Here is a 123,733-nt window from a genome sequence, read left to right as displayed (position 1 = left end):
ACACGCGGGGGGCCATCGACAGACCGCACGGGAGCACCATGAATTGATAGTGTTTGTGGTCAACCACAAACCTCAGGAAACGCCTGTGGGCCGGATGAATGGCAATGTGAAAGTATGCATCTTTCATATCAAGGGCGGCGTACAAGCCTCCCAGATCCAGGGAAAGTATGATCATGCTCAGGGAGACCACGTGGAACTTCAACATCACCATAGGTCTCATAGGTCTAAAATGGGTCCGAGATCCCCATTTGCCTTGGGGATAAGGAAGTATCAGGAGTAGAATCCCTTGCCCCTTAGCTCCTGCGGAACCTCCTCCACTGCCCCTATGGCAAGGAGCGATTGCACCACCTGCATAAGATGTTGCTCGGAGAAAGGTCCCTGAAGAGGGATGGGGAAGGGGGGGTGGGAGGGAGGGGAGGAGCAGAACTGGAGAGAATATCCCACTCCTACCCTGTGGAGTATCCAGTGGTCCGATGTTATTTGTGACCGAGCACAGTAGAAGTGGGACAGATGATTCAGGAAGCACGGGGAAACATCTGGTAAGGTGGCTGGTACACTGCCCTCAGGCGGACTTTCAAAATCCTTGTTTGGAGCCCAACAACGGCTTGGTGGGGCCCTGTCCCTGCCCTGAAGGCGGGTTTGAAGGCTTGAAGCTGTTATTCTTACCCCTATGGCAGTAGGAGTCCTGCCTCGGGCAAGGCTGATTAACCCCCAACAACAGCAGTAATAAGTGTTTGCGCTGGGTAGCAGGCATGTGCATCCCCAGCAACGTCATAGTTGCCCTCAAGTCTTTAAGGCTATGCAGTCTAGGGTCTGTTTGGTCCGAAAACAGCCCTGTGCCCTCAAAGGGTCTGTTGAACTTCCGGGGGTGAGCAGGAAGCTTGGAGTCACAAGGTCCTCATGACCACCCCAGAGAACATGGTATGGGCCTCTGAGTCAGCCAAGTCAAGGGAGGTCCTCACTATCGCTTCCCCCTCCTCAACAATGGCTGAAAATTCCAACCTTAACTCAGTGGGGAGCAATTCCTTATACTTGATCATAGACTACCAAGAATTAAAGTTATACGCACTGAGGACAGCCTTTTGGTTGGCTATCCTCAGCTGGACGCCTCCAGCAGTATAGACCTTCCTTCAAAATAGGTCCATGCGTTTAGCCTCCTTAGACTTAGGGGCAAGTGCCTGTTGCCCCTGACACTCCTTCTGATTTACTGCCGAGACCACTAGGGAGCAAGGGTGTGGGTGTGAGACTAGGTATTCGTAGCCCTTGGAAGGGGCAAAGTATTTCTTCTCAACTCTGGCGGTGCGTAGGATGGAGGCTGGTGTCTGCCACTGGGTCTTATTAGTGCTTTAGATGGTCTTTATTAATGGCAGCGCCACCTGGGAAGGCCCTTCTGGGGCAAGAATTCCACCATTGTGTCTTCTGCCTCAACCACTTCCTCCGCCTGCAGGCCCACGTTGCGGACAATGCAGTGGAGTAGGTCTTGTTGTTCCCTGTGGTCAATGGGCGGGGGCCCTATGGCTGACACTCCTGCTACCACCTCATCGGGTGAGGAAGATGAGGTCACCAGCAGTGGTACAGGGTCCTCCTGGCCCTCAAGCAGCCTGGGTTGCTCTTGGACTACACCAGGCTCCATCACTGGCTCCTCAGGGGCTGTCGTCTTGTGAGGTGCCGGCAGGTCTTGGGCAGGTTTCGTGCCCACCTCCTCAGTCTGCGGGGTTGGCCTGGAGAGGGCCTCTTCAGCTCCCCGCATAGCAGGTCTATCCTTAGGTGACTGGGAAGGAGGGCGTCCAGAGGTCACCGATCTAGATCCTCTGGAAGGGGTACCCTGGGCCTGATGGTAAGCCCAGGGGGTCCAAAAATTCCATTGTGTGGGAGGTTGACACTGTGACTGCCAAGCCACATGCATGTCCCTTCAGCACCTGGAGTCTCTATCAGACTCTGAAGAGCCCAAGGGCGAAGACCCCATCAGTGCAGAGAGCCCATGGGTCAGCCATCGGTGCTGCAACGATCTTGCCGATGACCAGTGCCAACGGTCTGGTGAGGGAGACTGGTGCTGCCTTTCTGGTGCTGGCAATCGGCTTCTGGTGCCACTTGTGAGAGCATTCTGGACTGGTGCTGATGCATGCTCAGTGCTGGGGAGATGGATCACCGCGCCCCCAGTGCCAGACATGTTCCTGCTGATCACAGTGCTGGGGAATGATGTGGCTATGGTGATCAGGAGTGGTTCCGGGCACGATGCCAGCCCAGTGACTGAGAGCGCTGCATCATTGCGGGCTCGGCTCTGGACAGTGTCAGTGTCACCAGTACCGGAGACTTGTACCGCAGCATGCCCCAGAGCCCTGAAAGTGGTGAGGAGATGGGAACCATCCTGCTCACACCCTCTATAGCAGTGTTTTTCAAAGTTCAGGTCATGACCCAGTACTGGGTCATAGCATGTAAGACACTGGGTCACCTTGCTGAGAACCAAGGGACCCTAGCGGTTAAAAGTCCTGTCGGCAGTGCTGCCTGGCTAAGGCAGGTTAGTCCCTACCTGTTCCGACACCGCGCTGCGCCCCAGAAGTGGCCAGCTAGGCAGAGAGACCACAGGGCTCCTGGTGCTGCCCCTGCCCCAAGCACCGGCTCCATATTCCCATTGGCTGGTTCCCAGCCATTGGGAGCTGGAGGGGAGGGACGGTGCCTGTGGCAAGAGCCACACAGAGCTACTTGCCCGCCTCTGCTTAGAAGCAGGACCTGCTGCTGGCTGCTTCTGGGGTGCAACGTGGTCTGCAGTGCCAGGACAGGCAGGAATCCTGCCTCTGCACCCCGGCTACACCACTGATCAGGAGCCGCCAGAGTTAAGTCCGCGTCCCCAACCCCACACCCCTGCCCTGAGCCCCACCCCAATCTGGAACCCCTTCCTGCACCCCCATGCCCCTCATCCCCATCCCAGAGCCCACACCCCCAGCCCAGAACCCTGCCCCCCTCCCACATCCCCAACCCCCTGCCCCAGCCCAGAGCCCCCTCCCACACCCTGAACCCCTCATTCCTGGTGCCACCCCACAACCCTCATCCCAACCCTCTGCCCCAGCCCCTCCCACACCCCAAACCCCTCATCCCCTGCTCCCTGGGGTCACGGGCATCAATTTTCTTCAAGTGTGTCCCCAGAAAAAAAAGTTTGAAAACCACTGCTCTATAGCAACTAACTAACTATAACTACACTAATACTACAAAACAATAAACCGACAAGAATAAGCAACTAGGCTAAGGGAGCACTTGCGAAGCAAGCGAGAGACCCTTCCAATGCTGCCACGGAAGGGAAAAAGGAACTGAAGGGGTTGGCAGGGTCCTATATTGGTGCCACTCGAAGGGGCTCCCTAGCTGACCTGACAGGAGCTGCTAAGGGAAAAGGTTTCCGACAACAGTGCACACGGCGCACGCACACGTGATTGGAATAGATGTGAACAAGCACTTGAAGAAAAAAAAATTTTCAGTTTCTGTAATATTGCAGATATCAAAACTAACTCAGGCCCTCACACTATCAGACTGAAAGTACATTCCATTTAAAAACTATCAAGGCAAACAACATGCAAATGGAGAAGCACCAACCACATTAGTTTGTGTATTAATCTACAGAAGGCATAAGTGCAGTTTCTGCTAGAGATACATGAAGCCTCAGGCCTAACATTGTTAGTTTTTGTGTTGCTTCTTAATGTAGTAAATAATAAGCATGTGAGAAATGTACTAGGCCAAGTACAATTTACTAGTTTCAGATAAGTCAGTCTTATCTTGTAATCTCTTCAAATCCGGGAGTTTTCATATATGTTTGGACAGCTTCTATTTTATAGGTGATAGCCACAAGGACCCAAGAAATTCACACCAGGGTGAGAGTACCATATATTTTCTATAATGAAAGAACGGCAGGGGTTTCTGTGCTTTTATTGCTAGTCATATTTAGCTACACCTGCAAATCCTCTTAATGGAGACAGCTTATACCAGCAAAAGTTACTTTATTTGTAAAAGCAGTAGTTTATACAAGTTTCCCAAACAAAATAAAGGTACAGCAGCAAGAGGACTTTACTTGCATGACTGCACCTACACTGAGGCTTTTGGCAGCATAGCTACGTTGGTTATGGAAGTGACATTTTTCTCCACGCTCCTAACCAATCTGTATGCTAGCAAAACTTACCTATAAACCTGGCCTTAGAGTGAAGTGAGGGTGGATAGATACCTCCCTACCGAACATGGTTCTTCTAAACAGTACTGCTTCCTCTTCGTGGAGTTCCAGTATAATCTTAAGGAATTAGTGGGCAGCTGGTATTTTCAGTTAAGTTCAGTTAGTGCATAAGAGATGACGGATACTATGCACTGACTGCACAGCCAGTGGGGTGTGGAGAAGTTTGTACTGCTCTCTCTAACATTGAGAATTCTGTAGTGAAAAGAATAATTCAGCTCCAATACTCATATTAAATTCTATTTCTCAGGTGAAGTTGCCAACAAGGGAACAAGCTTGTTAACTACTATTTGAGTTTATGATGTGGAAAGATTGTAAGTGAACATTCAAAATGGTAGCTTGTAACTAATCATGTTGGCTAATAAGAGATCACTTTGCCCAATGGTTTTTTTAACTATGGGAGGAGGGAGGGAAGTAAGCAGATATATATGCAAAATCCATTGTCTACCCTGCATTTGAAAGATACTGGTGACATCTCTTGGACTGAGGACATCTTCCAAGCATCATCTGGAAAAAGTCACTTTCTGCAATTCTAGTCCCCTGAATTTAAGATGTAAACAAGTTAGTATAAATAAAGCAATGTAACTCAAATTGGTAAGTTTAATATAAAGCCTTATGTTACAGATTGCTTAACACAAGCCTATATTACAGTTTCAATACACTAATCAAGGGGACTATTCAAGTGCTTTACTGGATCAGACTCTAAAATAGAAACTGCATGTAGTAGCTATTTTGAAGTTCACCATTTATTTAATTTAGTATTTGGTTTCAGTTTTCCAGTTCAGCAAATCTGTTATACATCAATATATACCCCTCATTGATCATCATTTTTATGTTTTCTTTTAAGAGCAAGAATGTAAATTGTGTGAATTTTTAAACTATTTAGCTTATAATGGGAAGAGGGGGTCACCATGGCTAGACATCCATTATAAGGTTATTAGTATGTTAAATCCATTCCCTAATTAGTATTCAATGTAACATTTAAACAAAGAAAGACAAATATTTACAATGCAAAACCAACCAACACTACATATTTGCTACAAAGCTTAAGAGAAAAATTTATGAAATACAAGTGACAGTTTAAAGTTCTCTCTCAAATAAAACAGAGAAGTTTGCACTATACTTGATTCTGCAACTGCTGTACTCCAAAATAAGCCATATGGAATTTGCTTGAACAATCTTAAAACCATTGAGTTACTAAGCCAGCTCTGTATATCTAACAGAATACACCAATTGCAAAACCAGGAATGAATCAAACTTAAAGAGAATTTGTAAATCCTTCCCCACTAAAGTTACTGCTCTTCTTGCTCTTCCAGATGAATAATGGGTTCTTGTAGTGCACTGTTCTGTCTGTAGATAAAGGCATTGTTTACAGCTCCGAGTTCTCCCAGCTGTTCAAGTGAACACACACAGGGATCATGATCCTTTAACATATCTGGTAGCTTGCACAACTTCTCCTGAAGGCGACGAGAACGCCTCACAGGGGTCAAGAATTTTATATCTTTAACAGCAGAGTCATTTGCCTCACACTGCATCTTTTTCTTCACACTTCAGAAAAGAGAAAAAAAACAAAAAACACATTTGTGTATTAAAGATGTATATTGAGCCACATTTAGTCTTACTGTCTTTCTATGGAAACATCCACATGAAAGCCTGTCAGAAACCATGCAAACATGCTTCCTGCCTTAGCCAACTGTACCCTCCCATTCCCCCATCCCCAGCAAAGAGAGAAGATAATGACCACATGCAATGCCCCCAGAAGCTAAATCCAGAGAAGTATGTTTTAAGCACTAAATTCATTTTGCCCCAGGATAGAGTTCTTCTCCACTACGTCCGCTCGCCAAGAGTTATTCCAAGCAAACACATATATCCGCCTGACTTCTCCCTAAATCCTCCAGAGTGTACAGCCTTCTACACCAGGCATACAGCAATACAGGTTCCAAAGCTGGGCAGGACTTGCCCAAAATACATTATGTACTTGTGGGATCTTGAGCATGGGAAGCTCTGCTTTGTAGCGTTCAGGGTAAGTATCCTAGGCTCTTCAGTGTTAACCCCGAGAGGAAAAGACTTAAATTTTGTGACTAATAAGATCCTCTTAAAGGTGTGGAGACAATTGATATTTATGCCAAAAGAAAAGCCGAGACAGATGGCTTGTGTCAATTTGAAAGATTTGAGTTGTGACAGGCCTATAAAAAAAGAGTCTTTCCTTTAGATGTAAAGCTTTTCTCCACCCATTCATCCCAATGGTGAAAGGAGAAGCAGCCCTCAAAAGATGAGGCTCTTGGAATTCCAGTTCCAAACTGGATGTTCACTAGGCTAGGACGTTTGATTTGTTGCAGTTGTGATGCAAATACATATCATGGTTCTCCCAGACACTGTGGAAGAGCAGGAACTTTAAGATTACCATAAGTGATCTTACCTTTCTAAGTATGGAGTGGTTGACAAATTGTATTTAATTAAATAAGACCCCTCCTTTTCTTTTTCAGGCGTCTTAAATTCTAAGTTTGCATCTTTTATTGTATCTTCAGTTTTGTAGTTTGCAGACTTCTTACTTTGTTCTTTGTACTTTGTTCTGTGCTTTTTACTTTCTTTAGGTAAGGTCTCTTGTCTTGGCTTCAAGGATGAATCTGTTTCCTCTTTCTTGATGACTTCATTGCTAATCTCTGCCTTCTCTTCATCATCCAAGTTGAGCTCTTTGAAGACTTCCTCTACATTCTCTACTGAAGAGTTAGCTTCTTTGTTGATAACCTCTTCCTTCACACATTCTTCTGAAAGTTACAAAGTTAGAAATAAGAAAAGGAGTACTTGTGGCACCTTAGAGACTAACCAATTTATTTGAGCATAAGCTTTCGTGAGCTACAGCTCACTTCATCGGATGCATACTGTGGAAACTGCAGAAGACATTATATACACAGAGACCATGAAACAATACATTCTTTCATGGTCTCTGTGTATATAATGTCTTCTGCAGTTTCCACAGTATGCATCCGATGAAGTGAGCTGTAGCTCACGAAAGCTCATGCTCAAATAAATTGGTTAGTCTCTAAGGTGCCACAAGTACTCCTTTTCTTTTTGCGAATACAGACTAACACGGCTGTTACTCTGAAAGTTAGAAATAGGAACACAGTCATGATTAGTTGCAATGAAGGATCTAGTAACTAGCAGCAGAGTGTAAAACAAGATACAAAAGTCAGTGGTTTCACCATGTTCTTCAGTAGCCAGTAAGGGGTATCTTTGAAATTCTGCAGCTTCTGCACACCAAACCATTTTTACAACAACAATCTATTGCACAATAGCGTTTCATAGGCCTTAGTTTTACCTCGGTTGCTAAAACCACAGTTTCCCCACAAGCAAGGTGAATCACCACAAACCACAATGGCCTAAATTTCCAAAGGCAAATAATGATTTGGAACCGTCAACTTGACCTACCTGAAAGCAGCCTGATTTTCAGGCGGCAGGTGTATAGTACTTTTTGAGGAAAAAAAACCACCACACTAGGCACCTTTAATTCACCATACTTGACGATTCCTCAGCAGGAATTTGCAGGTAGTTGCTGATACCTTTGTGCCACTCAAGACAATCTGCTCCAGTTACTGATTTTAGCCCCTGACCTTTTTGAAACATTTGAACCTCAGGCTGACCCCTGTCTGCCAGTGTCACTTGTCACTATTGGCAACATGCTAGAAGCTGAGGAGGAATCAGTAAGTTTTAATCAAACTCTGCATTATGTTTCAGACAATTTGAAGTTTAGACACTAAACAGATCAGCTTCCATACCATATGACTGAATGAGATAGGGTGCACGCTGTTTTTTAAAAAGTTTAACACATTTTATTCACAGAGTCAGATAACCTTAAATTAACTGAAAGAAATAGAGTATTCAATCTTACCAACAACTGACTTTGGAAGATTATCAGTATTCTTCATAATATCTGCTACTGTGTGTCGTAACTCATCCTTAGGCTGGAAGAAAAGTTGTTTCCATTAATGGCCCATAAGTCAGCTCTGAGAGCCTGATTTTATAGTCCCTACTTATTTTTAATTTCCACATTAAACTCTAGAATAACTAAGGTGATGCAGTCTGCATCACCTTAAGTTATATTATGAACATTACAGTTGGTTAACTGTATTATAAACAGGCTTAGAACGATTAGATTTTTATTGGTAAATGTTGATTTCAACAAACATGCATGCATGTGCGCGCACGCACACACACAATGATGAAAAATATTTCCATCAATCACAACCAAAATTTACAGATAGGCAAAGTCAGAAACATGCTGGTTGAGAACTTAAATCAAACTAAGGATATTTACTGTATATATTTTGATGTCTGATGTTTACAATTTATATTTTTAACAATTACAAAGCTTTAACTTTTTGAATCACAGCATCCACTGTCATTAAATAATTTCCCCCCCAATTTCCCGCAAATGGAAAATTTAAACCCAAAACAAAACCAACTACTGAAAATGTAAGTGATAAAAACTGAAAAAAATGCTTAAACATTGATATTATCCATCAAAATTGTACAAAACATAAAAAACAAATTCTGCTAAGCCTAATTATAAATCCATATATCACCCCCAACCTTAGCCCCTAGCCGTGGCTCAGACTCCAGACCCACCCCTTACCCTGTCCATGACATCCCCAACCCCACCCACCCTCCACTCCAGGAGGAAGCATGGGGGCGCAACCCTCAAAAGTTTGGGGACCACTGGTCCAAGGGGTTGAGAATCGTAAGTAGTTAGCACATATTCTGTTTGATCTTGTATTTAGCTGCAACTCTGAGTACCTTTCCCAACCCTGAAGAAGACCTCTGTGTAGCTTGAAAGCTTGTCTTTCTCACCGACAGAAGTTGGTCCAATAAAAAGTTATTACTTCACCCACCTTGTGTCTCTAATATCCTGGGATCAACACAGCTACAACAATATTGCATACATTAGAAGTTATAGTTTTTCATCATTTTTTCTAGAAGTAATTTTGATGCTCATTTCTCTCCCCTTGAAAGTAATAGTTGCTGTTTACTGAAGTTGCAGCATAAATGTAAAGAGATTCACAATTGCAACAAGCTTATGAAGTTTATACAGCTTGTATGTTTAATTAACTAATTCAATATAAGTGAGCCACCCCTTTTACTAGAAGCAGCCAGTGTTAATATATAGAACAGGGATAGTCTATTTTTTGTCAAGGTCCAAATTTCTTGGTCAAGGTATAGTCAAGGACCAAACTCCAGAGAAAATGATTTTTATAAACAATATTGATAATAAAAAGATTTCAGGGTCCGTTCAAAAGCGCCTGGTGGTCTGGATTTGGCCCACGGTCAGCCCATTGACCCCTGATATAGAAGTTCTTCTGCGTGCACCAGTTTTTATATCCATCACGCCTTTTCACTGGAAAAGGCCCAAGATTCCACTTCTCACCTGTGCTCCTGCCAGAATAGCCTCCTCGTAAACAGCAATGATCTTTTCAATTGGGCCCAGCTGTTCAAGACGCATGCGACACACCCAGTATTTTGCAAGTTTTTTTGCATCTGGAACACTCTGAATCAGCTTTTCCAGCATTGCATGTACTTCATCCCCAGGAAAACCCTAAATATTTACATAAAAATGACAGGAAGACTCCTAACAAACATATTCCAAGGTAGTGATTATACAATTGTTACTGAAAACTTGTATTTGCTTCTCTTTTTTCTAGTGACCCTGATTAAATTGGTAGTTATGAAAAATATTTAGTGCGAACTATCGTTGAATGTGCTACAATCACTATCTCATCAGGATGTGCTATTCATTCACCTAGTCTTCAAAATGAAACTTGTGTCTGTACAGAGTGTTAGGAAATAGGAGATAATTTCTCTTCTCCAAGTTTTAGAAGTGTCGCTTTTTAAGGTAACTTTTGTAAAAAAGTTCAATAAATTAAAGCAGCAGCAAGTGGACTATGGAATTACTACCTTTCCTTTGATATTGGGCACCACATAAAAGTCAACTCTAGTGTGCATCTTGCTTCCTAAATCAGGTGGTTGGTACTTGGGGCTGAATCACACAAGCCCTCAGAATATGAAATTACTATTGAGATCAATGGGAGTTCCACGCACTAAGGGCATACAGGATCATGATGTTAGTATACAACAAAATGAATACCTGTTCTGTTAAATGCAGACATTCTGCAAGAGTTTTGTTGACATTTTCACTGAATAATCCTTGTTCATCCTCTTCTACTATGGTAGCCCAGAAAGACTCAACTGGTTCTTTTGGAGTTTCTTGTGATGCCTGTGTCTCAGGCTGGGCTACTTGAAGCACAGTAGATGGTGGCCTCTTTATCACTTTTCCTTTGGTTACCTTCCATTCAGCCAGACGAATTCTGCATTTAAGTAAATCAGTATATTAGCATCTGTTGTAGAATAGCTTATTTTTCACCATATATACACAAGGATTAAGATTAGGGCCAGTCAACATAAGTCACATAAAAACATACTTTGAAGGTAGATGAGGAAAATTCTTAAAGAATTCTTAATTATCACCTCTCTCTAAACATCAAGCCATGCATCTATTACCTATGGCTGGATAGGAGCCTTTGAAACCCTTGATGCTGCTACTTCCATCTGCTAGAGATGTTTATGATCAGCAAGTTGAGACGCTTCTATCTTCTCTTGTCTAACAGCAGCAAAAAATTGAGGGTACAAAAAAAAAAAAACCTAACAAAAACCCACCATCAACCCTGCTTTTCCTACATAGTGCAGAGAACTGCTTCTAAGCAACTGGGATGGCCCCTTAAGTCTAGAGAACAAAAATTTGAACTGAGTTTATACTTATGAGAAGCACTAGACTGAGTCCTAAAGACAGAATACCTCTATCCACAGAACAGGCAGAACATATGGTGTGGCAGTGCAAGTTCCCCACCATAGCAGGCCTTGGTCCTATTTCAAAAGGGCCATTTCTTAAGAGTATAGGTCAGACTCTATCCCCATTTGAATCCTTTGGCTTCATGCTGAAACTGCCAATTACTGCTAAATTATAGATACCTACTGGGATGACTGCATCAAGAATACCAATTCATTTCATACAAGACACCCGACAGCCATTAGCTGGTAACAACTGTCACTAATTATCTAGACTGGATTCAGATCTCTGATCTAGAGCTGGAAAACACTATTCTATTCATGAATGAAGCCATCTAGTTCTCCCCCCCCCATTACACACAGTTTCTAATAAATACTACACTCACTTCTATGTACATCATGCACGAAGCTATTTTTTGTAAGTTGCTGGGTGTCTGTGGTTTGATTACATGTACACCAGTGTCAGATTTGCCAAGGCCAATACAACACAAGAAGGCCTGAGACACTGGAGACGTGTTTCTCTGATACTGCAAAAACTACAAGGAAGCAGGACAAGTTGAGAGCCTAAAATGCTGCTGCAATTAATATTGGAGTTCTACTCAGTTTTAAATCTTGGTTTCTTCAGAGTCTGATGGCTTTCAACCAGAAAACGTAGTTTGCAGTTCTGAGCACAAGAATTTCCATATATAAACTTACTAGTGGACCTAAAAGCAATATGAGCATATCCACTCACAGTCGAAACAAGTCTACTGAGATCTGCTTAATGAGGGGGGGCTGGAGGGGAAAATAACCTTTTAACACACCACCCACCCACAATTTGATTAATCCAGTTACCTTCTCTCTTCCGTTGTCTCTTTTGGCAGAACATATTTTCTGTTCCCAGCTTTTGAATCCTGGGTGGCCTTGGTACCACAGGTTACAGAAACAGACTTCACTGAAGTTCCTAATCTGACATCTCTGAGTGGAACCTCAGTTCTCTTTGCCCTAGGCACAGAAGGGGGCTTAGCATTGTGAAGAGCTGTCTTTAATGATGGTGGCCCACTTCTATCAGGCTTTCTTTGGACAGTCATATGATTTACAGACACTCTTGTGATTATTTGTTTCTCCTTGTTCTGGATGGACTTTGAGTGGGTACTATGAGAAGCCCTCACAGGTGGTCTCTTCTGGAAGGGTGGGGCATGTATAGGTTTAGTAGCACTAGCCAAATTTGTGGCTTTAATGTTATTTATGACTGCATTGTTGCTGCAGGTGGATGATGGTCTCACTGCTGGTTTGGTGGCAGGAGTTATAGGTTTCTGGTTTGCTAAAGAACTCTTTGCATCCTCATTTTCTAGTGTTTTTCGAAAGGAGTTTATCTTCGATGGGATAACCTTGCCGCAATATGAGCCAGGCACATGTTTCTTTGGCAGGCTGGCATCAGAGTTCTGATTGTCTGCAATCAGTTGCTTCTCTTTAATGTTTCTTTTGTGCAGGAAGGACTGACTAAATGACACACGGTAAGTAAGTTCATTTTTGGAAGCATTAATAGCTGAACAAAAATCTTCAGGACTGCAATTTGTTCCTATAGTTGAGTCTGTCAATATGGTGGTAGTTTTCAAGGTTTCATCCTTTGAAGAAGCTGTGCTTTTTTTCAGAGTCTTGCTTGGTTGAGTCCCTGGAGGTCTATTAGCATTTTCTTTATCTTCCTGAAATTAGAAGTAACATGAAGACATTAAAAATGCATAGCATATGGCAATAATATAAGTTGCTGAAATGAAATGCAGAAGCCTTCCAAACAGTGGTAGGCTTACAAGACTTGAGAAAATTAATACGGAAAGTTGGCCTTGAAGAAAATGGGGATGCATCACATCTACAAGGGAGTCAAACAAGGGGAACATGAACTGTTATTTCTGCTTGCCACTGCAAAATCCTCACCCAAGCATTAAATAAGGATAAGAGGCCACTGTCTCTAGAATCTAGAGCAGGGGGGAGTGCGCTGTAACCCCCATATTCATCATTTATATACAAATTGTGATATTTTATATAAAGCATGCTATGTGAGGCATCAGTGGAAAGGTTGTCAGAGAATATCAGGGTTGGAAGGGACCTCAGGAGATCATCTAGTCCAACCCCCTACTAAAAGCAAGACCAATCCCCAATTTTTGGGCCAGATCCCTAAATGGCCCCCCCATCAAGGATTGAACTCACAACCCGGGGTTTAGCAGTCCAATGCTCAAACCACTGAGCTATCCCTCACCCCCTGTGATCTACTGAAAGTCATGGTTCTATCTAAATATGTATATCATTAGTGTATATGAAGTTATGAGATTGTGTTGTATGGTTGTCACTAAAACATTCTGAGTTGGGGAATTACCCAGATATTAGAACCCTAGAGACAAAGACAAGGGAGCTAACCAATGCCCAGGCGGGTGTCCAACAACTATCAACTGCCATTGTCCAGCAAGGGAGCTACCATGCAATGACTTACTTGCACAAGGCCACACCTGGGGAATTGCTCAACCTTGCCTGGTGACTCAGCAATACCCACCAGACATGCCTGGACTTGTGTTCTCCAAGCACATGGACTAGGGGTTTAAAGCAGAACATAGCGGCCCCATGCTTGGCTTTTTCTCCTCCCCCCATATATGGTGCAAGCAACAAGGACACCCAGAAGATTCCAACAGAGGAGACTGGCCGAGGTTTCAAGAGCGAAACCTGTGTACTATGAACTACAATATCCAGTAGGGGGAGAAAAACTGCTTAACCCAGAATGTTGCCCAGTCTAATAGGATTGAGAGTTTAGACTGCATGCTTATTTTATTTTGGTAACTAACTGACTTTTTGCCTATTACTTATCACTTAAAAATCTTTTTTAGTCAAACTTGTTTTTCTGTTTACCTTTACCAGTGAGTTTGCCTAAAGTGTGTGGTAAATCTGCTCAGGTTCACAAAGGCTGGCGTATATCAACTTTCCATTGATGAAGTGGTGAACCAATTAATAAACTTGCACTGCTTGTCTTGAGCAGAGCAAGAGGGTATATTCCTGAGGTACAAGACTGGAAGCTGGGGGGTGGGGATTTGGCTGGTGCCTTACTCTGTGATTGCATGAATGCTCCCAGAGCCACTCATGAATCTAGCTGGGTGCAGAGCTCCACATGCAGTTGTGCTGAGGATCCCATCACACTGGGGCACGTGTACCCCTGGGCGTACAAAGAGTTCTTCCAGGGGCTACATCAACTCATCTAGATATATGCCTATTTTTACAATGGACTACATAAAAAGCACTAACGAATCCAGTACAAACTAAAATTTCATACAGACAATGATTTGTTTATACTGCTCTATATATTGTACACTGAAACATAAGTACAATATTTATATTCCAATTGATTTATTTTATAATTATATGGTAAAAATGAGAAAGCAAGCAATTTTTCAGTAATCGTGTGTGGGACACGTTTGTATTTTTAGGTCTGATTTTGTAACGGTAATTTTTAAGTGAGGTGAAACTCGGGGTACAAGACAAATCAGACTCCTGAAAGGGGTACAGTAGTCTGGAAAGGTTGAGAGCCACCGGTTTAAAGTAATTCTGTCAAACATACAGCCTGCAGGTCAGATTCAGACTGTGCAGAATCTAAGTTTTGATTCTTAAAAAATGTTTCTAGCCCATACGACTGTAGAGATTGCCTTCCAGACAATGTTACTCCTGCTGGAATTCTGTGCCAGAAAGTTAGAAATTTTGCAGCGAATATTTTAAAATTCTGTATATTTTATTTGTGAAAACACCACAATATAATCACACCAGTTTCAATTGTTTTTGGTCAATTATTTCAAAATACCTGTCAACAAGTATGTCAAACAATACAGACAACAAAAATGATTCAGGAAATGTTTTTTGACAAGTAGATTCCTTACTAGACATTTTACAGAACTCTTGGTAATAATTCATTTAAACTACAATACAGAACCGTATTTCCTACACCCCTCAGAAGCAGTGCAAAGGCTTGGGGGAGTCAGGGGTAATGGAGGAGCTGAGGGAGAGGGAAGCAAATTGCTAGGAAGGAGCCTGGGTGTGAACTTGGAGGGTTGTTGGGTATGGGTGGGAAAAGTATGGAACAGGGTTTTGTTGTTTTTTTTTTTTTTTTTGGGGGGGGGGGGGGGGGGGAGGGCAGATTGTTAGGGAACTTCCCCCATGCAGACCCTGGCTGACCCCTAGCCTCTCCCATTCAGTCAGGCACATCTGCTCCATGTGTGTCTGTGCCCTCACCCAGCCACTCCCATTTCTATGTAGCTCTATACCCCCAACACCATGTGTCTGTGCCCCCACCCAGCCATTCCCATCCCTATGTCTCCCTATGCCCCCACCCCATGTGTCTGTGCCAACCCAGCAACCCTGTATCCCCCCCCATCCTCATGTGGCTGTCCCCCCCCACCCAGTCACTCCCATCCCTATGTGTCTCTGCACCTCCACTCCCATTCAGCCCCTGCCCCAGTCTGTCCTCCCCCACTAGCCCCCATCTCCTGGGGGGGCCTGCTGCCAAGGCAGCTCTCTTCCCTCACTGGCAGGAAACTGCAGCTTTGTTCTGTCACCACAGCACCCTCTGGGGGGAAAAAGGTAGAACTGCAGCAACATTCTGGCAGAAGCTTTTTTCTGTGCAAAAAATTAGAAATCTGCGGGGCTCAATTATGCGTATATGGAGTGGTGCAAAATTCCCCCAGGAGTAAGACATGAACTGAGTGTAAACCAATGTCACATCCTTTCCCTGAGGCAGTAGACAGCCCAAAATGGCAACTCGGGTTCAAACACCCCATCACCTAGTAATCCTACTGGAGAATCAAATACAACACACGCACTGAATACTTAAAAGTCAACATTAACTAACTATTTCATTGCTGACTATTTTAGCAGATGAAATGGAAAAGGTGGTGGGGAGTGAAGGCCTCCAAATGTTGGAACTGGAAGTTGCTGCAAGGAGGGAAGTACAGAGGGAGAGAAACAAAGGTAAACAGCTGTGGCCTAAAGGGGAGTATATGTTTCTTACTGAATGTGACAATAAGGTACTGAATAAATAAAAAGTTTAGTTACTACATACTGTGTTCTTCCCTTGGTCTTTGTGCAAGCCATCTCCTGACATTAGTAGGAGAGTCCTTGTAGGTTGAGGGGAATATGAAGTTCTGAATTTATATCCCAGCCCACAGATTATTAAATATGGAATCCAACCCTCTCCTCCAAATGAGTTTGACAGCCCTGCTCTACAGTAAATGATTTAGTGCAGCAATCAGCATGTTTAAGAGGAAGTTGGAAGATCCAATGAGTTTGATGGTAAAGATGCTCTCTAAAATGTAAGTCAACTCTCATTCTGGGACACTAGCCTTTTTCTCTTTTTGAGACACTAACTTTTTTCTAGGTCTTTTTTGCAGAAAACACAGATGAGAGAGCATAGACTACAAAAAATTTAGCTTTTAAAAAGTTTATTTCAAGGATCTCATTTTACCAATTAGAGGGACATGACATTTAGGGCCATAAGGCATGCCTTGTTTGAGAAAGGCAAGCCCCATGCAGCATCATGAGAGGCCTTATAGATTTCACACAACTGTCTGGAACCTCATGGGCTGTGGAGGGCATCACTAATTTTTAAAAAGCTCTTTTTATGCTGCATGAGATTTAGAAAGGAAGTTTTAGGACTTAACCAAGTTAAGAGTGTTCTTTCCGCACAGGAAGTGGATCTCTCTGAAACCCATCTTGTTCATCCTCTTATCAATGAAATATTGATCCCTTTCATCTACTCTAAGGGTTTCCTCAACTCTTCCCTTCGGTGGTTTTCTACAGCTCAAGTTCTCCCCATGGGGCAACTTCCTACCTAGCCCTCAGTTCCAACCTTCCTTCTTAATTTCATTCTGTTACTCCTAATTGTATTGTCTTGTTATATTAGTTATACTCTGTGGTTGATGGCCTACACCTTTCAAATTGGAAATCCTGAAATTGTGGATGTATATTCTGATATTTTCCCCTTTTCCTGACAAGGCAATTTTTGGAAAGGAAATTTAAATTTAAATTGTTCAATCTCCTCTTACAAGTTGTCCTACCAACAATCTCTGTGCGTATCAGATCTGGAAAGGCCATATGTAGTGATCTACAAGTGGGGAAAAAGCATTTTTAAACTCTAAGATTTTTAGCAGATTACTTCCAAACATCCTCAGTAGGTTTAGCAGTGCTTTATAACTATGAGAAGCACACACTTCACAATTATACCCATGCCACATTAACTTTTTATCAATGGCTTTTACTGTGAGCCTGTTAAAGTGATATTAGAACTTTTACAGTAGAACTTTCCCCTCCCTTAACAGCTAAAGAGATTTTGCTCAAACTTAAAAAAAAAAGAATTCAAAGACTAAGCATGGAAAATGTCAGCCAAAAATTATTTCCTGAAGTTATGAGTATGTGAAGACAGGATATTATAACGGAATTTATTCCAGTTTGAACTATAGATGTCACAGTAAAATAATTCCATTAATCAGTCCCTTCAGTCTCTTAGTAGTCAGTTCAGAAGGTTTATTCTGTACTGGAGAAAAAAAATTGGGACACAGTATATTCATAAAGATTGCACTTCGTAAGGCTCTACAGGAGCACAGATTAAGATTTCGTTCACACTAACCAGTTAATCATTTACTGCTACATGCGTACAAGTTTTTCATGTTGTGGAAGTCACTTATGTTAATGCTAAACAAAAAAAGGTTATTTGAATTTGTTGCTACAAATTCAAAACAAGCAGTTTTACCAGTGTTTCTATCAGTTATGTAAAAGAAAAAAAGACCTCACACAGACTTACCATTTTCTGCTTTGCAGATTTTAAGACTTTTATTTTGTCTTCTGGTTTATCACTAGCTGCTTTCCCAGTTCTGTTATTGCTTTTAAAAAAAAGTCAAAAGCAAAGAGTTAAGAATAGCTAAAAATATATTTTGAATATATACTATAGTAACATTTCTGTATGTTAAACAAGGAAACCACCAAGATCTAGCATTCATGGTTTCCACAAGATAGCATGATAGTAATTTTGTCCCAAAAGGAAATCTATTTCAGTTTGAATTTACAAATTAAAACCACTGCATAGAAATATTTCATGCCACAAGCATAAGACACGTATACCAGTTCCTCTTGCCAACACAGAAGAGAGACAGAGTTAGTAGCTATTATTTTTGCTTTAGAACAGTGGTTTTCAAACTGCAGGTTGCAACCAAGTACTGGGTTGTGGAACGTAAGGCACTGGGTCACAGCAGCTCTGGTCAGCACCACCGACCAGGCCATTAAAAGTCCCGGGGGCAGTGCTGCCCGCCTAAGGCAGGCTAGTCCCTACCTGTTCGGACGCTGCGCTGCACCCTGGAAGCAGGCAGCAGCAGGTCTGGCTCCTAGGCGGGGGGACCACAGGACTCCACGCTCTGCCTCTGTCCCGAGCACCAGCTCCACACTCCCATTGGCCGATTCCCAATGGGGGGCGGAGCTGCTTATGCGCCTCTGCCTAGGAAGCGGATCTGCTGCTGGCCACTTCTGGGGCGCAGTGCGGTCCACGCTGCCTGGACAGGCAGGAAGCCTGCCTTAGCACCCTCGCTGCGCTGCTGACTGGGAGCCACCTCAGGTAAGCCCATGCCCCAATCCCCTGCCCCAGCCCTGAGCCCCCCCCCCAAACCCGGAGCCCCTTCCTGCACCCCAAACACCTCATCCCCAGCCCTGACCCAGAGCCTGTATGGCCAGCTCAGACCCCCTCCTGCACCTCAACCCCCTGACCCAGCCCAGAACCCCCTCCCACACCCTGAACCCTCATTCCCAGCCCCACCTCACAGCCCTGACCCCCACACCCCAACCCTCTGCCCCAGCCCTGAGCCCCTCCCACACTCAGAGGCTTTTAGCCAGGACCATGATATAAAACTAACGAGATTTAAATAATGTAACTTTTTAAAATTTGGTTAAGTGCTATTGATTGGTAATTCAGTTTCCCACAGCAAGAGTGTAAAGGGGTAAACTGGCCCCTTCCTGGTAGACAGATTTAATTAAACAAAGGTATTGACTCCACCTGATGTTTGTCCGCTTCTCCTGTATGAGCAATCCAGAAATGGCCTTTTTTCTCAACAAGTATTCTTCAACCTTTTGTCTTCTTTGTTCTAATGGATTAAAAGAAAGTTGAACATTTTTTAGTTATACACAAAATCCTTATTTCCAGCTCAACCCATTTCTAACAAATTTATAAGAATAAAATGAAATATGTTTAGGCCAATTTTAAACAAGACTCAAAACACAAATTAATAAACAAAGCCTCTGGCCAGAGATTTGAAGAAAAAATTCTGACTATAAAAATCTTAATATACACACACTGAACAATTTTAGCGTGATTTTCATTTAACACTTTGTACATATTCAAGCGTGGCTTATTTAAACATTTCTCACAGTCGGCGTTCTGCTAAATTAACCATTGAGCAAGAACCCCCAAGTCACAGTGGTGTTCTTTTATTCTCTCTGGCTGCCTCTACAGGGACTTTTCACCTCTTCTACTGTGGGTCTAGCGTTGGCACAGTTTCATTTGCAGCAGCAACAATGAAGTGCTATCATAAAGGGCACAGAGGCGCTTATGCCAGCACTGAGTCTACAGACAGACAATACTGGTAAAAACCATCTGAACCTGATCTTCATTTTATATTTGTGCTTTTTTATCACCACCCAGATGTGGAACCAACAGTAGAACAAGCATGGAGAAATGTTTATTTAGATATAGTCTTACCATGTAAAAAGGCCTGAAAGGGTTGGTTTCTTTAAAAAAAAACAAAAAAACAAAAAACCCCAAACCATTTTTTACACCTCAATGAGACACTCAGGAATGTGAAGCCTTAATTTCCCTGTTTTTACTGAAGGAGTTGGACAACTGATGTAGACAGAGAATTCTCTCAGCCCCGTAACTGAAGGGACAGGGTGCTAAATCTTCAGTCAAGTTTCCCCCCTCCACACACAATTCAGTGTTAAAGGTCTCAATAGAAGTCCCTTCCTATCTCAATTAGTTTTCATCCCCACAGTTTTCCTAGTGTCATAACACTAGTAGCTCTCCAGTTATTGACAGAGTCATTCAGTAAGAGAAAAGTGAACAAAAACAAGTAGAAATATTATTATTATTTTTTGTTGTTTAAAACCTTTCAGGCCTTTCAAAAAAATCTACCATAAAGCGAGAGGGAGAACAAACCTTGTACCCTGGCCCCTTTTTTTGTTCCCTGTGTCAGAAGTTAAGGATGCAGTGTTCAGTTTTTAAATCTGAATTCTAGACAATAGTGTGATGTGTTAAACTTTTAATCTAGGATTACAGTTTTAACAACCTAACATTCATTATTAATATTTCACCTCTTGGTGCTGTGTTTTGGAAGAATGTTTATACTATATAATATACAAATTTATTTGGTTGCCTCTATCTGTGGAAGCCTTTGGTTAACACCAGCTGTTAGAGGCAGCTTGCTCCCCACTGCAACTTCAGGTGAAAGGTTAAAAATCTGCCTTTCGCAGAACTGGTAAAGATTTTTCTAAGGTATAAGCTCCAGAGAAAGATTCCATTCTGTCTCCACCTGCTTTTCTATTTGCTTTCTTCTCACCTCCTGTCCAATGTGTTTAAAGTCTATTGAAAATAATACTGTGAAAGAGGAAAGGAAAGGCATTAAGGAAGATTTGGGATTCCACTATCACCAGTATGCTGATAACACTATGCTGATGTTTCTTTAGACCCAGGATTGGTCTACACTAGAAAAGTTATACCAGTGTAATTATGGCAGTTAGGGGTATGAGGTTTTTATAAAAGTCCTAATGTGGACTCCATTACATCGGAACAAAGGTGCCTTACACACAGTTGTGACAGCCTACCCCGTGTTCACACCATTGTAATATTGTTTCTACAGTAAAAGGTATGCCTAGTGATGTATTTGAAAACCTCAATTTGCTGGTCAGCATTGTCCTGATAAAATACGTTTGGCAACATTTGAGTTGTAAGATTCCCCTGTATGGTGTTATTAAACACACATTCCAAACCCCACAGCCCTGCCCAAACAGAAGGTGGCAAACAGGTTTATCCTAAGCAAAGAAAAGAATGTGTGCTTGCCTTCCTTTGCATTTAAGCAGTAAATAAAATTAATCAAACAGGAAGGGAAGACAAAGGAAGTTCAAACAGGTACAGGGGAAGAGGGGGGAACAGAAGGGAATATCCTCTCACATAGACTGTCTCCTGAGTCTCAGCTGGAAATGTTTTTCAAGAGTGGAACAAACAATAAAAAAGGACAGACATCCCAAGGCACCACTCTTTCTATCCTGCCTATCACATTTACTGCACCTGAAAAGACAAAGTAAGTAGCCATTGGATTCTGAGGGAGGGGTCCTGACCTAAAAGAGTTTGGTCAATAAGACTGCCGAAAGCATGTGATGAAAAGCTTTGCTTTGAAGCTAATAGTTTGTTAAAGTTAGGCACCAGTAACCATTTTATCTTTATTTTTCTTGTAACCATTTCTGACTTTTATTCTTCATTTGTACTCACTTAAAATCTCTTTGTAATTAAACTTATTTTATTGCTTTATCTAATCCAGTGTGTTCAAATTGAAGTGTCTGGGTAACTCCATTTGGGGTAACAAGTTATGCACGCATTACTTCCTTAAAACAATATAAGGGTCAATATAGTTGTACTGTCCAGGATAGGGCTGGGAAGTACAGGACCTATTGGGGGGAAAATCTGGGACTGGGGGTATGTTTGGGTTACCCTGCAGCATAACCGATGTTGTAAGAGCCAAGGTATGACTGGCTGGCTCACTGGAGTACACAGATATGACAAAGTGATTTACATACTGGAGGCTTTTTGTCAATAGTCCAGGCTGGAGGCTACAGAAGCAAGGTATTGTAAAGGGCACCCCAGGTTACAGGGCGGGGGTGACACAGCCACTCAGTCTGCACTGTATAGCTTATTTTTCCCAAGCCAGAATAAAGCTATACTGGTATAACCACTTTTATACTGGTATAACTGCATCCACACTGGGGGCGGGGGCGGACGTGTTGTGAATTTTAAAGCAGCAAAACTTTCTAGTTTAGTTTGCTTATGAGAATGTCATGTGGGACAGTGTCAAAATCCTTACTAAAAATCAAGATATATCAAGTCTATGGCTTCCCTCCATCCACTAGGCTAGTAAGCCTGTCAAAAGAAGGACTATAGCCCAATCAAAGCATTTCAGTGGTCTCAACTTGTGGAAACTCAACATATCAAAAGGCAATACTGGCTGTACTTACAGAATGGGCTCTTTGCTTATCAATTTTATTTTAATTTGTTTTATTCTTATAGTCAAGTAGTTGGTAAGGCCTCACTTGTCTTTTTCAGCATTTTAAATGTGAAAATTCTCTAGATAAATCTGAAATTCTATTAACAATTGACCAAACAAATACAAAATCATCCACGCTGGCAATTACAGACTATAAAGTGGGAAGGAAAAAAACCCTACCAACATGTAAATAAAACATTCTACTTAAACCCCCCCCCCCCCAACGCATTTTATAAAACTTAGTCACATTTTTACCTACCCTGTTGAGAACATTTTCTTTTCTGACCAAGTAGGCCCTCCTTTTACTACTCAAGTTTCCAATCTTGGGGCTCTCTTAAAATCTAAACTGTCTGTGGTGACCAGATAGCAGTATTGGTCAAGAGCAATTTTGTATCTTCTTGCTTAAGAAGTTCTGATCTTTCCTTTCAGATAACGATCTAACCAATATCATACATGCCTCTTCTCATCTCTAGATTGGATTACTGCAATGTGCTCTAAATGGGGCTACACTTGAAGACAGGGAAACATCAGTTAATGATGATGATTGTAGCTGATCAGTCACTTAATAGGATTTTATACAGGAGCACATTATACTTGTACTCCAGAGACTGTGCTAGATTCCACTTCTCTTCTAGGTGCTATTCAGGTTGTTGGTTTTGTTACATAAAGCCCATTATGCTGGGGCTCCCAGGTACCCAAGAAAAAGCCTCTCCCAGAGAGATGAAATAATCTGGTATAGTCCCCAGATTTGAAGTTTGCAGACTGATCTCAGAGCGTCCTTACTGTGGAATTTGCTCCCCCCCTTTAAATCTGACAGTGCCCCAAATTAGATCATCTTCAAGGCATACTTTGTCAAGGCCCTTTTTTGATTAAAAGGAGGAAGAATTAGGATGAATTTAGGCATTTTGGGTTGCAGAATCAGTTTCTTTAACAAGGTATCTTTAAGGCACAACAGTAGTGGTAGTTAGTTGTGTATATGAAAGACGAGTCGGATTGTGCTGTCCCTGGAACTGTCACATGTTCACACTTGGGGGTGGGGGGGAGAAGAGGGTTAAGAAGTTGACTCAGTGTAAACTAACCCGAGGTTTTCAAATGAACGAAGAGGCTACCCCGCCTTCTCAGCCACAGAAAACGGACCCTGCCCCTTCCCCGTGGCTCGTTTCTCTGGGTTGTGGGATCTCGTGGGACTGTGGCTCGGTGGCCCCGGGACATGAGAGACACACGGCGGGTCAGGTGAGCCAATCAAAGACACTGCGTCTCACCCACCTTGTCGGACCTCGGCAGCTGTGCGGATTTCAGACCCGGACTCGCCCGCCGGCCCGTTTCCCCCCGACCCCGACGCGACACGCCGGCGGCTGAAAGCTGGAGGGAGGTTTCAGGGCTGCCTCCGCAGCGGGGCTGGCCGGAGCCGGCTGCGGACGGGACGGGGCCCCCGAGCAGGGGGCGAGGGAGGGGCTGGGGCTCCCTCCTCCTGGCGGGGGGGCCCTGGGCCCGCAGCACCGGCGGGCGAGCCGGGCTCAGGGGCGGCTCCACGGGCCCTGCCGGGCGCCTTCCAGCTGCGTCCCACGACAGGGGCCCCCGGGGGGCACGCGGCCCTTACCTCTGTAGGCCGGCTCGGCTCTCCGGGTGGCCGGGAGCTGCGGAGGGAGTCGGCCGCTCATAGCCGCGGACGATATAAAGGGAAGGAGCCACCGAACCGCTGCGACCACCAGCTCTGCCGTTTGAATTAGGCGGTCGGTACGGTACCGCCTCCCGGATTGGCCCGGCCGCGGGACTTGAACTGGCCAATGGGCTCGCTCCCTGGGAGACGCGGCTCCGCGCCGCCTGACGCAGTGCGCATGGGCAATACCACGGCCAGCGGGCGCGGGGCGGGGGGGCTGCTTGAGAGAGCTTTGAAACTAAACAGTTGCTGAGTGCTGGGGTGCTCCCAGAGCCACAAGATAAAAAAGCTGCAAAGCCCTCTACACCAATCTTCCACACAAAGGTGGACTACAAGCTGTCAGGAACACTATCCACGAGAATGTCTCAGCAAACCTGGTGGCTGAGCTTTGTGACTTTGTCCTCACTCACAAGTATTTCACATTTGGGGACAATGTATACCTTCAAATCAGCGGCACTGCTATGGGTACTCGCATGGCCCCACAGTATGTCAGCATTTTTATGGCTGACTTAGAACAACGCTTCCTCAGCTCGCGTCCCCTAATGCCCCTACTCTACTTGCACTACATTGATGACATCTTCATCATCTGGACCCATGGAAAAGAAGCCCTTGAGGAATTCCACCATGATTTCAACAATTTCCATCCCACCATCAACCTCAGCCTGGTCCAGTCCACACAAGAGAGCCACTTCCTGGACACTACGGTGCTAATAAACGATGGTCACATAAACACCACCCTATACGGAAACCTACTGACCGCTATTCCTGCCTACATGCCTCCAGCGTTCACCCAGACCACACCACACGATCCATTGTCTACAGCCAAGCTCTACGATACAACCGCATTTGCTCCAACCCCTCAGACAGAGACAAACACCTACAAGATCTCTATCAAGCTTTCTTACAACTACAATACCCACCTGCTGAAGTGAAGAAACAGATTGACAGACTCAGACGAGTACCCAGAAGTTACCTACTACAGGACAGGCCCAACAAAGAAAATAACAGAACGCCACGAGCCATCACCTTCAGTCCCCAACTAAAACCTCTCCAGCGTATCATCAAGGATCTACAACCTATCCTGAAGGACGACCCATCACTCTCAAAGATCTTGGGAGACAGGCCAGTCCTTGCTTACAGACAGCCCGCCAACCGGAAGCAAATACTCACCAGCAACCACACACCACACAACAAAAACACTAACCCAGGAACCTAACCTTGCAACAAAGCCCATTGCCAACGGTGTCCACATATCTATTCAGGGGACATCATCATAGGGCTTAATCACATCAGCCACACTATCAGAGGCTTGTTCACTTGCACATTTACCAATGTGATATATGCCATCATGTGCCAGCAATGCCCCTCTGCCATGTGCCATCATGTGCCAGCAATGCCCCTCTGCCAGGAAGGGGTGCCAGGGATCGCTACCCCTTCCTGCTTCTCCACGTGGGCACCAATGATACTGCCAAGAATGACCTTGAGCGGATCACTGCGGACTACGTGGCTCTGGGAAGAAGGATAAAGGAGTTGGAGGCGCAAGTGGTGTTCTCGTCCATCCTCCCCGTGGAAGGAAAAGGCCTGGGTAGGGACCGTCGAATCGTGGAAGTCAACGAATGGCTACGCAGGTGGTGTCGGAGAGAAGGCTTTGGATTCTTTGACCATGGGATGGTGTTCCATGAAGGAGGAGTGCTGGGCAGAGACGGGCTCCATCTTACGAAGAGAGGGAAGAGCATCTTTTCCAGCAGGCTGGCTAACCTAGTGAGGAGGGCTTTAAACTAGGTTCACCGGGGGAAGGAGACCAAAGCCCTGAGGTAAGTGGGAAAGCGGGATACCGGGAGGAAGCACAGGCAGGAATGTCTGTGAGGGGAGGGCTCCTGCCTCATACTGGGAATGAGGGGCGATCAACAGGTTATCTCAAGTGCTTATATACAAATGCACAAAGCCTTGGAAACAAGCAGGGAGAACTGGAGGTCCTGGTGATGTCAAGGAACTATGACGTGATTGGAATAACAGAGACTTGGTGGGATAACTCACATGACTGGAGTACAGTCATGGATGGTTATAAACTGTTCAGGAAGGACAGGCAGGGCAGAAAAGGTGGGGGAGTAGCACTGTATGTAAGGGAGCAGTATGACTGCTCAGAGCTCCGGTACGAAACTGTGGTAAAACCTGAGTGTCTCTGGATTAAGTTTAGAAGTGTGTGCAACAAGAGTGATGTAGTGGTGGGAGTCTGCTATAGACCACCGGACCAGGGGGATGAGGTGGATGAGGCTTTCTTCCGGCAACTCACGGAAGCTACTAGATTGCATGCCCTGATTCTCATGGGTGACTTTAATTTTCCTGATATCTGCTGGGAGAGCAATACAGCGGTGCATAGACAATCCAGGAAGTTTTTGGAAAGCGTAGGGGACAATTTCCTGGCGCAAGTGCTAGGGGAGCCAACTAGGGGGGGCGCTTTTCTTGACCTGCTGCTCACAAACCGGGTAGAATTAGTGGGGGAAGCAAAAGTGGATGGGAATCTGGGAGGCAGTGACCATGAGTTGGTTGAGTTCAGGATCCTGACGCAGGGAAGAAAGGTAAGCAGCAGGATACGGACCCTGGACTTCAGGAAAGCAGACTTCGACTCCCTCAGGGAACAGATGGCCAGGATCCCCTGGGGGACTAACATGAAGGGGAAGGGAGTCCAGGAGAGCTGGCTGTATTTCAAGGAATCCCTGTTGAGGTTACAGGGACAAACCATCCCGATGAGTCGAAAGAATAGTAAACATGGCAAGCGACCAGCTTGGCTTAATGGTGAAATCCTAGCGGATCTTAAACATAAAAAAGAAGCTTACAAGAAGTGGAAGGTTGGACATATGACCAGGGAAGAGTATAAAAATATTGCTCGGGCATGTAGGAAAGATATAAGGAGGGCCAAATCGCACCTGGAGCTGCAGCTAGCAAGAGATGTCAAGAGTAACAAGAAGGGTTTCTTCAGGTATGTTGGCAACAAGAAGAAAGCCAAGGAAAGTGTGGGCCCCTTACTGAATGAGGGAGGCAACCTAGTGACAGAGGATGTGGAAAAAGCTAATGTACTCAATGCTTTTTTTGCCTCTGTTTTCACTAACAAGGTCAGCTCCCAGACTGCTGCGCTGGGCATCACAGAATGGGGAAGAGATGGCCAGCCCTCTGTGGAGATAGAGGTGGTTAGGGACTATTTAGAAAAGCTGGACGTGCACAAGTCCATGGGGCCGGACGAGTTACATCCGAGAGTGCTGAAGGAATTGGCGGCTGTGATTGCAGAGCCCTTGGCCATTATCTTTGAAAACTCGTGGCGAACGGGGGAAGTCCCGGATGACTGGAAAAAGGCTAATGTAGTGCCAATCTTTAAAAAAGGGAAGAAGGAGGATCCTGGGAACTACAGGCCAGTCAGCCTCACCTCAGTCCCTGGAAAAATCATGGAGCAGGTCCTCAAAGAATCAATCCTGAAGCACTTACATGAGAGGAAAGTGATCAGGAACAGTCAGCATGGATTCACCAAGGGAAGGTCATGCCTGACTAATCTAATCGCCTTTTATGATGAGATTACTGGTCCTGTGGATGAAGGGAAAGCAGTGGATGTATTGTTTCTTGACTTTAGCAAAGCTTTTGACACGGTCTCCCACAGTATTCTTGTCAGCAAGTTAAGGAAGTATGGGCTAGATGAATGCACTATAAGGTGGGTAGAAAGCTGGCTAGATTGTCGGGCTCAACGGGTAGTGATCAATGGCTCCATGTCTAGTTGGCAGCCGGTGTCAAGTGGAGTGCCCCAGGGGTCGGTCCTGGGGCCGGTTTTGTTCAATATCTTCATAAATGATCTGGAGGATGGTGTGGATTGCACTCTCAGCAAATTTGCAGATGATACTAAACTGGGAGGAGTGGTAGATACGCTGGAGGGGAGGGATAGGATACAGAAGGACCTAGACAAATTGGAGGATTGGGCCAAAAGAAATCTGATGAGGTTCAATAAGGATAAGTGCAGGGTCCTGCACTTAGGATGGAAGAATCCAATGCACCGCTACAGACTAGGGACCGAATGGCTAGGCAGCAGTTCTGCGGAAAAGGACCTAGGGGTGACAGTGGACGAGAAGCTGGATATGAGTCAACAGTGTGCCCTTGTTGCTAAGAAGGCCAATGGCATTTTGGGATGTATAAGTAGGGGCATAGCGAGCAGATCGAGGGATGTGATCGTTCCCCTCTATTCGACACTGGTGAGGCCTCATCTGGAGTACTGTGTCCAGTTTTGGGCCCCACACTACAAGAAGGATGTGGATAAATTGGAGAGAGTCCAGCGAAGGGCAACAAAAATGATTAGGGGTCTAGAGCACATGACTTATGAAGAGAGGCTGAGGGAGCTGGGATTGTTTAGTCTGCAGAAGAGAAGAATGAGGGGGGATTTGATAGCTGCTTTCAACTACCTGAAAGGGGGTTCCAAAGAGGATGGCTCTAGACTGTTCTCAATGGTAGCAGATGACGGAACGAGGAGTAATGGTCTCAAGTTGCAATGGGGGAGGTTTAGATTGGATATTAGGAAAAACTTTTTCACTAAGAGGGTGGTGAAACACTGGAATGCGTTACCTAGGGAGGTGGTAGAATCTCCTTCCTTAGAGGTTTTTAAGGTCAGGCTTGAGAAAGCCCTGGCTGGGATGATTTAACTGGGAATTGGTCCTGCTTCGAGCAGGGGGTTGGACTAGATGACCTTCTGGGGTCCCTTCCAACCCTGATATTCTATGATTCTATGTACATTGGCCAAACCGGACAGTCTCTATGTAAAAGAATAAATGGACACAAATCAGACGTCAGGAATTATAACATTCAAAAACCAGTCGGAGAACACTTCAATCTCTCTGGTCACTCGATTACAGACCTAAAAGTTGCAATTCTTCAACAACAAAACTTCAAAAACAGACTCCAACGAGAGACTGCTGAAGTGGAATTAATTTGCAAACTGGATACAATTAACTTAGGCTTGAATAAAGACTGGGAGTGGATGGGTCATTACACAAAGTAAAATTATTTCCCCATGTTTATTCCGCGCCCCCCCTTCCCCCCCACTGTTCCTCGCATGTTCTTGTCAACTGCTGGAAATGGCCCACCTTGATTATCACTACAAAAGGTTTTTTTTTCTCTCCTGCTGGTAATAGCTCACCTTACTTGATCCCTCTTGGTACAGTGTGTATGGTAACACCCATTGTTTCATGTTCTCTGTGTATATAAATCTCCCCACTGTATTTTCCACTGAATGCATCCGATGAAGTGAGCTGTAGCTCACGAAAGCTTATGCTCAAATAAATTTGTTAGTCTCTAAGGTGCCACAAGTACTCCTTTTCTTTTTGCCTTTCCACAGCAAGCCCAAACCGAGCCAACCCCATTTTGGAGGCACCACCCACTGCCAATCACCAAGCCAAAAACAAGCCACACACTTCAGTGGCAAAACTATTTAAAGAAAAGCAACAGGCTACTTAATTTAAATGAATGGGCAACTATGTACACAAACACAACAAGGAGTCTGGTGGCACCTTAAGGACTAACAGATTTATTTGAGGATAAGCTTTCGTGGGTAAAAACCCCACTTCTTCAAATGCGTGGAGTGAAAATTACAGATGCAGACGTAAATATACTGAGTTACCTCCCTTCTCTTCATGTGTCAGTATATTTACGTCTGCATCTGTAATTTTCAAACTCAATTTTTTTTCAAAATTTCTGGCATATTGAAGAGTTGAAAAAATTTCACTGCCGGTTGAATGAAAAGTCTTCTTACTACAAAATCAAAATGTTTCCTTTCAATTTTGACCATTTTACATATTTTTGATTCAAAAAATAAAATTTAAGTACATTTTGAAACAAAAACATAATTGCTAACTAAAATATCATAATGTTTAAATTCAGAGTTTCTTTTTACCCAAAACAATTCAGCTAAACTGACAAATTCAGAAAACATTTCAGAATTGCAGAATCTAGGTTTTTCATTGAAAAACAGTTTGGGCTGAAAAATGTCACCCAGCTTTAGGAGACTAATGAGACTAAACATAGATTTGCTTGGTTAAGAGTATTCTACGCTCCATGCCTCTTTTATGTGTACCCCTCTACCCTCCAGCACAAGTATAAACAGAAGTATAGATAGACCATGAGGCATTAGACATTGGGCAAATATATTAAAAAGGCACACGCACAGAGTTTACGCTCAGAAGATAGATTCTCAATCCCATATTAAGGGGGCATTTGCTATTATCCATAGACAGTTTACTTTCACAGATAATTGGGCACTTCTGTATCTCTATTTGTTATGACAACGGCTGATTTAAACTGATTTTAACAGTAATTTTACCTTCATTCAAACTCAAAGAGAATAAACAGACAGTGAAGCATTCACACATTGAACAGGGCTTTGGAAAGAAGTCTGCGGGCATCCCTTTATCAAATGCAGTCCACTAAGGCTATGTCTACACTGCATACCTTACAGTGGCACAGGTAGATGTTCCTGTGTGTTCTTTGCCTGCAGGAGAGAGCTCTCCTGCCAGCAAAATAAAACTAGCCCCAACAAGCGGCGGTAGCTCTTTTTGTCAGTAAAACTTTTGTCGATCCATGATTTTTCCTTGCCTTCACAGATGGGCCACTGGAGAGCGACAGCTGCTCTCTGGTGCCCAGCTTGGAAGGTAGTACCTCCTCCAGCAGTGGCGCGGAAGGAAGAGTGGCAATACCATACCATGCCTCCCCTCCTTCTGTGCTGTTGCTAGTGGTGGTGCTGACTTCTGAGCTGGGTGATCTGCCAGTGACTGCTGCTCTCCGGCCACCCAGCTTGGAAGGTAAAGCTATCACCAGCACTGGCGCAGAAGAAAGGGTGGCAATACCATACAATGCCACCCTTCCTTCTACACTGCTGCTGGTGGTCACACAGCTGTCCAAGCTGGGCACCCGGCCAGCAGCCGCCACTCTCCTGCTGCCCAGCTTGGAAGGCAAGGAAAAATCAGACATTATTTCATATTTCCAAAATCTGCCTGGAGGGAGATTGGAGGAACAAAAAAGAGGTCATGTCCGGGAAAACCCAGACCTGTGGTGACTCTTCTTGCAAACTCCCTACACTAGGCTTGCAACACCCTTTGCAGTTCAAACCCCAGGTTTGAGAAAGGCTGCACTAGGGGATTCCCTAATGACCCTGAGGTCCAACACAGCCAAAAGTTTCTGGCGGACCATTTCCCACAACTTCTGCCGAATAGGTTGTAGATTCTCAGGAACCTTTTCCCCCAGGCTGGTATCCATTTGATTGTAGGCTAGGTGGGTTTGTTCTGGCAATGCTAAGAACACCAAGGGGAGGTCGTTGTATTTGCTGTTTCTGTTCAGGCCAGAATCATGGATTAAGGGCGCTTGTGGGTTGAGCTCAGGTTCTGGTGGAAAAAGAATTATGAGGAGGCCCTCTTGGTCCTTCCAAGCCTTCAGTAGGTTCAGATGGTACACTCTTTGTCTCTTTTCTCTTCCCTGTGTGGTGGATTTCATAATCAACTGCTCTTGCCCTTTTTATGACCTTGAATGATCCTTGCTGTGACACTGCACCCCATATTCTTCATAGTGATATTCTTATTATATGATTATGCCATAATCATAATGTATTTTATGCAAGATAAGTCATGTGAGGTGGCATTGAAAAGATTATGATTTATTGAATATGATTATCTTATTTGTATGCATGTATGATTTTTGTATTTGAAGTTAGGAATATTGACTATATATCTGTATTACAACTGTGTTTACACCTGGGGAATGCCCACTAGGCAAAAATCTTTGTCTACATGGCTGGCTGGGAACAGCCCATTCAGGTTAATGAACCATTAGGAGAAAACAATAGGCCTTAGAAGGAGCTTATCTTCAACCAGGGAACCTTCCTGAAGAAGATACAAACAGTTTCTGACTCATGGCTGCTATGACACTACAGGATCACCCTTGAGCCTGGGAGAGGGCTTGGCAGTATAGTGTAAAATGCAGGTCACAGCAGTATAGTGTAAAGGGAGCCCAGGCTGGTGGGTCACGGGGCCCCAGTTCCAGGTGGCACCCTGGGAGGAACCTATCACACTTGCCACTTAGCCAGCAGTTTTGACTTCAAGGTTGGCAGCAACAACAAACCCTACCACTGAGCTTAAATTTTCACAGCCTGGCCCCATTATTGTAGGTCCATTCCTGGTTCTACTGAGATTACAGCAGGTTCTCTCTCAAGAAAGCCCACAGTGTCTCCAAGTTTTCCCTCAGACAGGATACGTATTGTACCATGTTGGTTGTTCCTGGATCTGGTTCCTCCCATGTCTTGTGGAGCAGAGCTAGGATGCTGTGGGGCTACCTCCCATATAGTAGCTCAAATGGGGATAATAGTAGGTGTGGGATCAACCAGGCTCAGTGATGGGGGATCTGTGGCCTTGGCCCTCTGGCTGGCTCACCAATTGAGTTCCGGGTTAACAAATCCAGCAAAATGTATACAATCCAACATCCTCATAAAAGAAAGGGTCTTCAACACACCTCTGGATGCCTGTGAGTGATACACCTTTTGCTCAGGGCTTATAATGTCTCTCTCTACCCTCTCCTCCCCTCCATGGGAAGGAAAAGGGGTCTATATCCATTCCATGAAATGGGTGGTTAGTATAGGAGCCTGGCCCCTCCCTCTCCACTGGGCATATGGTCAAATGCCTCACCCATGATCCTCCAGAAGTTAGATCAAAGGGTTCTGCAGTCTTAGGGAAAGGCTAGCCCCTCCTCTCAGGCCTGGGGTAGCTACTGCTAGCAGAATCTCTTCTGCAGCCTGGACTCCTGCTGCACCCTTATTCAGGATCTCCCCAGATAAGTCTCTTGTTCTCCGCTGTCTCTCCCCTTCTGAGCTGTATAGCTCTGTGAGGTGGTGCATCAGTGCAAATGTTCCTCCCCTAGCCAAATGGGAGAGGGGGAGAGGCATGGCTCTGGCTTATTCAGCTCAGTGGGGCTGTCAGTCCACTCCTGGTGTCCAGTAATCTGGACAGCCTCTCTGTTCTCCGGTCCATCAGGGGAGTTGGTAGGGGAACCCAGGCCTACTCTCTCCACCGGGTTCCAGCTCAGGACACTCAAGCTAGACAAGGAGAGTCAGGGTGAGCTCTTTCCTATCTTCCCTCAGGCCTCTGTAGGCTCTTCAGTCTGTTGGCCTGTTCACCCCTTTCTGGGGTGTTGTCCCTGGGCAGCTCTCTAGCAGTCTGCTGACCAGAGTTGCTTTCTCCTGCCTGCTCACTCATCTGCTTCTCAGCCCTTTTGTCGTTCCAGCTGCTGTTAGCCTGCCAACCAGTAGTGGCTGGCTGTGACTGTATTAACCCTTTGGTCACTGGGCTAGCATGGGGGTACATACACCCCATGACAGGCTCCATTTTAAACATTTCCTCCAGCTTGAGCAGGTTCTGCAGGTGCGATGGGGCAGGATCACAGCAGCCCAGGACTGCTCTCTGGCCCCTCCTGGTATAGTGTGGGGTTATACACACCATCGGAGGCATCCTAAAAGTTGTAGCCCCTGCAAAGCCTTGGCCACCTGGTGAAAGGATCAGATGGTGTGGAGCTGGTGTATCACCTTGGCTGTGATGTCCTCCTGTCTCAAGAGAACAAGAACCTGTCAGAGACTTGGATGCCCCCAGGAATCAAGGGGGATTAATGGCAACTGCAACCTTGGGATGGACTCTTGTCTTTCTCTCTAGTGACCGCCAGTGCCAAACACTCCCCACCCCATGGTAGGGTGAACTCCTGTCTCCATTCCCTCAGTCTTCCTATGACAGATGTTCGTTGGCAGCTTTTCTTTCTCAGATTTCTCTTTCCGGTTTCGGTGCCTGTATTCCTCCATTTCCATTGGTGGCTACACAGTGGGAGGAGTCCTCGCTTTAACCCTGGCCCAACAGAATAGCAAGGTTACCTTCAGTGGGTGGAGTATCCTGGGTGCCTGGGGAGGGGGGTTGATCCTAAATTGGGTTAGGGGGAGAAAGAGAGAGACAGATTCATCATCCAGCTGGGGTCAATCTCAGAGGATTCGGCGGATTTCAGCAGGGGTTCATTTACCCAAGGGGGTCAGTCTCAGATGGGAGGGAGGCTCATTTCTTCAGGGGTTCCATTGCCCAGCTTCTCTGTCAATGTCACTCTTCTATTGAGTCCCATTTCCAGATGGGTTTATTTATCTCTCTGGTGTAGCAGGAGTTCCCAGACCTGGTAAATACCCTCCAGGGCCTGCCGGCTGATGTCCTTGGCTGGGTCACTGATGTACAAACCCAGCTGAGTTACAAGGTTCTCTATTTTGGGGGACTGTGTTGAGTTCTAATGGAAGGGAATGAGAGTGGGCTCCATCAGCATTCTACCATCAGCTCCCAGTCTCCCCTGGGCCAGCAGTCTCTCCCCCAAGTCCCTCTGCAGGAGACACTGTGGGAGAGGAGCTAGAGCTAGCCCCTTAGTTCCTTCTGCCCCCAAGGGATCCTGGAGCAAAGGGATGTGGGCAGGGCCCTCCATGATGATTTGCACCCCCAGCTGCTCCAGGATGACAAGAAGGGGCCCAAGGCCAGGCATGAACCTGGCTGGAGCAGGGGCTGGAGCATAGTCCCCTTAAAGGCCCAGGGTCACCACTGAACCAGGAGAAGAAAGCTTAAGTCAAGTTCAATCTCATTCCCTGCTCTGATTCTGCCTTCCCAAGGGGAACACTCCCAACCCACAGCCCTTGTGGCAGCAGATCCTGTAGCATATCAGAGCCAGCTCACCTATGCCTGGAGTCAGGAAGCTCGTGTCAGAGGTCACTCACATTAAATTCTCGGAGGGTGATGGTGAATCAGAGCAGGGCTGTGCTGCTCCTTATGGCAATGGTTCTCTCCTAGGACACTCTGGACCTGATGAAGAAGTTGACATGCTGTGGACGAAGGAGGTAGGATCAATGGGCAGGTGGACATGCTGTGCAAATGAGTCCCTCCCCATCCCCATGGGGCTGAGACATTGTGCTCAGGGCAGAATATCTGATTAATTGATCAAAGAGCTTTAGAAGGGGATTGTTGCACCCAGGATGATGCGTTTATCTTGCAGGTCACAACTCGTCTTTGTCTCTCTAGATTGGGAAAACTTTTGGTGTTGGGGCTGGTCCCATACTCTCCGTAGTCCTGATTCATGAACAGCTCATCAGGATGGAGACAGACCCCCTTGCCCCTCTCTGGCTTTAAAGTCCGTGGACAGATGAAGGGGGTGACTTTGAGGACAAACCCTCCTCCCCCAAATCTCACTGCCTGTAGGAGAGGAGGGCTGATTCCCTGGCCCCCCCCTGATTCTCTCGGAAGGAGCCTGTGACTCTTCTGTGAAGACCATCTCTTGGATCTCACTGTGTGTGGCGGGGGAGGTTGAGGCTTTCACTCCCCAAGCCAGCCAGGGGCCCTGTGGTTACTGATCAATAGAACTAGACAGAGCCTTTGCTTGAAGTCCCAATTCCTTCCCCTGTCCCTGAAGAAGGAAGCACCCAACATAGCATTGCACGGAATGCCTGTCCAAAGATGGACCACTGGGGTGCAGGCTAGGAGGACAGATTGGAAAATGGAACTTCCAGTCTCCCCTTGCCAGTACTCCCCAGCACTAAGGTAAAATTGTCTCCTGACCCTCCTTATCGTGCTCACCTCCAAGATGTATTGCAGGTTGTGTCTGGGGACACTACCAGCAGGTTCTCCAGCATGGCATCCAGGAGGTCTGCCAAGACCTTGTGCAAAGACTGCAAAGGAAGGGAGATTCATTGGTCATTTAGGGAAACTGGGGAATCTTCTCCTCCCTGTCAATAGCTGCCTCCTTGGCCAATCAGCATTCAGACTCTGAGAGGTGGGAGGCTGAAGGGTCTCAGCAGATGTCCCAGAGGATGTCCCAGGTCACCACTTGAGGGGATCACTCTCAGAGCACTAGTCCAGCCCCACTGGTTTGTCAGGGCCTCCCACAATGAGAGCAAATGCGCCACCCTGCCCCTCCCCCCCCACCTCCTTGGTGGAGGGAGGGAAGCATAGAAAAGAGAAAAAAAAGAAGAAAGAGAAGAAGGGAAAGGAGGGAAGGAAAGAGGAAAAGGGAAACCTAAGGAGATAAACCCCCATGTCCCCAGTGATTCTACGGGACAAAGTCCTAGGTACAAAATCAATTTCTGCCACCTTAACCTAGTGATTCTTATGCCTAGAATTCAGCCAGCACCAGGTGGATCAGACTGAACAGGTTCCAAACTTCTGAGGCTCTAACCTTCTAAAAAGGGATGTTTGTTTTCTAGCAAAAGGAGTAGTAGGAAAGGAGAAAACTCCGAAGAGGTTCCTCCTCAAGCTCATATACGTAAATCCTAATTCTCTCTCAGTCCTCAAGAGAGACCTTGAGAAGGAGACTTGCTGCAGCAAAGCCATAGGCGTCTCTGAGGTTGCCCCTGCCCTGCCTGGCTGATGTCAGGGTCTCTCTATGAGGTCACTGCTCCCCACCACCTTTGTCCAATAGGCTGAGGTCCTGCAACAGGCCTTTGGTCACTGCCACACCCACTGCTCCCCAGCAAGGCTGATGTCCTGCCTCTTGCCAGCCCCTTTGGATACACCAGCTGATCAGAATAAAGCGCTCTCAAATGAGCTACAGACCAACAATTGTTCATAGTCGTTATTCAGCAAGTATTTTAGAAGAAGTAGAACATTAGAGAGAATCATGAACTGCTCAGAGACAATTATTGGAGAGAAGCAGCAAGATTAATCAAATACATGATTGGTTATTATGACTGATTTGCTTGGTTATAAAAGAGAACAAAAGGACCTGAGTCCTCCATGTCAATAGCCCCCTGCTCAGCCAATCAGCATTGAGACTCTGAGAGCTGGAAGGCTAAGGGGTGTCATCGGATGCCCCAAAAGGATGGCCCAAGTCACCACCAGAGGGTATCACTCTCAGAGCATTAGTACAGCCCCACCTCTTTGTCAGGGCCTCCCACAATGAGAGCAAACCCCCCCACCCCACACACACACACCTCCTTGATGGAGGGAGGGAAGCAGGGAAAAGGGAAAAAAGAAGCAAGAGAAGAAGAGAAAGAGGGAGGGGAAAAGGAAAAGGGAAACCTAAGGTGATAAACCCCTAGGTCCCTAATGATTCTAAGGGACAAAGTCCTTGGCAGGAAATCAGATTCTGCCACTTTAACACAGTGATTTCTATGCCTAGAATTCAGCCGGCACCAGGTAGATCAGACTGAACAGATTCCAAATCTCTCTGAAGCTCTTACCTTCTGAACAGGGACTACAAAATGAGTAGTAGGAAAGGAGAAAACTCTGAAGAGGTCCCTCCTCACGCTCTAGTACATGAATCCTAATTCTCTCTCAGTCCTCAAGAGAGACCTCGAGAAGGAGATTTGCTGCAGCAAAGCCACAGGAGTCTCTGAGGTTGCCCCTGTCCTGCACCTCAGTCCTGCCTGGCTAATGTCAGGGTCTCTCTGTGAGCTCACCGCCTCCGCACCACCTTTGTCCAATAGGCTGAGGTCCTGCAAAAGGCCTTTGTGATGTCACTGCCACACCCAGCCCTCCCCAGCAAGGCTGGTGTCCTGCTCCTGGCCAGCCTCTTTGAATGTTTGAGTTACTTCCCCTGGATCACTCCCCTCAATTACTATTGAGTCTGGAGATCAATCTGGTTGCACAGTAAAGCATCAGAGGCTGCTCCCCATGCCACACTCAGTTTTTCATAAATTAGTAGACTGTATGGCCAAGAGGGAACATTAGAGCATCTAATCTGACTTCCTGCATATCCCAGCCCTCCCTGTATATCACAATATCTAGGTTTTGAACAAAGCATGTACCAGAAAGGCATCTAGTCTTCATTAGAAGACATCAGGAGATGGAGAATCCACCACTTTCTTTGGTAGTTTGTTCCAATGGTGTATCATCCTTGCTGTTAAATATTTGTACCTTATTTCTAATATAAGAATATAAGAACATAAGAACAGCCATACTGGGTCAGACCAAAGGTCCATCTAGCCCAGTATCCTGTCTTCCAACAGTGGCCAATGCCAGGTGCTTCAGAGGGAAGGAACAGACCAGGTAACCATCAAGTGACCCATCCCCTGTTGCCCATTCCCTGCTTCTGGCAAAACATGAAATATGAATATTTGTCTGGTTTCACCTTCCAGCCACTGGGCCTTGTTAGGCCTCTCTCTGCAAGATTAAAGAGCCCTTTAATACCCAACATTTTCTCTCCATGAAGGCACTTAGACAGTTCAATGAAGCCACGTCTCGACCTTCTTTTTTGTAGATTGAGATCTTTCAATAGCTCAGAAGAAGGCGTTTTTCTCCAGCCCTCAAAATATTTTATGGCTCTTTGCTGCACCATCTCCAATTTTTCAACATCTTTTTAAAATGTGGACACCAAAACTGGCTGCAGTATTCCAGTCTCAGTCTCACTGATGTTGTGTCGCCTCCTTACACTACTCACTACTCTGCTCATATGTCTAATGATGGCTTTAACCTGCTCACCACAGCATCGCACTGGGAGCTCATGTTGAGTGGCTTGCCAAGTATGGCCCCTAAATCCTTTTCAGAGTTACTGCTTTCCTGGATACAGTTCCCCTTCTGTAGGTGTGGCCTGCATGCTTTGTTGCTAGGTATAAGACATTGCATTTGGCTCTGTTAAAACCTGTTCGAATGGGCCCAGCTTACCTAGTGATCCAGATTGCTCTGTATGACTGCCCAGTCCTCATCATTATTTATTACTTGGCCAGTATTTTGTCACACACAAATTTTATCAGCAGTGATTTTATATTTTCTTCCAGTTTACTAATAAAAATGATTTTAAAAAATTGGTTCTTAAGAGCCTCTTCAGACCCTTAGTACCAAGTACCTGCTCCCTACAGCACAGCGGGAAAAGGCCATCCAACCCTGGTGTTATATAGGGGATAAGCACAGAACAAACACATGTAAGCAGTGTCAGCATGAGCTCCACCCTGACATCTGGTGGTGAGGTGTGGCAAGTTGTGGAAAAGAACTTCAGAGATCTCATTTGCATAGGCACACCCACCCCGCCTAGAATGAGGCCATAGCTGCCCAAATGGTCACTTTGGCTGCTGTGGGATCCCCAGTGTCTCTGTTATTGGGGCAGGAAGAATAACTTGCTATTACCCTGATTATGGGAACTGTGCTTGGAACTGTACTCGGCCTTTTGTTATGATGGAGGGATTCACCATCAACTAAGTAGCACTCGCTAGGCAAGGGTCATGGATTCCAAAACTCTGTGAATTGAGAGAGGCTGGGGACAAGTATTAATACTTGGTGGCATGGACCCCTTGGTGAGGGCCTTACATGCTAATTGCACTTTCTCCTCTCTCCACTGTGGAATATCAGAGCTAATTTTGATTCCATTAAGAGTCTAGTTACAGGCTGCTGAGCTCACTTTGGGCTAATGGTGCACTAGCACTGAGGCTCCCCTACTACAAGCTGAATTCACCAAAGAGCTGAACTGACTAAGAGCTGAAATCACTGAGCGTTGTGTTAAGTAGTGGGGGAGCCTGAAGATATATTGTGGAGCAGTTTGCGGGATGGCTGGAGTGCCTTGTGGACAGGCTGGTGGAGCAGTTTGTGGGACGGCGGGAGCTGCTTGTGGGATGTGGAGTGGAGCAGTTCGTGGACCAGCTGGTGGAGCAGTTTGTGGGACGGCGGGAGCTGCTTGAGGGCAGCGGAGCGGAGCGGAGCAGAGCAGTTCGTGGACTGGCTGGTGGAGCAGTTTGTGGGGCGGCGGGAGCTGCTTGTGGGACGTGGAGCGGAGCAGTTCATGGACCGGCTGGTGGAGCAGTTTGTGGGGCAGCGGGAGCTGCTTGTGGGACGTGGAGCGGAGCAGTTCGTGGACCGGCTGGTGGAGCAGTTTGTGGGGCGGCGGGAGCTGCTTGTGGGCAGCGGAGCGGAGCTGAGCGGAGCCGAGCGAAGCAGTTCATGGGGCGGCTGGCGGAGCGGAGCGAAGGCCTATGGAGCTGTGGGGTGGTCAGCTTCAGATCACGTAAGGTGCCCCCTTACCTCTCTTCCCCCCCCCCCCCCCATCTCCACCCAGGTTGGGAGGTAAAGCTCTGCAGATAAACTTTCGAACTCTGGGGCTGTCCTGACGAGGGAAAGAGACTTTTGGGTCATTGGACTTTTGGGACTTTGGGTGATTTGGGGTTGCTGGACTCAGAACCAAAGGGAAAGAGCATGTCCCAATTTGCTTGGGGTGGGGTTTTGCTCACGGGTTGTATTACGAATCCTGTTGGTGGTGTTTCCCCAACATAATGCCACATTGTTTCTCTCTGTTATTAAAAGGCTTTTGCTACACTCAGACTATGTGCTTGTGAGAGGGGAAGTATTGCCTTTTGGAGGCGCCCAGCAGGGGTGGTATATATTTGTCCCAGGTCACTGGGTGGGGGCTCGAGCCGGTTTGCATTGTGTTATTGGAATGAATCCCCTAGATATTGAACCCGGCCCTTGTTGCTGCCAACTCTGACGGGCAGAAGGGTTACACACGTGCTTAGGAGCTGTTTTATCTGTAGGATCTGAACAACATGTGGGGGTCAGCAGCTTACAAATGCACTACAGTCCTGTAGCGTAGACAGGCCTCAAGTGTGTCTCACTCTCCCACCCTGTAAAATGGGGATAATAAATGAAACCTTGATTATCTCTCTTTTATAGTTGGGAAAACAGAGGCACACACAGGTGAAGAGACTTGCTCATGGTCAGAAAGCCAGGAATAGAAAACAGCAGGTCGTCTGCTTGCCACTCTTGGGCCCGAGCTCTGATTATCCTGGCCTCTTTGCTCTAACTTTAGTCTCAGCCCAGTTAGAGGTTTTCCTCTTCTCCTTGTCCCTTAACTCCACATCATTACAGAAAAAAGATTTTCTGTTAGCCATCTGGCTCTAATTCATACGGATGCCTTTCCAAGAAACGTGCTCTGGCTCAGTCACATGTTATGGGTTTGATGGAGGAACCACTTGGTGACATTCTAGGGCATGTGTTATACAGGAGGTCAGACTAGATGGACATAATGGTCCTTTCTGACCTTAAAATCTATGAATCTGCACATTTTTCTGCTGCTAGTAAGATAATGCTGGTTGTAATTCACTTTCAGGTGGAATAATAAAGCAATACTTACAAGCACACTCTACTCAGGGACATTTATTTATCCAGTATTGGCTCCCAATCCATAACACCAAATTAGCCTTCTTCCTTCTCTGAGCACATGCTTTATCTTGCCTCCTTTCCCACCTCCTCCCCAACTCTCTCTTCTAACGAACTATCAGCAATTTGCAGTAATACAGGGTAGAAACAGGCAGAGTTATATAAAGAGAGCATGGGCGAGACAGGGTGAGTTAGTAGCAGATACACACAGATTATCTTTATTAATGAACAACCTCAGAGAGGAGTGCATATATTTAGCACTGGAAAAGCCATTACAGGTTATCTGCTTTCATAGAATAGTGTGGTGTTGTAATATTTCACAAGATTAGCAGCGTCAGGATTGGTTGGTGCTTCGACAAGTGACCTCTAAAGAAAACAATGTGCTTTTGGAGTACTGTGGATGTTTTAGTAGGAAGCACTTCTGTTTGAGTCAGTTTGGAATCAATGTCCCAGCAGGGTGCTGCTGGACATGCAGCTTTTTGGAAGAGATGGAAAACAATGCTGCTGACCACTCTGCAGGGCCGGATTAACTCTCCTGTGGGCCCAGGGCTATTAGATTTTGTGAGGCCCCTATGGGTTTGGAGTGGGCTCAGGGCTGTGGCAGGGGATTGGGGTGCAGAACGGGGTGCAGCTCCAGCTGGGTGGATGGGCTCTGGGGTGGGCCCAGGGATGGGACAGGGGGTTGGGGTGCAGCAGGAGGTTTGGGGTGTGGGCTCTGGGTGGGAGTTTGGGTGCAGGAGGGGGCTCAGGGCTGGTACAGGAGATTGGGGTGCAGGTGGGGGTGCGGGGTGTAGGCTTCAGCCGGGAGGCACTTACCTTGGGTGGCTCCTGGTCGACGGCGCAACAGGGCTAAGGCAGGATCCCTGGCTCCACGCTGCTCTGCTCCCCAAGGTGGCCGGCATGTCCGGCCCTAGGCAGAGGGGCCAGGCTGCTCTGCGCGGTCCACGCTGGCTGTGCTCACAAGTGCCACAGGGTACCTAACCAAGGGGAGCTGCAGAGCCGGTGCTGGGGGCAGCGTGCAGAGATTTCCTGAACGCTCCTCGCCTAGGGACTGCAGGAGCACATCGGTGAGCTAGCACTTGCGGCTCCAGCCCCGGGGCGGGGGCGCCAAGGCTCGGGGACTGGTGTTTGGCCCGCAGCACAGAGACTTGCCATGGGCTGGATGAAAAGAAGTAGTGGGCCGCAGCAAGCCTGCAAGGCCCCCCCTTAGCCTGAGGCCTTGGGCTGCAGCCCCTAAAGCTCCTGCATTAATCCAGCCCTGCCACTCTGGTGCTCAAAAATCCTAGTCCCAGTTTCCTGACCAGATGCCAATGTAAGAAGCTACAATCTGCCTACCCAACCCCCCTTTGAATATAGGATGCTTTCTTAAATACCTGTCCTCAACAGTTTTTCAACAGCTCATGTTAACGCTGCACAACTATCACCTTCCACCCCAGAGGTAGCTGCATTTCAATAGAAGATAAAATGGTTCCTCTTTCATGAATCTGATTCAAAACCCAGTGACGTCAATGAACATGACAGAAAGACTCCCAATGAGTGTTGTTGCAGGTCCGATAGGCATTAAGGATAGCCTTATTAGATCATAACCTGATCAGACGTTTCCAAGAGGTTCTTTGTATAAGAAGAGCCTACTATAAAGGTTAATCCAATGGTAAGGCATTTATCAGCCTTCTGAAGATCCCTTGATTATGTCTGGAACGGATTTCAGGCCAGCCAGAGAAGCAAAGTATTCTGGAGTTTAGACACCTCTATGATGGGCTTCATTGTAAAACAGGAAATTGAATGTAAACAATTTTTTTTTTTTACTATAAAGTAACTTAAATTTCAAAACAAAGTTGTATCAACTTCAAAAAACTACAACTTCTGTGTTTTGAAAATGTGTTTAGAAAGTGGAGGAGGATCTTTTGATAATTTTGACAATATTTTTTCAATTTTTTGTTGAGGCTGGAAATTTGTCACAACCATTCTTTTCCCATGAACAATTTCGGTTTCCACAAATCAGCATTTTCCTTTGAAAAAGCCTTTCATCAAGAAATTCTCACCCTGCTCTACATCTGAGGGTTAGCCCCACTGCTGCTGTGAAGCTCCAAGTGACCAGACACAAAAACTGTGAGTTCAACTATGAGCCCCAAGGTTACCTCCAGCCACTTGCTTAATACAATCCAACTAGAAGGCTAGAATACTGGCTTAGACACTGCCAGTCATTCCTGCTGAAGCTGTTTCACTTTGTATAAATATTAATTGAGCCAGAAACAAAGATAGACTCTATAACCTAGTGGGTAGGAGCCTGAGGACCAAGTCTGTGCTGGCTGATTCAGTTCAGGGACTTGAGCTGTGGTCTCCCACACATAGATGCCCATTCCATGGATGCTCCACGGCTGGAGCACCCATGGAGAAAAATTAGCAGGTACTCAGAACCCACCGGCAGCCAAGGCTAGGTTGTAGATCCTTGATGATGCACTGGAGAGGTTTTAGTTGGAGGCTGAAGGTAATGACTTTGACCCCACATAGCCCCACAGTATGCCAACAATTTTATGGCTGACTTAGAAAAACACTTCCTCAGCTCTCGTCCCCTAATGCCCCTACTCTACCTGCACTACACTGATGACATCTTCATCATCTGGACCCACGGGAAAGAGGCCCTTGAGGAATTCCACTAGGATTTCAACAATTTCCACCCCACCATCAACTTCAGCCTGGACCAGTCCACACAAGAGATCCACTTCCTGAACACTACAGTGCAAATAAACACCACCCTATACTGGGAACCTATTGACCGCTATACTTACCTACATGCCTACATTACCTACATTCCTCTAGCTTTCATCCAGACCACATCACTGGATGGGTCACTGCAAAAACTAATTTCCCCATACTAATTTCCCCCTACTGTTACTCACACCTTCTTGTCAACTGTTTGAAATGGGCCACCCTGATTAACACTACAAAAGTGATTTTTCCTCCCTTGGTATTCTACTGTTGAGAATAGCCCACTTCCACTTTAATTGAATTGTCTCGTTAGCACTGACCCCCCCCCCCCACTTGGTAAGGCAACTCCCATCTTTTCATGAGCTCTGTATTTATACCTGCTTACTGTATTTCTTACTACATGCATCTGATGAAGTGAGTTTTAGCCCATGAAAGTTTATGCCCAAATAAATGTGTTATTCTCTAAGGTGCCAAAAGTACTCCTTGCTGTTAGGACTAAGTGAGGCATTAAGAGTGATTAGTGTCCAGTACATAGGTACATTGGAACCTACCGTGGCAGGTTATATCTTAGAGGAATATGTCACTCATCCTCAGATACTGGTAAAGAGGGTGGGGGAGTCTGGAAGGCTCCAGATATCTCACATTGTTCCAAGAGGCATGGTACCTGATTATGTCATTGTGATATAGTGCTGAGTGAATTGCTCGCATGTGGGTTCACCTTGGATGAAGAAACCTGAAATTGCACCATACAGCTGAGGCAATCAGGCTACAGTTAAGCCAAGGTTGCAAAGGCTGGAGAAGACAAATATTGTGTAACCTTATGGATCAGATGCTTCTAATATGGAACACAGACGTGTTATTATAACTGGCCAGTGTTCTGCTTGGTTCCAAGAAAGATTACCCAAATAGGGGATAAAGTAATATTTCAAGTTCCCAAGCATGAGAGCCACAATATATCAGCTGATGCCCCTATGTTTGGTGCTGCCCTAGACTGTGTGGTATAGCTAAGCTGAGTCATACAACCATTACATTTAAATGCGCAGGCCTTAATGAGCAGACATCCAGAACATTTGTTGACCTTAAGACAGGAGAGTTGAAATATACAAAGCAACATAGGTACATTGGGAAATGTCCCATGGCAGGAATTAGCATGAAGTATTGGGGAACATCCACAGATACGTATAATATCAATGGGCTTTGTAACTGTGTAAGCCATACTACTAGTGGTGTTAATTGCATTAATTTGGAAGGTTAGGAACTTGGTTAGGAAATTGGGAAAGAGAAGAGATGTTTAGGAAATACAGGTTTTAATGAAGCCTTAGGCCTTGTGTAGCAAAGGGGCATAGCCTCCCTTGGAGATTGACAGCGAGGGAGGGCCAGATGCCCCCTGGTGGGGGAACCAGGAAAGCCATGCCTGGAAGCAGAGGGGGTGGGACAGGAACAGAAATTATAAAGGGCAGGCCCTGTAGCTCAGTTGGGCTGAAGTTGCCAAGGGAGGTAGATGTCTTCATCCTTCTGCTGGAGCTGAAGCCTAGTGAGGACTTCCGCTGTCCTGAGGACTTGTCTGAACTGTCTGAGCAACCTGATACTGAAGAGCGGCTGGGATTACCACTTGCAGTGTACCCAGGGGAGATGGAGGACAATCCTGAGATCCAGGTATAACCCCAGGGAAGGGTAGCAAGTGGCCCAGGGACAGCTGACTACAGTCTGGCTGAGTTGCTGCCTGAGTTCGGGTCAGTGTGTTGTGGTTGGATCCCTGCTGACCCAGTGGCAGACCACTTTGCCACTGTTAGGGCCCTGGGCTGGGATGTGGTGGAATTGGGTAGGCCTGTGTCTCCCTATCCCCTTCCACCCCACCCCTGGGGTGGCAGCCTCCCCACCTTTGGTCAGGAGGCCTGTGTGAATCTACTGCCCACTGAGCTGGGATGCTAGACTGTTTGCTGGGTGCTCAACCCCTGCCTGAGCCCCCCAGACTGTTTGCTGAGGGCTTGGGCCCATGAACTATTTATGGCTCTGCCCTGCCTAAGGGTTGGAGCCAGAGACTGCTAATTTCCCCTTTTACTTAGACTGTTTCAGGAGCACATCAGCAAAGGGGCGTAGCCTTCCTCAAACACTGAGCTTGAGGAAGAGCCCTACCCCCCTATACGCTTACACCTTGTCGACAGTAAAGAGTTAAGTCGACTTAAGTTATGTTGATGACCATATACTGCTTTAATTACATCACTTACGCACGTCCACACAATGCTCCTTGTATCGGCAAAGCACGTCCACAGTCGGTACTTTTGCATCCACAGAGAGAGCATTGCATCATGGGTTACTAGCCCACTGTGCAGCTCCCCACCCTCTGCTGCTGGGAGATCTGGGAATGAATCATAGAGGTGTGCTCACCATCCCATGATGCAGTTCTTTCTGTCCCATCATTCCATGGGTTTCTGACTTCATTTTGTGCTGTTTTTTAACTGCCCTTCTAAACTTTGCAACCACCATCTCTGCCTTAAAGCAGGGATCCTGAACTGCTGACCAGTCTGTGGATGAGCCTTATGAACACAAAATGGCTGGTCCTACAGTATTTCATGAGGTGGGAAACAAACTGAATTTGTGGTGCTTGCCCTGCTGTGTGCAATGGAAAGAAACAATTCAAGACTGCTGCTGGCATTCATGGAGCAGCTGCACATGGTGGATGGTTGGTACTGGGCTCTGGAAACAAGCACTGAGTGATGGGATTGCATTGTGATGCATATATGGAATGATGAATAGTGGCTGCAGAACTTTCAGAAGTGCAAAACCATCTTCCTAGAACTGGGTGCGGAGCTTGCCATTGCCCTGAGGTGCCAGGACACCAGAATGAGAACTGCTCTCAGTGTGAAAAAGCGAGTGGTGATTGCTGTGTGGAAGCTGGCAAATCCAGACTGCTAATAGCCAGTCAAGAATCAGTTTGGAGTTGGAAAGTCCACCAATGGGGTTGCAGTGATGCAAGTGTGCAGGGCCATTAATTATCTCCTGCTATGAAGGATTGTGACTCTGGGTAATGTGCAGGAGATAACTAATGGTTTTGCAGCAATGGGATTCCTGAACTATGGTGGGACACTAGATGGAATGCATAACCCATATTTGGCCCTAGACCATATTGCGACAGAATACATCAATCAAAAGGGCTACTTTTCCATAGTCTTGCAGGTGCTGGTACATTACTGGGGCCGTTTCACTGACATCAGTGTGGGTTGTTCAGGGAAAGTTCATGATGCATGCATCTTTCAGAACACTAGACTGTACAGAAAGCTGCATGCTAGGACTTTCTTTCCAGACCAGAAGATTCCAGTGGGGATGTGCAAATGCCCATAGTGATCCTGGGAGTCCCCACGTACCCCTTGCTCCCATGGCTCATGAAGCCTTACGCTGGGAACCTAGACAGCAGCAAGGAGTGCTTCAACAACAGGCTCAGCAGGTGCCGAATGACTGTTGAATGTGCCTTTGGCAGATTAATAAGTCATGGGACTGCCATTTTGGCAGGTTAGACCTCAATGAGGAAAATATTCCGATGGTCATAGCAGCCTGCGGTGCTCTGTAAAACACTCGTGAAGCGAAGGGTGAAAAGTTTCCCCAGGGGTGGAGCGCTGAGGTGGGTCATCTGGCTGCCGATTTTGAAGAGCCAGATACCAGGGCAATTAGAGTGGCTCAGTGGGGGGGCTATTGGAATCAGGGAGGGTCTGAAGGAACATTTTGATAACAAGCACTAGTAATGCATCTTTATCTGATGCATTTGGTCAGGCAATGTTTAGTTGCTGCCTTAAATAACTCAGTAATACTTGCTTTCTGAGTTTTAATTGTAGTGAGCAAAAGTTCCTGTCTATAGCCACTGTGTTTCAATTTTAGCAGCAACTACCATGTGCATGACACAAATTAAAGACTCATTTTGTTTCAAATACCGTACTTTAATTAAAGGATAAAACACTTCTCCCCTCCCCCCTCAAGTGGGACATGGTCTACACTACGAGTTTAGGTCAAATTTAGCAGCGTTATCTCAATTTAACCCTGCATCCGTCCACACGATGAAGCCCTTTTTTTCTACTTAAAGGGCTCTTAAAATTGATTTCTTTACTCCACCCCCGATGAGGAGATTAGTGCTGAAATCGGCCTTGCCGGGACGAATTTGGGCTACTGTGGACGCAATTCGACAGTATTGGCCTCTGGGAGCTATCCCAGAATGCTCAGTTGTGACCGCTCTGGACAGCGCTCTCAACTCAGATGCACTGGCCAGGTAGACAGAAAAAGGCCCGCAAACTTCTGAATTTCATTTCCTGTTTGGCCAGCGTGGCGAGCTCACCTGCACAGGTCACCACGCAGAGCTCATCATCACAGAAGACCATGCAGTCCCAGAATTGCTGAAGAGCTCCAGCATGGACCAAATGGGAGATACGGGATCTGATTGCTGTATGGGGAGATGAATCTGTGCTGGCAGAACTCCGTTCGAAAAGACGAAATGCCACAATATTTGAAAAAATCTCCAATGGCATGGAGGACAGAGGCTATAACAGGGACCCGCAGCAGTGCTGCGTGAAAATTAAGGAGCTCAGGCAAGCCTACCAAAAAACCAGAGAGGCAAACGGCCGCTCCGGTTCAGAGCCCCAGACATACTGCTTCTATGATGAGCTGCATGCCATTCTAGGGGGTGCAGTCACCACTACCCCAACCCTGTGCTTTGACTCCATCCAAGGAGTGGGAGGCAACACAGAAGCGGGTTTTGGGGGCTGATGGAAGGAAGATGAGGAGGAGGAAGAGGTTGTAGATAGCTCACAGCAAGGAAGTGGAGAAACCGGTTTCCCCAACAGCCAGGATCTGTTTATCACCCTGGACCTGGACCCAGTACCCCCAAACCCACCCACGGTGGGCTCCTGGACCCTGAAGGTGGAGAAGGGACCTCTGGTGAGTGTACCTTTGTAAATATTATACATGATTTAAAAGCAAGCATGTTTAATGATTAATTTGCCCTGGCATTCGCGGCCAGTACAGCTACTGGAAAAGTCTGTTAATGTGTCTGGGGATGGAGCGGAATTCTCCAGGGACATCTCCATAAAGCTCTCCTGGATGTACTCCCAAAGCCTTTTGCAAAAGGTTTCTGGGGAGGGCAGACTTATTCCATCCTCCATGGTACTTTACCATGCCAGGCCAGTAGCACATAGTAGGGAATCACTGCAGAACAAAGCATTGCAGCGTATGGTCCCGGTGTTTGCTGGCATTCAAACAACATCTGTTCTTTATCTCTCTTTATCTGTGTTACCTTCAGGAGAGTGATATCATTCACGGTCATCTGGTTGAAATAGGGTGGTTTTAGTAAGCGGACATTCAGAGGTGCCTGTTCTTGCTGGGCTGTTTGCCTGTGGCTGAAGAGAAATCTTCCCCACTGTTAGCCACTTTGTGGGGGGAGGGGTGAAGCCATCATCCCAGAGAATTGGGTGTGTGTGAGGGGGGGCGGGTTAGTTGGGTTTCTGCTGCACGTGAACCCGGAAACAGCAGCCCCTCCTTTTAAATTGCCAACCCATTTTTAATGGCCAACCCAACGGCTACCTCGTATGGGAAATGAGGGCGCTGCTCTTTGAAACCATTCCCACATGTTATGAAGGTTAAAGAAGCCAAAAGACTGTGGCTTACCGTGGCTACCTGCACGCCGAATTCTGCTGCCCGGCCCTGCATGAGTGATCTCTCACACCAAACCGGCTTACCCTCAATAAGAGGCAAAATGCGACCTTGTAATGAAAGCACATGTGCTATGTAATGTTAACAGCAAGGCTTACCGTGAAAGAGTGTACCCATTGTTCTATAAAATGTGTCTTTTTAACTACCACTCTCCCTTTTTTTTCCCCCTCCACCAGCTGCACATGTTTCTCCTTCCCAGAGGCTAGCAAAGATTAGAAGGTGAAAAAAACGACCTCATGCTGTCCTCCCACACTGACAGAGCACAGCAAAATACGTGGAGGCAGACAATCTGAGTGCAGGAAAACACAATATGACCGTGAGGAGAGGTGGTGGGCTGAAGATGGTAGGTGGCGTCAGCTTGCTGAAAGAAGGCAGGAGTCAATGCTCAGGCTGCTGGAGAATCAAACTCATATGCTCCAGCGTACAGTTGAGCTGCAGGAAAAGCAGCAGGAGCACAGACCACCGCTATAGCCCCTGTGTAACCAACCGCCCTCCTCCCCAAGTTCCATGGCCTCCTCACCCAGCTGCCCAAGAATGCGGTGGGGGGGCCCTCTGGCCACCCAGCCACTCCACCCCAGAGGATTGCGCAAGTAACAGAAGGCTGGCATTCAATAAGTTTTAAAGTGCTGTGTGTCCTTGTCCTTCCCTCCTCCACTGCCTCACCCGGTGCTTCCCTCTCCACCACCCCTTCCAGGCTACCTTGGCAGTTATCCCCCTATTTGTGTGATGAATTAATAAAGAATGCATAAATGTGAAGCAACAATGATTTTATTGCCTCTGCAAGCGGTGATCAAAGGGGGGAGGGGAGGGTGCTTAGCTTACAGGAAAGTAGAGTGAAACCGGGGTGTGGGGGGAGGGTTTTCCATCAAGGAGAAACAAACAGAACTTTCACACCATAGCCTGGCCATTCCTGAAACTGGTTTTCAAAGCTTCTCTGATGTGCACCACGCCCTCCTGTACTCTTCTAACCACCCTGGTGTCTGGCTGCATGTAATCAGCGGCCAGGCAATTTGCCTCAACCTCCCACCCCACCATAAACATCTCCCCCCTTATTCTCACAGATATTGTGGAGCGCACAGCAAGCAGTAATAACAATGGGAATATTGGTTTCTCTGAGGTCTAACCGAGTCAGTAAATTGCGCCAGTGCGCTTTTAAACGTCCAAATGCACATTCTACCACCATTCTTCACTTGCTCAGCCTATAGTTGAGCAGCTCCTGACTACTGTCCAGGGTGTTTGTGTATGGCTTTATGAGCCATGGCATTAAGGGGTAGGCTGGGTCCCCAAGGATAACTACAGGCATTTCGACATCCCCAACAGTTATTTTCTGGTCTGGAAAGTAAGTCTCTTCCTGCAGCTGTTGAAACAGACCAGGGTTCCTGAAGATGCAAGCGTCATGTACCTTTCCCAGCCAACCCATGTTGATGTTGGTGAAATGTCCCCTGTGATCCACCAGTGCTTGCAGCACGACTGAAAAGTACCACTTTCGGTTTATGTATGTGCTGCCTTGGTGCTCCGGTGCCAAGATAGGGATATGGGTTCCGTCTATCACCCCACCACAGTTAGGGAATCCCATTGCAGCAGAGCCATCCACTATGACCTGCACATTTCCCAGAGTCACTACCCTTGATATCAGCAGCTCAGTGATAGTGTTGGCTACTTGCATCACAGCAGCCCCCACGGTAGATTTGCCCATTCCAAATTGATTCCCAACTGACCGTTAGCTGTCTGGCGTTGCAAGCTTTCACAACGCTATCACCACTCGCTTCTCAGCTGTGAGGGCTGCTCTCATCTTGGTATTCTTGTGCTTCAGGGCAGGGGAAAGCAAGTCACAAAGTTCCATGAAAGTGCCCTTACGCATGCGAAAGTTTTGCAGCCACTGGGAATCATCCCAGACCTGCAACACTATGCGGTCCCACCACTCTGTGCTTGTTTCCCAGGCCCAGAATCGGCGTTCCACGCCATGAACCTGCCCAAATGACACCATGATGTGCATATTGAAGGGGCCCGTACTTTGTGAGAAGTCTATGTCCATGTCCTCATCACTCTCGTCACCGCGCTGCAGTTGCCTCCTCCTCGCCTGGTTTCACTTTTCTTGTAGGTTATGGTTCTGCATAGCCTGCTGGATAACACGTGCGGTGTTTATAGTGCTCATAATTGCTGCGGTGATCTGAGTGGAGTCCATGTTCCCAGTGCTATGGCATCTGCGCTGAAAAAAGGCACAAAACGATTGTCTGCCATTGCTCTGACGGAGGGAGAGGCGACTGACAACATGGCTTACAAGGTTGGCTTACAGGGAATTAAAATCAATAAAGGGGGTGGCTTTGCATCAAGGAGAAACAGAATGGCCCCCTCAAGGATAGAACTCAAAACCCTGGGTTTAGCAGGCCGTTGATTTCACGGAGGGAGGGAAGAAGGGAGGAGAAAATGAATACAAAACAAATCTGGTCTATTTCTTGTTTTGATCCACTTCATCTATCTTTATACATCTTGCTGGCAGAAGACGGTTCAGTGTGACTGCTGGCCATCGTCGTCTCCTGGCTGCTCATTAGAAGATGATGCAGTAGGACTGCCGGCAGGACTGAATCACCATGAGATGAAACTTAAAAGGGAAATGACCTGGCTGAGTCACTCCCATGTTTGCCCAGGCGCCTCTGACCGACTTTACCAATGTTGGCTAAAAGAGCACCCTGGAGAACGGCGACGACGGCTACCAGTCATACTGCACTGTCTGCTGCCAAAAGGCAATAGCTGCTGCTGTGTAGCAATGCAGAACCACGTCTGCCAGCACCCAGGAGACATACGGTGACAGAGAGCTGAGCGAGCTCCATGCTTGCCGTGGTATGGCATCTGCACGGGTAACCCAGGAAAAAAGGTGTGAAACGATTGTCTGCCTTGCTTACACAGAGGGAAGGAGGGAGGGAAGGGGGTGCTGACGATATGTATCCAGAACCACCCACAACAATGTTTTTGCCCCATCAGGCATGGGGATTTCTACCCAGAATTCAAATGGGTGATGGAGACTGCGGGAACTGTGGGATAGCTACTCACAGTGCAATGCTGCGGAAGTCGACAGTTGCCTCAGTACTGTGGACGCACTCCGCCTACTAAATGCCGACTAAATGCACTTAGAGCATTGTGTGGCAACACACACAATCGACTGTATAAAAACGCTTTCTACAAAACCGACTTCTATAAATTCGACCTAATTTTGTAGTGTAGACATAGCCTTAAAAAGATTCTACAACTTTGTGATGCTGTCTAGTCAGGAGCCAGCTCAAGATAAGGCTGCAGGCTAATTCACTCATTCTAATAGAAATCAAAGGAGTATCCAAAGGTATTGTACTGTAATCATGCCAATTCACTTGTGTGTTAGTTTAGTTCCAAGGAAATGTTAATGGTATTGTCTTCACTTATGTATAATCTGTTGATTGCTATTTCATTACATTATGTATATCCCTGTAATTAGTTAACCATAGAGCAAAAGTGTGGGTTAGTGTTAAGATGTTTGCTATTACATTACTGTACATTTACGTTGTGTATATCCCTGTAATTAAATTACCCATCAAAGGTGATTGGAGTCTTGGAAATGTAAATGAAGAAGAGTGCTACTTTCAAAGCAAGGGCCGTTGTGTTCAACAATGGAAATTCACAGATTTAGTCTGCATTTTCTACTCATCAAACCCACGTGGGTGAAGCCACTTTGCAGATTATAGCTTCTTCTCCAGAAAACAAATATTGATTCAATATCGTTGATTGTTTGGACTCGGACAGGGAAGATAACAAATGCAAAGCGGAGATTGCCAGAGGCAATCTGGGTTACCCTGAAAAGACTTTGAGGAGACTGGCAGTTTATTACATCACTGCCACCATTTGGGTTACAAACTGTGATTTACCTATTATATTTTACCTGCTATAACCTCTCAATAACTCTCATTCCTTTTCTTAACTAATAAATTTATAGTTAATTTAACAGAGAATTCCCTGCCAGCATTTTCTTTGGTGTGAGATCCAGGCAGGGGTGAAAGTAAGTCTAGGGACTTACTGGTATGGTGCTGGGCTGGGGCCAGCTCTGGCCCCCAGAAGGGGCGGGGCCTAGGGTGGAAGGGGCGGGGCTTGCGGAGGTCAGAGCTAGCCCCGGCCCACCCTGTACCGGCAAGTGCCTCCTTCCCCCTTCCCAGGGTAACAGCGGCAGCTGGGGGCTCTGGCAGCAGTTTAAAGGGCCCTGGGCGGTAGCGGCGGCCGGAGCCCTGGGCCCTTTAAATTGTCCCCGGAGCCCTGCTGCCGGAGCCCTGGGGAAGCGGCAGTGGGGCTCCGGGGATGATTTAAAGGGTCCAGGGCTCTGCCGCCGCTACCGCCCTGGGCCCTTTAAATCGCCGCCCCAGCCCCGCCGCCACTACCCCAGGGCTCCAGCAGCAGGTCTCTGGCAGCAATTTCAAGGGCCAGGGGCTCCAGCCGCTGCTGGGAGCCGCAGGCCCTTTAAATTGCACCTTGGGAAGCCAATCCACCCCAGTACGGCGCACCGGCTCTTGCCGGTACACCGTACTGGGGCATACCGGCTTACTTTCACCTCTGGATCCAGGGAACCAAATTGATCTGGGGTAAAAGTGACTGATCCTTTGGGATTGGCCAAATGTGATGTGATTTTTGGCTTATATAACCTTTTATCACAAAGTCCAGTTTGTCTTTGTGGCACGATAGGTGGGGGAGCCTAAGGGACTGTCTGTGACTCCTTGGTAAGATTAATATAGTGATCCAGGAGTTCACATTTGTTACTGGCTTGATGAAATCTAATTATAGAATATATTACCAGTTTGAGGTGTCTGCCCTGTTTTCTGACAATCTGACCTGAGATTGGCATTCACAGTTGTGAGCCAGTCCAGACTGCGTGACAGACTTCACGGTGGGGAGTGTTGGGCACAAAGGCATACCTAGGCCTGACAGTGGTCTGCTGTGGATTTTAAGACTGTTCTGAAAACGTTTAACAGGGTAAGCACAAGTAGAACTGTGTATGTGTAAATAGCTATAGACTAATCATATTTGTGAGACTAAGAAAATAAAGTAATTAAAAAACTAGAAAAGATCGGTTTGAACTAACTGTACTGATGGGGGAGGAGAGTTAACATGGAAATGGGAGACATATACAACGTATAAGAATAAAGTTGTAAAAAAGTTTGGGTAACAAAGGGAGGTTGAAGCTGTATTGTCCAGTGCTGGAGGCAACTTTGATGAGATTGTCCAGATTAGTTTTCCATTTGTGCATAATTGATTACTACTTTCTGAGTAGTTTGCCTTATCATAAAGATTCGTTAGATAGACTAATTTGCTGAGTAAGCAAATCTCAAACACCTTCCACAGGACTAAGTCTGCATACCCATTCCCTGTAGTTCCACTCCATCTGCTGAGCTCTTTTATGATGAGGTCCAGATGTTCATTCTAACAAATTATGGCGGAGAGGAGGCTGGCCCCATCTCCCTTTAAAAGGGACCATTCACACTTTGACAATTTGTTTTGCTGTGTGTGTTGTGGACACTTTTACACTGGGGATTGGATTGGAATGAGAGGCTCCAATGCAAACACCTACACATGGGCTTAATTTTACTACCCTGAGTAGTCACAGGAGTAAAGTTAAGCATGTGCATAAGTGTTTGCAGGATCAGGGCCATATTTTGTTGGAATGTTTACCTGATAGGCTCCAATTCTGCAACTGCTGTGCCCACATGCAACCCCATTGTCTTTCCCAGTGTTGTATATAGGCACAGTAGTATGCATATACAGATCACAATGTACAGTTGGATCATATTTATTTATTGTAAAATGCTTTGAAGATGAAATGGGCAATACAAACTGCTGTCGGTGAAAAAACACCCTTTTATGCTCCCCACCTATGCCCTACTACTCACCATGACCTGCTGGCCTTATTTAATTCCTTATATATTATTCATATGACTACCCATACATATAATTTTTTCATAAAATAGAACTGGATCTAGGTTTGATCTTCCCCAGAGTTTGGGGTATCCAGCAGCTGCTCCAAGGGTTGGTCCATTCCATTCACCAGCGGCTAAGTTTGGATTTGTAGGTTGACTTCTACACAGTGAGGGGGGGCTCCACCAGCGGGTTCAGCCCTTTATGGAGCATGTGCCCAGCTGAATAATTTGGATCTGGGTCTGAACTTCTTTAGGGGGTATCAGATTCTGGCTCCAGGTGGCTGGTTTGGCCCAATCTTTAATAGCTACAGCTGGGACTAGACATTGAGGCAGGACCCTGGATCCCAAGTGCCTGAATTCTGGGCACATTCAGACCCACAGAGGTACTGTGGCACGCAGCCTCTCTCAAGCGGGGGGGAAGTGCCTGTCCAGCTGCGGGGCCTGGCCTGGCCTGGCTCCCGGGCCCATCTCTCCCGCGGTCTCCTCGCTGCCTGGCGCTCACAGTCACCCCGCACCTGAGGCCGGCGGGCGGCGGCCAGCAGAGGGCGCAGCACGGGGGGTTGGGACTCCGGAGGAAGCTGCAGCCGGACTAGAGGGGCGGGGAGCCGGCGGCGGGGGCGCGGGGGGTTCCCGGCCGCTCGGAGGCGCCGCCATGGACCGGTTCGCGTGGACCAGCGGCCTGCTGGAGATCAACGAGACCCTGGTGATCCAGCAGCGCGGGGTGCGGCTTTACGACGGGGAGGAGAAGGTAAAGGGAGCGCCCGGCTCGGGCCTAGCGGCGGCCGGGGCCCCACACTCGCCCTGGCCCAGCGATCTCCACCGGTACCCTGGGCAGGGGCAGCCGGGGCACCCCGCCCAGGAGCCCCCCGCTGCTGAGTGCCCCGGCCACGGAGCCCTGAGCCAGCCCTGGCCGCCGCAGTGCTCCTCTCTCTCTGCCGGCCGGGCTGCCCCCACAGCGGCGGTAGCTGGCTCGGTGTCCGGTGGATGGAGCTGGCGGTACCGGCAGGAAGCTAGGTCCTGCCGGGTGTTTTTGATGCGAGGGTTGCTTTGTGGTAGGCCAGGAACAAACAGCCTCTTCCTTTAGCCGAGAAGAAATGGAACCGCCTGGTGGGTCAGGGAGGGGTTCGCACTGGACACCCAACGTGCTGCTCTAGTTTTTAACTCCTTTCCCTAATCACAGCAGTGTAGGGCAGGAAGGGACCCCACGTCCGTCCTCTGTCTAGCATGCTGCATGTCTGCACTCCCAGCGGGGCAAAACCTGAAACGCCGATCGCCTTGTTAGAAACGGCCTGCTGTTCTCGAGCGTTGGTACCATCGGGAAGGGAGGGTCCTGCCGGGTTTCCTGGGGGAAAGTTTATACAGCTGAAAAGGAAGCTTGTCCATATCAGTGTTATCCTCCGGTAATAATTCTTTTTGTGGCTTCATCAGCTTGGCTGGCTTGTGTTAGCAGCAAAAACAGAGTGTTTTCAAAATATTTGATTAATTAGGGTGCTATATTATGACAACATATAATGCTTCAAAAATCAGTGTTTACCCAGCTTGTTTGTTAAATTTGTGGTTAATTTAGTATCTGTTTTTTCTGGTCTAGGTAAAGTTTGATACTGGGGTATTACTACTTAGCACACACCGACTGATCTGGAGAGATCTGAAAAATCATGTAAGTACCCCATCTTTTTTGTACGTGGGTTGACTGTACATTCCGTAATAAACCATAGGTAACTTTTAGTGATGCGACTGTGCAAGAAAGAACTAATTTTTATGTGACTAAACTTTTTCCTCACTGTGTGAGTGCCTTATGCTCACAGCATGGAGAGGTAATATAGTCTGATCAGCTGGGGTTGGAAATTTTAAGATAATTTACCAACATGTACATAGCCCACTGAGTAACTCATTCCTTTTTCCCTCTTTCCCCCAACCATTCACACAGACCCAAAAACAACACAGAAAAGACAAAAAAAAGAACCCGTATAAAAACATCCTTACTGGGTCAGACCAATGGTCCATTTAGCCCAGTATCCTGTCTTTAACATTGGCCAGTGCCAGATGCTTCAGATGGAATGAACAGAATAGGGCAATTTTGAGTCATCCAATCCTAGCTTCTGGCAGTAGGAAGGTTAGGGACACCTGGAGCATGAGGTTGCCTCCCTGACCATTATGGTTAATAACCATGACTTATCCTCCATGAACTTATTTAATGCTTTTTTGAACGTAGTAATACTTTTGGCCTTCACAGCATCCCATGGCATTCCACAGGTTGACTGTGCCTTGTGTGAACAAGTACTTCCTTATGTTTGTTTTAAACCTGTTGCCTGTTAATTTCATCCGGTGACACCTGGTTCTTTTGTTATGTAAGGGACTAAATAACACTTCTTTACTCTCTTTCTCCATACCATTCATGATTTTATAGACCTCTATCATATCCCCTTAGTCATCTCTGAGCCTTTTTAATCTCTCCTGATATGGAAGCTTAATCATTTTTGTTGCCCTTCTCTGCATCTTTTCCAACTCTAATATATCTTTTTTGAGATGAGGCAACCAAAACTGCATGCAGAATTCAAGGTATGGGCATATCATAGATTTATATAGTGCTATTATGATATTTTTTCTTGTCTATCCCTTTCCTAATGGTTCCTAACATTCTGTTAGGATTTTTTTTTGACTGTTGCTGCACATTGAGCAGATGTTTTCAGGGAACTGTCCATAATGACTCTTAAGAACTGTTTCTTGACTGGTAACAGCTAATTTAGACCCTATCATTTAGTATGTATAGCTGGGTTTATTTTTTCCAACATGCATTACTTTGCACTTATCAACTTTGATTATCATCTGCCATTTTGTCACCCAGTTTAGTGAGATCCTTTTGTAACTCTTTGCAGTCAGCTTTGGACTTAACTATCTTCAGTAATTTTGTATTGTCTGCAAACTTTATCTTTTCCAGATCACTTATGAATATGTAAAATAGCACAGGTCCCAGTACAGATTGTTGGGGGACCCCACTATTTACCTCTCTCCATTATGAAAACTGATCATTTATGCCTAACCTTTGTTTGTTTCTTTTAACCAGTTATTGATCCATGAGAGGCCCTTCCCTCTTAGCCCGTGACTCCCTTACTTTGCTTAAGAGCCTTTGGTAAGAGACCCTGTCAAAGACTTTCTGAAAGTTCAGGTACATTATACGACTGGATCACCTTTGTCCACATGCTTGTTGATGTCCTCAGCGAATTCTAATAGATTGGTGAGGCATGATTTCCCTTTGCAAAAGCCATACTGACTCTTCAAACATACTGTGTTTATCTGTGTGTCTGATAATTTTGGTTCTTTACTGTGGTTTCAACCAATTTGCCTGGTACTCAAGTTAGGTTTGCCAGCCTGTAATTGTCAAGAGCACCTCTGCAGCCTTTTCAAAAATCAGTGTTACATTAGCTACCCTTTAGTCATCTGGTACAGAGGCCTGATTTAAACAATAGGTTACATACCATAATTAGTAGTTCTTCTAAGGAATTCAAATAAAAATTGAACTCTTGGGTGAATACCATCTGGTCCTGGTGACATAAATTAAACATAAATATCAATATGTTTCAAAACCTCATCTATTCACACCTCAATCTGGGACAGTTCCTCAGATTTGTCATCTATAAAGAATGGCTCGGGTGTGGGGAGCTCCCCCATATCTCTGCAGTGTGAAGACCAATGCAAAGAATTTATTTGGCTTCTCCACAATGGACTTGTCTTCCTTGAGTTCTCCTTTAGTACCTCAACCATCCAGTGGCCCCACTGATTATTTGGCAGGCTTCCTGCTTCTGATGTACTTAAAAACATTTTTATTGCGAGGTTTTTGTGTCCTTAGTTGGTTGCTCTTCAAATTCTTTCTTGGCTTGCTTTATTATACTTTTACGCTTGTGTTGCCATAGTTTATGCTCCTTTCTATTTTCCTCATTAGGATTTGACTTCCAGTTGTTAAAGGACACCTTTTTTACTCTGATGTTTAGCCATGGTGGCATTTCGTTTTGGGGTTTTTTTGGTCCTCTTTCTGTTTTATTGATTTGCTGTGTACATTTTAGTTTGAGCCTCTGTTATGGTGTTTTTAAATAGTCTCCATGCTGGTTGCTGGCATTTCCCTCTTGTGACTGTTCCTTTTCATTTCTGTTTGACTAGCTTCCTCGTTTTTGTATAGTTCCCCTTTTAGAAGTTGGGTTTCTTTGGCATTTTTCCCCGTACAAGAATGTTAAATTCAATTACATTATGGTCGCTGTTGCTGAGCAGTTCAGCTGTCTTCACCTCTTGGACGAAACCCTGCATTCCAGCTTAGGACTAAATCCTCTTCCCTTATGGGTTCCAGGACAAGCTACTCCAAGATGCAGTCATTTAATATTTCTAGAAATTTTATCTCTGTATCATTTTCTGAGGTGCCATATACTCAGTCAGTATGGGGATAGTTGAAATTTCTCATTATTGTGTGTTCTCCCTGAGCATTTCACAATCACTATCCTGGTCAGGTGGTCGGTGATATATACCTACTACTATGCTCTTATTGTTCAAGCATGGGATTTCCTGCCATAGAGATTCTGTGGTATCATTAGATTCATTTAAGGTTTTTACTTTGACTCTATGCTTGCTTTCACGTATAGTACCACTCACCCACCAATGTGACTTACTCTCGTTCCTGTATATTTTCTACACTGATATTATTGAATCCCATTGATCATCCCCATTCCACCAAGTTTCCTTGATGCCTGTTATATCAATATCTTCCTAGTTCATCTATCTTAGTATTTAGACTTCTAGCATTTATACAGAAGCACTTGTGCATTTTGTCAATATTCAGTTGCTTGCCTTCATGTGACTCTTTTTTTTTATATTTGTCTGTTCTTCACTAGCTCCTGTCCGTACTTTACCAACTTCTTTCCTATCCTCTTTACTAGGATTTAGGATTCCCCCTTTATTAAATTCATTGCTGAGGGATGTCACTGCTCCAACTGTGTACTCCTCAGCCCTTAGTTTAAAAAAATCCTCTACAACCTTTTTAATTTTACATGCCAACAATCTAGTTCCATTTTGGTTTAGGTGTCTAGACTCCTCCTTTCCCAAAAGGTCCCTTAGTTCCTAATAAACCTAAAACCCTTCCCAATACTATTGTCTCATCCATGAATTGACAACCTGCTGTTCTGCCTGTCTTCCTAGTCCTGCATGTGGAACTGGAAGCATTTCAGAGAATGCTACCATGGAGGTCCTGGACTTCAATCTGTTACCTAGGAGCCTAAATTTGGCCTCCAGAACCTTTCTCCTACCTTTCCCTATGTCCCTGGTACCTCCATGTATCACGACCACTGGCTCTTCCCCAGCACTGCACATAAGTCTGTCTGGATGACTCTTGAGATCCACAACCTCCACACCTAGCAAGCAAGTCACCATGGGCTTCTCCCATTTATCACAAACCCAATTATCTGTATTTCTAATAATCAAATCCCCTGTTACTATTACCTGTCTCTCCCTAATAATGAGGGTCCCCTCCCCAAGAGGAGTATTCTCCTTGCGAGAGGATACCATGACATCATCTGGAAGGAGGGTTCCAATTATGGGATTGTTTCCCTCTGCTCCAGCTTAATGTTCTCCTTCCCTGAGACTCTCATCCTGCTTAACAGCACAGAGGCTGTCAAACTGGGGGTGGGACCAGTGTCTCTGAAAGTCTTGTCTGTACCTGTCTCTCTCTCTTTGCTCCTGCAGTTCAGCCACTCTGGCCTCAAGAGCCCATATAGTCTCTCTGAGGGTCATGAGTTGCTTGCACCAAATGCGCGCACATACCACCTGCCTACAAGGCAGGTAATTGTAGATGCTGCATTCAGTGCAATTAACTGGATAGCCCCCACTCTCCTGCCAGACTTGTGCCTGTATTATATTTACTCTCGTGGAGTTTTTGTTTTCTTTTGTTTTTTGTTGTGGAGGGAAGTTATTGGCCTAAGTTTAGTGTATCTGCCTCTTTCACTCCCTCTCTAAACTCCCTCATGAAACTCCCCTGGTCACTTCGGAGCTGGCTTTTTAAACCCCTGTTCTCCCTGTGGTAGTCCCGCCCCCTTGTTGAGAGATTAGGGATCAAAGCATAGCAGGTTAGAGCCTTGCTAGTGAGCTCTCAACCTAGATTTGCAGGCCGCTTGGCTCAGTACACAGGTCCCACAGCAGACCACACTGTAGGGCTTTCCTACACTTAAAATGCTACAGTAGCACAGTTGCGCTGCTGTTGTGCTTCAGTGTAGACACTACCTACAGTGATGGGAGCGATTTTCCTGTTTGGTGTAGGTATTCTACTGACCTTAGAGGTCATAGCTAGGTTGATGGAATTCTTCTGTCGATCTAACAGTGTCTACATAGGTTCTTAGGTCAGCATAACTATGTCACTCAGGGATGTGAATTTTCTAGTGTGGACCAGACAATAATCTTTAATCAAGCAAGCACAAAGCAAACATATTCACCCCAACGGTCACACAGGTCTGGTCTACACTACAGACTTATATTGGTATAATTATGTTGCTCAGAGGTGTGAAAAATCCACATCCCGAGCAACGTAGTTATCTGACCCAGCCATGGTGTAGACAGCACTGTGTCGGTGGGAGAGCATCTCCCATCGACATAGCTCCTGCCTCTTGGGGAGATGGATTAACTATGCCAACAGGAGAACTCTTTCCCATCGGGGTAGAGTGTCTTTATTAAAGCACTGAAGTGGCAAAGCAGCTGCGCTGATGCAGCATTTTAAGTGTAGACTTTCCCGTAGTCTCTCCTTCCTCACCTGGAGAACTCCCTTGCAAAATTCCCATTTGCTGCTTCTGTTCACTAGCTAACTACATGACATAAAGGCAGAATACTAATTAGAGATTAAATTTCAGCATATAAAAGTCCTTCCAACAAACATGGTAGTGTTACAAACGTGGTAGTGTCACACTTCAATTGTAGATCCCTAGTTATAATCCCATGAGAGGTTTCCGTGTGTTTTCACATAAATCTCCCTGGTACTATTTATTTTAAAGTGTGTGAATGCTTTCTCTAGAGATGCAATCTGATAAAGGGCAGCATCCTATTAGGGATGTAAATATCAGTTAAAAAGGTTATCTGGTTAAATGATTAAAGTTATATTGTTTCACCGCTTAACCGTTAACTGAGGTTGCCCTGGTGGGCTGGCACAGGGCGGCTGGGGCTGGGATCCCGGCGGCTCAGCCTGCTGCTCGCGGATGGGGCTGGGGTCCCACCTGCCCGGCGCAGCTGTGGCCAGGGTCCAGCTAGCCTGCCTGTCTGGTGCGGTTGGGGCCGCTCCGGTTGGTTGGCCTGGCGCCACCAGCCGGCCACAGGGGTTAACAGTTAAGGTCCGGTTAATGGTAAGCCTAATGCTGACCGGGTAACCCTTTAGATCCCTACGTCCTATTCTGTTCCTCAAGGCAGAGACCTGTTTTTCCAATGTATTAAGATTGGTGATGGCAAAGAAAACAGTCTAATATACATCCATGTTGTCTTAATTCGAGGTCTGTTTTTCAGACCAGGAATATCATTTTATATACCGATAATCAGGTTAGCTATAAAAACCATCGTTCTGTACATGGATATCTTCTGAAAAAAATTGGTAGATTGCATCTAAGAATTAAACATAATTTTTGTTGGTGTTCTCAAAATAATATATAGAGCCTTAGTTAACAATTGTGTTAAATATGCATGAGCTGGAAGAGAATCCATATTTTGTCACTTAAACCATAGTGATTTGTAGTGGAAACAAACTAGGTACAGTATAAGGTGGCTTGTGCCACCACATTCCGCTTGTCTACTATCAACATTCACCCATCCCTGCCTTTTTTCAGTGCTATTAAGATTTATCCTCTTCCTCAGCATACAAAGCAAGAGAGAATCTGAGGATGTGTACTAGAAACTGTTATCCTTGAGACTGATCCCCAATTGTTCAAGTAGGTAGAAATCCACAACCCATAAAGATCAAAATCAAACAAGCATTATGATGGAAATCCCTGTCCCAAAAGCCCATTGTCACTGGAAGCATCTTCTTTAACAAAGCCCTAGAAGACGGGATAACAACAAATTGTGAGGCTACCAAAAAAAAAAAAAGTCTTAGTTTGGAGTTGTGACTAGAGTTCTGTTGTAAACCGTACAAGTTTGCTAGGCTTTGGGTCACAGCCTTGAAATGTCCCTGAGAGCAGCGTACTACCAAGGATGGGGTCTTACGCCATAACTTTCTTTCCCATTTCCTTTTCTCACCTTAAAAAGCATGAGAACAATGGGGGATGGAGCAGCAAATCTTCCTAAAACTAGTCAAAATGCTGACAAAAGAAACAGAAGTTAAACAGACCTGGTGAAGTCCTGAGTTCTGTTCATGCCCTGTCTCTGTTTCTTTTTCACACGGTATCAAAGTAATGTTACCTGTAAAAGAACAATTTATATAGGTATTGCCCACAAAATAGCTATGTCAAAAGAACATTATTAAGGCTACAAAGTCAAGCGCTCAGTTAGGAATGCCAGAATTAAGGTTGCCTGTGCAATCTTAATTTGGCCCCCTTGTGAGTATGCATTATGATAGTCTTTAAATATATGATCACATACTATTTTTCCAGTCTCTACTGAGCATCTGCAAACTGCGATTTTTTTTCAAAAGCTTGTAACTTGACTAAATATGGGTGGATTTTCACAAGGATGGCAAACAGAATATCTCCGACCCAAATTTCAGGTCCCTGCTCCACAAGATAGGGGTGCTAGAGCTGTTTAAAGAAAAAGTTCTAGAATTTTTTAACATGAGCAAAACAATGTATTTTTTCCATAGCCTTGCTCTCGGAAACAGCCAAACAGTTTTGGCTGAAATTTTCCAAGGTAATTCAACCTGAGGGAGACAGCACAGGAAACTTCAGCCCAAATGGTTGAAGTTTGGAAAAGCTATAAGCATCAGAAAACAGGGTCTCATAATGGGAAATGTCAGGCTACTTTTGTAATAGCCCCACTGATAATTATTTTTAGGTATTGCATCTTCTGTGAAAACAAAACTGTGACAAATAGTAGCAGCCGTTTTATAGCTGCTGTACAGTCACGTACCATATGTATTTGGTCAGTATGGGAAAATGCTGTGATTTCCAAAATACTGAATTCTTCCTAGTTTGATGCATAGGTGTGTAGTTCTAAACTGGTGTCAATGAGAATGTTGGGCATTAGAAAATAAATACAAATAAATTCTGTGATCTCAGACACCTACTGCACTCTTAACCCAGCTGTCTGTCTGTATCGCGTCCTTTTGCTTCTTTAGCAGAACATCTTACGTAGCCTGCAAGGATACCTTTACGCTTCGAGTCAGTTCACCTGTTTTCGGACTTAGGAACTTAAAAAATGGGATATCTACAAGAAGCAATTGTTACCTTTTGTCATTGTCTTTGCCAGCGTGTAAGATCTCTGTAGTGGTGTCCTTGACTTACCTGTATGTGAAGCATCTAATTCTTTCTGACCACTTTACAAATAATAATAAATTTGTACACCACCTAAAGTGCCTAGACATCCAGTGGCTGAGTTAGGGACATTGTGTCAGTCCTAAGTCCCTTCCTTGTCTGATTATCTAACAATTATACCTTCATGTTCACTTTTTAGTTTTCAGTTTAAAGTCCTTTTTAAATAGTAACGTAAGGATAATTTTCTATTGCAACCAGTGTCATCTTCTATATGAAATGGCTCGTGGGAGAACCTCCTACAAATATTAGCACTGTTGACTTTTTTAGTGATTAAAAGAGTATGAAAATTTATTTATTTATTTTACAAGCCATTCAAGAAAATAGTTTTTAATTTCTAGTTGTTATTCTGTGTTGCTTATTCTAGGAATGCTGCATTGGTATCCCTCTTTCTCAGATTGTCTTCATTGAAGAGCAGGCAGCTGGCATAGGAAAAAGGTAAGGTGTGTGTCTTTCACTTTGGAAGCTTAGGCACATAGGTTATGTGCCATGCTCAAAATCACACAAGAAGTCTGGTAGAGCCCAGGAATGTAACCCAGATGTCCTGATACAAGGATCAAATGGGGGAGAGGGTCGTTATGAAAAATTGTATGTGTGTGACTTGATTTGCTAAATAATTACCCTGTAATCAGTGGTTAAGTTTTCCGCTCATAGCAATGAATAATTGGGTTTATCTCACTTAATCAGCAGTGCCATGGTGATAGGTTAGTGTTCAGATTTAGGTCTCAGACCAGGTCTCTTGCTCTGCAAGGCTGGTTGGGAGTAGGAACCCAGCAGAGGAGCATACTGCTCAGTTCTCAGCAGATGTAACTTACACCATCATCTAACCTGATTCTGAAGGAAAGACCAATAACTGGGACCCTCTCACTTGACAGATAATTAGAGCAGTATGATATGTGTTCAACAAGAGAGACGTTAACACCGAAGGAAAAATAAGGCTTTTATGAAGAAGTGTGTTTGGTCTACATCTGCTTATGTCTGTATCCTGGATGTTATAAGCAGATCAAATTGTTTCAGCCTGCACGCTGAAACAATTATCCCAGTTGGTAGAACCATACACTGGAGCTTGCGAGATCTGGTGCTAGAGGAGGTGACTAAATAAGAGTAATAACAAAATAGATATATTATTAAAGCTGGACAAGAATAATAGAATTATTGTGATGAAGTGAGATGAGGCTATTATATTTGCTGAAACCGTGCTCTTTCATGAGTTGTTTTGCTGTTGGGCTTCATTCTAGACCATGTTGCTTTCATGCATACGTTAGCCTAGGATGTTGGTTTTGGATGAGTTCATATGCAAAATCTTCGGCTGGCACACATGGTGAGATAGTTTAAACATAATATTGAGACCTTTTTGTTTCCATGAGAAAGGTAGTGTGTTTTGGCAGCAGCTGTGAGTCACTGTAGAGCCTTTTGGGGTTATGTTGCAGGTGGGAAGCCTTAATCAAAAGTACAGCTTGACAGTTTGTAGTTCAATTTTTTTTTCAAGAATCTTTGTTTGATCTTCTTATATTTATGCTAGATCATCTTCTGAGAGTTGATTGTACATGTGTTTTATTATTAGTGAGGTTTTATATTTTTTAGGGGTTACAGTATTTTTAATATGAAAATTCTAGTATAGCGATAAAATAATATAATATAATATAAAAATATATTATTATTAATGTGTTGTTTAATGTACTTGACTTTTTTATTAAAATCCTGAAGGATTATCTGAAATGTTCTGAATGTAAAATAACCATCAGTTAATATAGAACTAGATTAAACTTTTAAACCTGACTCGCACGATTAAGAAATATTATTTTATAAATTAGGGATATATCTTTTTCTCCCCTCCTTCCTCTCTCCCTACACCTTTCCTTAGTGCCAAAATAGTGGTTCATCTTCATCCAGCTCCTTCAAACAAAGAGCCTGGCCCATTCCAGAGCAGCAAATATTCCTACATCAAACTTTCTTTCAAAGAACATGGTCAGATTGAGGTATGTGTACATACAGTGCAACCAAATAGGTTAAATGTTTTTTCACAAATATTTCTGCTCTCCCTGTATTAGTGATACTATTCATCTTGCAGTATTTGCTGTGGAACTGTGTGTGTAGGAGGCCTTGTTGTCAATCAATAAACCATCACCACCCACTAGCATTAACCCAAACTAAACGAATGGGATTGCTCCATTGCAATTCCATCCACATGGCTGGATTAATGTAATCTCATGGTAATGGTATCAGTAATAACTGATTGCTCAGTTGTTTTTTTTTATCACCTTTGGACAGATACTGAGGATGGAAATTTCAGTCTCTTTAAGTGAAAGTTTTGGAAAGTTATGAATGTCTGAATGTGTTTAGAATGGAAATACGTAATCATGCATGTTTAACTCACAATTGTTACAGCTACCATTGAAATGTATATGATTGCATGGTCTGTAACTTTTTTTTATCCTAAAAAAAAGGAAAAGTCCAGTATAAATGTGACGTTGTTATGGCATTTGGTATTTAGTGGAATTCATTTTGTTGATCTCTGAGATGTTAAATATTCTACAAAACTTAGATTGCCCTTTTTTTTTTTTTTAAACATATGCAGTTCTATAGGCGGTTGTCAGAAGAAATGACACAAAGGAGATGGGAGAACATGCCTGTTTTTCAGACCATTCAAATTAACAGGGGTCCACAGGTACTTACTACATTCTTGATACTCTCTTCTTTATGTTAGACTTCTCTTCATATTTGAATGCTTAGGTTCAGATCTCCAGTCTATTGTGTCCATTTTGTGCTGCCAGCATAGCCATCGCCCACATCAGCTCCTCCCCACCCCTGGCATTCTGAGGTCAGAAAGGGGGCATGGCAGAGTTGAACTCCACCATGGCTGCTTCTCCATTGGCATAAACTGGAGCTGTTCTCTTGCAGTTCTCCCTTGTACTGGGTCTGAGCAGCTGGGTGTCCTCACTGTATCTGAGAAGAGCTCAGACACAATTGGGAACCTGCCCTTAGGTTATGTAGTTAAATACATTCAAAATAGAGTTAATGGTATTCTCAGAATGGCACAAAAGCGAGGAAATTCTAATTTATGAGTGAGTATGGTGTTTGGTTTGATGTGCCATTTGTAGTCTGCTAATTATGCCTAGGTATTGAAGTTCTGATGTAAAATAATCATATTCTGTGTAGAAACTTCTACAATATGAGACACACAAGGAAGATGAAGGATGGAGTTTCAGCCTTAATTTTATACTTTCTTGGTTTTGTGGGTTCTAGACTCTTTACATTGCTTTAATATAGTTGCTTGGAGCCTGTGTGCATCATATGTGTGAGTAGCTATGATTTAAATGAACAGTTTTGATTATTGGGAATATCTTCAAGATTGCTTACTTTCATCTATTTCTGTATTTTGAGATCATAAACTCTTTGGGAATATCATCATCTGTATTTGGAAACTGCTGGTGACATTTTGGATACAGCCATCATATAAATGAGTTACAGTAGGGAGGATGGTGCTGTTGTCAATGGTGACAGAGAATAGGAGGGGACAGAGAGAGTTCAGTTTGGCATTGTTAAATTTCCCATGAGACATCTATGAGAAGCTGTTGAGACTGGCTGAAATACAGGATTGGATGGAAATAGGTCAGGAATGGAAAGGTAGATTTGCTCATGTCTATGTAAAGGTGGTAGTAGAAGCCACGTGCATGGATGAGATCGCCCAAAGAAAAGGTGTAGACCAACAAGAGGCGGGGATCAAGGACTGCGACTTCTGGGACACAGAGAGTTGGAGAATCTAAAAGAATGAGCAGAGAGATGGTGAGAGAACCAGGAGAGGATGGCAACTCAAGGATTTGCAAGATTTTAAGGTTTCAGAGTAGCAGCTGTGTTAGTCTGTATCCGGAAAAAGAACAGGAGTGCCACAAGTACTCCTATTCTTTTTTCAAGATTTTATGGGAAGTACTATTGAGTGTCAAAATCAATAGGGAGGATTAGGAGAATGAGGGTGGAGTTAGAGATCTGGAGGCTAGGCCAGGAAGAGGCTGATAAATTTAACATGACTCTCCAATTTAGTAAAAGGATATCACCCCATATGTTGCATGTATGTGTCACATATTATCTGTATGACGCACTATCCATAAATGGGGTGAATGTCCAACCTCGTACCCTTCTAAATTTCCCCTCAGAGAAACCTATTCAGACTGTGATGGAGCAATGGGGAGAACAACTTCCTAAATCCAGGATCCTCACTGAAAATGCTCTACCTCTAGGCTCGCTCCAGTTAAACTAGGGAAGCATCAGTTTGCGCATCCCAGCTTATCTCTACTGTCTCTGTATCCTACACGAGATGCTGTGTTATACATCATTATACTAACAGTTTAAATAACGTGTTTGTCCTGTAGTATTCTGCAGCAAATCTATATTCGGTGTATTTTTCTTATTTGTAGAAAGTTGTTGTAGATAAACTATGACCTTGACTTAAGGAATGTTTTTCAGGAAATTAGATGTATTGTAGATCATTAACAATCATTACATTTTACTTAGTTCTTTGTGGGACGTTTTCCTCTGTTGTAAACATAAGCTCTTTCGTAGGGAGGTGGGTGAGAGAACTCTTAACATTTGCTTCCTTTTCTTTTCTTTAAACTATTTTATTTTGCAGGCAGGAAGAATAAGGGCTGTAGGAATTGTAGGTATTGAGAGGAAATTAGAAGAGAAGAGAAAAGAGACTGACAAAAACATTTCTGAGGTAAATACTGCTCAAGTTTCAAGGTCAGCCACCTGCATTCCTTCAGACTTTCTTCTAGATGTAGCCGTGTATTGTTTCATCAGTAGAAAGTTTTAAAACTTTGAAAAGATTACATGTGTGTAATTTACAGTTATGTCTTTAACTGGCTTATCCCAGGTGTTTAAGAATATTTCATTTAAATGCCCCATTTCAAGAGGGACATTCATTGGTGCCAAATGCTTCGTATGTTTATGGATTTCAATGCAGTTGAAAGGCAAAGTTCAATGGCCTTTCAGGGGGGGAAGCAGAACAAAGAGCCTTCTACAGAAAGGGACCAGTCCAACAAGACTATTGTCTTAGCAGGTCTAATTATGGATCAGATGAAGATTAGATATTCATTTACCAGGTGTATTGTTCAAAGGGGTTTTATATATGTAAATAATTATTAAACAGTAAATTTATCTAACAGAAATTCATATTTTTAAATTTTAATTTGTTTATAATTATGCATGGCAAAGTGTTCAATAATCAGATGTCACAGTAATTTCTGCAAAAATATTTTCCAAAGAGAAAACAACTGCTTTTCCCACAAACAGTCCCATAGTTGAATTTGAGATATTACGTGTACAAGAGAAGCGTATTCCTCCCCTGTCCACCTCATTCTTTTCCTCTCCTTAAAAGCCTTTCGACCAGTGTTTCTCAACCTTTTTGATACAGGGACTGGCTTGCTGCCTTCCTCAGCTGTGTCAGGGAGATCTCAGGGACTGGCACTGGTCCACAGACCAGTAGTTGGGAAACACTGCTTTAGCACTATATCTAATGGAGCAATACCGAGACTGCAAATATTCATCAAAGAAAAGATTATACTGGTTTTGTCACAGTAATAGAGATGGATTTGCAACATCAAGAAGTCTTCATAAATTAACTATAACAAATTCATTCATATGGCAACTGTTTGTATCACAACATAGCAAAATAAAAAAAGACCTCACAGATCCAGTTTACAGGAAATTTGTACCTGCTTTGGGAACACTTTTACTGTGATATTCCAGTTATTACTAGCATTAAAGGGTGGTTGGGTTTTGTTTTGTTTTTTTTTTTTTAGTTGTTTGGTCTGCCCCCTCCCCCCCCCATTTATGAAGAAGGTAATGAATGAAGTTACTTGTGTATATGGTTCAAAAGGTATTGTCTGGTTATTTTTTCCTCACTGACTTTGTCAGAGAGTAAAAGAAATCCATTTGTGTGAATTGTATGAGCAAAGGAAAAACGTGATTTGTGAAATCCTGCCTTCCCCCAGCTTTAAATGTTATAAATGACTTAATTTCAAAAGTGGTGCCCTGGGTTCCACGAAAAGGTTTCCTGCATCTGCTGTTAGCCGCTGATAAGAATCCAGTTCTTTAGCCTTTTGTTTATCTGAGGAAGTTCCTGTTAGGTGTGTGCACATTCCCCTTTGTTTCCAGGCCTGCCCTGAGTGAATCGGTCAGAGGAGGAACTATGCACAACATGCTATTTATTTAGCTAAGTCAAGGATTTTTTTTTTTAATGGGTGATGTTTTCATGCATGTTGTTGAGATTGGAGTTAAACTAGTAAAAGCCTGGATATAAAAATTTTTTGTTGATATTAAAATTCAATACGTAGAAGCTCCTTAATTCATGCTAGTGCCTCGGAGAGACATTACGAATGTATTGAATTTGGCAAATTAGCAAGTAAGTCAACAAATATTTTTAAAAGAAAAGACACTGTATCACAAATATCTGTGCTCTGACAATGGTAATTCATTATTCTATGGGAATATATTATAATTTCTTTAACACTCCATATTAAATTTTTGCCAAGATGTATGGGGAGTGATTGTCATTTGACTATGTGGACTAGAAGAGACAAGCTGGGTGAGGTAATATATTTTATTGTACCAACTTCTTTTGGTGAAAAAGACAAGCTTTTGAGCGAAACGCAGAACTCTTCTTCAGGTCTTCAGGATTAGCAAAAGTCTACTGTGTAGATCTTTACATTAAATGGAAGCCATGCTTTTGTTACCTTCAGATTAGACTATTAAATCGTTGGGACCATAGGCTGGCTACATTTGTGGTCTGTAGTGGTGTTCTAGCTGAGTTGCCCTCTTTATAAAAGGGAGGTGCTGCCCTCACGGATCTAACGCTGATGGTTCTAGGGTTCTGGGACTCCCCACATGCATTCACACACACACACTCGGTCCAAAATAATCCAAATTAATGACCACCTGGACATATTGCAAAAGCCATTTATTAGAGAGGATTTTGAAGGAGGGTTGAGGGTTTGTCCCTGAGAGGATAAAAGTGCCTTTCGGTGGCATTGATATATTGACAGGCTAAATTCACTTTTTTCATGTGTATGATTATTTTTATGCTGCTGGGAGGTAATTGTAAATCTGCTTACTTGTTAACACACTGAGAGCATTTGTTTGTTTTTTATTCTTTAAATAAAATATGAAAAAAATGAAAGGCTTATCCGGTGTTATGTGCTCCATATAGCAATTTTGTATTTGAGAACTTCACACCTTTATTAAAGTAACTTGTATTTTAAAAATCCTGAAAATAAATAATTTGTCCTGTGATGGAAATCCAAATTTTTACATGGTTTTTGTAGAAAAGTTCCATAAAAGTTCATTGTAGTAAAAAATCTGATACTTTATAGAAATATTTTAATCTCCCCCTGCTTTTATCAGATCTAGCAAGTACAGATTTTATCACAGGGTGCCTTTTACCTAATAATGCATTTCATAAGCCTGATTTCAAACAAGCCTTAATTGGGATCTTGTTTTGTGTCAGCAGAATTTAGTTCAGTTAGACAGACGTCTACGTACCTAATTGCTTCTGAGAATCAAGTATTTAGATGCATAAATTTTGCCTGCAAATAATTTTCAAAGCCTTTATGTTTTCTCAATTAAGAGTGGTGTGAAACGAACCTAGCAATCCATCTCCCTTGTTATTTCCAAATAAACTGTGATCTTGCCTGCTATTTTAGCAACGCCTACTGATAAAAGCAGAATTGTGATGTCACTATGCGCATTTCCACAGTTATACTATGGGCTCTCCACTGGCCAAAATTAGGGAGGGGTGTGTGTGTGTGTGTGTGTGTGTGTGAGAGAGAGTGAATAAAAAAATACACCTAACGTTTTTAGGAAGAAGGGGTAAACTTGATGAATTTAATTTAATTCAACTCTCAGTACTTTAGCTCCGAGCTCTGTTATTTACATTTTGTAAATCAGTATTAAGTAGAAATTAGTGTGTGTCTTCCATGCAGGAAACCAAAGGATTGTTTTACTTTCCTATATACTTTCTGTTGTCCTTGTCTTGTCTGATTTTAATTATAAGCTCTCTGGGAAGGAAAAATGCCTGTTTGTAAACCAGAGCATGAATTTATAACTCTATAAACAGTTTGAAATGATAACATGCTGGTCTAAAGCATTAGGTGCCCTAATATTCAGAATTCTTGGAGTTTGGGAAGATCATTGGAAAAATTACTTCATTAAATCATTTAATTTCTTTAGGCAGACTATATTATAATGTCAGTTTTTCATTTTAGGCTTTTGAAGATCTCAGCAAGTTAATGGAAAAGGTATGGGATGTGACATTTACCAGCACATCTATCTAAATTTATACCAATTTCCTAACTTTTAACCAAAATGTCTGAATACACTGCTGAAAGCTGACATATTTGTGTGTGTGTTTTGGTAGGCTAAGGAAATGGTGGAGTTATCCAAGTCAATAGCTAACAAAATTAAAGAAAAACAAGGTGACATCACAGAAGATGAGGTAAATATGCTTTCTTTCTAGATTTTCACAAAATGCTTTTTTGTCATTTCACTGTGTAAACTTAAACAGCTATTGTGATAATATTCATAATGTACATAAATAATATTTTACTAATGTCCCGTTGTTTCTTGACTTTTATTTAATGAAAAGCTTTCTTTATACAATACATCTGAGCAGTGGAAAGAGAAGACAGTCAGTCCATCTGAGACCTTGTTTCAAAAATAACTAGTATGAAGTGATTACAGGATGTGCATGTCTCTTCCCCACTTAGTTTGCTTTAAAAGGGGTCCGAAATGCTCGCTCCATTAACTAGGAGAAGACAACAATTTTCTGTTTTTTCTTTTGGAGATTTTAGTGTCCCTTACAAATTTCTGAGGACTTGTGTAGAGCTTGTCACCATTTTGATAAATTTATATTCTGCCCAATAGTTGGCATTGTGTATTTTCAAATCTCCCAAAATGCGTTGAAGTCTACTATAAAAACAAAAGTGTAAAAGTTTTTTTTTTTTTAAAAAATAGAACTATGAAATAACTGATACAACTTACTTTTCTTTTTATGTAGACTATCAGGTTTAAATCTTATCTGTTGAGCATGGGTATAGCTAACCCAGTTACCAGGGAAACGTATGGATCTGGCACACATTACCATATGCAACTGGCAAAACAACTAGCTGGAATACTACAGGCACCACTAGAGGTAAAGCACCTGAGATGCTCTTTTTGTGCATGTTGATGAGTTTTTAATGCCGTGCATTTCAGTATCATGGACCTTGACAATGTGTCTCTTTTCAAGATCTAAGATTTCAATAATGTAACCTTAAATTCAGCTTTTAGAGGGGTCATCATTTTGCCTTTGAATAACATTTATTCTCTTTCTCAGCAGAAATATCTAAAAGGAATTATGGGAATTTATATTTGTAGTAATGATTTCTCATCTTCCACGTAACAGAGTTTGTGTGATAGTTCTTTCATAGGTCTCAATTAGTAGTCATCTTTTCCCCGCCGCAGGGCCTTGAAAATACTGTGACTAAAGAATTCACCCCTTGCCACAGAATTGTGCTTCTGAATCTAAGCTATTATTTTAAAAAATATGTTTCTGATCTATATGGTTGCAATGCTAACTTTGAATAAATGAATAGTGCATAAACCAATTAAGAGTTGTCTTCCGTGACTCAAAAGTATGAGCAGCTCCATTAAGAACAATGGATTGTTAACTCTGAAACCTAAAAATAACCGTTTCAATGTAAACTTAATATATATCACTGCTATAATACAGGCTACTATACAGATTTTATTATCAATTTTTCTATTTAATTCAATAAAATTTCAGTTTTTAATTTATCTGAAGCTTGTCTATTTGAAAAAGGATTTGCACATTCAATATGTATGTGAAACTCACATACTGTACTATCTCTTAGATTTTTTACCTTACATTATAACCCTGTGAGTTCGAAAAACAGAAGCTTGATAAATTGGTTAATAGATTTAATATAATGAAATTCCATGTACTTTAACATGTATTTTAACCTTCAAATAATCCACAATTCTTGAATTTTATAATTGGTATTCTGCAATTTGAAATTATTAAAGAAAATTACAGTTTGAACACTGACTTATAATTTAGATATCGTTGATCTTGTCTGTGTATGTTTTTAAATCAAGCTGATAGTTTATCTTCTTTGCTTTAACATGTCACGTGGTGATTAAAACTTTCATCCATCCAAATGTTTTATTATATGCAAAATAGTGTGCTCTGTGTTCTAGGTTAATACTATTTCACTTATTGGCTTCATGTTTCCACAGGAACGAGGGGGAATAATGTCACTTACAGAGGTATATTGTCTGGTAAACCGAGCTCGGGGATTGGAGGTAAGAGACTGATTCTGTGGTATTCTTTGACTAAATCTGCTTGAGAAGGAACTTGAAAGAAAGAAGTGTCAAACAAACCTTTAACTGTCCACCACATACAGTCCAACTTCTTAAAATGATGGATGTATTGCTGTTCTTGTAATGGAAAATGGAGCTTTTGGGGGGGACGGTTCTCCCTCTCTCTGCTAATATTCAATCTTTGGCCATCTTCCATAGTATGTCATTCTGATGTGCCTCTCCTGTAGTACCAGTAAAGGAGGATGACAGCTAGCATAAGAAAATGAAACATACAAAAAGGGGGAGTCCCTCCTCACACAGGGAAAGTAACATGAGGGACAGACACAGAAATAATAAAAGAAGCGGGGGGGAGAGGGGAGGGGGGACAGTAATCAAATAAATTACCTGAAGAGACAAGTCATGAACAGGAGTAATGTAGGGAAGAATAGGAAGAGAGCAGAAAATGGAGTAAGAGGGTGAGAGAAGGCTGCAAGACATGGAGGGGAGATGAAAGGCGAAAATGCAATAGTGTACTACATCATTGCTTGTTCTGTTATTTTTTCATCTATAGTTGTCTGTCTTGTGTGTGTGTGTGTGTGTGTGTGTGTGTGATACCGTGTATTTAACATGTAAAATGTGAGTAAATATGTTCTTGTTTTTAAATAGTTGCTCTCTCCAGAAGATTTAGTAAATGCTTGTAAGATGCTAGTGGCACTGAAATTACCCCTAAGGTAAGAGTCCTTCATGTGTATTTCTAAATAAATTTTCAACTGTGGACCATTGATTCCCTTACACAGACACAGTTTGTGAAATGCCTTACCTTCCAAAATCCATTTTAATGTAAAATGTGAACCTATTTCTGTGTGTTACTTAATCTTCTAAGAGGTCAGTATTCATTCAGTTTCCTATGTAATTTCCTTTACGTTCATAAACATCACTTGTCTATTGATGCAACTTAAAAGGACCCCCTCGCTGTATTTTGTGAGCACCTAGCACTCTTTAATATGTATTTATCCTCCTAACACCCCTGTGAGATAGGATTACCCCCAATTTAGGAATGAGGAACTGAGGAGCTAAGTTATTTGCCCAAGGTCACACAGGTAATGAGGAGGGAATTGAACCCAGGTTTCTCATGTCCCATGGTTGCACCTTACCTATTGGACCATGCTTCCTTTCCACAGATGTGACCTACAGAAATAGATTCACATGGTCTTTCTTCAGGTGCAGTTGATAACGCTAACAAATACATATGTGCACCATTGTTATACAGCATGAACAAAATTTACTTCCGTTTCATCCAAAACTAAATTATGTGATCACTAAAAAATACAAATGTGGCTGAATTTAAGTTGCTGGGGTTTTATTTGCCAAACGTATATTTTCAGGATGTGAAAATAAAGCCATTTTGGTGCATCGTTAATACATTTATTCACCTTGTTCAGTTAATTATTCTTCTGTTTTTGTTTGTGAAGATTCAGCCGTTGATTTTTATGTTCAGTTTTGCGCTTTCAATTTTTTTCTTTTAGTTATTACAATGGATTTGTTGACATGTTATCATATTTAGATGTGTGAAACTAAGAGACTGCTAAAATACACACATTTTTCCGTTGTTGATATTTGCAGATTTGAGTTTTTTTTGGTCTTTTCCCTTTGATTTTTAGGCTTCGTCTATTTGACAGCGGTGTAATGGTGATTGAGCTCCAGTCCCACAATGAAGAGGAAATGGTGGCTTCTGCTTTAGAGACAGTATGTGAACTTCATTTCCTCCAGTAATCTGTCTGCTAGGAAAACTTAGACACATTAGGTGTAAAACTTGAGGTACAGGATTTCCTTTTGAGCTTTTGAAATACAAAATTTTCCACTTCCAAAATCCTAAAACAATATTTTGTACTTAAATAGCATTTTTCATCTTTAGAGAGCTGTACACACATTAATCTTAGGGCAGGTCTACACTACCACTTAAGTTGCTCTAACTTATATCACTTAGGGATGTGAAAAAGCCCGCCCCCCTGGCCAGGCAGCGCAAGTCTTGTGCTGTCCACACTGGCACTATGTTGGCAGGAGATGCTTTAACACTAATATAGCTTCCACTTCTCGCCAAGGTGGAGTAATTATGCCGACAGGAGAGTGCTCTCCCATTGGCAGAGTGTGTCTACACCAGATGTGCTGCACCAATGTAGCGCTGTAATGTAGACCTGCTCTAGGTCACTGTTCATTCCTCAAGGAATAAATCTCTCTTAGAGCTCTTGTAAGACTTCATTACCTTAAAGTCCTTCCTCAAATCTTTTGCATAGTAGAAAGAGTTTATTTGGTGTCATGGTAGTTGGCTCATACATTAACTACTGGTAAGTAAATTGGGCTTCAGACGTTGTGTGGTTTGATTGAAAGTATATTTGAAAGCAGATATTAAATGTAGGTATAGAATGTGGGCTTGTTTTTGCATTTATACGTTAATGGAACATAGTATGTGCCATATATATTTTACATTGAGTTTGTTACTTTGAGGAGACTACCTGTGTTAGAGGGTACTGCGTAGAGGTAGTCTTGATTCATTAAAAAGGGGTAGTAGAACCTGCACAACATAGTCAGCCGATACTGGTTCTGATTTTTCGCAGGAGTGGGTGTGTGAGATTCTGTGGCCTGCATTGTGCAGGAGGTCAGACTAGATGATCATAATGGTCCCTTCTGACCTTAATATCTATGAATTTATGATACATTTCGATACGTGAAATGCTGTTACTGCCACATCATCTGCTGTGTTTCCCTTGCACGTTATAGAACATAGCACACACTCTTAATTTTCACAAGCTGAGAAGGCTACATATCGGTGTTTCCAAAAAGTCCTGTCAAATGAGAACATTTAGTGCTAGCCGATGCACCTTTGCTCTTGAGACTGGAAATGGACTCCTCAGAATAATGTATATAAAACCATATGTGCAGAACAATGTTCCTTCATTAAAAGGGACACTTTAAAACATCAAATACGGTCTCAAAACAAATGCCATAGCTATAATGCAAATAACACCTTTGTTATTAAAATTGAAAAATTTAAATTCTGATTTATCTTTTAGGACATTTCATGCATTTTTGTTAATTTTCTGCATTTCTTTCAAGAAAACAGACTCATTGGTTTTCCTTTTGTTTTTTGTCAATTTTATGGTGATGGTATATTAATTTGTTGTCTTCAGCAAGTGTGCTCAGCATTGTAAAAAAAACACATTCCCTTCCTCAGGCAGCTTTAAGCAGACACATGGACATTATAAATAAGGTCAGACACACAGTGGAGAAGGTGGATTTATCATGAAGTGGTGCAGTTTTTTGACATAACACTTGGCTTCATCGAAAAATATGCTGTAAGGAATGGACTTGAATTAAGAAAGATGGGTGTCTTCCAAGAAAGGAAAGCTCCAGGGATATAGGCGTTGAAGAAGACACGAGGGGTTACAAAGGGAACAGGACTGAGGTTTGAGTGGAAAAAACAGTGATAAGGGGGAAAGGAGGAAGAAATGAGATTGGAGATTAGTTAAGAGCTCACTTGTGTATAGTCTCCCAGGTGCAGCAAGATACAGTAAGATTGTGTTTTGGCGGGAAGATGAGAGGAAGCCAGTGTGGGGACTGAAATAGGGGAGTGGAATGGTTTGAGTGGCAGGTGAGGTAGGAGAATCAAAGGGGTCATCAACATAGAAGCTGAAGTCACTTGGGACTTGGGAAGGAAAATTATTACGACCCATGGGTCATATTAAGTTGTGCAATTTACTCAGTATGCTCTGTGTTTCACCCCTAGGTTTCAATGGTTTAGCTTTACCACATCTGAGTATAGGGCCTACTTTAATCTGAGATTCTGTAAAGGATAACTCCAACATAATTAGAAATTGCAGTGAATAATGCAGAATAAATCCCTCAAATTATGAGGGCTGCAGGAGAAGGCATGTATGCCTGGGTCGGAAGGCTACTTGAACCTGCAATAATGGAGAAATATAAGAACAATTCATTTGCATGAAAACATGGCTTCTCCTGGGCCTGCCAAAGTCCTGAGACCTAGTGAATGCTGTTTTCACAAGTTAGTACTGGGGCAGTGGGCTTTTTTAATTAATTAACCCCAATTCCCTACCCTCCTCCTGGGTGACTTCAGTTTCTAAACTGAAGACCCTCCAACTTTGGTGCCTTTCATTTCCTTTTCCAAACTTTATTGTTGACAAAATCACTTAGGGAAGACTAAGTATGACTGTGCTGTATAACTATTGATTGCACAAGTATATTGCTATTTATGGGCAATTTTTTTTCCCACCCGCTTCTCACAAGTTATCTTTACACACACACACACACACACACACACACACACACACAAAAGAGACACACGGTTTCATTTGTTTGACTAGTTCCTGTCCTTTTCTGCGTTCTTCCTTTTTCATACTTAGCACACTTCTGGAACACTACATAGTGTATTGGACAAAAATTGCTTCTTTTTTTTTTAAACAAAAATGCAGATAAAGCAGTAGTCTTCACTAGGGATTTGTTACCAATTTGTAACAGTTAACCCTCTGAGCTGAGACTGAACTAAAAGAATGGAGAAAATTCTTTCATCCTGTAATAGAAAGGAAAAGATCAACACTATTTTAATGCCATGTTTTTCTCTTTGATAGGTATCTGAAAAGGGTTCTCTTACAGCTGAAGAGTTTGCCAAGCTTGTGGGGATGTCTGTTCTTTTAGCCAAAGAGAGGTAAATATAATTTGTAATAACTCCTTGATTATCATATTGCCCTTACCAAATATTACAAGAGTTCTTTCTCTTTCTTCAGGCTGCTTCTAGCTGAAAAGATGGGCCATCTTTGCAGAGATGATTCAGTGGAAGGCTTGAGATTCTATCCGAACTTATTTATGACACAAAGTTAACGATATTGTAGTTCATGCATGTTTATCATGTAATGGTTGAACACAAGAGAGCAGAAGGGGGAGCCCTTCAAATTACAGATTTTAAGATTTTGCTTTGTTAATCAAGACAGTGGTGAATATTGTGATGAAAAAGCTTTTTCAGCTATTTCAAATGCTGAGTGGTTTTATATGGAATGGAGAGGAATATTACAGAAAGTAACAGGAATCATGGAGTCAGAATCATCTGATCTCAAATTGGCAAGCTGACATATATATATATATATATATATATATATATATAGTCAGCGTAAGTTTTACTCTATAGTTGGTTTAACTTTTCACTCCAGGAGAAGTGAGATGATGATTTCACAAGAGTTAAAGTGGAGGAAATATCCTTTGTGGTCTGTTTCCAGAGGCAAACAGAACATAGAACACTGTCATTTACTACCTACAGATGATAACAAGGAAATAGAAGAGTGTACATTCCAAAGCAAGCTTCCTCTCCGTACTCTCCAACTTCAGTATATTTTGTGTGTCTGTGAGTTCAGATCAGAGACATATATCCATAGGGATGAGAAATGTGACATGGTTTATGCATGTTGAGGTCTGAGGAACAAAGCAATATTGAATGCTCCCTTTTCCCAGGAACTATAAAAATTTTTCCTAGTGAGGTTCCCAAATTCTGGGAGTCGAAGCCCAAGGAATTCTTTATAGATATAAATAGAAACTAACCTATGTTATGAAAATCTGGAAAACATAGTGTTTAATGTGTCATGTCTAATGCTAAATAGACAAACAAGAAGTATTGTGAGTGCAGAGTTCCTCGTTTCTTTGCTCTCCCTCCCCCAAAAAGCTTCATTATGTTGCTGTTTGTGTGTGCTTTTGCCCGCTCCTTTAGATAGTGTTGAGGGAAATCAATTATTCTGTCACTACATCCTGTCCAGCAGCATAATGAGCTGTTTTTCCTTTTGCACTTCTAAAGAAACGTCATTGATCAAAGCTGCGTACCATGTGTCTGTCTTGGAGAGACGGTTGGTTAACTTGCATATCCTTAGTCTGCAGAAACCAGTGCTTTAATATTAAAAGGAGGAACAAAAAAACACACACGTTTACCAGTCAAGAGGTGTAAATCCTTATCCTTTGGTTTTACCTATGCTGTGGATTTACAGAATTCAGTTACACAGCCATAATTTTCTGTCACTCCTGTAGACTTGTATATTAGTTATGTTTTAGAAGAGCTAAAGTTACATAGATGATGGTAAGTGGGTGTCAAAGGCCCACATGACCAATTATGATATTATATTGCAGAATTCAATTCAAAGTTTGGATGAAGATCGCATTGATGTAGCTTTGAATTAAAGATATGGCAATAATAATCAGATGGAAGCTAAAAGAAAGGAAATAGAGAGGTTCTTTTAATTGTCTGAAAATATTTCTAAAAATCTTACAATATCACCACAGTTTGGTCAAGGTTGAAGGTCCTACCCACGCTCATGTTTTTGATAGAGGTTTGAAAAGTTACTGTTTACCTGTTTGTTTTCCCATGTACCTCTGCTTTAAATTTGCTTGGGTTCCTCTGCCATGCCTTCATTGCAGGATCTTGTAGGATGCTCATTTGGAGCAAAGACATGCCGTCCCCTAGTGCATCTCCCTAGTTAGCTTTCATGCCGTGCTCTCTTAGGGCACTGTTCTTGCATTTCCTCAAGTGGAGGGGAGCCAAAACTCATTGATCAGGCAGGGAAAGGAATTACACGGGGAAGCACTGGCACCAGGATATTCTCAATGCTCTGTACTCTCTCTGCAGCAGCTTTGTAGGGATCCAGATTTGTGGGTGGGGACAGAGGGGCCAGTTGAACTCCTCCACATTCTCTGTTTTTTCACCTCCTCCTAGTAAACAATGGGACAGATCTGTACAAGTTACTCTGGACAATGTACTCTCAAAGAGTTGAAGAACTGAGAAGCAGAGAGGACACCTAAAGTGGATGTTCTTACTGTCTGTGTGTTGCTGGAGAATCATGAATGTTAGGGAAAGATCTACTGGTTTAGGTGGCTGAAACCTTCTTCATAAGGGGGCAGCTTTTCCTCTCCACAGTCATGATGCAAGTGTAAAAAGAAAATACCAAATTTACACTCCTAGCTTCCATTCCCCTACTCAGGAATAACCCACATAGAGCCCTTAGTTTGTCTCAGTTGAGCAATAACGGTACAACATACATCTTAGCTTTAGCCTTATGGTACTTCCTTGGCCTTTTTTCAAGATAAGTCCTTTTTCTTTGTATAGGGAGAGAAAACTTCATGGGTTAAATTATGTGGCTTGTTTAGAATTTAATTGTATATATTAGAAAATCTTTGCCACAAAGTAATAAAAATAAACTGATTTTCTTGACGTGTCTATTTCTGTTTTCTAAATGCTTTGGGGAACTTTGAAGCCACAAGTCACAGGCCTGGCAGTTTGATAGGATAAGTTTTTAAATTTTCACTGTCTGATTGTATCCTTACGGATAAGATACAATGTATCTTTTGCTGGAATGTAGTGGTTAAGGCACTTCTGCTGAGATGTGTCTATCACACTTCCATCAGGAAACATATACTTCCGCAGAGCCCTAAACATTTATTTTTTTAGTCCCTGAGTAGCCACTCTTCCCACCGGTATATAGTTTAGGGTTCAGCACATGGAACCTCGGGTCCGATTTTAGCCCTGATTGTTATTAGAAATCAAGGATTCTTTCTTAAAAAAAAAAAAAAAAAGTGTTTGGAAATATCTCTTGAGTGACAACAGCAGGATACAAATGATCATCTGCAAAGTCTCCAACAGTAAGCTCTTCTAATAGCTAAAGAAACTCTGTCCAACGGCCTGAGTCTGAACAGGTCTGCTGCTTCTGATTGCCTGGGTGGACTTACACCTCAATATTATAAAAGAGCACACATACTCAGTAACATATTCTAGAATTGTGGGTACCAGTACTCTCAGAGCCTAGGGCCAAGACTTCCTAGTTCTTTGATTTATAAATCCAGCTACCCACAGAAAAAGGGACTGACTCCAAGATAGGACTTTAAATTTCTTTTAAAAGATTGCAGGAGGAAACTGTTTCAAGCTGACGTTTTTTTGGTTCTCTTATTTCCATGACCACTCTTGAAGTAAACAGGGACTATATGCAATGAAAAATCAGGGCATAACTAATTGTCACATATATAAGAATATATTTATTTTGGTTTTATATTGTAGGTGTTTAGTGATTACCTTTATGTAGTTCTTTTCAGATGCTTGTTTAAATATGACAACTTTAGATTTTTTTTCTTCCCTCCATGATAAAAGTTTTTTATTAGACCAATTAAGACAACATCAGTTGTGCCAGGTGAGGACTGCAGAATTAGGAATTAGAATCCTGCAAGCCTAAAACAGGCTTGATCCACCACTTGTTGAAGCTTCTGGCAGAAGTCCCATTGACCCCAATGATGCTGGATTAGTCCTATTGTCTAGTATAATTATTAAGCCCCAGTGAGTTAATCACTTAAAAAAGAGGAATATATTGAGTGGTTGTGATACCATAGAAAAAAAGGATTGTTTAAAGGACATGGTGAAATAACAACACAAAATGTTTTGGCCTGTGCAATATAGACAAAGGGTTACTTGAGAGTTAGGGGAAACTGGAGCCAATATGAATAAAAGATGAAATGGTGGGAAGGGATATATAATTATGGTTCTGTAATATTTCCACTTTTCTCTTCACTTTAGCTAGCCTCCCTTCACCTATTATTATCAACCCTGGGCTTTTGTATTTTGAGAGCTTCTTACTATTTACTAGACCGTTCATTATTCCTTCATAAATGTTTAAATTTGGGTATGCTAGAAATTTCATCAACTTGAATCTTGCCACATGTCACCAGAAGTAATGCTTGAACAATTACTATTTTTGATCTTTCAACAGTCCTGGGGGGTTTGGGTTTTTTTTTTTTTTCAGGAATATTTTGGGAAAGCGATTATCTTTCTCTTGGGCTTACTTCCAGCAGGGACTGTAAACTATTTAAGGACAACCAGCTTTAATGATAATGAAGTAGACATTTTGTCTGCTGCTAGCCAGCTGCCTCAAAAATCAGTGCTGGTCAAATAGTTCTATGAAAAAATTGTTCCTGCTGAAATTTAGTGCTTTAACAAAATTGGACTTCAGTTCTTAGCATGACAACATGTTTGTTATGTGCAGACCTAAACAAGGTGCTATGAACGTCATAATAATCTTATCTAGGTTTTCATACTGTGGTCATCACTCTATTATCTGAGTACCTTACATTTTCAACCAAATAATCGCAAAAGGAGAATTTTGTTTCCTTATTACAAACTTTTGGATTATAATGCTTTTGGCAGAGCAGATAAGCAGAGAGATTGGTATGAAGGAAGCATGAGCAAGGGCATGTGGGGGTCTAGAAGAGTTGGGTTTTATTCTTGGTTCTGTCTGTAACTTCAGCTAAATCAGTGAATCAGTTTACCTAGCTATAAAATGGGTATAAAACCTCTGTCACAACGGTGCCTTGAAAATTACTTACTGTTTTTAGAGCATTTTTAGATCACTGAATGAATGGCACTGTAGAAGTGCACAGTATTATGAGTAAAGTATATTGCCAGGTCTTCCAGACCCTTTGAATAACTATGAAAGAACTAGATTGTTTTCTTAGGTACTTGTGACTAAATTAGAAAAAAAGTCTTATCCATAGAGGAAAAACTTGGTGAAACATTCACTGATATAAGGTTTTGCAGATGTTAAATGTAGGCAGCATGAGTGAGGTGTTGATTTGAGTGCTGGGAATTCAACAGAGGCTCCCGTGGAGAAAGACTTTTTTACAACATAATCCCTCTAGTCTCAACTGCTCAGTCATTATCAACATTATTTTACAACTTCTTTACTGAAAGGGAAAAGGGGTAACTGAGTGTGGTTTATCACCCATTTCACACAAAGCACTCTGATATTACGTTACATCTGTTCTGGGCAGCAGAGTACCAGGTATCTTAAGAGACCTATGTGGAATGAGCTGGTGGCCTTAGTCCATTTCCTAGTGCATGTGACCACATCAGTCACCCCCACTGCTGGCATGAACTGGGATTTTAGTTGCCAGAGTGATCAGACAGGCCAAGGACTGAGCTGGCAAGAAAGACTGTTATCCTCTAACCCCTGTAGATTAGGGCTGAGGCATCTCACCTGAGTCTTGTCCCTGAGGAGTGAGAGACAGCTTGCATGGCTGCTGCTTGTGCTTTGCCATTTAGTGGTGTTAGAACTCCGTAATATCAAGTGAAATTTGAGAACTGGACCCCCAAACAAACAAACTTTTACAAGTACTAAAACATGGGTGGTCATCATGGCTGCATAAAGAAACCACATGTCCATCTGTTTCTGTGGGGGAAGAGATGACCAATGTTAGTAGCATATATCTATGCTTGGGTTGTCTAAGTCAGGATGAGGAACATAGGTTTGAAAGGTCTTTATTACTGTAACACTTTACTCTTTGCTTTCCAGAAAATTGTCCAAATTACTATGCAAGTGTTTATCTAGCTTTCTGAATGTTTCTGACAGCACTCCAGATGGCAGTCTGCCTTTGAAGCTTAAAACACCCTGGACCAAGATTAGCATGTGGAAAAGATTTTAACTTACGTTGATCAAAATAGAGAGACTTTCACAATGAGTGAACCTGGGAAAGTGGGGGCGGGGGGGAGACGCTGCAGAGGAATTGCTGGATAGTTAGATGAAAGGTACCAATTGCATGATTTCAATATTTGGGTGAGGCAAGAAATACTCAATGTTTTTGGATGCTTTATCTTCCTAATCATTTGAATGAGATAAGTTAAGTGTAAAAACCCAAAACTTTTTTTGCATATTTTCAGACAAAAATACAAAATAAATTATGTTCATGTTCTTATAACATGTGCATCACCATAGTACCTGAGTGCCTGAAAGCAGAAAGATTCTTTACATATAACAAATATTGATAGATTTAAGCAGATTGAGAGAGAAAGATGTAACCCAAGCAATAAGGACACTAGTTTTAGCAGTGATCTTAAGTACATGGGGTCAGTTCATTGCTCAAAACAGAAGGAAGAATTTGTTTTACTCTACAATGTCTTTCTGCAAGAAGGTAGTTTTTATTAAGTATCCCTTTCTTAAGTGCCCTTCATAATAGTATCTAAGTGCTCTCTATAAATCTTGAGTACGAGGAATAGCCATAAATGCAGTAGCTTCAGCTTCATATCTGTGCTACAAATATTAGGGGCTGCTCCTCTGGCTGAACTGAAGCATTTTAGTGCTATGTCTTCAATTTTATACTTCAGCTGTAAGAAGTTTTTTGAAGATTCCCCTGCTACCTTCCCACTCTTAGACAACAATAAAAACAATATCTGTATTATTCAAGCATGGGGCTTACATTTAGGTAAATAAGTCAATATTTATAAGTGCCTAATAGAAGTGGCCTGATTTTTCAGAGGTGCTGACACTCATGGTTCTCAGTGCTTTTAGTGGGAGCCGTGGTATGGTGCCTCTGAAAATCAGGCTACTGATGTAGGCACTGAAATGTGGTTTTCAGTGCTTAACTTTAGGCAATTGGGTTTGAAAATTTTGGCCATCATGCTTTGAATGGGCAGTTTAAATGGTCAATTGTGTCCTGGTTTTAACATGTGTATCGCATCCGGCTTATTCTTCACACCCACACATCCACCATAAGGCACAAAACCCGGAGGAGTTCAGGAGAAGACAGGGCCAGGCCATTTGGCTGAGTGGCTGGTGGAGTGTGCATGGTATTGGCAGTTGGCATTGAGATCCCAGGCCCCCTGCCAGCCCACCCTTTTCTCTGTGTTTGTTTTTCCACTAGGAGAGGAGCATTTTACTGAAGAATTTACTTTGAAGTAGATGCTGGAGACAGACATTTAGTCCTTAGACCACCTGGATTGTGTCGACTAAAACAGCTCAAACAGTTTCTCTAGGCTGACCTCATTTGGAGTAGGGGTTACTGTTAAGCTGGGAGGCTTGGACTGAGGAAGAATCTGTACTGAGTTTGTACTGAGGAGGTGGTTTGCAAATTTAAATGTCTGAAACGCAGAAAAAGCCTCCATAAGAACGGCCACACTAGGTCAGACCAAAGGTCCCTCTAGCCCAGTATCCTGTCTTCCAACAGTGGCCAATGCCAGGTGCCCCAGAGGGAATGAACAGACCAGGTAATCCTCAAGTGATCCATCATCTGCCATCTTCTGGCAGACAGAGGCTAGGGACACCATCCCAGCTCCTAGTCATTGATGGACCAGTCCTCCATGAATTGATCTAGTTTCCTTTTGAACCCTGTTATAGTCCATAAGGGGTGAGAGAGTTAAACTATTTTACCTCTGCCTGAATTCAGCTTCTGCCCCGAGCCCTGCGGGGCTGACCTATGCTGCAACAGGCCGCGTCGGGCTAATACGCTGCCCGGCCAATTAGGGGCTGGGTGCGGGCTCCAGTTTGTCCTCGGGAGAGGGGTCGGTGCATGGGCCAGCCAACTTTTCGGAGCTCGCTCTGCTAGCCGCGCTCGCGGTTCCTGCCCGCTCTGCGGGGCGGGGCGGGAGTGGGACGCGCTGCAGAGGCCTGAACCTCCCTCCCCCGCCCCGGCAGATCCCGGGCAGGGCTTCCCGTCTCCATCCCGCGCCCCCTGGCGCTTCCAGCTGCTCCGCCCGACCAGGGGAGCGCCGCGCTGCGAGGGCGTTGACAGAGCGGTGCCAGTCAGCCGCGGGGCGGCGCGCCCTTGGCCCGGGCGCGGGACTAGCTTTGCTCGGCCGGGACGCGTCCCACTGGGCGGCGGTAGCTGCTGCGGAGCCGGGCTCGGCGGGAGAGAGGCGTCCTTCCCTTCAGGTAAGGGCTCTCCTCGCCCCGGGGCTTGGGCATTGCTCTTGACACGGGCAGCGGGTGGGCGGGATGCCTCTGCTCCCCTGCGCTTGGGTCCTGCGCGGAGCGCTGGAAACGGTGTCAGCTTGGCAGCAGCGCCGGCAGGATCCTCCGAAAGATCCGCGTCCTGCCGGTCAGCAGCAGCCCCCGACTTGGCGTCGTGTGACAGTGTTGCGGGCTGGCTGGCTCAGTGCTTGCTCCTAACAGGGGCTTGCCGTTACGGCCGCAATTTCCCCAGGCAGAAGGGACCCGGTTCCTGCAAACGCCTACCTAAACGCGGGCTGTTCCTTCTCGGTTCTCTTCCCTGGGGCTCCACGCTGCCTTTTTCAGACAATGGGACAGATCCTGCCTTCAGCGGCGCCGGTGCAACCTCATTCATTTCTATGGGATTGTAGCAGTGTAGCTGTCAAGATAATTGGCAATGATGCACGCTTCTGCAGACCTTTACTTCGTCATAGTAATGAATTTAAATTAATACTTACTTTTCGTCATCTTTAAAAAAAAATTCACATGAAAATATTTCCAATATCTTGATGCAAACAATCATATAAGCTTTTTTTTTTTATTCCCCTTGGCTAATGTTGTTTGTGCTACAGTTAAAAATATAACACACTGCATTTCTCTTAACACCTTTTTTCCAACCTCAGTTAGCCTTTCCACCCTCCCACTACTTTTTTTAAAAAAAAACTAAAACAAAACACTTTTTTCCCCACACATATACAGCTGTGCCCTCAAGTACAGAAGTTCCTTAAAGCAATGGGACCTGCAGAAAAATGTGAGAATGCAGCTATTTGTGGCTAAAATGTTTTCATGTTACAGCATAGAAAAAATAATCTGGAAATTTAGTGTTACTGAGCCAAACTAGTTCTAACTTCTGCTGACCAACCAATCTCTATACATACAATATTTGTACCAGTCTTTATCCTTCATCCTTTTTCCATTGGACCTTCTTTGAAAATGTGTTATGAGAAGTGCTCTGATATGTACCTGTTTAGTCAGTGAGAAGCTTCGATAACCCTGCTAGTTGAAAACTTATAACCAGCCTACATGGAAATGCACCAAAGACAAACTCTCATCTATAGTTGGACTCTTGTTTTTACTGAGCATCGCCTCTCATTTAAACCACTGGATTGAGACTCGGGAGATCTGTTGTCAAGTTCTGTCAGAGGCTTCTTATGAAACCTTGGGCAAATCACTTAGGCCTAGATACTCAAGAAGTACTTAGGCTCCTAACTTCCATTGGAATCAATGGAAATTAGGAGCCTAAACACCCTTGAGGATTTGGTTTGAATCCCTGTACTTTAATTCTCCATCTGTGAAACTGACATACTTCCCAGGGTGCTGTGTAGCTCAGTTGATTTCAGAAAAGCATCATTAATAAGTGGAGTCCAGGAAGAATTAAATAGCACAGAAAATATTTTAAAAGGGAAAGAAAAGAAACCCATAAGGGTAAAAGACTGGATGTTTGAATTCCATCTCTGATGCCACCAAAGGCAATACAGTATATTTAATTCTTGACATTCATTATTTATTCTTCCTTGAAAGTTCTTCCAAATCCTTTGATATATAGTAAACTCATCATTCATTCCTCACAGCAGTCCTTCAAAAGGAAATCTCATCCATATATATGATCTCTAAACTAGTTCTAGACGTCCTGAGGCTGAAGGTTGCTGGCTACTTGCTGTGAGGTGCTGAGCTCCCTAGCCATACTGATGTCAATAAAAGCTCAGCACTTGGTGAGATTAGGCCCCAAATGTTGGTGGAAGCAGACTTTACCATCTTTGTAGTAATATCTTTCTTACACATGGCATTTCTAGTGCCATTAGTGTCTTTCAACTCAAGACAAGACTTCTAATTTGAATAAAACCGCATACAATAACAATGCAAAATTGTCTTGCTCATATGTCCAACACTGATCAGGTTTTGATAAAATATGATGCCACCTAGACTGCTCTGTTGATTATAATGAGTTGGGGGGTTATATTAGAAGATCTGAAATTCCCAGCAGATGTTAACCCTTAAGAAATCAGCTAATCCTAAAGGCAGTTAAAGAACTACTGGTTAAAAATAATTAATCACCTTTCCTGAAGTACAGATAATTAGAAATAAGAGACTTTAAAATAATATTTTCTTTTCACAGTTTATACTGTTTGCATTCTTTTCATGTTGGGCAATATAAAGGAACTTGCCAGCCAGTTTCATACTTGTGCTGATATTGAGTTTCTGGTTGATTTCACACTCAAGTTCTCCAGCACTAGTAAGATGCTTCAATGTTTAGTTTGCAAAGACTGCTGAAGAACGTTTATTAATGAACAAACATTAAGGACACTGTTTTTCACCAGATTTTAAAAAAATCCTGGCAACATTTCTGTTGGTCTTAGATTTTGTAAAATTTTATTTTCCCCGACCATTTTTATTTTTTTCCTGACAGTGTCCCTGGCCAGTTTCCTGATGAGCTGGTAGGGGACACTATAGTGTGGATGAAAGAGCTGCTGTGGAGGAGAGGTTCAATCATGAGTCTTGAGAGGAGCCAGTCCAGACTTGAGACTATTCACTTGCCTGTCTCCGGAACTCCTCTCATCCCCGAAGTCTGCCTGCTCAGTGTGCCACTCCTCCTCCCACTGCTTGGTCCCACCCTGCTCCTGAGTCCAAGAAGTTGCTGAGGACAGGGAGGCATTGGCATGGTGTCGGCATTGTATCTGAGCAGAGAAGCAGGAGGGAAGTGGCTGATAGCTCAGGTGAGATGAATGGATCTCTTTGTCTATTGCAGAGAAGGGGTGCGGTTCCAAGGCTTCTCAGGGTGGGTAGAGGGGAACAAGAGAAGATTGGGGATCTGAGAGGGAGGAGGAGGGTGAGCACTTGCTGTTGGGAGAAGTGCGGGAGCCACCAAAACTGCTGCTCCCCTTAACACTGAAGTGGGTCAGAATTGTGAGAGTGGAAAGATGTTGCTTTAAGTCAAGTTCATTTTATAACCTTATTGAACTAAATCCTCAAGTAGTGTTCATTAAGTATCTGGTTAACTGTTGAAGGCCCTTTGAAGTGTAGTATATAATCTGCTTTATATGAAGACTTACCTTCCTTTACAAAGAGGGAATATTTGCTGCATAATATAATGATTCTCCTACAGAAGCTGGTAATGAACAGATATTTGTGCCATCACACTGGCTCTTGGATCTTTGGCAGTTGCTGTAAAAACAGATCTGGAAATTAAAGGAATCCACTGGGTGGTAAAGAGTTTTCTGTCTATTTTATATAAAATCAGTAGAGTCAGCAGCATGACTATGAAGCAAGAGTCCTGTAATTTTTAGTATGTGGGAAAACTCATTTGAATAGGTGAAAACAGTCTATGTAAATTTAGCAGGCTGTGTCCCATAAGTCCACTTGACTTAAATATACTAGTCTGTCAATATTTGCACCAGGCTGAGATGGGAGAAAAAGATGGAGGGAGCAATAAGGGGAGAGGATTGAGGCATGTGTATGGAGCCACAGAGGGAACAGGAAGAAATGAGAGCAGAGATGTAAACGGGTATAGGATTGAAACTGAAGCTCAGAACTTGAAATGTGAGACTGCAAGCTCTTCACTACACTGAGAGTTTTTAGCAATTCTTTCACAGTTGGTCACCAACTGCTGATGCTCCAGCAGTGCTAGCGAAGGTGAGAACACTAGTGTAGACTGCATGCAAACATTTTTATCACTGTATTGAAGCCTCCTCTGAGCAGATCTAGACAAATCGGTGGTAAACACACTGGCACTTGATCTATATTAGTGCTTCCACCAGTTGAGCAGCATTGGTACTAGGCCAATGGTGGGAGAATTTCTAAAATTCTTCATGTAGGTACAGCCTAAAACAGTGGCTCTGAACCTTTCCAGACTACTGTACCCCTTTCAGGAGTCTGATTTGTTTTCCATACCCCCAAGTTTCACCTCACTGAAAAACAACTTGCTTACAAAAATCAGACATAAAAATACAAGTGTGACAGCATGCTATAACTGAAAAATTGCTGACTTTCTCATTTTTACCATATAATTATAAAATAAATCCACTGGAATATAAATATTGTACTTGCATTTCAGTGTATATTATGTAGAGTAATATAAACAAGTCACTGTATGAAATTTTACTTTGTATTGACTTCGCTAGTGCTTTTTATGTAGCCTGTTGTAAAGCTAGGGAAATACGTAGATGAGTTGACATACCCCCGGAAAATCTCTGCATATCCCCAGGGGTACACGTAGTCCTGGTTGAGAATCACTGTCCTAAAAGACTGGAAAGGATTTAAGGAGATGATTTTATCAGGGGAATTTTGAATAGATGAAAAGGGTAAAGGCCAAAGAAGAGAAGGTTGCAATTATTATTTGCATTACAGTAGCACCTAAAGACCCCAACTAATTTTGGGACCCCCATTGTGCTAGGTGCTGTGCATATGCTTTGTAAGAGAGAATCCTTGCCCCGATAGGTTTATACTCTAAATAGACAAGACAGGCAAAGGGTGGGACTGGAAACAGAGGCACAGAGATATAATAATAATACCTAGCTCTTATCTAATGATTTTCATCATTAGGTCTCAAAGCGCTTTGCACAGAAGGTCAATATCCACATTTTACAGATGGGGAAACTGATGCATTCACCACCGTCACCCCTATCCTCAAGACAACCTCACACACGCACACTGGAGTCACTCACAGCCACCCCTCACCTCTGATGCACTCCCTCCCCAACACACTGGGGTCACTCACAGCCAATTGTCCTGTTCTGTTCATTCCCGCTGAAGCATCTGGCATTGGCCACTGTCAGAAGACAAGATACTGGGCTAGACGGACCTTTGGTCTGACCCAATATGGCCATCCTTATGTTCTTATGATAGGAATGGAGGAATTGCCATACAGGACTTATAGTCCACCTGATCTGGTATCTTGTCCCTGACGATGGCCAGTACCACATGTTGCAAAGGGAAGTGCAAGAATACCCATAAAAGGCAGTTATGGAATAATCTGCCCATTTTAACCTTTAGCAGTGGATTTATGTCTTGAGACATAAGGCTTAATTATCACTGTATAATCTGCATCCTCTCTAATATAACTGTGGATGTTCTCACTACCTATATCAATGTCTAATGCTTTTTAGAATCCTGTTAAGGCCTTGGACTCAGTGATGATTACATTCTTCAGATATATGTGGCTTTATTATCATATTACCCTTTACTTATTGCTTTGCCAAGCTGTGCATGCTACTATTAATCAGTCTCTCTGCTGGGTAAGAGAATGTGGAGGAAGGATGGACATGGGGAATACAGGAGAAGAAACCAAGAAAATAACAAACTTTTATGTGATATTCCTCCTATATTCTAGATCAATGACTTTAACAATCTTGTCAATATTAAATGAACTCACTGTGTTTACGATTACTGACAAATTGAATGGTCTGCATTGTGACTGAGAGACTTAAAACTGTCTCACTGTCACCTTTGTGCTCTTCCCCCATCTATTGGCTGTATCTACCTGTGTTCTCTCATCTTAAAATTAGATTATAAACTCTATCGAGCCAGAACTCATTCTTCATTGTGTTTGTACAGTATCTAGAACAGTAGGGTAGACACCATTATAATGCAAATAATAATAATAGCCTTTCTTTGATAATAGTGCCTTTTGGGAGGGTCTTATCTTTTGGGTTGATTGTAACTTCCTTTTCAAACAAATTGTTGCTGCTGCGATCATAGTCGTCGTCCTACTTTTTTTTACTAAAAGCTTCATGGAGATTTACTCGATTTACTTTAAAACAAAATTGTGATTATTCTATATAAGTGGAACGAAAATAAAAAATATGCATTGTAGGACGAATTGTCAAAAATGGCATCTATAATTGTGGCACAATCAACTGCAGGTGAAACTGACAAAATTTAGAATTAAAATATCTGATTCACCAATAAAATAGATGGGAAAACTCCAAATTTTAGCACCTTCCCCCTCTGATTAATATCAAGGATGTCCAAACAAATTGTAGATCTAACAGTGATTATTACATATATTGATAAACCTGAACCAAAAGGGAAGTCTAAGAATCAATGACAGATTTGTATTGATTCATTTTTGTGCTAATGAGAATTCTCTTAAACACAAACAAAACAGTTAACAGAAAGCAAAGTTATTGATGGTTTTATATATGCAAGTGCTGGAATAAATTGCCTAGGGAGGTTGTGGAATCTCCATCATTGGAGATTTTTAAGAGCAGGGTAGACAAACACCTGTCAGGGATGGTCTAGATCAGGGGTGGGCAAACTTTTTGGCTCGAGGGCCACATCGGGGTTGCAAAACTATATGGAGGGCCGGGTAGGGAAGGCTGTGCCTCCCCAAACAGCCTGGCCCCCGCACTCTATCTGCCCCCTCCCACTTCCTGCCCCCTCAGAATCCCTGACCCATCCAACCCCCCTGCTCCTTGTCCCCTGACCGCCCCCTCCTTGGACCCCCACCCCGAATTGCCCCCCAGGACCTCATCCCCTATCTAACCCCTGCTGCTCCCTGTCCCCTGACTGCCCCAACCCCTATCCACACCCCCAACTCCTGACAGGCCCCCTGGGACTCCCACGCCCTATCCAACCCCCCCTGTTCCCTGAGCCCCCCCAAAACCTCCCACCCATCTAACCCCCCCGCTCCCTGAGTGCCCCCCCCCAGAACCCCTGACCCATCCAACCGCCCCCTGTCCCCTCACTGCTGCCCCGGGACCCCCCGCCCCCTTACCATGCCAGAGCCAGTCACGCCACCACGCTGCCCAGCAACAGCAGTGGGCCAGAGCACTGGCGGCACAGCATGGCCCGCTCAGGCTGCAGGGGAGGGGGGACAGCAGGGGAGCGACCGGGAGCTCGCCTCCCCGGCCGGGAGCTCAGGGGCCGGGCAGGATGTGGCCCGCAGGCCGTAGTTTGCCCATCTCTGGTCTAGATAATACTTACTCCTGCCATGACTGCAGGGAACTGGAGTAGATGACCTCTCCAGGTCCCTTCCAGTCCTACGATTCAATGAACACTAGCAATAATCCCTCAGTACCTATGTGTGCAGAGGTCAGAATCCATGTTGTATTCTCAATTTTAACTAATCTGTACTTTATATGAATCCTGTTGCTTTAGCGCAGGGGTTCTCAAACTGTGGGTCAGGACCCTATTTTATGGGGTCACCAGGGCTCATGTTAGACTTGCTGGAGCCCAATGCCTGGGGCCGAAGAGCAAGGGCTTCGGCCCAGGGAAGCGGGACTCGGGGTTCAGCTTTGGCCCCCACCCTGATCCGGGGCGGCAGGGCTTGGGCAGGCTCAGACCCCCTCCTGGGGTCATGCAGTAATGTTTTTTGTCAGAAGGAGGGTCACGGTGCAATGAAGTTTGAGAACCCCTGCTTTAGTGCATCGAGATCCTTATATAAAAGCTGACTGCTGCAGTCTTTGCAATGGAATTGCTATCCAGACCTTAACAGGTTGGTTGGAAGGGTAAAGCGATAAGAAAATCTCATTGTTCTGATACAGGAACTGACATTGGGGAGGTGAACTTTGTTATATACTGAATTGTAGCCATGCATGTCTAGGTGCACTGGAGATATGTAGCTGATTGTAAGGTGGATAGAAGAGGAAATGGAGATATTAAGTATTTGTCAAAAGTTTTTCAACTAATGTTCAGGTTTTTTTTCTTTTATGAAGCAAATTCAACAGGGTTCTAATTTTTTGAAGTTTTAATTTTCAGGTGTTCTTGAAAAAAGTGTGTGCGCTTTGGGGGTGGAAAAGGACATGAGGAATAAAAGGACCTGGGAGCCCACTGATCAGAATGAAACAGATGTTGAAAGATTTTTCAAATCTATTGTTAGTTGTGCTCTGTGATTATGGTGAGTATTGTAACTCTAAAAGGCGTACTGTAGATATTTAACTAAAGTCATTTGAAAATGTTAATGTGTAGTGGTGTTAACAGATGATCTGGTTCATTGGGAACATGCACAGAATCCATCTCAGGAGTGCCCAGAAATATAGTCTTGGACTTGTGAAAAATGTAAATGACTTAACTGAAGGCTGTATTTGTATTAGAACAGAAGGAGGACCTTCTCCAGCTGTGGATTTGTTCAGAATAAGAAACATAATATACTGAATAGATTTCTGTGGGTATCAGCAAGCAATCCTGGCTGTCACGCGTAACTAACTGAGCAATGTTATATGGCAAACCTTCTATATCACTAAAAAGAAAAGGAGTACTTGTGGCACCTTAGAGACTAACCAATTTATTTGAGCATAAGCTTTCGTGAGCTACAGTGAGCTGTAGCTCACCAAAGCTTATGCTCAAATAAATTGGTTAGTCTCTAAGGTGCCACAAGTACTCCTTTTCTTTTTGCGAATACAGACTAACACGGCTGTTACTCTGAAACCTTCTATATCACTGTAGTTCACATAATTCAAAGGAAGTGGGGGAATGTAGAGCAATGAAAATTTTTTCCAATGCACTTAAGTGATGTAGGAGCCCTAAATGCCAGTTTTCAAAAGTGACAGGCACCTAGGTGCTTAAAAACCATTGACTTTTCAGAGAGACATGAGTTACTAAGTGTCTAATTCACTTTGAAAATGGGGTTTAAGCTCCTAATTCACTTAGATGTTTTGAAAATGTTATCCCTAACATTTAAATTAAGTGAAGTTGGTATTTTGACTCTCAGTACATTTTCAAGCTCAAGCAAGAAAATTAAGCTATGCATTGCTTAACCTTAGTGTACAGCCTTGAAAAGTTTGGAGTCCTGATTTAGTCTGCTTCTATGGATGTGGTGTGGTAACAGGCTGCACACTGGCCAAAAAGATGAAGACCAGATATAAATGGTGCAAAATTTACAGCTATTTGCTCTCAAAATATGTGTGAGAAACTGAATTACAGACAGTTATTAAATACTGCACCTGCCCCGTTACACAAACCCACATCTTTGCTCCCAACACTATGACAAGAGATCAGTTCTACATTTAACAGGCCTTTCAATTGTAACAGTTTGGGATGTAATCTAGCTTACAATAAAAATGGGGACATTTGTTTTTTGTGATGGCATGTAGATGTCAACTCCCTGCCATTTTAATCAGACAAGTTTAACTAGAAAAGTTAACAATACAGTATTGAATGAGAGACATGGTGAAGATAAATGATTAATCCACGTATGTCTGGGTGAAATGAAATATTATGTCTATAACTTTGTGAGGGGACTACCATGCGTACAAACATTACCTAGTTAACCCACAAATGTAAAAGCCATGATTCTTACACTAAATGGAACTTTGTTCAATCAGTCTAATTACAAGGTGAGGCTAGGGATGCTAAATCTTCATGATAACATTTTTAGCATTTTAGCTCTTGTAGTGACAATATTTCTGATATAAAAAATACTCCATAGCCCAGAAAATAACTGCCAAGCAATTTTGTGTATATACTCATTTCATTTTTGGTCACACACATCTATTTTTACCCATCTATTTCCTTCCCATCTCTACTACAGCAGAAGTACATACTGTGATACAGCATGGCCAGAAGGCAGCAGGAGAGTGATATAGGAGAGATATGTAACTCCCAGGATGAGGAGAAGCCTTATTCCCTGTAGAGGGAAGAAAGGTTTCTATAGAGTCATTAAAAGCACCTGAAGCCAATTAGAGCACCTGAAGCTAGTCACCTGATAAAACCCCCCTGCTTCAATCAGCCAGGGGAAGGAGCAGAGAGCAGTTAGCAGGAGCAGAGTGTAGTTTGGAGGAGCTGAAATAGAGGAGAGTTTGGAGAAGTGCTGTGGCTGGCTAGAAGACCAAGACCGTAGGTAAACAGACACCTGGTTTGTGCAGAGAGAGGGCAGGAAGCCCCACAAGCTGAAGAACTGGAGAGGGAAGTAGCCCAGGGGAAGGAAGCACTAGTTCAAGTGGTTTACCACTATCCTTAGGGCCCCTGGGCTGGGACCTGGAGTAGAGGGTGGGCCCGGGTCCCTCCTTCTCCACTACCCTTCTCTGGGTTACTAGTGGGAGAGTAGATATCCTAGTTCAGAGGCAGGAAACTATGCCCTGAACACACACCCCCCCTCGCCCAAGAAGAGGAAGCGCGGGACCCATAATAATCGTACCGGCAATTTGCCACAATACTAAAAATACCTGTATAATCTGGAAGATTACCTTGCAGTAAAATAAAATATTCTTCTTAAACCTTATCATTACTAAGATGTACACGTTTTAAAAATCTGACTGCCAGTAAAATACTGATAGCTGAGAAGCCCAGTTTGGTTTAAATATAATTTTAAAAAAATTAGAAAAATACCCAGAAATACAAAATTATTTTCACTTTTAGGAGAAAAAACTCTGATCACAATAGCAGCCAGTTCTTGCAGTAACTACACTGGCAGATCATTGCATCACAACCAGGACCCACAAAAGGCTAAAAACAATCCAAGGCAGGCTACCCATGCTATTGGGATCAAAGTCTGGCTGGTGATGCACCCACATTCATACCAGAAAGCAGCAGCAGCAGTATGCGATGGAAGTTGGCTGCCCCTATTCTAGGCCCTTGTGAAAGTCCTGAAGCGGCTGCTCTGTCAGTGTATGACCAGAATATTCCTACTCTTATACAAAGATAGAGAAAGGAGAGTGTGCACTTGGGCTAATCTCAGTCAAAGTGCACCAACCCAATGACAGCTGCCCCCAGTAACACCCACTTTCCAAGACTTACCATATGATTCATATTGAAGTCAATAGCAGGTACATCACTAAAACCCCATGCACTACTTCTATTTCTTGGGGTATGTCTACTCTTAATATACAGCGGCACAGTGTAGACATTACCTATGCCGACAGGAGGGGTTCTCCCATGGGCTTAGGTACTCCACCTCCCTGAGAGGTGGTAACTAGGTTAACAGGAGAGTTCTTTCATCAACCTAGTGCTGTCTACACCAGGGGGTAAGTTGATATAGCTACATCTCTCAGGGATGTGGATTTTTCATACTCCTGAGAGACATGACTTTACTGACGTAAATTCCTAGTGTAAACCAGGCCTTACAGTACTATACAGTCTGTATCAATAAGGTAAATAGGAATCAGGATGGTATTATAAGAGATGCAGGTAGCAATGCATATAGTTAAGATTGCCTGATACTTTCCATTATAAGACCCTATTTTCAATTGCTGATAGCATTGCCAAGCTTAAATCATTTGGGCTGAAATCTTTCATCTTTTATGTCTGCCTGAGGCTGATTTTTCACATTTCAGCTAAAATGGTTCATCCCTTTTCAAGAATGAGATTGTTTGGCCCAGTTAAATAATTCTTTCAACCCTTTTGTTGAGAAACTCTAGCACCTCTGTGCTATGGAGCAGTGAGCTGACATTTGGCTGGGAGGACACCCTTGTATCAGGGATGTGCTTTTTGTTGCTCCCTGTGAATATATGCCCAAATCTGGCCAATTGCTAAGCACCTGAAAAATCACACATCACCCATGCCCAGTAGAGACTGTTAGAATTTTGTAGCTAAATTCTCTGAAGATTCTGTCTGCACAGAGCATGCTTCAGCTCTTCGTAACTCTTATTTATCAATCAGACTCCACAAGCAGCATCCCTACAGAGAAATTGAGCATGCACCATTCCAGGGTTGCAGGGTCTGAGCTGGACTGTCCCTGAAATTGCTTCTCCTGGTTTCCAAGGGTCATTGTGGCACTGAACACTGGAGCTGAGAGTAGAAGCCAGGAGTGGAAGACTGAGAGTGAGAGGAGGGGGGGCAAAAGATTTGAGGAGGCAGGAACACAGATTTGAGAGAGGGATAGGAGCCAAGGATGAGGGAGGATAGGAGTAGGGGTGGGGGATGAGGGGAAGTCCTAGAGACAGGCAGAAGCTGAGGAGAATGGGTAACAGGAAAGAGCAGAGGGAGAAGAAAGTATAGGAGCAGAAAGGGACTGGGAGAAGCTGGGGAAAGGAGCAAGGTACATGGGTCTGTAACCACTATATTACACTTTTCTAGAGAACCTGGAATGGACCCATTATTCCTGATGCTCACCATTCCTTTGCTGTCCAGCAAATATCTGTGAAACACACTGGCAAAATGTGTGTCTGAGCCCCATCTAGTGGCTGGTCCACATTGAAGATAACAGCCTATTATTGCAACCAGTTCTTCCATTAGCTCAAATAATAGAGGACTATGCTATGGATCTAAAAATCCCCACCCTGGTGATGACCTGTGTTGGGGGTTAGTATGGTTCTATATGATGGATTATTTTAGTCTTAAAATGTTCAAATTTTTTTAAAAATTAGGAAATTATTGGAGCTGGTTGGGAATTTTTCAACAAAATATTTTTTCACTGCAAAATGTTGATTTGTCAAATTGGACATTTTATTTGTGTGAAAGGGTTGGTTTAGATGAATTTCCTGTTCTAAAAAATTAAAAAGTTTTTAAATTGTCAAGTGGGACATTTCAATATTTTTAAATGAAAAGTTCAGATTTTTTTGTTAAAAATGACTTTGTTTTGAAATGTAAGTTAATGTATAGTTAAAAAAAAGTTTAAAAGGATCAACATTGAAACAAAATGTTTTAAAACGATCAAAACAAAATGTTTGAAGTGACTGAATGCAATTTGGGGGGGGGGGGGGCAATTTTTAGTTTGTGAAAATTGAGTTTTTTGACTTGATTCAGGCCTGGAAAAGTTTTCAAAATTTTAGAAATCTTCATGAGATCTGAAAACCATTTCCTTCTCAACTCTAGAAACTACATTAAAAAAAAAAACTATGTTAAAAGAACATTATGGTTGCAAAGAAATTAGAAAATGGCAGAATTGAGGTTGCCCTCTTGTGCATATGCATTGTGATTAGGGTTCTACCAAATTTGCGGCCGTGAAAATCGTGACATGTATTGTGAAAAATGGTCTCTGGCCACCCAGCTCTGAAAGCAGAGTGGGTGCCAAGCTCTGAAGGCAGCAGCACGGCTGCCCTTACTTCACTGCTGCTGCTGGCGGCGGCACTGCCTTCAGAGCTAGGTGCTCAGGCAGCAGCCACCGCTCTCCCGCTACCCAGCTTCAGGCAGTGCCGCTGCCAGCAGCAGCGGAGAAGTAATGGTGGCAATACCGTGACCCCCTAATATGCTTGTGATCCCTTTTTGGGCTGGGGTCCCAAGTTTGAGAAATGTTGCAGAGAAATCACACATTTTTGGGGGGTTGGTCATGGCATGAATAACAAATTTCACGGATGTGTAACACATCCACAAAATTTGCTATTTATGCTGTGATCAACTCATGAAAAATGTGTGATTTCTCCACAATTTAAGCAACCCCCAAATTATGATAGTCTTTAATTATATGATTTTTTCCCACAGGACCCCTGACTTATTCAGTGCACAAGTTGGACCTACTCTGGGAATGAATCAGGGTTGTGTAGTGAATGAGGCTATTTTCTTTAGGACCCCTTCCTCATTGTTTCAGAAGTTGCAAGGTGTGTAGTGAGTGAGGCAGGGAATAGCAGGAAGAGAAAGGATAGACAGTCGCATGGATAAGGCAGTTGAATGGTGCCCTGTAGAAGTGGATTCTGTCCCTGTCTCTGCCACAGGTTTTCTTTGTGATGCTGAGGAAGTCATGTAAGCAAAAATTCTCAAAGGTGGCCAGTGTCTGTTTACTAAAAATATCCCTGACAAAATGAGAATTTGCAGATCATAAGAACATAACATAAGAACGGCCATACTGGGTCAGACCAAAGGTCCATCTAGCCCAGTATCCTGTCTTCTGACAGTGGCCAGTGGCAGGTGCTCCAGAGGGAATGAACAGACCAGGTAATCATCAAGTGATCCATCCCCTGTCGCCCACTCCCAGCTTCTGGCAAACAGAGGCTAGGGACACCATCCCTGCCCATCCTGGCTAATAGCCATTGATGGACCTCTCCTCCATGAATTTATCTAGTTCTTTTTTTAACCCTGTTCTAGGGTCCCCACACTAATTCAAGCTGGGCAGCTGTAGGGACTAGGAGCTGCCTGGAGCTGCGGGGTACTCCTGCTGCCTGCAGCAGGGGCTAGGAACTCAGGCATTCCCTGCCACCTACAGGGCCCAGGAGCTTGGGTTCCTCTGCAGCAGCCTGCCACTCCCAGTGGCCCGCAGCAGTCGGGAGCTCGGGGATTCCTTGCCACCCCTGGTAGCCGGGAGCTCTGGGGTTTCCCGGCAGCGCTACGCCCAGTGGCAGGGAGCTGGGGGTTCCCCACTGCCACCCACCAGGAGCTGGAGGGGTCACCCCTCTGTCCCAGGCAGCAGGGAGCTCAGGGGTTTCCCCTCTGCTGCCCACCAGGAGTGGCGCAGCAGGGGAGCCCTGAGCTCCTAACGGCAGGGAGCTGCGGTGGCTGGGAGCTGTAGGGGCTGCCAGAGATGGCGGAGGTACCCCACAGCCTCCTGCCCCAGTGGGCGGCAGGGGACCCTGCAGCTCCCAACCACTGCAGGCTGCAGTCATTACTTCTGCAACATCCATGACTAAATTGCAGCCTTAATTACAAACACATACTGCAGATTTAAAGAGTGTGGAGTATTATTAATTTATAATTAATACTTTGCACTTCTGTAGCACCCTCCATCCAAGGATCTCAAAGCATTTTACAGATATTAACAAAGTAAGTCCCAAAGCACAGCACCCCGGTGAGGCAGATAAGTGTCATTCTCATTTTGCAGATAACTTCTCTGTGCCTCAGATTCCTAAGTGAGTTGCCTGCGGTCTCACAGGAGAATTATAGCAGAACTGGGATCTCTCTAAGTCCTGTGCATTAGATATTGTCTTTCCCTGCTAGTCAAAGCATGTTCCAGAATAATTTGATATCCTGCACAAGCATGCTCATGCCACAATTAGATTTAAAGTAAAACCACTCCGTTTATAATGAAATGATGTCATTTCGACATGCTGCACCACATCTTAGATGGGGAAAAAATGCTGCCGTTATCATTGCTTTTATTTTCAGCTCTTTCACTCCTCAAGCATCTCTGTGATGCAAATGAGTAAAATAAAATGAGTTTTTCAAAGAGACCTTATTAAGGGAACAAGAGCCAACTATCCCACTGCATAGGAAAGATGGGAAGAGACCACTCTGGCTTAATTAGTCAATGATTTGAAGCTCAAAAGAGAGTCCTACAAAAAGTGGAAACTAGGTCAAATTACAAAGGCTGAATATAAACAAATTACACGAATATGTAAGGACAAAATTAGAAAGCCCAAGGCACAAAATGAGATTAAACTAGCTAGAGACATAAAGGGTAACAAGAAAACATTCTACAAATCCATTAGAAGCAAGAGGGAGACTAAGGACAGCGTAGGCCCATTCTCAGTGAGGAGAGTGGGGTGGGAAGTAATCACAGAAAATGTGGAAATGGCAGAAGTGCTAACAGACTTTTTTGTTTCAGTTTTCACCAAAAAGGTTGGTGGTGATTGGATGTCTAACATAGAGAATGCCAGTGAAAATGAGTTAGGATCTGAGGCTAAAATAAAAGAAGAACAAGTTAAATATTACTTAGACTAGTTAATGTCTTCATGTTGCCAGGGCGTGATGAAATACATCCTAGAATACTCAAGGAGCTGACTGAGGAGATATCTGAGCCATTAGCAATTATCTTTGAAAACTCAGGGAAGACAGGAGTGATTCCAGAGGACTGGAAAAGGGCAAATATAGTGCCAGTCTATAAAAAGGGAAATAAGGACAACCTGGGGAATTATTGACCAGTCAGTTTAACTTCAATAACCAAAAAGATAATGGAGCAAATAATTAATCAATCAATTTGCAAACACCTAGAAGATAATAAGGTGATAAATAACAGTCAGCATGGATTTGTCAAGAACAAATCATGTCAAACCAACCTAATAGCTTTCTTTGACAGAGTAACAAGCCTTGCGGATGGGGGGGAAGTGGTAGATTTGGTATATCTTGAGTTTAGTAAGGCTTTTGATACTGTCTCACATTGACTTTCTCATAAACAAAGTAGGGAAATCCAACCTAGATGGGGCTACTATAAGGTGGATGCATAACTGGTTGGAAAACCATCATTACCAGTGGTTCACAGTCAAGCTGGAATGGCATATCAAATGGGATCCTGCAGGAATCAGTCCTGGGTCTGATCTGTTCAATATCTTCATCAGTGATTTAGATAATGGCATAGAGAGTTCACTTATAAATTTTGCTGACAATACCAAGCTGGGCGGGGTTGCAAGAGCTTTGGTGGACAGGAATAAAATCCAAAATGATCTGGACAAACTGGAGAAATGGTCTGAAGTAAATAGGATGAAATTCAATAAGAACAAATGCAAAGTACTCCACTTAGGAAGGAACAATCAATTGCACACATGAAAAATGACTACCTAGGAAGGAGTACTATGGAAAGGGATCTGGGGGTTATAGTGGATCACAAGCTAAATGAGTCAAGAGTGTAACACTGTTGCAAAAAAAAGCAAACATCATTCTGGGATGCATTAGCAGGAGTGTTGTAAGCAAGACACAAGAAGTAATTCTTCTGCTCTTCTCCCCACTGATAAGGCCTCAACTGGAGTATTGTGTACAGTTCTGGGTGTCACATTTCAGGAAAGATGTGGAAAAATTACAGAAAATCCAGAGGAGAGAAACACAAATGATTAAAGGTCTAGAAAACATGACCTATGAGGGAGGATTGAAAAAACTGGGTTTGTTCAGTCTGGAGAAGATTGAGGGGGGGCCATGATAACAGTTTTCAAATACATGAAAGGTTTTTCACAAGGAGGAGGGAGAAAAATTGTTGTTCTTAATCTCTGAGGATAGGACAAGAAGTGAGGGGCTTAAATTGCAGCAAGGGAGGTTTAGGTTGGACATTAGGAAAAACTTCCTAAATGTCAGGGTAGTTAAGCACTGGAATAAATTGCCTAGGGCGGTTGTGGAATCTCTGTCATTGGAGGTTTTTAAGAGCAGGTTAGACAAACACCTGTCAGGATGGTCTAGATAATTCTTAGTCCTGCCTTGAGTGCAGGGGACTGGACTAGAAGACTTGTTGAGGTCCCTTCCAATGCTACACTTCTATGATTCTATGAAAGATTTGTAAACTAGCAGTATGAAAGGTGGCTTCAAAAAGCATCATATAGTATTGTTAATTTGTATAACTTGGGTGGTATTTTCTACACTTCTGCTTTTAGAAACTCCAATTCTATTTTTTTTTTCATTATAGTAAAAGTAAGTGGAACAGCAGCAGGACATTGTGTAGCTGGGAGAGATCTTGATTTTGAATAAAAGATAAAGAAGGATAATTCAGAAGCAGGACCTCAAATTACTTTTGCTTGATAGATTTTAAAGTTGGGAACTACAAAAGGCCTTCATAACTAAGATATGAATTTTTAAGGGATCTTTTCTGAAAGGTTGTCCTGTAATTAAGCTTTATAAATAAAATGATTATTAATTGTAAAGCAGTGGTTTCCAATTGCTGCTAGACATCACCTGCACTGATACTTCAGGCTTGTGTGACTCATGTTCTCTGCTCTTCCCGTTGTGCACACTGTAATTTCTGATGGAGCTTGATTTGCTCCAAACCACAGCTCTGCATGAATGGAAAGGGGTGAGCGCCAGTTGGTATAGCCAAGGTCTTACTCGACTAAATTGATTCATTTGCTTTGAAAGGATGGGGCACCACTTCTTAAAGCAGCTGATTGTCCATAATATTAATGAAATGTGTGGTATTCACTTTTCTTTTTGCTTATTAACAGTTTTGTGAAACTGTTTTCTTTCAGTTCTTGGTGAAATGGAATATCTCCTCTTGGAGCGACCACGTCATGTAGCCTTAAGTAACGACACAGTGTCTGTTGATTTTCAGTACTTTGTCAATGGTAATGTGACAGCAAAGAATGTATCCATCCTACTGCTGGATGCCAGCACCAACCGGACGATTGCAAAAAAACAGCTTCCACCAAGCCAGTCACGGGGAATGGTAGGGTTTGAATGTTTCTATTTCAAGAGTGCTGGGGACTATTGGTTCAGAATGATCTCTGAGATTGATAATGGCACTGAAATTCACTGGAAGGGTGGGAGCACCCTCCTAAGTGTGGAATGGCCTGTATTTCACATTGACTTGAACAGGACCTCTGAGGCACTCAGGAGTTTCCTTCAGGTTGGACTTTTCACGAACAAACAACTGTGTGCTATGAATGAGAGAGTGGTTTCATTGGACGTGATATTCACCAACAGCCTTTATGAACTAGGAAGATTAAGCTCTGATGAGGCATTGGGAATGCGAACTACCAAAGGAATCTTTGTCTCTGGATCCCAGTGGGTGGAGTTTGACTGCCCACCTATTGATCAAGACATGTATGTCACTGTGTTACTGAAATCATTAGAGACCAACTCAGTCATCGCCTCAACAGGGCCCATAGACCTCATCCACAAATTTGGATACAAACTAGTGGTGGCACCAGAAGTGATGTGCAAGTCATCCATTCTGGTGTTTATTGTCTCCCCTCCATGCATGGCCATCAATGGGAAGGTTGCTGTGTATAAGGAAGCTCTCAGACGTCCTGGTGAAAGAACGATGTGGCTAGATGAAAATGTCCTACGCCCAGGGAGCAACAGAACAGAATTTAACTGCACTTTGTTTGACATGGGGAAAAATAAATATTGCTTTGAATTTTTTGACATTTCAAGCCAAAGCCAGTCGCCCCCAAGAGTTAAGGAATGTATGGTGATCCGAAGGAATATAGGTTTGTATTGACATTTTCTGTCTTTAATTAGAAACCCTGTAGGAAAATGACCATCCTTCTATATTGTCAATAAGGATGATAACCTGGATTGATGAAGTTGTAGCTTTTTGAGTCTCATAGCACCAGACAAAATAAGTCATGATTAACTGCTGATGGAATAAAATTTAGTTTGTGTGTGAACAGATACACCAGGATGGTTGATAACAGGTGGTACTGCAATGGTTTAATGTCACCACTACATTAGAGGTACTCTAACCACAAGTCCAAACCTGCCATGCCAGTGGATTATCTGGATATCTAGTCCCAATAGGAACTAAAATCTGGTAATCGCAAAGAATTACATGAGAAACTGCTATAGTAGCTAGGGGCCAATTTCGTGCCCATTTGAAATTACTGGGAGTTTTGCTAATGTGATCAGGATTTGGCCATAATGGAAGAACTCTCTCCTGGGTGCATAGCTCATAGGTTTCTTTGGCAGTCTTTCAGTTGGGAATGGTAGATTGGAATCCCAGGTTTGGTAGTGCTCACAGTATCATGGAGGGGAGAGGTGAGTGTCAAAATCACTACTGATTCATGGAGGGCAGTTGTAACTAGAGACTGGCTAAGGAGGTGGTGTTTAGATGGGGGTGGTGTTTAGATGGGGATGGGGTTTTGAGGGTGGTTTATGTTCAAGGATAACCCAGGGACAGATGCCACTCCATTCTCATGAGCTATGGTGCAGTTTCTGTTGACCCTAGTCCACAATGTGAAAATGAGATCGTTCTAGTTTTGGACCTGACCTGGAATCAAATTCATAGGTCAGATTCAAATCCAGGGGTATAACCAATTGTCACTCCCACAAAATTCAAAGTGTTTTAGATTAGAGCTTCCGATTCTGGCCCATCCCTAATTTTAACAGTCTCTTGAACGAATGTTTCCTCTGTCTTCTCTTGTGCGTTGAAGTGACAAAACTGGAATTTTAGAGCTCCTCATAGATTGACAGTCTCTAAAATTAACACGAGCTTTATAATTTCAGTCCTTCATAAAGTAAGGAGATGCTATACTGTCTGTGGCTTAATTACATTTGTGCTGCTATGCTGTTTTAAAACCTACAAAACAGAATGAAGTAAAACTACTAACTTTTCAGTTACCAGTGTATAGCATGAAAATTACTTCTACGCTCACTGCATGGAAAACTCATCTCATCAACTTCAGTTTCCCTCATTACTCTGTTTCTGACACACACAAAACATTTAAAAAATTCATACATTAATCAAGGCAATTCTTCTATAGCTAGAAGAAGGAGAAAGATTATTTATATTTCTTTCCCCTACCTAGGTGCTTGGATGCTACAGTTCTGTGGTCTATATAAGTATTGAGTCAGACAGATACCTACAATATGACACAAATACATTCCAGTGCCCATTATTTCTGTTTTATTTTGTGGGATTCACTTTAAGTTATGACTCCCTGCAATTTGCTTTGTAGCCTTTGCTTTCACTATAGTAATGTGTTTACGAGCTCCAGCAGAAAGAATCAGGCTACACATGTGAAGAAAGTCACTTACATAAATCCTGACAAGTTACTTGTACAGAGCAGATAAAAGCAACCCTATACCACGTAACTGTAAATAAAATGTCAACTTCAAATTAATTAGACTGCAGGACATCTGACTTTGTGGCAGTGTCTGCAGGACTTCAAAGGCCCATGGCAGCATTCTAGATGCACAAGTTATTCTGCGAAGGGTGCAGCCATCTGAAGACAGTACAAAGATGGAAATCTTTGCTGCTTCTGCATGAGCTGGAGTGGCATTCCAAGTCAGAACTTTGTCATGAAGCCCCTCTCCTGAATGATCTGGCTGTGCTTCAGCCTGGCTTGGGATTGTGTTGTGTCTAAAGACCTTGATCCCATGACAGACTGCATTTGTGAAATAAAGACAGATGTGTTAATATTTTTCTTTTGTAAGATGTAGAAGAAGAAATAGAGTAACCTATTATCCTTTTGTGATTCTGGCCCAATGGGCAGTTTGAGCACAGATTTGGCTTTGAGATCCTGGACCCCATACCAAGGAGATTAGGTCACCTTGTGCTGCATTATGGGTGGAAGGGCACAGAATGCATCTCTTATGCTGTGGCACCCAAGAGCATTAGTGATGCCTGTGAAGAGGGAGTTCCTCGTACATCCTCTGAGTAGTAAATACAGGTCTCTAGGTAACCCTGAACAGACCAAAATGCCATTCCAGTACTCCCATCTCAGACCCATCCATTTTTAAACAATGTCAGCGTTTGTTTAAAAAAAAGTCTATCCCGTCTAAGGTTGTGAAATAAACCTTTTAAATGTGAACCAATGTTGTGCAGTTTTCCTAAACCTGCAGAGAGAGGGGCCGTGAGACAATAGCTCAGATGGGTGTGGCTACTCTGACTATTCATCTCAATGGGGTGCTAACTCTGAAGCTTAATGATAGCACCTTAAATGTCAAAAGTTAACTGCTTCTCTGTTGATTTTAGTAAAATCATCCAGCTAATCTATCTATCTAGTTTGGTTCTATACCATAGAAGTGTGAGATACAAAATTCCTGTTAGGCCACTGTATGCATTACCTGGATCGCCGCAAGTTTGTTCTCTTCACTGTGTTCTCCTGTGTTTTGTCCAGTACTCTTTTAAAATGTCCCAAGCAGCAAGGCTTTCACCAGTTTGCTTGAGAGAATATTCCATGTTCTAGTCCTGATCCCATTTGAAGTTTCTGGGCTTTACTCTACTAAAAATAATCAAAAATAGTATCAATAGCACTCATCATTGGGAAGGTTTTCTTGACCTTTCTGGTCTTAATTTCACCCCATTACACTTAGTTATACCTGAGGATGAAGTTCAGCCTGCATGCAATTCCCATTAAATCCAATGAGAGTTGTGCTTTCTTACATCAGGGCTCAATTTTGATCCCTAGTGTTCTTAGTGAGCAATACAAAGGGGTAAGGAGAAGGTGGTTAGTAGCACCTTGAAAGTACAGCTGCTACCAAAGAAGGGTGAAAGGGAACAGGAGGAGAGCCACCATAAGAAGGGGCAGTAGTTACCAAGGGAAGGGAGCAGAAGAGCAGTATCTAGGGAAAGGATGAGACACGGGTAAAGTTCCATCAAAATTTGTTCCACCAGGTCCCTGAGTAAGTAAGATTATATTAATCAGACCCCCTTATTCTGTGAGTGTTCTAATCCCTAGGAAGATCTGAGAACCATCTAGTTTTATAACCTGAATCCATATCTGACACATTTAGCTGATGTGGTTTTAATTGGGATAAAAATAGAATTTGCAGATTAATTCAAAGTAACCAGTTATGACAGTATTAGAAAAGAGATCTTATGCGCAAGACTGCTCCATTACTACAAAACTATGCCTGCTTTACAAGTCTCTTAGGGCCCAATCCTGTTCCCATTTACATCAATAAGAGAAGGAGCAGGTCCTTACTCTCCATATTCCAGATAAATTTTTTATACGTCTGCTGTGATGTACTAATATGGACAGCCCTTAACTTCTTGCAATAACTTTGCAAGAGCACTGAATGTGGAATTTTTAGAGGGGTCATTTTGGGGGGGGGGGAAATTAATCTGAGTTGATTGTTCTGTTGGGTAACATGCTATATTATAGCGTCCCATTGCAAGTTGAGAATGAAACACACAATTGGAGAGAGATGCTACACAAAACAATTAAAACAGTCACTCACTTGTGTTTGTTTTTCATGACTCCCAAATTGCCAGTGTGTTTCAAATTGTCTAACTCATCAGTTAAACACCTGCATGTTGATAGGCTCCCCAATTTTACATTAAAAATTCACATTTAACAGTTAGTTTACAGTCTGTGTCTTCTTCTGTAGTAAACATTTTCCCCTGGCTCTTTAGATCCATTTGTCTTAATGATTTTGTGTCCATGGAGAAAAATAAGTTGTGCTTTACTTTCTTTTTTCCTTTGTTTTTTGTAATTCTAGTAGATTGTAAGGAAGGATTCGAAGCTTAAAACTATTATCTTTCACAGAAGCTGGGTAATTTCCTCCCATGAGAGACTTTTTGATTATTGTGAGCTCCAAACCTGCAAGGTGCTTAGGCCCAGAGCCACAAAGGTACTTAGGAGCCTGAACCCCAGACTTAGGTGCCTATGCCCTGGTTTTAGGCTTCACTGCGATTCACAAAACACCCACTAGGCTGCCACCTAACCTGTAGGTGCCTAACTCACTTGGCACCTAAATTTCTGCTGTAAAAGTTCCCCACCACCTAAGTTTCTACCTCTGGTCATGTGTACTGCTGCCCCACTCTAGGTGTGGGTACACCTATCTCATATCTAAGCCCCAGAGCGATTCATAAACTGGGGGAAAGATGGGTGTTCCTCCAACTCTCTCACTCGTAAGGCCCAATCTGGTAGACAGGTCCCATTCAAAATCTGGCTGAAGAAGGTGGTGGGGCCACTGCCTCCCCACCTTGTAACTTTTAGCCAGAGGTGAAAGTAAGTCAGTGTACCCTGGTACAGCGTACCGGCAAGAGCTGGTGCGCCATACTGGGGTGGATCGACTTCCCCAGGCACAATTTAAAGGGCCTGCAGCTCCCAGCAGCAGCTGGAGCCCCTGGCCCTTGAAATTGCTGCCGGAGACCCGCTGCCGGAGCCCTGGGGTAGTGGTGGCGGGGCTGGGGCGGCGATTTAAAGGGCCCGGGGCAGTAGCGGCGGCCAAGCCCTGGGCCCTTTAAATCGTCCCCGGAGCCCCACTGCCGCTTCCCCAGGGCTCCGGCAGCAGGGCTCCGGGAACGATTTAAAGGGCCCGGGGCGGTAGTGGCAGCCAGAGCCCTGTCCCCGGAGCCCTGCTGCCGGAGCCCTGGGGAAGCGGTGGCGGGGGCTCTGGAGACTATTTAAAGGGCCCAGGGCTCCGGCCGCCGCTACCGCCCTGGGCCCTTTAAACCGCTGCCAGAGCCCCCGGCTGCTACTGTTACCCCAGGGAGGGGGAAGGAGGCACTTGCCGGTACAGAATGGGCCGAGGCTGGCTCTGACCTCCCCCAGCCCCGTCCCTTCCAGGGGCCAGAGCCAGAGCCAGCCCCAGCCCAGCCCCGTACTGGTAAGTCTCTAGACTTACTTTCACCCCTGCTTTTAGCCCACTTGTTAGAACGCTCAGCCTGGCTATGGGAGACAAGTTCAATTCCTTTCTCTGCCTGTGTGGGAGAAATGATTTGCACAGAGGTCTCCCATAAGAGTGCTCTAACCACTGAGCTATGGGGCAGTCTTATGGGGTGCTCCCTCAATCTCTCCTGTTGAAGCTGTTCCACTTTGGATAAATGATTAGTCTTTGGAAGAAGGGGGGCTGGATTTTGGGGGTTACCCCCTCCCCAGGTGGGTGCCCTATCCACAAGACTCTAGACTCATTCTGTCTCTGGCCCAATGCTAAGCTTTTATATACAACGGAAGAGCTTCAGCAGGGGAGATGGAGGGGGCCTGATATCAGAATATCCCCTAGCTCAGTCATTAGAGAAGGCTCCCAAGAGATGGAGGGAGGGAGGGAGACCTCTGTTCAAAAGCATTCTCCTCCTCAGGCAGAGGGAGAATTGAACCTGTGTCTTCCACATCCCAGGTGAGTGCTCTCACCATGGGGCTAAAACAGCAAGGTGGGTGGCACCAGTATCACCACCTCTTCCAGCCATCTTATGTGGCATGAGGCAGGCACCTCACTCATTCTGGCAAGAAGCAGCTTAGACACTAAACCCACCTGACTCCAGGAGAGAGGTTCCTGGTTGGGAATCGCCAGCACAGATAGGTGCCTCGCTACAGCCTGGAATTAGTCATCTAACCCCATGAGAGGGGAGGGGTTTAGGAAACACCCATCTTGTCAGCATTTCCCCATTAGCTACTGTAGGCAGCTCCTTGCCTCGCAGGCTGGCTTTTACAGATTGCATTCTAAGGTGTCTGTCACTACAAAAACTAATTTCCCCCTGCTGATACTCACACCTTCTTGTCAACTGTTTTAAATGGGCCACCTTGATTACATTTGCCTCATTAGCACTACAAAAGTGATTTTTCCTCCCCTGTTATTCACCCCTTCTTGTCAACTGTTGAGAATAGCCCACTTCCACATTAAATGAATTGGCTCGTTAGCACTGACCCCCCCGAACTTGGTAAGGCAACTCCCATCTTTTCATGTGCTGTGTGTTGATGCCTTCCTCTGTATTTTTCACTCTATGCATCTGATGAAGAGGGTTTTAGCCCACAACAGCTTAGGCCCAAATAAATTAGTTAGTCTCTAAGGTGCCACAAGGACTCCTCATTGTTTTTGCTGATACAGACTAACATGGCTACCACTCTGAAACCTGTCTCTCCCAGTTCATTGTATGGAGAACCTGAGCACTTAACTCAGGTTTTTCAGATTACCTTGTCCTTCCTGTGATTTTCTAGGTGCCTAAAAGTAGAGTGTTGTGAAGTGCAGCATTGCAATACCCTGGTCCTTTTGTGGATTCAGACCCAAGTGTCTTCTGTAAGGAGTTGTGTGCTCTCGGCTCCTACTGAAATCATTGCAGAGATGAGGAGAATTGATACCTTACAGGAGAGGGCCTGAAATTAGAAAATATCTTTGATTTAAAGTGTGTATTTTATTTAGTCGCTGAGCCTGATCATGTGATCTGACCCTCATCTCCCACTAAAGTGAACAGCAATTGGGGAGCTCAACATCTTGCAGTATCTGGTCCTATAACTGAATGAGATTAACAGGGGTAAAACCAAGGTGTATCGCACACATGCATGATACACTTGTCACAGAGGCATATAAAAGAGAGTAAGCTGATAACCTAAGGTTCCAATCATTTATGCATGTGAGTAACTTCAAGCATGTAAGTAATCCCTGAGTTCAATAGGACTACTCACCTGTGTACATTTACTGATGTTGGCATGTTTGCAAGTATTTGCAGGATTGGGGCCCAAAGCAGTTAAAAGCCTCATATTTAAATACAGTTGCATTTTTCCCCTTTGGTCCTCTGCAAGTAATAACACAGCATGAACAATACCACACCTAATGTACCATAACCTTCATCTCTGTCATACAACCACATTTTTTAGATTTGTGTAAACAGTTCATGAATCAGGGGTTAAAGCAAGAGTCATAGGGACACTATGAGGTTAAGAATCATGTAATTAAAACCAAATTTCATGACCTGTATTAGTAATAGCAACACCAGAATTATTACAGAGAATTAAAAAAACCCTAACTTACTTTCCCATCATTTATGTTGTTTTATTTTTTGCATTTTACTCCTCCTAAATAATGAAAATAGTCAGTTTAATGGTTTTATTTCTGGTCCATTTCAAATCAGTTCCTATAAGCCAACTAATATTTAATGGGGACAATCCCAAGAGATCTATCACACATTGTTCTGTCTCTCCAAAGTAATCACACCAGGACTAATGAATTTTATTGGCGTTTAAGGGTGTTGTATTTTTCTTTCCTAATGTTATTTATAGCATTCAAAAGTTGGCAGGCACGGTCACTTTCAGCTTCTGGATTCTCAGTGCTGTAAAGTTTGAGTTATGAACACAGCAAGAGGATATTGAAATTCAAACAAAAAACGGCTTTCGTTGCATTTAAAATAATGAAAATGCATTCATTCTTCCTTGAACCTTGCCCCCTTAAAAAAAAAAACTTAAATTTTCATCCTAAAACTCCTTATTGAGTGCCCCCTCAAACAATAAAAGATTAGGACTTCTAAAAAACTGTTAAACTAGTGGTTCAATAACATAATTTGTGTGCTATGAAGATAACAGGAGAGAAACCAACACTGCTTTTTCAATCATCCCTTTGGGCCTCAGACTCCTCTCCCAGCAGTATAAATCAGGGGTAACCCCACTGAAATCAATAGTGATGCTAATGTAAAACCAGCATACACAAGGTAGGAACTGGACCCTATAAATGCCTAAACTGCTAAGCCATTAGAAAGACTTGTGGATTCATTTCTGTTTGCTGTTGTACAAGGCATATCCTGCTGGCCTTAGTTAACAGAGTAGGAGTGCAATCCTGCTGGCACGGGAGGTGATGGAAGCATGGCCCCTGTCTCTGATGGGAGCAGGCGCAGGCCCCGGTAGCTATTTACTTTGCAGGGTTATAATTGCAGAGTTGGGGCTGATTATTTCATAGAATATCAGGGTTGGAAGGGACCTCAGGAGATCATCTAGTCCAACCCCCTGCTCAAAGCAGGACCACTCCCCAATTTTTGCCCCAGAGCCTTAAATGGCCCCCTCAGGGATTGACCTCACAACCCTGGGTTTAGCAGGCCAATGCTCAAACCACTAAGCTATCCCTCCCCCCGTTTATATAAAAACCATTAGTTTTTATATAAAGGAGGGATAGTTGAAAGGTTTGCTATAAGATGAAATGAGTCTGGCTGCATTCCTCATTGCTGTGATCTCATGTATCCACAGAAACATGGAGCCTGTGGCAGCCCTGGAGTCCTTGCAGTGTGACCTGTGGGGATGGTGTCCGTGAGCGACACAGAGAATGTCTTACATCGCTGCCAGCAAAACCAGGCTGTGTTGGGACACCGAAAGAGACTTCGCTGTGCTCTCTAGAGGAATGTTCTAGTATGTGGTCCTGCTTTCTTTAGAGCTTTTCTCCTTGACATGTGTCTGCTTTCTCTGGAAAAAAACAAAATGCATACTATAATAGGTTTGAGAAACTAAAGCATTTAAACCAGTTCTTGTGACTTCTTATTCACTGGGGATGAAATCCTGGCCACATTCAGGTCAATGGAAAACTCCCATTGACTACATTGTGGCCAGGATCCCTGGAGTAAATTCCACCAACTGGCTGATGAAAACCTATGCAGTACTGTCCATCTGTGTGTTTGCTGGGGATAGAGAGATACAGGCAGAATGGCTGGTCCAGGGACACTCATACCATGAAGGTGGATTCCACGTTGGCATCACATCTGCCAACAAGGAAGGGAGTATTGGTGTTGAGTATTGCAGGAGAGGTCACTGGTCACAATAGGGATGAATCTGGGCTGGCTCAGTCTGTCACAGTTGCTCAGGCAAAGGAAGCCAGTAAAGAGTCACACAGACAGTCCAGCTTTATCACTAGCTTCTGAACAGAGGAGAGAGATTTTTAATGTATTTCAAAATATATATGAAATATATATATACTGCCAATAATGAAAATTTATTTCAAATATGATAAAACCAGAAGTTTGTGTGGAACAGATTGAGAATATATTAACCGTATGTATAGCCATATATAGATATATAGAGAGAGAGCGCGCCATATGGTACCTGACAGCACCAGACCCCAAGTACTTCCTGTTAGTCAGCCCTTAGCATTTTTATCTGGGCCTGCAAACCCAGATTATTGATTCCCACTCTCCCAAGTGTAACAGTCATCTGCTACACTTCCTTTAGAACGTAACAGCCATACTGGGTCAGACCAAAGGTCCCTCTAGCCCAGTATCCTGTCTTCCAACAGTGGCCAACGCCAGGTGCTCCAGAGGGAATGAACAGAACAGATAATTATCTAGTGATCCATCCCCTGTTGCCCATTCCCAGCTTCTGGCAAACAGAGGCTAGGGACACCATCCCTGTCCATCCTGGCTAATAGCCATTGATGGACCTTTCTTTTTTGAACCCTGTTATAGTCTTGGCTTTCACAATATCCTCTGGCAAGGAGTTCCACGGGTTGACTGTGCGTTGTGTGAAGAAATACTTCCTCTTGTTTGTTTTAAACCTGCTGCCTATTAATTTCATTTGGGGACTCCTAGTTCTTGTGTTATGAGAAGGAGTAAATAAACTTCCTTATTTACTTTTTCCACACCAGTCATGATTTTGTAGACCTCTATCATGTTCCCCCCCCTCCCTTTAGTTGTCTCTTTTCCAAGCTGAAAAGTCCCAGTCTTATTAATCTCTCCTCATGTGGTAGCCGTTTCATACCTCTAATAATTTTTGTTGCCCTTTTCTGAACCTTTTCCAATTCCAATATATCTTTTTTGAGATGGGGCGACCACATCTGCACAGAGTATTCAAGATGTGGGCATACCATGGATTTATATAGAGGCAACGAGATATTTTCTGTCTTATTATCTATCCCTTTCTGAATGATTCCCAACATTCTGTTTGCTTTTTTGACTGCTGCTGCACATTGAGTGGATGTCTTCAGAGAACTATCCACAATGACTCCAAGATCTCTTTCTTAAGTGGTAACTGCTAATTTAGACCCCATCATTTTATATGTATAGTTGGGATTATGTTTTCCAGTGTGCATTACGTTGCATTTATCAACATTGAAACATTGTTCCTGCTGCCACTCTTCCCCTCTGTGCATAAATCAATGTGCACCCATTTTGTATACCCACAGAATGTCTCAGCTATGCAAGTTATACTGGCTTACTGCATCCCTGCCAAATTACCTTTACACCTGTTTTCTGATCTTCCTGCTCCAAAATCAGATTTATGCCACTACAGAATTATGCCTGAATTATTTAATCTTGTGTAGAATTTAAAAGATGTTTTCACATTGTGCTCCAGCTCTGGGTACTGCTGACTTGGTTCTGTAAATAATAGCGTCAGACCATCCTCTGCTGTGCCTCTGGTCCATCTAGGAGAGTCTGTTTCAGCATTATTGTATTTGTATTCGTTAGTCCAGTAGATGGAGCAAGTGTAACAGAAGCCAGCACAGAGGGTTGGAACCCTGGTGGAAGGGCTGAAGAGGGGAAGCAGAAATAAATAGAAAAGATCAACAAACAGCAGTGAGAAAAGAAAGTGAGGAGAGAAGGAAAAAAAACGAACAACTAAAACATTCAGATCCAGATTCTTCTCTTTTCCACTGGTATAAATCTAGAGTAACTCCAGGGGTTTCAATCACAGCCACAGTCACACTTAGCCAAATTCTTGTCTTGTTTCTCTTCTGATGGCATCATCTTTCCCCACACCTCCCACCGTGCGACTAAGAATTTTGTAGTGCTACTTGGACAGTGAGCCTCTAGTGACCAACTGAGTACAGCTTTTTTGACTTTACATCTGGAAATGAATGTACAAGTTATTAAAATGAACTGCTAGACTTCCTGAATGAGTGACCATGCCACACTGCAGGTGCATTCCTTATGGATCTGTTGAGCCAAAAATATGGTATAACAACAAGCTAATTATCCAGGTGGCATTTTACAAAGGGCGTGGGAAGGAAAAAGTGTTTTCCTGAATTCGGGAGTATACATGTGGTTTGGTGACTGCAGCTATGAATTCTGCATGTACACTGCAGTTAGTTGAGCCGTCATTGTGGAACACTGAAAAGCATTCTGGGAATTTATATGGTGGACACTCCATAACATACATGTAACTGTGTAGAATGGATACTGGATGGGGTGAGGGGCTGGTAAAGGGATACCTGAGCCTTTCACTTTTAGATCACTGATTTCTGTCCAGGTCTGGGCAGTAACAATTGAACCTTACCATCAGAAAACTTTCTTATAGGCCACTAAACATTAGTGTTTGAACACCATGATAACAGACACTAAATAGAAAGCTAAGCTAGATAGAAACTAGAAAAGGAGTAATGTCTAATGGCTGGAAAACTAGATTTAGAGCCAGGATTTTGGGGTTCTCTGATTGATTTGCTGGTGACTTTGGGCAAAATCACTCAGTCTCTCTGCACCTTGGTTTATTCTTTGATAACATGGGTATAATACTTGTCCAGGTGTGCTGTGAGGCCTAATTAATGTTTGTAAAATGCTTTGAGAACCTCACTATAGCTGTGCAAAGTATTGTTACCAGGATTTCTCTTGAAAGTCCATCTCCAGTTCATAACAGACAAATATCAATACCAAAAAACCCAAGACCCCTTCTTAGCCCAGAACTGAACGGGCATGGAGAATACTCAGTTGTCTGACTCCGAGGTGAAACGCTGGGTGAGAGTCTGAGAAACATTCTCAGGGCAAGGTGGGGAAACTTGTGCTGCCACTGCTTATGCTGTCCGTCTTCTCTTCAGACCTCAGGGCTGTCAAGCCACTTACCTTTCACACTGGGGATCTGCTTGGCATGAGGGGAACAAATACCTTTCACAAACCCTAAAATCAGCCACTAGGCTGACCTAATATATCAATTCCAGTAGCAAATTGTTAACTCCTGGATAGCACTTTTCATCTGTAGATTTCCAAGTGCTATTCCAAAAAGGGCAAGTATCTTTATCACTATTTTACAGATGGGGAAACGTCACTACCCGTGCCTCAGTGACTTGCCCAAGGTCAGCTAGCAGACCAATGGCAGAGCCTGACATCCCCTCCAGCTGGTCACACTGCCTCTATGTGGTTGCTCCTTTCATAGAAACCCTACCAACTCTTGCAAAAAACTTCTCACTGGATTTGTGAAACTCAAACCTAACATTAGGGCCAGGTGTATAAAATATTCTTCTGGCATCATGAAAAGAGGTGAGACTAGCAAAGGTAGGTAAGCAAATGAAGTTTAAAAAGGTAGGCAAGTCTGCAGCGCCCTCAATATAAAGTAGGTGGATTTGCTGCCGCAAACCAAAGTTTATCCGCTTTTCTCCGAAGACAGACGTGAGCAAGGGACATGCTGGCAAATAGACAATTTAATGTATTTTATTCATTGATTTTCTTTCTTAATTGTGAAGTATCTTATCTAAAACTCCAGATGTCCAGTGAAAATGCAACGTTGCTAACAGAATGTGTTCACTCTTTGTTACAGTTATAAAGCATACACCCCCTCCTTCTGTACAGCACCAAGAGGACCAGAAAGCTAATAATGTAGTCACCATCACTGGCATCTCCTTGTGCTTGTTCATAATCCTAGCCACTGTTCTCATCACCCTGTGGAGGAAGCTCTGCAGAGCTCAGAAGTGCAGCACCTCTGTGCGCTGTAACTCTGTCCATTCACCCAGCTTCCACAAAAACTCAGATGAAGAAAACATCTGTCAAGCCGGCAAGCAACGGGGGAGCTTTTCCGAGGGCAGCGAAGCGCCTCCAGTGCATGCTGGAGAGCCTGTTAACATACCTTTGACCTGCAGGAAGAGCCTTCAGTTTGCTCAAGAAGACGACGCCTCTGTCAGTGACAGTTTTCAGTCAAATGCTCAAAAAATAATCCCTCCAATTTTCAGCTATCGCCTTGCACAGCAACAGCTGAAAGAGATGAAGAAGAAAGGCCTGACTGAAACCACAAAGGTGTATCATGTATCTCAGACGCCTCTGACTGACACAGTTATCGATGCCACAGCTGTGCTTCCCCTGGGCACAGAAAACCAGGAGGAGTCTGCTGCACACAAATTCAGGATCAAATCTCCATTTCTGGATCAGCCAGTCAGTCATCTCAAATTCCCTAGGGAAAAATCTAATTCTAGGGGGGACTCTGTACTGTCACAGGCCAATCCTGTAAGAAGCCCTAGTCAGACCCTCATTAGACGAGCTCACCTGAAATATCAAGATAACAAAGGGGAGCCATTGGAGAGAGGCTGTCACAGAAACCCACAGTTCAGAAGAACAGCCAGTTTCCATGAAACTAAAAAGGTCAGGCCCTATAGGGAACGGAGCATGTCCACTCTTACCTCACGGCAGATTCCTCTTTATAGCTCCAGGACCAGAACTTGGGGTCAGGCACTGGAAGACAAGTCCCGGCCGACATCTAAAGATGCTGATCCAAGTTCTGAAAAGTTTGACCAGTCTCCTTGCACTCTGTTAACTGGTGAACCACTGAGCTATGGCACAAAATACCGCCACAAAGGGGGCCCTCCAGTAAGGAGGCCGGATCTGATCAGTGACCGTCAGCCTGCAGGCCAAGTAGCAGGAGCTGACAAACCAGAGCCAAACAGAAGTAGGAGGGGCCCTTCGCCAAACTATCGAGGGGCTTTGAGGAAAGAACCCATCTCAACCCTGAAAGATAATTACCAGCGAGGCAGTGCTCTAAGCCCTCTCCAGTACAGAAAGGACAAATGCCAGAGCTTCCCCACAGACCCTGAATTTGCCTTTTACAATAATAATTCTTTTGGCTTAACGGAATCGGAGCAATGGATGATTGACCTGCCTGGATATTTTGGTTCAAATGAAGAAGATGAAACAAGTACTTTAAGTGTTGAGAAACTGGTGATCTGAATGACTCATTGCAACACTGTAGGGCGGGGGTGTGAGAGAAGAGCTGCAAAACCTGTTGGTTTATAATAAAAGCAATAATGGAAACCAGGTTCCAGCTGTTTGGGGCAGGAGGGAAATCCTATGGCTTGACTTGTGAGCATGCATTCCTTTTTAATTAATAGAAAGTGCTTTGATGTCATTGTTTTGTCCAATACACCCCCCCCCCCCCGGGAAAGCAAATGGAAATGATAGTGTGACACAGAGGAAATTGGACAGATTTTATTTTATAGAGCACTGAAAAGAGCAGTGCTCAATGAATAATTTATATTCAATCATGAATCCAGTCAATTTAGCCTCTTTTTCTGCTTGTGGACCATCCACCAGCAGAGCATGTTATCCTCTAACATCTATTGTTCAACACTATTTAATGAATTGTTTCACAAGTTTTTTAACCTAGGTTGTAAACAGTTTTCAGCATATCTTTAAAATTTACTATTCGTCATGGGGTTCCGTGCATCCATTGGAGGGTGGGTGTCCCGGCTTGCCCAGTGTGGCGTTGATACACTCCACCACACAGTCATCAGGACTCTCAGCTGGGCCAGACAAACAATCAGGGGCTCTGGCCCACAGGGAGGGACTGAACAGACAAACCATCTATAGCTCCTGAGCCTCCTGGCTGGGGCAAACAATCACAAACAGGGCTTCAGCCCCCATGTGGGAGGGGACAGACTAACTAGTTTATAGCTGGGGTCTCTAGAAGTAATAGGCACTTGTCAGTGCTGAGCCCATCCTGCTCCACCAGGTTCTGACCCAGGGCCCTGTGAAGCCTGCAGTCTCCTTGTTTAGGATTCAAGTATCAGCTCCCCATATATTCCCTTGGTCACTTCCTACCTCTAAGACCACTTTGGGCTTGTCCTCCCGGGCAGAGGCTTGACATGTCAATCAGCCTCCATAGATAGGAATCCCTCATAATCTAGTCAGGGAGACTTGATTCTGTAATCTGGAAGGCTGGCAATACCTCAGCAGGAGCCAGCAGCACACATCCATCTTCCTCCTCCAGCAGCCAGGACTGGAGTGAGATGTTCCCTTTTATCTACTCCCTCCAACTGGAGCATGTGCAGCAGAGGCAAGAGGGTGCAGCCTCTTGGGTCCAAAGTGACTGGTTAACCCCTGCTTGCCCAGTGCGGCATTGACACACCCCATCACACTATTGAACTGTGTTGATTGGTTGTAACTGGTCAGATAAGTCATGTGGTGCTTTTTGTGTTCCCTGATTAGATGAGGAGAGCACGAGCAATTCTGGAGTGAGTACTTGTTTACAATTTGTTTTTGTGATTCCTCACAGACAAGACTTTGCCATTTGCTTTCTGATACTATGGGTGCCAGGAAAGCTTGAGATTGCACAAACGTGTGGAAAGGAACAGAAAAGCATTGTAGAAAATAAACAGAAGAGGGTTGCTAGTGTGGTCAATTCATTAACAAATTTGAGTACTTGCAAAAACTGTTGTTGCAGTATTCTACACACCTGTAGAAGCCAGTGAAAGACCTCTTACCTTCTCTCCTTCACTGTAATGCTCTTTCCCTTTAATAAATGTTGTCTTTTTATTTTTGCTTAAACAAGTTGACAGATACTACAGCAAGATACAAATAAATTAAGAACAAAACCCATGGAACAAAATGGCTATTTAATTAAGATATACTTTGCAAACAAAAGGAAAAAGGAAATTAACTTGTCCATGTCTGTTGATTCCTGGAGAACCTTCTCCATAGGTGTGTTTATTTCACCAGAGGATATTAAACAAATGGGATTGGACACTGCTGCACTTGTTCAACGCTTTTAGCGAAGTCACTGCACACACTGGAGATGCAAACAGTGGCAGGCAGGCCAGTTTGACTCAGGTTCTTTACTCCAGCCATTTATTGGAATAACAGACTCTTCAGAGGTATAGAGAAAACAGGTGGAAGGAATACATTAATGGAGGAAACAAAGAAAATAAAAGAAGCCTCAGATGGGGACTGAAAAGGGAGGGTTTGGGGTAGGGGAGTGAGACCTGACAATTTTAAACTACCCTGTCCTCATAGTGCCAGGCTTCCCTTTCAGCAGCTCATCCCCTGGTAACCTGTAATCCACATTCCAGTGAAAAGCTAAATTTGGAAATGCTCAATATTCCAAATATAGGCTCAGATCCTGCAATTTACAATGTGCAGGCAGATCTCTACACCTTCATAGACCCCACTGACTTCAGTGGGGCCCTGCACAGGCACATGGGATTGTCCAGGCTTTGTGCATTGCAGAATCAGGACCACCATTTGTACAGTAAAATATGAGTTATAAAGGGATTGCGTGGCAACAAATTGCTGAGGAAGTGTCAGCCAGGATCCGGAGAATGGGGGGCAGGAGGAGGGACAAGGGTCCAAAGAGTTCAGAGAGTCTTCTCTGAGCTAGGGCTAGAGAGAGAGAGAGAATGAGAGAGTGAGAGAAAATGAACTCACAATCAGTATGTTCCGATTAGAAGGGAGAAATTATATTTATATCTTTCTCCAGCCTAGTTTGGCGGAGCCTTTTACTAGGAGCTACTTTTCAGCATGCAAGGAGACATAATGTTTTAAGGCATTGGTATTTTTTTTTTAAGAAAACAATTTAAAAGGATAGCGCAATAATGTCATCAGATGTGCATTAGTAGGGCAGTGGGTTGCCGAAGGCATGAGGCGGACACACCCATGGCATGCACAGATAGCCTGCTAACGGACAGCCTGGTGTGGTTCATTGCTATAGTATAGTGAGTGAGTTGTTCAGGATTTCGTTGTAGGTGGTTAAACTTTCCCTGCTTACTCAAATAGCATCATTTGGCTGTGTTACCTCCGCCCAGCTGCTGCAGTGAGGGCAGGTCTGACTTATGTGAGGTGAGTCACTGTTTGCTCAGGGCCTGT

At 43.7% G+C, this 123,733-nt stretch overlaps 3 protein-coding genes across 4 annotated transcripts; 2 read left to right on the top strand and 1 right to left on the bottom strand.

Annotated features, from left to right (window-relative positions):
* Nucleotides 1-3,780: 3,780 nt before the first annotated feature.
* On the bottom strand, nt 3,781-24,115 carry CKAP2 (cytoskeleton associated protein 2). 2 transcript variants are annotated; one of them, XM_074960157.1, is made up of 9 exons: nt 23,948-24,115; nt 19,095-19,182; nt 17,856-17,934; nt 11,882-12,732; nt 10,350-10,569; nt 9,633-9,800; nt 8,100-8,172; nt 6,630-6,975; nt 3,781-5,758 (listed from the first exon to the last, which is right to left on the bottom strand). In XM_074960157.1, the coding sequence occupies exons 1-9, from the start codon at nt 24,006-24,008 to the stop codon at nt 5,503-5,505; spliced, it is 2,142 nt and encodes a 713-aa protein (XP_074816258.1). In that variant the 5' UTR covers nt 24,009-24,115; the 3' UTR covers nt 3,781-5,502. The 2 variants fall into 2 exon arrangements, with proteins under 2 accessions (XP_074816258.1, XP_074816248.1); XM_074960147.1 differs by having other exon boundaries at nt 6,630-6,978; nt 23,948-24,113.
* Nucleotides 24,116-56,080: 31,965 nt separating this feature from the next.
* Nucleotides 56,081-82,571, top strand: VPS36 (vacuolar protein sorting 36 homolog). The gene is made up of 14 exons (XM_074960111.1): nt 56,081-56,241; nt 57,082-57,150; nt 65,334-65,404; nt 66,831-66,945; nt 67,545-67,634; nt 69,594-69,680; nt 73,225-73,257; nt 73,377-73,454; nt 74,016-74,150; nt 75,257-75,322; nt 75,986-76,050; nt 76,981-77,065; nt 79,963-80,039; nt 80,119-82,571. Exons 1-14 carry the CDS (start codon nt 56,146-56,148, stop codon nt 80,210-80,212), a joined length of 1,161 nt encoding a protein of 386 aa, XP_074816212.1. The 5' UTR covers nt 56,081-56,145; the 3' UTR covers nt 80,213-82,571.
* A 5,390-nt stretch (nt 82,572-87,961) lies between these two features.
* Nucleotides 87,962-122,752, top strand: THSD1 (thrombospondin type 1 domain containing 1). Its single transcript, XM_074960080.1, has 6 exons — nt 87,962-88,050; nt 90,515-90,821; nt 95,803-95,941; nt 105,792-106,754; nt 115,164-115,322; nt 119,427-122,752. Exons 3-6 carry the CDS (start codon nt 95,884-95,886, stop codon nt 120,821-120,823), a joined length of 2,577 nt encoding a protein of 858 aa, XP_074816181.1. The 5' UTR covers nt 87,962-88,050; nt 90,515-90,821; nt 95,803-95,883; the 3' UTR covers nt 120,824-122,752.
* Nucleotides 122,753-123,733: the final 981 nt, after the last annotated feature.

Source organism: Natator depressus, chromosome 1 (assembly GCF_965152275.1).
Source record: "Natator depressus isolate rNatDep1 chromosome 1, rNatDep2.hap1, whole genome shotgun sequence".
NCBI classification, from domain to species: domain Eukaryota; kingdom Metazoa; phylum Chordata; order Testudines; family Cheloniidae; genus Natator; species Natator depressus.
This window is presented reverse-complemented; position numbering and strand designations above follow the sequence as displayed.

Excerpts from the sequence above, each read along its gene's own strand:
- CKAP2 (XM_074960147.1), bottom strand. The coding sequence starts at position 24,008 with ATGAGCGGCCGACTCCCTCCGCAGCTCCCGGCCACCCGGAGAGCCGAG. Across the intron at positions 10,570-11,881 it reads GAGACAACGGAAGAGAGAAG|AATTCGTCTGGCTGAATGGA; the intron begins GTAACTGGATTA and ends ACTTAAATGCAG. Across the intron at positions 6,979-8,099 it reads TCTTCCAAAGTCAGTTGTTG|AAGAATGTGTGAAGGAAGAG; the intron begins GTAAGATTGAAT and ends TGTAACTTTCAG.
- VPS36 (XM_074960111.1), top strand. The coding sequence starts at position 56,146 with ATGGACCGGTTCGCGTGGACCAGCGGCCTGCTGGAGATCAACGAGACC. Across the intron at positions 66,946-67,544 it reads AAGAACATGGTCAGATTGAG|TTCTATAGGCGGTTGTCAGA; the intron begins GTATGTGTACAT and ends AAACATATGCAG. Across the intron at positions 75,323-75,985 it reads ACCGAGCTCGGGGATTGGAG|TTGCTCTCTCCAGAAGATTT; the intron begins GTAAGAGACTGA and ends GTTTTTAAATAG.
- THSD1 (XM_074960080.1), top strand. The coding sequence starts at position 95,884 with ATGAAACAGATGTTGAAAGATTTTTCAAATCTATTGTTAGTTGTGCTC. Across the intron at positions 95,942-105,791 it reads AGTTGTGCTCTGTGATTATG|TTCTTGGTGAAATGGAATAT; the intron begins GTGAGTATTGTA and ends GTTTTCTTTCAG. Across the intron at positions 115,323-119,426 it reads CTCTCTAGAGGAATGTTCTA|TTATAAAGCATACACCCCCT; the intron begins GTATGTGGTCCT and ends TCTTTGTTACAG.